This window comes from Primulina eburnea, chromosome 16 (genome assembly GCF_022965805.1).
Source record: "Primulina eburnea isolate SZY01 chromosome 16, ASM2296580v1, whole genome shotgun sequence".
NCBI classification, from domain to species: Eukaryota; Viridiplantae; Streptophyta; class Magnoliopsida; order Lamiales; family Gesneriaceae; genus Primulina; species Primulina eburnea.
In genome coordinates this window covers 6,270,452-6,414,630 of record NC_133116.1, presented here as the reverse complement: position 1 = coordinate 6,414,630, position 144,179 = coordinate 6,270,452, and the positions used below count along the sequence as shown (strand labels likewise).

At 34.9% G+C, this 144,179-nt stretch overlaps 10 protein-coding genes and 1 pseudogene across 18 annotated transcripts; all 11 read right to left on the bottom strand.

The window, feature by feature from the left end:
• Positions 1–7,804: 7,804 nt before the first annotated feature.
• Positions 7,805–9,080, bottom strand: LOC140816452 (uncharacterized). Its single transcript, XM_073175726.1, has 3 exons — positions 8,694–9,080; positions 8,449–8,588; positions 7,805–8,101 (listed from the first exon to the last, which is right to left on the bottom strand). Exons 1-3 carry the CDS (start codon positions 8,959–8,961, stop codon positions 7,985–7,987), a joined length of 525 nt encoding a protein of 174 aa, XP_073031827.1. The 5' UTR covers positions 8,962–9,080; the 3' UTR covers positions 7,805–7,984.
• Positions 9,081–32,159: 23,079 nt separating this feature from the next.
• Positions 32,160–36,111, bottom strand: LOC140816898 (nucleobase-ascorbate transporter 7-like). Of its 3 annotated transcripts, XM_073176394.1 has the most exons (15): positions 35,881–36,106; positions 35,624–35,765; positions 35,070–35,167; positions 34,795–34,971; positions 34,608–34,708; positions 34,440–34,515; positions 34,257–34,316; positions 33,988–34,172; positions 33,725–33,821; positions 33,434–33,520; positions 33,249–33,307; positions 33,082–33,173; positions 32,911–32,988; positions 32,664–32,824; positions 32,160–32,586 (listed from the first exon to the last, which is right to left on the bottom strand). In XM_073176394.1, exons 2-15 carry the CDS (start codon positions 35,736–35,738, stop codon positions 32,368–32,370), a joined length of 1,605 nt encoding a protein of 534 aa, XP_073032495.1. In that variant the 5' UTR covers positions 35,739–35,765; positions 35,881–36,106; the 3' UTR covers positions 32,160–32,367. The 3 variants fall into 3 exon arrangements, with proteins under 3 accessions (XP_073032495.1, XP_073032494.1, XP_073032493.1); XM_073176393.1 differs by having other exon boundaries at positions 33,249–33,520; positions 35,852–36,111; XM_073176392.1 differs by having other exon boundaries at positions 33,249–33,520; positions 35,881–36,110.
• A 14,450-nt stretch (positions 36,112–50,561) lies between these two features.
• On the bottom strand, positions 50,562–54,069 carry LOC140816634 (uncharacterized). The gene is made up of 7 exons (XM_073176014.1): positions 53,495–54,069; positions 53,274–53,354; positions 52,991–53,167; positions 52,245–52,415; positions 51,877–52,089; positions 51,714–51,802; positions 50,562–51,509 (listed from the first exon to the last, which is right to left on the bottom strand). Exons 1-7 carry the CDS (start codon positions 53,592–53,594, stop codon positions 50,862–50,864), a joined length of 1,479 nt encoding a protein of 492 aa, XP_073032115.1. The 5' UTR covers positions 53,595–54,069; the 3' UTR covers positions 50,562–50,861.
• A 10,433-nt stretch (positions 54,070–64,502) lies between these two features.
• LOC140817530 (probable alpha,alpha-trehalose-phosphate synthase [UDP-forming] 9) lies at positions 64,503–68,941 on the bottom strand. 3 transcript variants are annotated; one of them, XM_073177260.1, is made up of 4 exons: positions 68,665–68,941; positions 65,772–67,860; positions 65,397–65,664; positions 64,503–65,309 (listed from the first exon to the last, which is right to left on the bottom strand). In XM_073177260.1, exons 2-4 carry the CDS (start codon positions 67,751–67,753, stop codon positions 64,983–64,985), a joined length of 2,577 nt encoding a protein of 858 aa, XP_073033361.1. In that variant the 5' UTR covers positions 67,754–67,860; positions 68,665–68,941; the 3' UTR covers positions 64,503–64,982. The 3 variants fall into 3 exon arrangements, with proteins under 3 accessions (XP_073033361.1, XP_073033360.1, XP_073033363.1); XM_073177259.1 differs by having other exon boundaries at positions 68,745–68,940; XM_073177262.1 differs by lacking the exon at positions 68,665–68,941 and adding an exon at positions 68,042–68,644.
• Positions 68,942–79,954: 11,013 nt separating this feature from the next.
• On the bottom strand, positions 79,955–84,158 carry LOC140816748 (potassium transporter 6-like; annotated as a pseudogene).
• A 7,259-nt stretch (positions 84,159–91,417) lies between these two features.
• Positions 91,418–95,850, bottom strand: LOC140815910 (putative potassium transporter 12). Its single transcript, XM_073174942.1, has 9 exons — positions 95,356–95,850; positions 94,374–94,602; positions 94,056–94,304; positions 93,882–93,932; positions 93,399–93,659; positions 93,203–93,255; positions 93,006–93,120; positions 92,669–92,923; positions 91,418–92,580 (listed from the first exon to the last, which is right to left on the bottom strand). The coding sequence occupies exons 1-9, from the start codon at positions 95,626–95,628 to the stop codon at positions 91,529–91,531; spliced, it is 2,538 nt and encodes an 845-aa protein (XP_073031043.1). The 5' UTR covers positions 95,629–95,850; the 3' UTR covers positions 91,418–91,528.
• Positions 95,851–103,664: 7,814 nt separating this feature from the next.
• Positions 103,665–107,065, bottom strand: LOC140816658 (spermidine synthase 1). The gene is made up of 9 exons (XM_073176050.1): positions 106,755–107,065; positions 105,912–105,988; positions 105,667–105,789; positions 105,165–105,269; positions 104,855–104,927; positions 104,671–104,742; positions 104,394–104,589; positions 104,050–104,179; positions 103,665–103,957 (listed from the first exon to the last, which is right to left on the bottom strand). Exons 1-9 carry the CDS (start codon positions 106,942–106,944, stop codon positions 103,892–103,894), a joined length of 1,032 nt encoding a protein of 343 aa, XP_073032151.1. The 5' UTR covers positions 106,945–107,065; the 3' UTR covers positions 103,665–103,891.
• A 5,898-nt stretch (positions 107,066–112,963) lies between these two features.
• Positions 112,964–115,098, bottom strand: LOC140816945 (dehydrodolichyl diphosphate synthase CPT3-like). Of its 5 annotated transcripts, none has more exons than XM_073176460.1 (3): positions 114,953–115,090; positions 114,320–114,828; positions 112,964–114,110 (listed from the first exon to the last, which is right to left on the bottom strand). In XM_073176460.1, exon 3 carries the CDS (start codon positions 114,067–114,069, stop codon positions 113,197–113,199), a length of 873 nt encoding a protein of 290 aa, XP_073032561.1. In that variant the 5' UTR covers positions 114,070–114,110; positions 114,320–114,828; positions 114,953–115,090; the 3' UTR covers positions 112,964–113,196. The 5 variants fall into 5 exon arrangements, with proteins under 5 accessions (XP_073032561.1, XP_073032563.1, XP_073032559.1 ...); XM_073176462.1 differs by having other exon boundaries at positions 114,320–114,529; positions 114,953–115,063; XM_073176458.1 differs by lacking the exon at positions 114,320–114,828 and having other exon boundaries at positions 114,953–115,098.
• Positions 115,099–120,916: 5,818 nt separating this feature from the next.
• LOC140817354 (receptor-like cytoplasmic kinase 176) lies at positions 120,917–121,376 on the bottom strand. The gene is made up of 2 exons (XM_073177005.1): positions 121,188–121,376; positions 120,917–121,108 (listed from the first exon to the last, which is right to left on the bottom strand). Exons 1-2 carry the CDS (start codon positions 121,374–121,376, stop codon positions 120,917–120,919), a joined length of 381 nt encoding a protein of 126 aa, XP_073033106.1.
• Positions 121,377–121,529: 153 nt separating this feature from the next.
• LOC140816652 (uncharacterized) lies at positions 121,530–123,423 on the bottom strand. The gene is made up of 6 exons (XM_073176044.1): positions 122,522–123,423; positions 122,403–122,444; positions 122,212–122,322; positions 122,020–122,133; positions 121,715–121,939; positions 121,530–121,639 (listed from the first exon to the last, which is right to left on the bottom strand). Exons 1-5 carry the CDS (start codon positions 123,120–123,122, stop codon positions 121,716–121,718), a joined length of 1,092 nt encoding a protein of 363 aa, XP_073032145.1. The 5' UTR covers positions 123,123–123,423; the 3' UTR covers positions 121,530–121,639; position 121,715.
• A 9,434-nt stretch (positions 123,424–132,857) lies between these two features.
• On the bottom strand, positions 132,858–135,370 carry LOC140817512 (uncharacterized). Its single transcript, XM_073177233.1, has 4 exons — positions 134,346–135,370; positions 134,065–134,262; positions 133,887–133,978; positions 132,858–133,709 (listed from the first exon to the last, which is right to left on the bottom strand). The coding sequence occupies exons 1-4, from the start codon at positions 135,126–135,128 to the stop codon at positions 133,001–133,003; spliced, it is 1,782 nt and encodes a 593-aa protein (XP_073033334.1). The 5' UTR covers positions 135,129–135,370; the 3' UTR covers positions 132,858–133,000.
• Between the last annotated feature and the right edge of the window lie 8,809 nt (positions 135,371–144,179).

Below are 144,179 nucleotides of genomic sequence, written 5' to 3'. Positions count from 1 at the left end.
ATTTTAAAAAAATTCGGGTTTCACGGGTCTTGCATGTCTACCCAGCCCCATTTCATATTCGGGGTGGGGCGGGTCCGAAGAATATTTAACCGGGTGAGACGGATAATGGGTCAAAGGTTTTTTATGGGGCCGGTCTTGGGTTTACCCATACCCGCCCATACCCACCCCATTGACATCTCTAATTCTAATTGGCAACGATTTGAACACATAAAAAAATAGAGTTATTAAACATCAGTGTATTATTAGCTATACGATTATATTACCTAAAATAAAAAAATGTATGTGCAGTAATAAACCACAAATTATGATTAGTAAAATTGAAATACACCTAGAAGAAAGGCCAAGAATCCCCAACATATAATGTTCTGACCTTTTAATTTCGTTAAGGCAAAATTTGTGTGAGACGGTCTCACGGGTCGTATTTGTGAGACGGATCTCTTATTTGGGTCACCTATGAAAAAATATTAATTTTTATGCTAAGAGTATTACTTTTTATTGTGAATATGGGTAGGGTTTTCCCGTCTCACGAATTATGACCCGTGAGACGGTCTCACATGAGACTCACTCTTTAGTTAAAGAGAATGTCACTTGCAAGACGATCTCAATTATCTGCATATGTGAGATAGATCTACTTAATTCATATATCTAATTAAAATTATTATTTTTGAAATAAAAAAATAATATTTTTGAATGAATCGGGTCGATTTGAATATCTATCTATTGAAATCGATTCATAAGATCATTTCTCGTCTGAGTTTTTGTATCAGTTAAAACCAAATATAACATGGCTGGTGTCCTTGTAATGTATTGTCTGTCTGTCAAGCGAAACATGTGGTGCAATTTGAAACAGTACTTTCCCCATCCATGCTGTATTTTAAATCTATCCTTAAAAAACCGAGTGTACTCGGGACGAATCATTAAGGAATTTGCCACTCATTTGTCCCCGGTAATTTGTTATATTGTTTATCAACAGCTGGGTAATTTAGTGGTCCGAATTGTTTAAAAAAAAGTTCAAATAAATAAATTATGAGTAGGTCTATTGTGAGACGATCCTACGAATCTTTATCTATGAGACGGGTCAATCCTACTGATATTGACAATAAAAAACAATGGGTGAGTCTCATGTGAGACCGTTTCACGGATACTAATCTGTGAGACGGGTCAACCCTACCCATATTCACAATAAAAAGTAATACTCTAAACATAAAAAATTATACATTTTCATGGATGACCCAAATAAAAAATCCGTCTCACAAATTCGACCCGTGAGACCGTCTCACACAAGTTTTTGTCAAAAACAATACTCTTAGCATAAAAAGTAATAATTTTTCATTGATGACCCAAATAAGAGATACGTCTCAAAAATACGATTCGTGAAACCGTCTCATACAAATTTTTACCATAAATTATCTAATCCTTGAAACGCACTCGATCTACCACAATGGGAAATTTTGAAAATTGAAAAAAAATAAATAAAAAATTCAAAAGGGGACCATTTAATTGATAATAATTCAGAATTACAAGTTGGGGAGATTTTGGTAATCGGGTTGATATAGACAAGTCCTTTTGAGATTGTACCACATTTTACTGTGACAGTTAGAAATCCTTCTCAGTTCCATTTTCGATTAAGAAGATTAAATTACAACTCTATGATGCATGAATGATATTCCTATCATAAAGTCATAATTCAGTAAAAGTATTGAATTATTACAAGTCATATATATTTTCTTGAAAAGGACCTCTACACTTTTGGATAACTTGAACAATTTGTTACATGTGGATTGAATGATTCATGTTCAAGCACGTATTTGAAGTAAATGTTTGAATTTGAAATTTATGACAAATGATATAAAATTTTTGTATATCAAATGAATTTATCCAAACGAACTAAGATTTCAAATCCATCGATCTAAAAATAGTTTTATTTAAGTTTTGTTCGAACCATTGCTCAAAACAGTATAATATGACGTCCACAATTTTTCTATTAACCGATATATATATCATCAATTTAAGTTGCGCTTATGTTGATGTTCTTGTTCAAACAATGTAGCTTCGCGATGATCAATCGTTGCGTATCTTGTATTTTTTTTCCTTTCATGTTGTTGCATTGTAAGCGAGTGACCATGTTATAATCTGTAAAACAATACAGTTTCTTCTATAAGAAGATATATATTTCATCGCAAAATGAGCCACAATCCTCCTTAAATCTCAAATTTCTTCTTTTAATGTTAGCTTTCATTTTACATTATATCAAAGAATTCACTTCTAAATGACATTCTTAATCTCTATATTTTTTTTTCGATTTGTGTTGTTTAGCTTGACTGTGATGCATTTGTCCCACATCTTAAAAATGAAATATTTAAAATGAGTTTATAATAGCTTACAACGGACTTCTATAACAACTTCGGTTAATCATTTTCGTAAAACGATTACGAATACGAAGTTCTTGCTATAAGAACCTGTTGTGCAGTCACGCAGTCGCGAGCTCGGAATCGAGACGTGACATTGACAACCTTTACTACATGAACGAGAAAAAAAATTATTAGGTCAACAGTTAAAAGACAAAAATATTTAGATTATTGTATTTATTCAAATGAACACAAGTTTATGTTCGAAATGTATTATTTATAAATAAATAGGGGGGAAATTATTGGAGAAGGCCGTAATTATATAAAATAGCCGCCATGAAGACTCGGATTATACCAAATAGAAGCTTTAAATGTTAATTAAAACGCAAAGGGATAGGCACTTAAGGCTATCTTGATTCATGACAATTCATTATTAATTTATTAGAACATTGTAATTATGTTGACAAAGACAAAACTGAGAGAGAAATAAAATGGCCCACTTTTTTTAAAATAATAAAAAAAATTGGTGAAATTTTTGAATAAAGACTTTCCTTCATTTACTGCATTGTCTAGATTATTAAAAACGAATCTATCTACAGAAATTAAAAGTGGGCACGAACAATCAATCATTCGATTGATTTACCTCTCACATGTAGGGGCAGTATCCTAGGATAGAATTAAGGACCCAAATTTAACCACACATACATAAGGTCCACTAATTTTTTTAAAATCACATATGTGTGAATCTTATCCATCCAAACCATGTGAGGGCACCTGCTATCCAATCATTCATTCTCAAATATTAATCTTTAAATTCCATATATACTTCAATAAAAATTTATTTTTTTTCCAAAAATAATTAAAGGGGGGGATACATTCGTATCAAGAAACAACCACCTCAATCAATTTTCTAATCATGCACACATATTCTTTGAATTAACACAAACTAATTAGTACATCTAATTTTCACAAAAATATAGATTTTTTTTTATTTACTAATATTCATCTTTTTAGTGACCCATGATTTGATTACAGTGGTGCTGATGAAAATTGGTTCCGGAGATTACAATTATTTTTTTTTAAAAAAAATCCACTATTTTTCGGAGTGTGCACGAAATATTTCGAAATAATATACTTTTACCAACAAAAAAAAAAAGAATCTCTTTTATATAAAAAAAAATAAGAGTATAAAAAATTAAGCTTAAATCCGTCCCAACCTTTCTTATTTTTTTTTTTCGATTTTATAATTTGTTAGCAATCGATCAACGTGTGAAATTGATGCCCTATACTTTGCTTATATTTGCAATAAACAAGAAATACGAATTTCAAAGCAAACTTAAAAGATTCTACAACATGAAAAGCCCAAAAAGAAAGTAGCATGAACAGTAAGATATATGGCGACAAAGATTTTGTACATGCCACACGTGAATTTTTATATACACAAAATGCCTTGTTGAAACAAAATCCAAAGCAATTCCCCCTAGAAGCCAAAAATACTTTAAAATTTTTTGACTCGCCGAATAAAAGCTAAAGGTTTGGAGGGGCATACGGGAGCGTTCGTTGCTCAAGTCCCTCTCCTCTTTTACCACAATCACAACTTTACTAGACCCTATCGTGTGAAGGCCACCCTAAAATTCAACTTTTGATCTTAATTATTCTTTGTGTTGAGCACAACGTGGGGTTTGCCTCATCATATATGCATCGCATGTATCATGACGTATCGCTGTAGTTGTTCTGTTTTCGGAATAATTCGAAGGTCTTGAAGGTTGATCTGACTTTGCGAGATCTGCTAGCTTAAGGGTTACGATTATTTCCTCATGTTTTGGTGTTTACTATTAAGATTGTTACTTGGACCTAACTCAAACACACACCATCACGCTCAAGAATGAACATTTGGAGCGAAGTTTACAAATGATCCAATTATGGACAGAACATGTGACTCAACTATGGGCAGTCCAACACATAACGGTGGAACTTGAGCTCTGATACCATGTTAAGATTGTACCTTGGACCTAACTCACCCCCAAAAGCTAGTTCAAGGGGTGAGGATTGTCCAAAACCATATATACAACTTCTAGGTGATGAAATCGGGATGTTATACAAGAGCACGTGAATATTTTATGATAAATTTAAGTGGCGGATTATCCACAAAACTATTAAATATGGGTAGGTTGTATGAGAAGAATAAAATAAAAAGGAGAAAAACTAGTTTTTATTATGTTTGTAACAAAAGAATAATCTCATTGGATTCCAAATGGGAAGCATCAAAAGTAGCTGAAAAAAGACAGTGGCAAGGGCAAGAGGGATTGTTCTGGTTGTATATATATATGGAGGGGAGCGTCTCACGTTATATATTCTTTATTGCTTTTGTGCATATGATGCTTCCTGAACTGGACCTCCATTTCTTTTCCAATAAGTAGAGACAAAAGGGTCATCCCTATAATCATCAACATATTTCTGATCATATATATCACAATATTTGATATGTTTTCCGCTAATTAATTGTGTATGTATATAAAGTTGAGATGACACTCACTTATTGAACATGATGAAGCATATCAAAATTGTGTATAGTGAGTGACACATCAGCGGTCGAAATGGAAAGGAGTACGGTTGGTGGACATCATATCAAAATTATATATTTATTCGCGATAGTATAAAACCACGACAACACTCGTATAAAATATCTGTCGATCGTAATGATCTATTTATTTTTTTCTTGTCTTGATCAAGAAGTTATGAAGAAACTTTTAGGGTTTATTTTTAAGTCCGAAAATCGGAATCTTGTGAGGTTTTTTTTTTTTTTTCCTCGATAGTAAGTAGGTATAGGGTTAATTAGTAGATTGAGACAAGTTGCTTAATAATTTTAAATAAAAAATATGGTGTTTGTCTTTTGACATCAAGATTTGATATCAGCCTAATTTTCACCAACTTTATCCGCAAAGAAAATGTATAAAGTAAGAGTGATCATACCAAGAACACGCGACTCCTTTTGTTCTGATAAAATTCTTCAGTTTGTATAGGTAAAGTTTAACTCGAAGAAAATCAATCAACGTAATGAAATAGTATTAGTGACGGGGAATTAATTAGTGATTTCACATCAAATTTGCTAATGTTTTCTAGTTAAAAAAGATGAAATTGGTGAAAGAAAATTTGCGCTATTCAAGCACATGACCACAACAACCTTGTAGTTGACAAAAACTTCTGTGAAATGATCTCCAGGGTAATATTTTATGAGACAGATTTTTTATTTGTGTCATCAATGAAAACATATTACTTTTTATTGTGAATATCGGTAGGGTTGACTCGTCTCACAGATAAAGATTCGTGAGACCGTTTCGCAAGAAACATACACCTTCTAGTTTTGGGTTTTCTTGGGATCATAAGATTTGAATACTTATTTTATTTGTATCTAATTGGAAAGTAACCGGAATAGTGCACAAAAGAGTTTACTTTAATAATCTCTTGTATTTGCAAATATTTGAATTGGTCATACAACTTTTCTTGTCAAAATCATTTTTTTTTGCCTTCTTGGTATTCTCAAAAGGCATTATATTTTAACGAATTGCAGGACCATGTAAACTCATTTAGCAGCTAAACCAGACCAACTTTTTTTCTTTTAATCAATCGATAGTTTGACATTTGAATATTTAAGCACGTTGAGATCATTGATGGGTCGAAAATTTTGACGACGAGAGACGTCTTATGGCAAAAACTTTCACGTGATACTGAAATTAGAAGCCAAGTTTTTATTTGATTTCTTGTCATCCTATTCTTTTTCTCCTTTTAATTTGGAAACATGGTATTTTGGTCAGTTTCAGCACAAATCTCGAGCCTCGTCGACAAAAAAAGTTGAGGCCCGAGATTCAATTGGTCTGGCCCAATCAGGTTATTGTTTGATGGGCTAAATGGATTCTGATTTGGATTGGCCCGTCTACTAAGCGCACATAGGCCGAGTGATTTAGTTTTTGGGTACGAAATTTGGCAGATAGGCCTTTTTATTTGATACTTCCATATTAATTAAATTCTGAGTCCAAGTCAGTACGGTCCAACATACAATTGGCCCACGACGAAGGCCCTATACAAAAGATTGTATTATACGATATCAGGGGGTGTATTTTGCTGGTGAGTACGATTTGATAAATAACAATACATGGTAGTGTAATTAGCTCTTTTTAAGTCAAATTATTACCAAAATAAAAATATCGAGGAAAAAAAAACACTATTTTCTCTCGAGTGTCGAGTAAGAAACTTGATCATTGATCCGGCGTATAAAATTAGGGTTCGGGTATTACTCTGATCAGGTCGGGTTGGGTATACCTGATGCCCACCCCTAGCCCTCATTATAAATTAAATGATTATAATCACTATTTCAAATATTTGGAATTTATGTTAGATTCATATAAAAAAAATTAACAATTTATGTCAATCTACTTGCATCGTAGCTGGAATTCAACCATGATTATGTACGCTGGCTCATTTCTTCAAAAAAAATCCATATTTTTCATTTAAACCTAACATCATAAAAAAATCCGCCTAGGATTTATCTTATTTGGTTTTGGGGCAATCTATGTTAGAATAATTTATAATTTCCCAACAATCTGGATCGCTAAAATCGTGTTTAGACTGATGTATTTCAAATATATTTATTTCAAATATATTCAAATGCATTTTTATATTTTAGAGAAGTAACACCATGAATTCCAAATCTAACTTTTACATGTTTTATACTGTTTCATGTTAATTATGATATATTTCAAGTTCACTCAACGATAAGGCACTTGAATTATATTTTACTTAGTGTAACTAATGTGTAAATACTCAATCTTGTAATTGATAATAAACTAATATCATGTGTGCAATTCTTATAAGTTGTAAGATTGTGTATGTAATTATTGAGATGACGATTATTGATAAGCAAAATTTCTTCTTTATTAGAAAATCATTGATCGAAACAATGTGTTATATTTGTTAAATTTTAATTTATGTTCTTATCGGTAACTATAAAACGCTCGTTATTGCATGTTATATTCATGAGAATGATTAATTAATTAAGAGTAGGTCTCTTGTGAGACGGTCTCACAAATCTTTATCAGTGAGACGGTCTCACAAATCTTTATCAGTGAGAACGGTCAACCCTACTGATATTCACAATTAAAAAATAATATTCTTAGCATAAAAAGTAATACTTTTTTTATTGATGACCCAAATAAAATATTCGACCCACGAAATTAATCAGTGAAACCGTCTCACAAGAGTTGTTATGATTAATTAATTATCTTCGGATGATATAAAAATATATATAACAAATATCTTCTCATGGCGTCATTCGCTGCTAGAGTTTCGTTATCTTGGCCCTAAAACGATATCGATCAGGATTCATAAATGATATGGAAAGCGATTCGTTTTTTGCCAAATATCTTTATTTACCAAGTTACCTTCAATTATTCAAGAACTTAAGGTAAAATGTGATGAAATTATTTACCGAAACTTCACCCGTCATTTCTGCATTAAGAAAATAGTCTATTTTTGCTACCATATTCTACTAACTTATACAAAGACATTACTACACAAACAATATTTTGTAGTTGATGGCGTGCAGAAACTTTCTGATCACCGTATTCCATTACTGATCATCAGCTCGTAGACTCCGAAATGCTTTGCAAAGATGGCCGCCACGATTTGGACCGTCCGGTGGTGGAATTTGTCGGTCCCGTCCTCTGGCGGTGCCTGTACGATCTTTTGCCTTGAATCTGATTTTATATATTTGGCTTTCATTAGTTTCTTTCAAAGACAACAATATGGATTTGAGTTGTTGATTTCAGAACAATATTTGATTCAAATAATAGCTTGGAATTTAAATATTTGAATTCAAGGGACGTTATATAATATTTAGTCATACATTTAGTTCAAAGTGTACGTGTGCTGCTGCTGCTCGCATTGTCAGTTTGTAGGCCACAAATGCTGACACGACAATTCTAGTACAGGGCATGAGTAGGAAGTATATTGCGAACTTTTGTGATTTTTTGCCTCAAAAAAAAAAAGATTTTGCGATTTCATAAACCAAAATTAATTAAGAACCAAGATAACAAAGAATTACCCGATGAACATTCTTCTCCAGTCCCGAGTTTTCTGCCAGAATTTCAGAACCGGTGCTCTCTATCAGCATGTTTTCACCCGAATCCAACTGGTTTCTCTTCATCTTTGCATGTTTCTTTGCTCTAAGCACTTTCATAACCTCTGCAACAAATCACCAAGAAAAATGAATCCCATCTCAAAAATTGTTGTCCGAATCTCACCTTTGTCAAAATGTAGCTCAAACTAGCTATTTCTTCGAAAACTGACCTTGAGTAGTGACAAGGCGATAAGCCCGGCCAAGAACCAGAGTATCACTCTGCCGGAGAAGCTTCACTCGAGTGAACCTCACGGTCCTGACCTCGTCACCGGTATTCTCGTCTCCGGAGGCCGGCAACGGAATTATCAGAGATACATAATGTCCCGGATTCATTTTCATCACCTCATTTGCGGTGATCGGCCAATACATCCTCTCAAGCTTTCCATCGGGATGCTGTATCACTAGTGCTGCTGCATCAACTGCTTGGCAATTTCCCATCTTTAATTTTCTTCTTCTCTTTTTTCCCCTGATAATTGAATTATTTAGTCCTTAAATGAGAGATTCAATGATGTTTGTGAAGAAAATGGAGATAGATAAGAGGAGATTTACAAGAAAGAAAGTAGACGAGTTAGCCAATGGTCCCTTTCTATAGGAGTACCCACAACCATGCAGTAAAATATAGTGGGTAAAATTGTATAAATAAATAAATAATAATAATTTCTCATTTTAAATATGCCTGATAACAACATTATTTGGCTAATAATTTTGTAGTGGTTTATATATAGTTTGTATGTATACATGGAACATTCAAAAATTATAATTTTCAAATTAGTCTAGAAAATATTAATTATTATGAGTATTACAAAAGTATACACATTTTTTCTTTTCCTCCTTTATAGCATAATCTTTTTTTTAATAAAGTTTTTTGGTACTATAAAATAATGAATAGAGGAAGTTAAAGTGAAATTACAATTTTGATAGTATAAGTTAACTATTTTCTATTGTCAACCTTTTCATTCTTCAAGTTTTAGTTTTAGTCCGTTGAATTAATGATGATCAACATCACGCTTTTTTCACCAGAGACCTATGGGCTATATGGTATTAGACATGCAAGCAATGTCCGGTGTCAGGTCAGCGATTTCATATGACACATCATCAAATTTCGGTATCACGTCTGCACTATAGTAAAAATAAGATTAAAAACAAAATTAAATATCAACTTACAAGATTAAATATGTGAACTTACGTAAGGTCGATCCACTTGATCCGGCACAAGACCAAGTTCAAAATCGATTTTTTTTATGAATTTTCTATAAACACGTGGCAATCTCTTATTTGAGTTTATTTTAGTAAATTGTGTCTTTTTTTAATATCAAAATTGTTGGGTTGTCGGTTCGGATGTTTCGAGTATCGTATAATGTTTACAAGACATCATCAAATATTTGATGTTAAGATTAACAATATATGTACAAATCATTCCACTTTTTTTAGCCGGCATTTTATTGCTGAAATTCTGGTGGCAGTGCCACGTGGCTTGCCATAAAAAAGCTACGATCTTGGAGGGTTGTGTTGTCACTGTCATTAGTGCGAGAACCCAAATTTGTGAACATATAATTATTTGTTTAAAAATAAACATATATAAAAATTAATTTTCGAGTTATGATTGTAAAAATAATAAATACGAAAATATTAATTGATACATGTCATTTGAAATTCTAAATCAATAAATACATAAAATTCGAAATCCAGTGGAAGTAAGTCTGATTATCCACTTAATTGGAAAAAAATATTACAAATGAGCCTCTCAAATTTTATGAAAGGAATATCTCCAAATTAGGGAATGATATTAATCGAATTATGGTATGATTTTTATCACCCCTCTATAAATAAGAGAAGCATTCATTCAAAATTTACACCTCAATTTTCGAGTTTCTTTCCATATTTTGAAATTTTGCTATCCAAAATTTTGCTGCAGTCATTATGTCCAAGTTCAGAAAATTACGTCTCTCACTCGGGTGCTCCGAATCCGATCTCCACCATTTAAAATATGCTTTCATATGTTTTAAATAACATATCCAAGCCAAGTCCAACGGTTAGCTTTTTGTTTATAACTTTCGCAAAAAATGCTCAAATTTTAGGCGTGAAAAGCATACCGTTCATAATTTATTTATCCTAAAACGACTTCCAAACCCAATCTCCACCGTTCGTAATTTTATTTGACGTACTTGTGAACATAATGTAAGAGTTTAAGCTCGATCCAACGGTTCAATAATGCGCAAGAAATTTTGTAAGGCGGCTGATTTTTCGGTAAATGTGCTGCTGCATTTTCGAAGTGTCGGTTGCATGATTATTCTATATTCCGAGTTCTTCAAGTTTTCTTCCTGTCTAAGGTAAATGAGTTTGTTTTAAAATATGTTGCGTATGAATTATTTCGTTTTTGAAAGTTTCAGTCGAGCACTGTTATTCTGTTTCTACCCATTCTTGATATGATTATCGTATGTTTTATGTTTTGGATACTGTGAAGATTCAACTGGATATGAGTGTGATTCCCAATATGCATGATATGTTTATGGTCATTACACGGTGAGATTGTAACCGTTATATAGAATCGCCCTCTTAGAGTAGTAAAAATTAATGACTGGTATTAGTAAACCATGAAAAATAGAGAAATCTCAGCGCTTTGGCCAAAATTATGTTTGTGGTTATGATAATGACATGTTATGAGAATCATGTTATGCATGATATGATATGTGGTTTTTGAAATTCATGTGTATTTGTATTATGAATGTGCTCGAACGACCCCCGCTTACTGAGTGACGACCATAACACTCACCCCTTATTGTACCCCTTACTCTACACTTCCCAGGTAAAGACAATTTTATTATTGATTTTTAGTAATAAACTGGTTTTTTGTTTATATTGTACTACGATGCTTGTTATTTTCAATTGTGTGATTGATAAATAACCTCAGTGTCGAATAACCCGGTCTCGGGACAAGACAATTAGTGAATTAGTTGTATTGTGCTCTAAAGAGACGACAATTAATTAGGTGGAAAATAGAACATAAATAATTAGTTTGTAGAATCTATTTTAAAATTCAAACTCGTGTTGCTATCCGTATTTTCATACCTACACGGACGACCCGACCTGAGGCGCCAACAGACCCTTGCCCCATGTTTGATACAATTAAATCAAAAAAAAAAAAAAATTGTTATGATTGTCTCATATTGATATATTAAAGTAATAAAGAGTAATTTCTAAACTTAAAATGTTACATCACCCAATAGACAATTCTTTTGAGATGGTATTACTCTTGAGTTTATAACTTAAAATAAACTAACACCTTTGTGGATGATCTTGACTCAGGAAAAGTTTTGCAAGGAGAGAATGCCAGATATTCGAGCTCATATCATGGTTACCCTCGAGTTCATGTGAATGTCACGATAAAGAGTGAGTCTCATGTGAGATCATCTAACGGATCATAATCTGTGAGACGGGTCAACTCTATCCATATTCACAATAAAAAGTAATACTTTTAGCATAAAAAGTAATATTTTTTCATGAGTGACCCAAATAAGAGATCTGTCTCACAAATACGACCCGTGAGACCGTCTCACACAAGTTTGTACTCACAATAAATGGAAATGAAGTCTCCTAAACATAAAACACGTGGACAAATCTTTTATGATAAGAATATAATATCGAATATATCAAGATATATTTAAAATTCAAAATTAATCAAAGATAAAACCAGTCAATACAAATCTCCAAGCCAATCTCGTATTTCAATAAACTTGTTTTACTAGATTTCTTTTCATACAAGTTATATCGTTTTTCCTTAATCTATAAATATCAAATTTTTCTTAGCACTAACCCATGATTTTATATATTCACTTGATGATACCCCGATATGTCCCGGGCAGTTGATCCCGGGAATGCTAGGGTCATGGGTCAGGCCCATGAGCGATGCCCGGGTCAGGACAGCCCATCTCTCGAGTGGTTGATTCAGGACATAGCACCAGAGTTCTGGTATAACTTCTCTTCTGACATCTCGAAGCGAGGGAGGCATTTAATAATGTTGAAATACACGCGGCCGATCTGTTAACATTAATGAGTGACTGGACAGATGGGATATGACCAATACATGATTTGACATGTCAGAACAATAGGGTATAATCAGCCGCCCTAGTATATTTAATGCGCACGTCCCAAAAAACGAGGTCATCATTATTTCCTCCACTATAAATACCAGGTTTTGCATTTATTCCTTCATTCAGATATTAATGAACATTTAACACACTCATTTATTGCACACCAATATCACAGCCATCACTTGGCTACATTGGTTTCTTGCTTGAGTATCCTGCTGACTTAAGCATCGGAGTGGCCACGCCGGGGACCCCCTCCGGCGCCCATTCACGTGGTTGTTTTTCTTATTGGCAGATATTTCAAAGGTCAACGAAGAATCTTCTTCCCAGTCCGCCGTCTTAGCTCATATTTCTTCCCGTATTCTTGATAGCTTACCTGGTAGAGTTACCGACCCGACTCCACTGTTCGACCCGGGTGGCATCATTGGCGCCGTCTGTGGGAAATCTGAGTCCTAAGACGTGGATATGGCTCCTACTAGGAGAGCAAACCAAGACGCCTCTCGAGCCCCAGAGGAAAACAATACACGTCTCTCTGGCGCAGGTGGTCCCCCCCCTAATGATCCTCAACCCACCATTCATTTGACTCCCGAAGAATTGAAGAAAATCATAACCGATGCTGTCAACATGGCTAACGCCAAAAAGGCTGCTTCTCACCAGGCCAGTCAGCATGAACAGCAGCGTAAGCAAGCACAAGAGGAAGAGAGAAGGGAAGAAGAAAGGGAAAGCGCAGGTTCTAAATCCCCCACTATCGCTGGAGAATTGGAAGAATTAAGAAAAAAAGTGAAAGCATTGGAAGGGCAGGCTGTCTCCAAGGGCGGTATTTTCGTAATCAAAGGCTGCCCATTCTCTGACATCATCGTCCGGGAACCACTTCCCGGGCATTTCAAGTCGGCAAAAATCAAAGATTATGATGGAAGCTCTGACCCTGAGGAACACCTGGCGCGTTTCGAAAATATGGCCATGTTGCACTGCTATGAAGACCCAATCAAATGTAAAGTATTTCTTACCACTCTGGTCGATTCTGCACAGAGATGGTTTGAAGGGTTGGCGCCACAAAGCATCTGTTGCTTTGAAGATTTTCAAAAAGTGTTCTTGCATCAATTTAGCAGCAGTAAAAAGTACAAAAAGACCGCCTTCAGTTTATTCGAAGTAAAGCAAAGGCAAGATGAAACCCTGAGGGCTTATCTCAAAAGATTCAATCGGGTGGCCCTTGATGTGCCGACCTGTGCACCTGAGACAAAAACCACCGCATTTATGCAAGGGTTATGGGAAGGGGATTTCTTCCGATCCTTAACCAAAAAACTGCCTGAAAATTTTGAGGATCTCCTGTCACGAGCGGAGAAATACATCAATATGGAAAAGCGCAAAACCAGAAAAGAGAGGCCTTGAAAAGAGCAAGAGGAGATCGGACTTACAAAACGGAAGAAAGAGCTCCTAAAAAAAGTGGTGGGGGTCATTTCCCCCATGTGCCTTTAAAGATGGCTCGGGACAGAGAGATTCAAGAGTGCAGGTCAAATGAAGTTCTTCCTCCCCGTTCAGAGGTCAGAATCTCCAAGCCAGAACAAAAAAGGTACTGTACCCTTCATAAAAATTGTGCTCACGACACTAATCAGTGCCGAGTCCTAGGAAGAAATGCTAATAGACGTCCCGTGCCCGCGCCTCACCCGCCACGAGAACGATCTAAACAACCACCCTGGTTGTCCAGACGTTCATCGCTGAATATTCCCCAAAGAACGATGAGCACTTCAAGTGGAAGACGAGGAGGAGAAACGAGTACCCGGGAAGAGAGAATCAAGCCAGTGGGAGGAGAGGATCCTTCTCCGAGTCGAGGAGTAATCAAAATGATTTCAGGGGGAGCTACTGATGGCGACTCTAATCGGGCAAGGAAGGCAAGGGGTAGGAGGGAGTGTCTAGAAGTTGATAATAAAAGAAGAGACGAGCCGATTATAAGCTTTGGACCAGAAGATCTCCAAGGAGTGAGTTTACCTCACAATGATGCGCTGGTCATTCAGGCCCGCATCGCCAACTATGACGTGTTAAGAATTTTCGTGGATAATGGGAGCTCTGTCAATGTTATTTTCAAAGATGCCCTCATCCAAATGGATCTGCATGAATACCAGCTGGAAACTGTGGAAACCGCCCTGTTCGGGTTCGCTGGGCACGCCGTGTATCCAGAAGGGGAAATTGCTCTACCCCTGACTCTGGGCACTGGAGACTTGAGAAAAACTGTCATAACTACTTTCACAGTGGTGGACGCCCCATCTTCATATAATGTCATCATAGGGAGACCAGCCATGAATGAAATGAGAGCAGTGGCCTCGACGTACCACCAAAAGATCAAATTCCCAGTGAAAGGACAGGTCGGAGAAGTCAAGGGCGACCAGCCCTCTTCTCGAAGATGTTATGGAGAAACAGTCCGAATTGATCAGAAGAAGGCAAGAAGGGAAGGGAAGGGGAAAGAACACCAGGGAGAAGCCCGGGAAGGGGAAGTACACTTTGTGACGGAAGAAGAGCAAGAATCGGTGGAGATCGAGTCGGGAAAGACTATCTGGATAGCTCGGGACATCTGCGCCACCACCCGGGTAAAACTCTTGCAATGTTTAAAAACTAATGCCGATATCTTTGCTTGGTCTCAGCAGGAACTGACCGGGATCTCGCCCCAAGTGGCCGAGCATAGACTAAATATCCTCCCAGGGTCCCGGCCAATTAAGCAAAAAAAGCGACATTTCGGCCCGGAGAAAGATAAAATAATTGAAAAACAGGTCGAAGCATTGCTGAGGGCTGGACAAATTAGGGAATTCCATTTTCCTTCTTGGCTATCGAATGTAGTTCTCGTCCCAAAGTCTACTGGGAAATGGAGAATGTGCGTAGATTTCAGAGATCTGAATAAAGCTTGCCCGAAGGATTGTTACCCACTCCCTCGGATTGATCAGCTAGTCGATTCCACTTCTGGGTGTGAAATCTTGAGTTTTTTGGATGCATATCAGGGATATCATCAGATCCCTTTAGCTACAGAAGATCAAGACAAAGCTAGTTTCGTCACGTCTGGGGGAACTTTCTGCTATGTTGTAATGCCTTTTGGACTAAAAAATGCAGGGGCTACATATCAACGACTGATGAATCTTGTCTTTCAAAAACAGATAGGCCGAAATATTGAAGTATATGTGGATGACATTTTGGTTAAAACCCGAGAAGTCGCCCATTTCATCGATGATCTGATCGAAACCTTCGCCACTTTGAAGCAGTATAGGATAAAACTTAACCCGGCCAAATGTGTGTTTGGGGTTAAGAGTGGCAAATTCTTGGGGTTCATGGTCACGGATCGAGGGATCGAAGTCAACCCAGAAAAAATCAGGGCCATCATGGATATGCCCTCTCCTCAGTCGGTTCGAGATGTGCAAAAACTGACAGGGAAAATTGCAGCCTTATCACGCTTCATTTCCCGATCTGCACACCGTAGCTATCCTTTCTTTCAAGTTCTGAGGAAAGCACAGAAATTCGGCTGGGATGACAACTGCGAGCAGGCCTTTCAAAATTTGAAAAAACACTTGGCTGAATTGCCTGTCTTAGCAAAACCCGAGCCCGGAGAAAAATTGTGGGTCTATCTCTGTAGTAGCCCGAATTCTAAATTGGGTAATTAACGGAGTAATGGTGATTAAGAAGGTTTAATGTGTAATTTTGACCGAGTCATGATCGGACGGACCGAAGATGGTTCGGAAGCACCGAAGAGTTCGGAAGGTCCGAAGTGGGTTCGATGGATCCGATCATTAGGTGTCAAGAGTTGATCGACACGTGGGAGTTCGGACGTTCCGAAGTGTAGGTTCGGTGGATCCGATCATGAGGTGTCAAGAGCAGCTGGACACGTGCATGTTCGGACGGTCCGAAGTGTATGATCGGAGGATCCGATCATGAGCTGTCAAGAGCCAATGGACACGTAGCGTTCGGACGTTCCGAAGTGTTGTTCGGAGGATCCGAACATGGCCTATAAATAGTGCTCGAATTCCTCATTTTGGTATTGCCATTTCTTGAGATTGAGTCTTTAGTGAGAAGTTTGGAAGGTTTCTATGGTTAGTTGTTGGTCGAGCGATAGCCAAGAGCTGCCAGGAGTAGTAGCGTAGCGGCGCCTGAGTTACAAGGCAATCGACATCAAAGGGCTGTCGACGGACGAAGGTAAACCCTAAACCTTTGGTAGTACTAGGGAGTACTGGTTTTGCTAGTCGAGCATGGTAGTATTGATTGAGTATGCTTTTGATGAATAGGCTTGGATTAGACCTGTTGTCTGGTTGTTCCAGTGAATTAGGATTGCTGTGATAGAGGTACGAAAGTACTATCCGAGATATCCTGGTTGAGTATACATTCTTATATGTGTTGCATGATTATGTGGTGCATTGATATATGTCATATGATGCATGCTATTATGTCACGTTTATTACTGCACGTTGCATTTCATGTTGAGCCGTATCTTCTTCGAGATAGCCTTTACTGTTGAGCTGTATCTCTTTCGAGATAAGCTATATCTTGGGGCCGCTCAGCCCTGTCTTGTGGACGCATGGACACCGAGAGTACACAGTGGCCGACGGGTCGGGAGGGCTTCGGTGGTCCGGGACATTTTAGGTCCACGTCTGTCTTGTAGTGGATGCAGTGACCCAGAGGTTGGACCGCGCGGCACTATCCACTTGGCGCCTCTAGACTGAGCATTGTTGAAATCCTTTTGTGACTCCTGTTTCTTGACTACCCCGGTATCATGATCATAGCATGTGCATTTCATATAGGTCTGTATACTCATACTTTTGTACTGGGCGTTCTTATCGCTCACGTCCTCGGTTTTGTTTATTCTTGGACACCCCATTCCCACGGGACAGGCCTCAGGTTGGACAGCTCAGGAGGAGCAGGAGGAGGACGTTGAGTAGCTGGTGGGTTTAGTTTATCGGTATTGTTTTGATTCGATTGGGTTGTATAACTATTTTTGTTGACTTTTCCGCTGTTATCTCTGATTATTGTTAATTAGGTTAATTGCATGCTTAGTTCTTGATTAGTAGGTGATTCTGGAACGGGTCACTACATTTATGGTATCAGAGCATGCGTACGATTTTGGGATATAGATTTCTGTTTTGGGATTTCCGTTGACCAATTTACTAGTTTCCCCATTCTATTGTTGTAGCAATGGCTGACCACTTTGGTGATGAGAGTAGTCAGGGAAGTGTAGGTCGTTGGGGTGACCAGGACGATTTGTTAAGCGTCATAAGTTACCGCATGTTTCTCTAGATGTCATTCTTTCCGTTTCTACTCCGATGGGTCATTCGGTTTTAGCCAAGCGTCTAGTGATGGGTTGTCCTTTAGATTTTGAGGGTAACGATGTTGTTATTTTCGTTTTGTTCATTCTCTTGCCTGATTTCGAGGACGAAATCTTTTTAAAGGGGGGAGAATGTAGTAGCCCGAATTCTAAATTGGGTAATTAACGGAGTAATGGTGATTAAGAAGGTTTAATGTGTAATTTTGACCGAGTCATGATCGGACGGACCGAAGATGGTTCGGAAGCACCGAAGAGTTCGGAAGGTCCGAAGTGGGTTCGATGGATCCGATCATTAGGTGTCAAGAGTTGATCGACACGTGGGAGTTCGGACGTTCCGAAGTGTAGGTTCGGTGGATCCGATCATGAGGTGTCAAGAGCAGCTGGACACGTGCATGTTCGGACGGTCCGAAGTGTATGATCGGAGGATCCGATCATGAGCTGTCAAGAGCCAATGGACACGTAGCGTTCGGACGTTCCGAAGTGTTGTTCGGAGGATCCGAACATGGCCTATAAATAGTGCTCGAATTCCTCATTTTGGTATTGCCATTTCTTGAGATTGAGTCTTTAGTGAGAAGTTTGGAAGGTTTCTATGGTTAGTTGTTGGTCGAGCGATAGCCAAGAGCTGCCAGGAGTAGTAGCGTAGCGGCGCCTGAGTTACAAGGCAATCGACATCAAAGGGCTGTCGACGGACGAAGGTAAACCCTAAACCTTTGGTAGTACTAGGGAGTACTGGTTTTGCTAGTCGAGCATGGTAGTATTGATTGAGTATGCTTTTGATGAATAGGCTTGGATTAGACCTGTTGTCTGGTTGTTCCAGTGAATTAGGATTGCTGTGATAGAGGTACGAAAGTACTATCCGAGATATCCTGGTTGAGTATACATTCTTATATGTGTTGCATGATTATGTGGTGCATTGATATATGTCATATGATGCATGCTATTATGTCACGTTTATTACTGCACGTTGCATTTCATGTTGAGCCGTATCTTCTTCGAGATAGCCTTTACTGTTGAGCTGTATCTCTTTCGAGATAAGCTATATCTTGGGGCCGCTCAGCCCTGTCTTGTGGACGCATGGACACCGAGAGTACACAGTGGCCGACGGGTCGGGAGGGCTTCGGTGGTCCGGGACATTTTAGGTCCACGTCTGTCTTGTAGTGGATGCAGTGACCCAGAGGTTGGACCGCGCGGCACTATCCACTTGGCGCCTCTAGACTGAGCATTGTTGAAATCCTTTTGTGACTCCTGTTTCTTGACTACCCCGGTATCATGATCATAGCATGTGCATTTCATATAGGTCTGTATACTCATACTTTTGTACTGGGCGTTCTTATCGCTCACGTCCTCGGTTTTGTTTATTCTTGGACACCCCATTCCCACGGGACAGGCCTCAGGTTGGACAGCTCAGGAGGAGCAGGAGGAGGACGTTGAGTAGCTGGTGGGTTTAGTTTATCGGTATTGTTTTGATTCGATTGGGTTGTATAACTATTTTTGTTGACTTTTCCGCTGTTATCTCTGATTATTGTTAATTAGGTTAATTGCATGCTTAGTTCTTGATTAGTAGGTGATTCTGGAACGGGTCACTACATTTATGGTATCAGAGCATGCGTACGATTTTGGGATATAGATTTCTGTTTTGGGATTTCCGTTGACCAATTTACTAGTTTCCCCATTCTATTGTTGTAGCAATGGCTGACCACTTTGGTGATGAGAGTAGTCAGGGAAGTGTAGGTCGTTGGGGTGACCAGGACGATTTGTTAAGCGTCATAAGTTACCGCATGTTTCTCTAGATGTCATTCTTTCCGTTTCTACTCCGATGGGTCATTCGGTTTTAGCCAAGCGTCTAGTGATGGGTTGTCCTTTAGATTTTGAGGGTAACGATGTTGTTATTTTCGTTTTGTTCATTCTCTTGCCTGATTTCGAGGACGAAATCTTTTTAAAGGGGGGAGAATGTAGTAGCCCGAATTCTAAATTGGGTAATTAACGGAGTAATGGTGATTAAGAAGGTTTAATGTGTAATTTTGACCGAGTCATGATCGGACGGACCGAAGATGGTTCGGAAGCACCGAAGAGTTCGGAAGGTCCGAAGTGGGTTCGATGGATCCGATCATTAGGTGTCAAGAGTTGATCGACACGTGGGAGTTCGGACGTTCCGAAGTGTAGGTTCGGTGGATCCGATCATGAGGTGTCAAGAGCAGCTGGACACGTGCATGTTCGGACGGTCCGAAGTGTATGATCGGAGGATCCGATCATGAGCTGTCAAGAGCCAATGGACACGTAGCGTTCGGACGTTCCGAAGTGTTGTTCGGAGGATCCGAACATGGCCTATAAATAGTGCTCGAATTCCTCATTTTGGTATTGCCATTTCTTGAGATTGAGTCTTTAGTGAGAAGTTTGGAAGGTTTCTAGGGTTAGTTGTTGGTCGAGCGATAGCCAAGAGCTGCCAGGAGTAGTAGCGTAGCGGCGCCTGAGTTACAAGGCAATCGACATCAAAGGGCTGTCGACGGACGAAGGTAAACCCTAAACCTTTGGTAGTACTAGGGAGTACTGGTTTTGCTAGTCGAGCATGGTAGTATTGATTGAGTATGCTTTTGATGAATAGGCTTGGATTAGACCTGTTGTCTGGTTGTTCCAGTGAATTAGGATTGCTGTGATAGAGGTACGAAAGTACTATCCGAGATATCCTGGTTGAGTATACATTCTTATATGTGTTGCATGATTATGTGGTGCATTGATATATGTCATATGATGCATGCTATTATGTCACGTTTATTACTGCACGTTGCATTTCATGTTGAGCCGTATCTTCTTCGAGATAGCCTTTACTGTTGAGCTGTATCTCTTTCGAGATAAGCTATATCTTGGGGCCGCTCAGCCCTGTCTTGTGGACGCATGGACACCGAGAGTACACAGTGGCCGACGGGTCGGGAGGGCTTCGGTGGTCCGGGACATTTTAGGTCCACGTCTGTCTTGTAGTGGATGCAGTGACCCAGAGGTTGGACCGCGCGGCACTATCCACTTGGCGCCTCTAGACTGAGCATTGTTGAAATCCTTTTGTGACTCCTGTTTCTTGACTACCCCGATATCATGATCATAGCATGTGCATTTCATATAGGTCTGTATACTCATACTTTTGTACTGGGCGTTCTTATCGCTCACGTCCTCGGTTTTGTTTATTCTTGGACACCCCATTCCCACGGGGCAGGTCTCAGGTTGGACAGCTCAGGAGGAGCAGGAGGAGGACGTTGAGTAGCTGGTGGGTTTAGTTTATCGGTATTGTTTTGATTCGATTGGGTTGTATAACTATTTTTGTTGACTTTTCCGCTGTTATCTCTGATTATTGTTAATTAGGTTAATTGCATGCTTAGTTCTTGATTAGTAGGTGATTCTGGAACGGGTCACTACAATCTCTCAGCCACCGAAATTGCTGTTAGTTCCGTGCTCGTCAAGGAAGAAGGGACCGATCAGAAGCCTGTCTACTATGTCAGTCACGCCCTTCGCGGAGCCGAAATGAGATACAGTGAATTAGAAAAGATTGCTCTAGCTTTGGTAATGACTGCTCGAAAGTTGAGACCGTATTTCCTATCACATCCCATTGTGGTCCTCACTAATTCTCCTCTCGGCAGAATTATGACTCATGCAGAGGTCTCGGGGAGGATGATCAAATGGACTGTAGAACTCGGGGAATACGATATTGAGTATAAACCCCGGGCTGCAATAAAAGCACAAGCGCTATCAGATTTCTTAACAGAAATGATCCAGCCCGAGGAAGAAAAAGTGTGGAGGGTATTTGTTGATGGCGCTTCAAACATAGCGGGATGCGGAGTGGGGGTCGTCTTGATCTCCCCACTCGAAGAAAGGATTAAATTGGCTTTAAGGATTGACTTTAGGGTCACGAATAATGAAGCAGAATACGAAGCTGTCTTGGCAGGGTTGCGTGCTGCCCGTGAGATTGGAGCATCCCGAATCATCATTTATTCCGACTCCCAGCTGATTACTCAACAAATTAAGGGAGCTTACGAAGTTAAGAATGAAAAGATGCTCAAGTACTTGAATCTTATCACTTCTCAAGCGTCATCCTTCACAGACTGGAGTATCGAACAGATTCCCCGGGAAGAAAACACCGAAGCCGACACATTGGCTAAATTGGCGGCTTCCTTGACAGAATTAAGCACCCGGGAGATTCTCTATTGTTCGAAGCTCGTATCCTCGCTTGAAGAAGAAACACCCCCGCTGAGAGAGGACTCTTGGATGACTCCTCTCATAGAATATATAAAGGAGGGAAAACTTCCAGAAGACCGGACCCAAGCTGTAAAGATCAGGAAGCAGGTACCCCGATTTGCCCTTTTAAATGATGTTTTATATAGGCGATCCTTTCAGGGCCCCTTACTCAAGTGCCTATCGGGGGAAGAGACAGAGTATGTCCTTCGGGAAATACATGAGGGATGTTGTGGGGAACATCTCGGGGGAACGGCTCTATCGCGGAAGGTTATTTTAGCAGGATTTTGGTGGCCCCAAGTAAACCAAGATGCTGCCCGGCTCGTCCAGAAATGCCAAGGTTGTCAACATCACTCTAATTTCCACCACCGCCCAACTGCTAACATGCAACCGATCTCCGCATCATGCCCTTTTGACCAATGGGGATTGGACATCGTGGGTCCCTTTCCGCCAGTTCGCGCCCAGAAGAAGTTCCTCCTGGTAGCTGTGGATTATTTTTCTAAATGGGTAGAAGCCGAGCCGTTGGCAAGAATCACCGAGGATGAAATCATGAAATTCTTATGGAAAAACATTGTCTGCCGATATGGCATCCCCAGGAAATTGATTTCAGACAATGGCAGACAATTCCAAGGAAAAAAGATTACCTCTTGGTGTCAGGAAATGAAGATTATGCAATCTTTTACCTCAGTAGCCTACCCTCAAGCCAATGGCCAGACAGAGGTAACCAACAGGATCATCGTGCAAGCTTTGAAAGCCCGGTTGCAGGGGAAAGGAAAAGATTGGGTAGAAGAATTACCCAGCGTCTTATGGGCTTATCGGACTACTCCTCGGACATCTACTCGGGAAACCCCATATGGTCTGGTTTATGGATCTGAAGCAGTCTTGCCAGTAGAAATCGGGCAATCTTCCACTCGAGTGGAATCCTATTCGAGCAACAATGACTTATCTCGAGCCCTGGAGCTCGACCTTGTGGAAGAAAAAAGAGATCGGGCGGTCATCCGGATGGAAGCTTATCGCAGCAGGATCATAAAATCCTATAACAAGCACGTCCGAAGAAGTGATTTTCACGTGGGAGATCTGGTTATGAAAAAAGTTAAACCGGTGGGTGATGTGGGGAAGCTAGAAGCCAAATGGGAAGGGCCTTTCAAAGTAATCAGAAAAGTCAGTTCTGGTGCGGCCTATTATCTCGAAGATCCTCAAGGACGTGTTCTTAAAAGACCATGGAATGCTTTTCATTTAAAGAAGTATTATGCTTAAGAAACATTTGTATCTATTATTTCTACACTGAATGAAGGAAATTACTCGAAAGAATTCTTTTAAGAACAGGGACCCGTACCCTGGCCCGGTGGACCCGTACCCCGGATAATCTTTTAAGTCCAGGGACCCGTACCCTGGCCCGGTGGACCCGTACCCCGGATAGTCTTTTAAGTCCAGGGACCCGTACCCTGGCCCGGTGGACCCGTACCCCGGATAATCTTTTAAGTCCAGGGACCCGTACCCTGGCCCGGTGGACCCGTACCCCGGATAATCTTTTAAGTCCAGGGACCCGTACCCTGGCCGGATGGGGAAGACTTGAGGAAGCCCTCGGTGCTTGTAATGCCCGAGAGGATTTTCATCTCCTTAAGCAACATCAGCTGGTAGATGTAATCACCCTCGAAGATGTTCACCTCTTCAGTCACGTTCAGACGTTCCCGATACTTCTCCATCTTTACCACCAGTCTAGAAGCATTAGCTTCTCCGGTCTCGTGGAGAAGTTGTAATTTCTGAAGTTTCTCCCAGTAACGAACAATCTTATGGAACACTTCATCTTCTATCTCGGTTTTCTTCTTCTCAACTAATCGCCACGAGACTTCTTCCATATCTGAATTCGACGGATTACTGGAGCTCGCCATTTGACTCTTGTGACCAACTATTTAATGGTAACTTGGAAAAAATAAAAAAGATGTTGCTATATTTATAATAGCAAGGGGCTAATCACAACCGTCGAATCTTTGGATACATAGACGGTCAGGACGGACATTGGGAATTGCACCAGAAAGTTGAAAAGACGTACACGCCTATCGAAATATTGCGATAAATCATCCTCGAAAACATAAAAACGTGGGAGGTATGATTGATTGATGTACATCGCGAGTCTTCACCATACACCGACGTCTGTGTAGCTATGCTCAGTCCAGAAGGTGTATCAGAATGGCTTTCCTGACCGGGCACAAGGGACTAATCGGGACAGCGAGTAGACTCTAGCCTGACTATTTAAGGAAGAAGTGATGATACCCCGATATGTCCCGGGCAGTTGATCCCGGGAATGCTAGGGTCATGGGTCAGGCCCATGAGCGATGCCCGGGTCAGGACAGCCCATCTCTCGAGTGGTTGATTCAGGACATAGCACCAGAGTTCTGGTATAACTTCTCTTCTGACATCTCGAAGCGAGGGAGGCATTTAATAATGTTGAAATACACGCGGCCGATCTGTTAACATTAATGAGTGACTGGACAGATGGGATATGACCAATACATGATTTGACATGTCAGAACAATAGGGTATAATCAGCCGCCCTAGTATATTTAATGCGCACGTCCCAAAAAACGAGGTCATCATTATTTCCTCCACTATAAATACCAGGTTTTGCATTTATTCCTTCATTCAGATATTAATGAACATTTAACACACTCATTTATTGCACACCAATATCACAGCCATCACTTGGCTACATTGGTTTCTTGCTTGAGTATCCTGCTGACTTAAGCATCGGAGTGGCCACGCCGGGGACCCCCTCCGGCGCCCATTCACGTGGTTGTTTTTCTTATTGGCAGATATTTCAAAGGTCAACGAAGAATCTTCTTCCCAGTCCGCCGTCTTAGCTCATATTTCTTCCCGTATTCTTGATAGCTTACCTGGTAGAGTTATCGACCCGACTCCACTGTTCGACCCGGGTGGCATCATCACTATTTATTGTCACTCAGCATTACTTTTATCATATATTTAAGTTTCGTTTCCTTATTGATTTGAACATAGGAGGAGCTCCGCGAACAGATCAAAATATCGGCCTAGGCAATCACCAGGAGCTAGGCGTCGGTGGACTGCCAAAAAAATCTAGTCGGCCAGACTAGGCGACAATGCCTAGGTGGTCCTAGGTGATTCGGACTTCTAGGTTTTTTTTTTTAATTGGTCTTTTAACTTAAATTAAAAGTCTAATTAAAAAAGGAAATGTAATTTTTAAAAAATATTAAACAAAAGTAACGTTCAATAAAAAAAAATACAATTTGTTGGATTGTCCTAATATATAAATTTTCGCAAGAATGATTTTTCATTAATTTAAACAATGATTTATTATCCTAAAATAAAAAAAAAACTTCATCTTATTTTTGTATTAGTCATGTTCTCTCAACATATATCAAATAATGATTTAATATTTAAAATAAAATAAAAATTACTTTAAAGGCATTGACATTATAATGTTAATAGATATTATAAAAATTAATTTAGCGCCTAGGCGTTTTTTAGCCATCAACATTTCATTTTTTAGAACACTGGCTACATCAAAAATATCTCTTGTGCTCTCTGATTATTGTTCCTCTGCGTAGATCCGCACCAAATTTTTTTCCAACCAGAACTGATCGTTTGAGAATTATTTTGGCTGACCAGACCTTATGTATAATTTTTTTTATTACATGAAATTTATTCTTATTACATAATAGAGTAGATTAGTCAAAACATTGGTTCATGCCATGTACCAACGGAGTAGAATCAAATATTGTTAGTTAGTTACTCTTGGATATGTTGATAAGATAATGACAAATTGTTTGACCAACAATTGATTCATACATCAAACATGACGATCTCACGAATCTTTATCTGTGAAAGATAAAGATAAGATATTAAAACTAAATTGTTACAAATGAAAACCATATTTCTTTATTTGGCCAAAATAAGATATTAGAACTAAGCTTGTGAGACGATCTCACGAATTTTTATCTGTGAGACGGGTCAACCCTGCCGATATTCACAATAAAAAATAATATTAAAAAGTTATAATTTTTCATGGATGACCTAAATAAGAGATCCGTTTCACAAAATATGACTCTCACACAAGTTTTTGCCTAAAACTAAAAATGTAAATATTCGGTTTTAGGTAGAGAAATAATTCGTTAGTTTTTGTCTATACATTAGACTTGTTGATCGAAATCTTGGACTTAAAACCAGTGGAAACCCTAGCTAGTTGTAACTATGAAGAAATTCTTGAATTTTGTATACGAGAACCATTGCTAATTAAATGTCAGAAATCAATTTTGTAAAGCCATGTGACAAGTTGGGGGATATTAGCTCCAAAACATTAAATGCTGGAAATTGACTACTTCATGAAATAATATGGGCTAAATTATAAAATTATCATTATTATTTATATATTATATGTTAAAAATTAAGAATCTTGAGGGAAAATTCTAATTCTAACAGAAAACAGAAGAAGCTGGACACACTACAATAATAAATGGTTATTGTGATATTTTTTTTAGACTCTATTAATTAAATGTTGTTACAAATACTTAATAATGACACTTGTAAAAAATTAATAATGTGTAAAATAAAATACATATTAGATTAGTTATCATGACATTTTTAATTGATGTCATTTTTATATGGAGGGAAATAATTATTTTTCTCACATCGTAAATCATTAAAAAACTAAAAATTGTCAATATAAATAAGTGTGAGAATATTTAGGTTGGATAAATATTGGAGGAGAGAAAATAATTGTCTCCCTTCATATAAAAAATGACATCAACTAAAAATGTCAGGATAACTAATCTAATATGTTTTTTTATTCTCACATTTATTTTATCTATTTTTCTCTCCTCCTATATTTATCCAACCCAAATATTCTCACATTTGTTATTGTCACTATAAATAAAATACACGACACTTTTAGTTGTCATTATAAATGATTTTAACTGGCATATAAATTTGTCATTATTACTACAATAACAAGACATGTATAAATGTATTTAATTTTCTGACATTTAAAATTGTCATTATATGAATAGTTAGTAACACATATAAAGTTGTCATTAATATCTTATAATGACATTAAAAAATGTCAATAAGTTTAAGACGACATTGGAATATGGGACATTTGTTGGAGGTGTCACTAAAACTTAAATGTCACTAAATATTGAATATGATGACATTTATAAATGTCACCATAAGCATTTATTCTTGTAGTGACACATAATTTAAATAAACAATAAATGATTTTTATTTTTTTAACCTTATGTGGAGACCCAATTATTATTATATTAAATGTTGAGAGGCTCAGTTTTCTACTGTTGGGACAGCTTTAAATGGGATATAATTACAAATTCTATTTTTGCTCTATGGATCTGTACATTGTGGGGGGCCAGACTTTACTACAAGTTGAATATTTGTTTTATTGCTGAGAAAAAACATTCCAATCTAGTGGCCCTGTCTGTGAACCTTGCACATATCATGGAGCTTCATGGACATTGCCGATAAATCATTTAATTTTTCTTATATATTCATAAAATAAATGAAAGGGTCTTTCATTATAAATTCAATCAATAAATATTAATTTTACGTCACATTTATTCTTTCTCAACAATTGGCAACATATGCATTATTCGAATATTATAATTGAGACAACTAGGAAACGACCATGTTTGTGTCATAATATAATTTTTTTAAAAAATTGAAAATCATTTATGGATCGAGTTAGCCAATTAGGGATAATTATCCTTAGTAGTAGAGATGATAATGAGTTGAATTTGGATAGGATTTTATATACATTCATATCCTCATTGGATATTCAATTTCATAATCATTCTCATACTCATCGTAATAAAGAAACCAGCGATCCCGTAGAAAGACATCACGAGCCCTTGTGGAAAAAAAACAATTTGTTGAGCCGTCTCCAACAAATTTAATAATGAGCATAACAAAATTTTACTTGAATTTTTCAATTCGAAAGATAATATCGGGTGATTAGATATATATACCCTACCCAAATATATTATCATAATATATAATTTTATTTTTCAAATTTAAATTATTTCAAATAAGATATCAATATTTACTAATTTTTTTATATATATGTGTGTGTGTGTTTTCGGTTATGTTGCTAATTCTAATATTTTTATGTTGAATTATGTTAGTCGAATTGAATGAAAAAAATTATTATTATAAAGTCGATGATATTTTGTATTTGATAATGATGTTAGAATAAATTATTTCTAATATTTCATGATTTTTTATAATATTTAATTTAATAATATATATATATATATATATATATATATATATATATATATATATATATATATATATATATATATAATCGGGTATTTAGGTCAGGTATGAGTAGGATTTTTTAAGACCCGTATCGATCGTGACCCTCAAAAAATATCTTTTGTCATATTAAATTATTCATTTATTTAATCGGGTAAAAAGTCTCATTTATATCCTCCTTCATTCGGGTTGAATATTAGATTTTTCGTTAAGTTCGAAAAAAACCTATCATCTCTAATCCTTAGTCAATTGAAATATTTGAATTTTATGCGTAATCATTTTAATATATGCTATTAGTATATATCACCCGTCTCTCGGAAAAATTTCGAATCGCAAAAATTCTAATCGCACCTATTAGTCATGCTTATAATTTTAAAAGTATGTGGCTTGCATACTAAGTAATTGTTTTGCTAACCACTTTTGTTAATATTGTTTCAAATAAAAAGAACCCTTTCTTTAGAAATTTAATAATGGATGGGCTTCAAATCATAACTAATTTTTAAATATTTTCATATGGATATGATTTTTGTGAGACGGTTTCACGAATCTTTATTCGTAAGACAAGATCTTTGAGACGAGTCAATTCTATCCATACCACTAATTATACATTCTCACGGACGAGCTAGGGCTCTTGATTGACATATGTCACAATTAAATTTTTTATTCAACAATATATAGTTTTTTTTTAAAAAAAAATTTAAGAATTGTGAAGATGAAAACAGTATAGAGTTGTAAACCGTAGGTAGTCGATTAGCAACAACACGTACAAAAGAAGGGTAAAAGTGAGAGACAAGTCGACCACCTTTTCAACACTTCATCCCACTCATAATTCTCACAGTGGCCCTCCACTTTCTTTTACACTTTCTCTAAAGGTGAAATCGCTCATATTAGACGCCCCTCATCTCCGGTCCGACAAGAATGTGAGAGGAGGTAAATTATAGTGATTCAGCCAACCAACAACAACTAGACCTTATGCTACGACGCGCACAAGGAGCTCCCCCTCATTGGAGGGAATTTAACTCCCACACTGTCGCTTGCGAGACTCGATCCCTGGTCATTTCTCCAAGATTCTTTTACACCTTCCATCATCCGATGGGATCTAACAATTCCATGCAAATTATTTATTTTTGTCGAGGTGCAATAATTTTTTTTTATAAAAATATTTGAAATTTGACTTTAGTATTCCTGTATAAATTAAAATATTAAAATCACATTGTTATCATCTACTAAAGTTTCTATAAAAAAAAAAAAAGCTATTGATTTTACCTTTTTTGTTGAGTAGCTCAACAATGTAAATGTTTATCTTATATTAATTGAGAAAATAAATTTGATTTCTTTTTTAATCAATGTGAAATTTCACTCCGGTTAATCAAATTTAAATATTTTAGATAGGATGTATTTGTTAGGTCGGACATTGTTTGCTAAACAAACCGGTCACGGAACGACACATGTACGAGACTGTCTTCTTGCCTGCTAAATGACGCAGATGATTTTACGCAAATTTGCATGTCTGCTTGAATATATGGAGACACTAAAGTGTGAAAACCAGGACAAATTAACAAAAAGTGGTGGGCATAGTGTCATCTCGTGTAAAATAGTTGTTTGGTTTGTAATTTGTTCCATAAACGTTCGTTGTTTTATGAAAAATTATAGTTATAATAATTATGTGACTCAAATTTTTTAAATTGTATAGCAGTCCAAACGATATGGTTTGATCGTTCTACCCAGCAGAGATAACTATTGCATATCAACAATCTCCCTCTCAATAATTGCACATGTTGCAATCAATGAGAATCGAACACATGACATTAACTCTGATTTCAATTGTAAGATCGAATGTTTGTTCTTTTAACAAAATCTATAGATAGTAGTAATTAAATAACTTAAATTTTTTAAATTACGTAGCAGTTCAAATAACATGATTTGATCGTTCTGGTCGATACACCTCGACGATTTCTGTTTTTTTTTTTTTATCATTTCCCATTATGTGGTTTCGGACCCCATTGTCCATGTGAGATTTGTATTTTTGCGTATCGACAAAAATGCTACTGACACGTGAATTACTTTATTCCATGGATTAATAATGAAACTACATTGAATTTTATATTGGTAAAACATACTAGAAGTGGGAAAATATTCATATTTTTCACTAGGCTGGTCGGTGCGAGAAAAGAAGCCAATTTATACGGGGCCGATTATGAATGTGATCGAGAAAAAAATAAGTTATTGTTAAAATATTTGAGGTAAATGTAAAGTAGTAGTAGTAGTAATAATAATAATAATAATAATAATAATATTATGTTTAGCTTGACTGATTAAATTTGATATATGTAATAAATTACAATTTTATCCATTTAAAAATTAAGAATGTAAATAAAATTATACATTAAGGGTAATAATGTAATTTTATATATAATGATTTGATTGATATATGATATATAATTAATGTGTAAATAAATTAAAATTACAACTAAATGATTGAATCATATGTAATATGTTAATTTCTTGAGTAGGTCTCATGTGAGACCGTCTCACGGATCTTAATCTGTGAGACGGGTCAACCCTATGGATATTTACAATAAAAAGTAATACTTTTAGCATAAAAAGTAATACTTTTTCATGGATGACCCAAATAAGAGGTCCGTCTCACAAATACGACCCGTGAGACCGTCTGACACAAGTTTTTACCTAATTTCTTTAGAATCAATATAGCCTTTGATTTAATTATATAACTATATGTGAACGATGTTAACATATGATAGAGTTGTCAAAATGGTCGCTAGGTTCGTCGGATTGGTTGTCCTGCCCTGAAAATAGATGAGTTAGGTTGACATTTGCTATTACACTCAAATGACGGATTGGCCCGTCCCACTCGACGCTCCACCAAATGGCGCGCTTTGTCGGGCTACGAGTCAACCCCCAAATCTATCTATAAATTGGAGGGTTTGCAATACGTTTTGTCCCATTTATTTGGTGGTATGGGGCAGGCCAACCCATCTCGTTGGTACATTTTGTCTCGGTAAAGTCCATCTCGCTGTCCAGAATCAAAAAAAATAATAGGGGTATGAGCAAAAATAAATCCATTAAAAACCTCAGATTCGTCGGATAAATGCAGACGGGTATAGATAGATTTTCGAATTTGATTGAATTTAATAGGATTCGACTCGTATCATGGATACTCTCATTGGAATAGACGTAGATGAAAAATCTATTACTTTGGTTGGATTATTCATAACTGTTAACTCCTTTTTAAACAAGGTCGAATTAAACTTTTACTTCGATTTTTTAATAAAGACGTGTTTCTCTCGCTTGCATGCATATCTGGATCAAGACTTCCAATTGAACAAGTATGAGTAAATGTATGGATTAATAAACGTTCGAATTTTTGTCTCTATTTGAGGAAGAGACGAAATAGAATCAACTCCCCCCATGTGATATTATGGTGTCGCCAAGAGAAACCATGAACCAATAATCTTTATCTTGATCCTTGTGAGGCACCCAAACATTCTCCACTTGTCCGACTTTTGCTGAATCTTATTTTGACCATTATTTTACTATCAAACTTTCATCGAAGAGAATCAAATGAAAGCCTCAAGATCAAACCTTATTCCGTGGTATTTACATATCTCAATTCCAATAAAATTAAATCGGACGTTGTTGGCATTTCATCTTTCATTTTCCAGGGTCTATAATTGCCTCAAAAGGTCCCATATAAATTTGTATAGAAAAATAATAGATAATAGAAAGATTGGAGTGCCATAGCCATTCCACGGAGCAAATATGAAGTTTACTGTTCTTTGTTCCTAGAAAACACTAATGACATCTTTGATTTGTTAACAAAATAAAGCAAGTGTTGCTGCTAAACCAAAACACACACCAAGTCTTTCAAAAACCAACCAAGAAAAAAAAACTTGACTTCAAGGCTTTGTCTATTTCTCTCTACATCTACACAGATGGGAAGAATTTGTTGAGATTGAAAGGCAAGGAATAGAACTCTTCACTTCTTGTATCGGTTTTATATGATTGGAACCTATCCCACCAATGCATGCCTCTATCTTTCCTCGTCGTGCCGTCTTTCGGAGGCAACGTGACATCCAAAATCAGGGCCAAAACTCCAGCAACGAATGGTTCGGACGAGAAAGGAACGTTGATCATATCGTTGAACTGCCAATAGGAGCCAATAATCAAATTCTTGAATTCACGTGTTGTGCAGAAATTTAGATTACGTGCTCAGTGCTTACCCATTTTGCTGAGGAATGGATCGGGCCATAGCCCTTTACAGATCTGTACTCGTTGAAATACTGCGGTATGGATAATCCCATGAAGATTGAGAATGCAAGAATGAACTTTGTTCTGAAGGCATTCATGTTGCAGAATTGCAGGAAACCGAGACCTCCTACCCCTGTGTTTTCAATTCTTGAATTTCAATGGGCTAATTCATGTGAGATATATCGAAAATTATAAATAACCTCGAAGGATCATGCATACCAACATAGGCAAACAGAATGCAATACAACGCAGCAACGATTGGAGCCGGAATTGAAGCAAAGACAGCTCCGAATTTGCCTGAATTTCGCCAAAGTTAGTATTTAAACATCATAGAGAAGTTTCTTTCTAGTTTATTTGAAATGACAAGGAAAAAATTATCCGTTTACTCGCCTAGTACTGAAAAGAATATCATAAAAACAGCAGAAACTTGTACAACTCTTCGGCTTCCAACTCGTGTCAACCCGAGCAAACCGGCATTTTCACTGTCCAATATGAGAGTTCAGAGTTTACAAGTGCAAGTTTATGCTAAACCAGGGGAGCAAAAGAAAGAATCCTACATAGAAACAGATGACCCGTTTCCAGTTCCAAAAATTCCAGAAAACAATATGCCGAGACCCTGAAAACAGACAGTCCATTTTGTAATTTTGTAACCAAAAGAACTCAAATAACCATAGAATTCATAATCTTGTGAGATTTTGGCCGTGTCTATGAATGCAAAGTAAATGACTTTAAGCCCAATTACCTGCCAGCCAATCCCTCGGCTGAGAACAGAATGCGGCATAGGAGTTGCACTGGCATACCTTGACACAGCAATGAAAGCACCAGTGGACTGCCAATTGTTAAAGCAAAATAAATGTTAATTACCACGAGAATCGCTACAACTTGGGGTGTAACTGAATCAAGTCCAAGTCGAGTTTCCAGAACTTCATGGGTTCTTGTTCTATTGAAACTGCCTATGAAAATAAAACCAACAGAAACATGCAATGATGCATCGAATTATTTGTTTATAGGATTCTTGACAAAATATAAGAACCTCAACAAGGCTAACAAATGAAGTCGCCATCATGGCGAATGCTTCTCCAGCATGGAAAGTAGGAGCTCCCCATTGAAATGGATACGGAACTCTGATCCTGTAGAAACTCAGAATTTATCAGTAGAAGTTACCAGCTCCAAGAATCTGAGAATATTATGAACTTTTCACCCATTTCTCATGGCTGTCGTATTTTCTTCAATCGAGAACCACGGAACAAAAGGTGAAATTTTACCAGGTTATGGAAACCACACAACGAGCCTTACCAAGGAGCGCCACTTATGATTCCAGCACGGTCAGTTCTACAGCTTAATTGAGTTGTTGGTGCGGCATTTTTGTATGCTCCACCAATGGTCAGTAAATGAGCATAAATCCACACTAAAATGACCGAGAATAGCACAGCAAAACGAGTAAAGACGTGTTTTCCACCTTTCATCAGATGAGGTAAGCACTGCAAAAGACATTCAGCATATTATATTAATAGAAGTTCCGAACATGGAGAGGATGGTACATGACAATATGCAATGAAACTCACTTGCGAAAAGATCACTAGTAAGATAAGCTGAGGCAATCCAATCTCCACACATTTTGCTACCTGGAAATGTAGAAAAGCAGGGAACAGTTCAGGTTTAGGGAAGCATTAAGCGACGATATTCGGAAATCAGCTTAGCTCTGTAACACTCGATTTCATTTTCTAAAAGAACACTTTAATGCTTACCAGAGGAAAACCAAGCTCATAAAGCCCAAATCCACTGAGAGCTACCAGTGGAACTGTAGAAAGTGGACTCAAGAACCTGGATTTTGCACATGAAATGAAACTGATTTAGTCACTTCTACTCAAAATTCAAAAATATAATGCATTTCAAAGAGAATGTGGTTACAACACCTAGTAACGTTTCTCCAAAGGCCACTGAAGCCGATGACTATCTGAAGAGTGGAAGCTACAATCATAGCCCCCTGAATTCCTCTCATAATCCTCTTGAATCTCTACACATAACACAAATTACTGGATCAAACTAACAAATAGGACTCTTTTACGAAGGCTAAAAACGATTGGAGGGCTCATTTATCACCTCTACAGGTTCCAGAATTTCACTATATCGACCAGCCAAGACAATTGACAAAGTTGCGGGGATATATGTATAAGAACCTCCGATCACAGCTGGCAGTCGAGTCCCGAGTAATATCTGGGCTAGCGTGTTCAATCCAGCAACAAATTGTAGTGTTTGAATCATTTGAGCCTTCTCTTCCTAACCACGGAACCAGTTTTTTAGTCAAAATCAAGAAATCGTCTTAGTTCTTGAAAACCATTCAAAATCGAGCCCTTTTCAGTAAATAAAATATTTGCCTTTCCTCCTCCCATTTGAGGAGCCAGAAAGGAGGGTATGAGAACCGTAGTACCAAGCATCACAATGTAGTGCTGGAAACCAAGCAGTATTGCCTCAGCTGCATTAAGGAACAATGCAATATTAAACAAGAATTTAGCTAACACGCTAGATTAGCTTATCCAAAAATTTGATCAAGTGCATAACCTTCAAATGGGAACAAAAATTGCATGCTAAATTTTAAGGTTTATGATCTTGACACCAGTTAAAGATTGATTGTGTTGCTTTCCATAAGCTCGAGAGCTAACAAGTTCAAGAACCTAGAGCATAATTCTTGTACTTTTTTGTGTATTTTGTTGAAATGCTATTGGTGGATTTTGAACTATCAACCACACATCAAAACACCCAAAAAAAAAAAAAACAAAATATTTAAAAAAAGCACAACACAAGTCTGAACCCAAAAATTAAGAAGATGGTGCAATTCAAAACTTTAATTTTTACAAACAATAAACATTAAATTTGAAGCTTTACAAACACGATTGCATGGAGACAAAAGGAATATAGGAAGAGGACTAACGCCATGGAGGTGGGCTTGTAATGCAGTAAGAAACACCGGGGAGCTGATCTTTGACTGGATGTGGTATCAACTCATCTTGTTTTGGTGGTGGTGCAGCTGCTCCGCCTCCTGCCATTATTTGCTGTATCTTTTTTCCAACTCACTGTAAAATAAAATACATAAACTCTCACTCCATACATTTTCTTACCCAGATTGAATTTACACGTAAACAAATGAAAACACTAAAACTAAAAATCTCCAAAATCAAGAACCCCCACCAAGAATTTCCACTCTGCCAATGATCTGCAGTAGTCTTCAGATAGACAAAATTTTCAAGAACAAATGCAAAGCTATTCTAGTCAATGATAAAAGCATTGCCAAGGTTACTTAATGTGTTGCAGAACAAAATGCTATATGCATTTCAAGAAAACATAAAGCAAATGTGAATTATGGACCTAAATGCAAAGTAGAGTGAATAAAGAGAAAAAGTAAGATAATTAAACCAAAAGTGAGAAAGAAATCAAAACAAACCATTCCTAGGGAATATATTTGATTTGTCTCTCACATATATACCATAAATTTAAAAAAAAACAATATAGATTTGTTCTTCTTTCTTTAGACGTGTTATTAACTAGTCATTTGCAGAAAGAATCAAGCACTTGCCTTTGTTCTTCTCTTAAGTAAAAGATAAAGTTAATGGGCATCTGCCACCTTTATTTTTCTCATTATTATTCGGACGTTATAATTATTTCATTTCTTTTTGAGAATATTATGATTATTCCATTTAATCACAAGTAGACAATATAATATGCATTTTAAGTAAGCTAAATTATTTGAAATCCATAGCATGGCTAGATCTCACACCACATGCTTATTGTTTTCTTAAAATGACAAAATATGAAATATATACATATATCATGCAGTAGCATGCTGCGTGAGTTCTTTAATTTGTTCTTCAAATACGATATTCGATGTACCCCATGTTTACTTGCATGTGAGTCCTTTTTTTCCTTTTTCTGTTCATTTTTACAGACTCTGATTACATATTTTGCTGCCATTTTCTATTTTTATTTTTCAGATGAATATATATATAAATAAAAGATATCGAATTAATGGAATCTTTTGGACAAATGTCTGCAAATATTAGTCCAGCTAGCCCAGAAAAATTAGTACTCCTACATCCAATCCAAAGCAATCAAGAGAATGGTATAAATCAAGTCCGTATCATAACGCCAGGAACGAGGTTCTGATTTCTAGACAACCCACTTGATTAGTAGTTCTGCAGGCTGTCCCATTAACGACACCTGGCAGGAAATCATTGGGTCAAAATATCTCACAGTCAAAAAAGTCTCTGTGTACATGGATTAGGTCCATCCACTTGATTTCCGTTATCAATTGTGTCTTTATTTCGATTGAGTCACAGGTTTCTTTAACTCATCTGATGGCAAATTTTCACCGTTGGGATGAGATATATTGTTCAAAACCCAACAATAAAAATTCATTCATACTAAAGGATTAATTTATTGAGTCACAGGTATCATTTGTGGACTGTCTACGTATCTATATCCGTAAGACGGATCGATCCGACTCATATTTGAATAAAAATTAATATTTTTAACATAAAATTTTCATGAAAATTTATACAATACCGTCAAATTCATGAATAATCTCTATCATAATGTTATACATTAAAAAATGTTAATATCCTAAGATGGGAATACGAAGGGAGATCAGTCTGATTGAATAAAAATAAATTATTAATAAATATTAATGTCGTATAAAACATCTTTATTTCATTTAAATAGAGATATTTTTATTATTTATGTGTCAATAGAGATACGTGATTGAGAGAAAATGTTTGTATATAAGCGATTTAAATACAAACATTATTTTTAAGTTATTTAGTCAAATTTTGATATATGCTGCTAAATAAAAATTATTAAGTAATATGCTCCTTTTGACAGTTTGTATTCTTCCAATGGTAGGAGTTTTTTTTATCCTATATTCATAGTGTTATCATGCTTTATTGTTATATGTTATTTGTATTGATCATATTGTACTGGATTTTTGTTGTATTTGGATTGGATTTGTTTGTTTACGAAAATAGAAAAAAAAAACCGCATGTGTCACAAAAATGATTATTTTTAAATTTCTTATTCTTGTGAGATTTCGTTAATTCTTAAACACATAATTTATGTTTTCTGTTTGCTTGAACTACTTGGTTTGAAGTATTAGAAAATATTAAAAATGCTGAAATTTTTCTACACTTTTGCCTATTGTCTCATAATATTTTTTATTTATTAAAGAAAATGTATTTTCAGACTTCTATCTATAAATCAATATTCAAATTTTTTATGACATTACTTATTCTCTATTCAAAATTTGTTACTTAGATTGATAGAAGATATTTGAATTTGAGTTTTTATGTGCTTGTTTATATTATTTTTGTTATTTTGTATTATTATTTGTTGTGCAAATATGTGTACTAAAAAAATCGGTGGCTTTGGTATGATTGTTGATGTAGACATATATGTTTTTTCATAAATCACATGTTACATATGTGTATTATGAGATGATGATTGAAATTAGGAGTCCTCTCGTAGACATAAAACATGGATAAATTGTTAAAAAAAAATAGTATTCAATAAATTTTTGACATGCGATTTTGTTATAATTTAGTTATTATGTATGATTCTAAATTTTAATTGTATCCAAAGTTGATGTATGTTTTGTTGTTTCCGGATAAATTTTGTGAGCGATCTATAATTTTTCTTTGGTTTAAGAAAAATTATATGACTTCGTATTATATTTTTTTACAGTTAATCTTCTGAAGGGTTTTTTCTCAATGAATTTTTCGTAATGATTTTGAGACTCCATTTTCTCCTTTGTATTATTTTTTTAAAAAAGAAGTGAAATATCTATAAAAGAAATAAAAACGTTAACAAGATGCCTTCTCTTTATTTGAAGAAAATATTGAAAAATTTAATGAGTTAGTATTTAATTTGAGAGAGATTTATTCTTTTTGTTACTTGTATATACTTCAATTTCTTTGTTATTGTACTCAATAAATTGTTTATAAACTTTGAGTTCTCCATTTTTTTCTTATTGAAGTTGTCTGTGTTATGATTTTTTTTTAAATTTATTGTTGTCAGTAATTTTCGCGTTAATCGACTTTTATGCTATTCTATGAAAATCGGTGTGAGAGTGCATCACTCAAAGCTACAGATTTTGGGTCTTCCGTTCTATGAAGAAAGTAATAAATGGATTATGTGAACCATATAATTTATTGATTCTTCATATATATAGTCAACGACATGCGTCACATTTTAAAAAAAAAAAAGGTTAAGACAAATAATGTGGATGCAAAAAAAAAAAAATATATGGTAAACAAAAAATTATATTGTTTATTAATAGGTCCGCAGTTGTGTATGATATAATTTAGACACATTCTTTATAGATATTTCAAATTAAGTCTAACTATGTAACATGAAACACATACATATACATATGCTATATATGTTCAAATGATATCTCATATGCATATCTTAATTATGTTATTCATTGTTTCTCAGAAGGATGGCAACTTTCCCCACGGGTTTGGGGCCCCGCAAGGAAAACCCGAAACGGGGATGGGGATCCCCGATTTTTTCGGGTTCGGGTTCGGCTTCGGGTTCGGGGATTTTTTTAAATCTCCGATGTAATTCGGGGCGGGTATGAGATTCCTATCCACATCCCCGAAATCTCCGAACTCCTCCCGAAAATAATATCAATAATAAAATAATAGTATTATTAATATTAATAATATAAAAAATAATATTATTTTTTAAAATATTAATAATCTTATTATTATTAATATTGATATTAATATTATCTCTAATAATAATAGATAATAATAATTTTTGGTTTGAGAAAATTTTCGAATTCATCATCGTCTTGCCATATTAACATTTTTGAATCGGGGATGGGAAGTTGATCTCCGAAATTTCGGGTTTGGGGATTCCCCGAACCCGAAAAAGCGGGGATCGGGGCGGGGATGGTAATGGCAAACCCGCCCCGGCCCCGGCCCATTGCCATCCCTTTATTCTCACAAGAATTTTAAAATATAATCATTAATTTTGTATGTCGTTCCATTTATATAAAATATTATACAATAAAATATAAACTCGATAAAAGAAAATATGTTTTGTGCTTTGGTCTGTATCAATTGATAAATTTCATTGGACATACACTAATTCGTTTAAATATTATCAAATTTTGTATGTATATTTTTAATAGTTTAGTTGTTCATGTGTACGTAATTGATCTCTGTCTACATGCATGGGCATTGTTCGTCCCTCAGTTTTTACCAAACTCGGTGTGCACTTCCCGAACATATATAAATATATGTTCGGGCAACATGTGTGCGTTAAATAACACTAACATTTTGTAATTTGAAGTCACCCCAAGTAAAATTAAGTTCCATGATAGGTGGAACCTTGAATTTTCCTGTCACATTTCAGCTTCAACTAGTATCGATTCCTCTGAACTCACAGCCCGGACGCCATCTCCGCCGCTACCTCCCAAACCCCTTCGCCGCGAATCTTAATTTTCCAAAACAACCTTTTCTAAGCTTTCCCAATTACAGCCGATGCAATGTCTCACTATCCCTCTCAGCATCCAACTCATCTTTTTCTCCATCTCCTGCAGCAACGATCCAAAACCCTCTTCAAACAGGTAGGTTCCTCACGAATAAAGAGCTCGAATGTCTCGAATTTTTCGAAAATTACAGCTACCACCAGCAATTGGAATATGGGTTTCTTTGGGTTTGTGTGATGAGGGAAGAAGAAATGGACATGACTGCGACTTTTTGTCTGAGTCTTTTGCGGAATCTGTTAATTGTCCCACATCGGTAGGATAAATAACCTGGGAGTTGCATATATTGGCTTGGACAATCCTCCCCCCTTGAGCTAGCTTTTGGGGTTGAGTTAGGTCGAAGTTCCAATCTTAACATGGTATCAGAGCCCGGGTTCCACCGTTATGTGTTGGACTGCCTATAATTAAGCCACTCGTTCTGCCCATAATTGGGTCATTTGTAAACTACACGCTCCAGATGTTCATTCATGGGCGTGAGAGGGGTGAGTTAATTGTCCCACATCAGTAGGATAAATAACCTGGGAGTTGCATATATTGGCTTGGACAATCCTCCCCCCTTGAGCTAGTTTTTGGGGTTGAGTTAGGTCAAAGTTCCAATCTTAACAGAATCGATGTTGATTCCTAACGGGTATGCGAATTACTTGAATTTTTGGTGAAGAATTACTTGATTGAGGTAGGGAAATGATGCCTTATTGCGCAACGCTTCTCTGAGTTTATAGGGAAAATGGGAAGATGATTTTGAACTGGCTGGGACTGTGGAATTGACGTTTGATAAAAAGGGCTATAATTCTAGTCCTCCTATGCCTACTCCTCCCAAGAACACGCCATATATTTGTAATATGGCAGTGAGGAGTCCACTTCGAAGGTGTTTTCCTAGCCTGTTACTTCAAACGATTCGTTCTGTTTCTTGATATGGTGGGGCGAAACTTCGAGTTATTTTAGTGATGGATTTGTGATTAATCTGTAATGTGAAGCATAATGAAACAGTAAGTAAGGCAAAGGTAAATCATTTATTCCCAATACGAAATTGTATACAGTGTTCAGGGCCGTGCCGAGGCAAAGGAGTCTAATGACTCAGGCCCATCTCTTTTTTGGGGCCCAAAAATTTTAAAAAAAATTATTATATATCTAGTTATTAGATAGCCCAAAACAAGTATTTATTAAATGAAACTTTCTTAGTCTGTTATCGATTTATTCCCCAATCTTCCCCAATATTCATCTACAGACAAGCCTTAATCGACTCCATTCGTTGCGTCGTCTCTAGGTTTGATTGAAAGACCCGTGAGGAGCTGTAAGTCTATTTTCTTGTATTTGCTTTGTTCGGGCTTCTAATTTTTTATTGTAGTTTTTTATTTTTTTCGGGGCTTTATGCGGTATTATAATCTACGTTTTTTGACTGAAATTTTGGTGGATGTAATGCTTATTCGGCTTTCAAATGCTCATATTGATTATAAAATCTTGTTGAATGTCCTAGTCACAGTAGCAAGTGCAAAGCGAAGTTTTCTCAAAAATAAAGCTCATCAAAACTTTTCTCTGATCTACCATTTCACGAGAAAGATTGAATGGATTGACTATGTTATCGATTGAGAAAGAAATTACTGAACAACTTGATTATACAGACTTGATTAGTATTTTTAGCTCTAAAATTGTTAGGCGAGTTGTTTTTTAGTGATTATTTTGGACATGTTTGATATTTTTATTCCTTTAGTTTTTTATATTGTCTTTGACGTATTGATTTAATTTGAAAAATTGCTATGGAACTAAAAAAAATATGAACACACATTATGATTTAGATGTCTCTTTTTAAAAGTTAGACTCGGGCTCAAATATTGTTAGGATCGACTCTGACAGTGTTCTACGTAGATGACAATCGTTTATAAGATAAAACGACTTCGAAACAATAGAATGTAGTACAACGACTCTTGATAGCAGCGAATGAAATATGCAGAACTTTCAAACACAAAGTAAATGAGAAGAGAATACAACAAAGATGCGAGAAAAAATGCGAACAATGTAGATGGAAGGATTATTTGTAGTCTTTCCACCATTTGCGTAGAAGGAGCACAACCTTGTGGATAACACAACTTTATGTGAATGGCCAAGGGACGCACTAGATCAAACACGGCCTTTTAGATGGACATACTGTTTGATCCGAACGCAGACGAACGCACTATTTGGTCCGAACCGAACGTTTCTGTGATAGGTTAAGAGACACGTGTTTCCGAATGGGTGCAGTCTTTATTAAAAAATCATTTTTCAAATAAATTAATATGGTCGAAGACCTCACCGCACTGGGTCTGCCGGCCGCGCGCATGTTTCACCGAGACCCAGCTATTAACGTCTTTCTCCTTCCAAAAACTTCTGGTGTCTTTTGGAGTCCAAGCTCTTAGCTCAATCTTGGAGCTAATAAAGAAGAAGACTATACTTGATTCATAATTAGCAAGGATGAAAATGAAGGAGTTTATGCATTGCATGTGAAACTCTGAATCCCATTCTATCAGAGAGCTCCACCCTTTCTGCCCAAGAAAAAAAAATCAAATCTTGTTGACTAAGTTTCTCCAAAAAAGAAAAACTTAGTTTAGTTCCCTCTAATGAAATTCGGGATCTGTTCTTGCAGTATATGTACATAATGTGTGGGGTTAAAGTGTGTGAATTGATCAGGTACCCCTTTACTTTAAATGTTCATTTCAAATGTTTTGAACTAACATAGATGTGTCATAGCTTGAATTGATGAGCTATCTTCTTTATCCATGGATTCGACTCACATATTATGGAGAAATGTTTTTCCATGTTTCCAAAAGCAACATAAGATAGTTCATCATCCATAAGCTTAAGCTCGTACTTAACCATCACCAGTATGTCTAGAGAGTCAGGCTTAGTCCAGCCGTAAAGTTCGCTTTTTTATTTTGCTTAAATTCAATCTGTAAGTTTTTATTTGAAAATGTGGTACATCACAGTCCTTAGATCACCAAAAGCACCTAACACTTTTTATCACTCTCGTGTTATCTGAATCTTCATATAAAAAATGATTCACGAGAGGCATTGGTTGTCATCTATTGAAAGCGAGGGAGGAACTTTTTTTGAAAATGAGTCCCTCAAGGGAGGTCTATCTACATTGCAGGATTATTGATGAAGCTCCATGCAACATGTGTACTAAAGCAGGATACGGTGTTGTTAAGACAGATAGCATACTTACCTTGTTGAAATTGCAGATGCGTAAGCAATTAACGCGCAAGGACCTTCCTGTCCTCGAGGACGCTTCTGCAGTGGATATTCCCAAAGAGGAGCTTAGTTGATCAGCTGATGGGATAACAGATCTTTTGAGGTAACAACCAAATGAATACTGCACAATTTATTTAAAAGTGAGTGATTGCTGCAAAAACTTAATTAGGTATTCATAATTTGTTGTACACTGTATACCATAGAAGAAATAGAAACGACCTTTTATTCATTTTGTATTCTCTTGACCTTGAGATTTAGCAAGCAGTACTTGGCCTTGTAATTTGGAATTCCAATTGGAAACATTTAGCTTAGGCTCATAGTGCATATATATCGTTGCATTGAAAAGTGGTTTTGATACATGATATGAATGATACAAGAGCTGCAGAGGATCTGAAATTAAATTACAAATGTTTTGAGTTTGTTTCTATGCGCCATGTTTTGACTGCATACATTTACCAATTTCACTTTGAAATTTTCTATGTTTTTTACAAGCTCACTCCAGGGGATATAATACCAAAAATGTTACACCCAAACATGTGATATTTGTTGATGCCATGTCGCGTCTACGTTGTTCAAGGTATTTGTAAAAAAGACTCAAGACGGTCAATAACATTACAACAAGCGAAATGTGAAATTTAGACTTATTATATCCATTCTTCATTTACAAACGTGTAGCATTGAATCAGATATCAGGGCTACACCAATTTTGTGTGTGTTATTCATAGTCTCATGGTTTTTTCTCTGCTAAATCAGCTTGGAATCTAACTATCCAGCATAATCTTCAGGCTGCTTGGCTTATTAAATCTCCCAATTATTTTGAGGTACGTTGATACCCATATCAAAGCACAGCATAGCGCTGCCATCGAAATGCTTAACATGTTTGATAGTTTAAAGATGAAAGAACAAAAATATGAATAAGATCTTTGCACAAAAGTATGAAAAATGTTGGAAGATATATTGGAAAAGAAAGCTGAGAACTTCATTTATTTGCAACGGAAGCTTTACAATATATAGGCTAATGAATAACAAACTAACAATCTGCCTATAATTTAGCAACGGCTAGTTGACTTATTAAACTGGACTCAACAAATAATAAACCAAAAAGATAACAGAGAACTTAAGAGAAAAGAACATGAGGTGGCAGACTTGATGCAAATAACCAACACTCCTCCTTGCATTAAGGGCTGCAAACTCCAAGTCTTTGTCTAAGAAACTCAAATTTGTTTGCTGGAAGAGGTTTTGTGAATATATCAGCAAGTTGGTCTTCAGATTTGCAATAAATCAGGCTCACTTCTCCTTCTTTTTGCACTTCTCTTAAAAAGAACAACTTGATATTAAAATGTTTGGTTTTTCCATGAAAAACTGGGTTATGTGATATTGATATCGCGGCCTGGTTGTCAACAAATACTTCTGTAACAGTTAATTGCTTCAAGTGTAAGTCGCATAACAACTTTCTCAACCACAATGCTTGGTTTGCTGTTGCTGTAGCAGCAACAAATTCTGCCTCTGCAGTGGATTGTGCCAAATTTTCTTGCTTCTTGGAACACCAAGAAAACACACCAGATCCTAGATTAAAACAATACCCAGATGTACTCTTCATATCATCTTTGGATCCACCCCAATCACTATCAGAAAATCCTGTCAACTTGAAGTTTTGACACTTCTTGAATTTTACACCATAGTCAACAGTCCCTTTGATATATCTAATGACTCTTTTTGCTGCTTGAAGGTGTATTTCAGTAGCACAATGCATAAAACGAGAGAGAATGCTTACAGCAAAAAGAATATCTGGTCTTGTAGCAGTTAGGTACATCAAACATCCAACCATACTTCTGAAATATCTTTCTTCAACTTTGTCTGAACCATCTTCCTTGCTTAAGCTTTCTTTTTGATTCATTGGTGTAGCCATTTCTTTGCATTCTTCCATATGAAACTTTTTAAGTATTTCCTTGGCATATTTTCTCTGACAGATGAAAACTTCTCCATCAACTTGTTTGATTTCTATGCCAAGAAAATATGTCATAAGCCCAAGATCTGTCATGTCAAAGACCAGCATCATATCTTGCTTGAATCCATCAATAAGCTTGGCATTGCTACCTGTCACCAACAAATCATCCACATACAAAGACACAACAAGAAAATCATTATTTTGTTTCTTAAAATATAGGGTGACTTCTAATAGACTTTTTTTCAAAACCCAAGCTCAATAAATGATCATCTATACGACTATACCAAGCTCGTGGAGCTTGTTTTAAGCCGTAGAGTGCCTTTTTTAGTAGGCACACTTTGTCTTCATGGCCTTCTTCAATGAATCCTTCTGGTTGCTCAACAAAGATTTCCTCCTGCAGTAGACCATTTAGGAAGGCTGATTTTACATCTAGCTGGAATATTTTCCACCCATTTTGAGCTGCTATAGCTAGGACCAACCGTATAGTGTCTAATCTGGCAACCGAGGCAAATGTCTCGGAGTAATCGACTCCAAAAATTTGAGCATATCCCTTGACAACCAGCCTAGCTTTGTGCTTGTTGATAGACCCATCAGCATTGAACTTGGTCCTAAACACCCATTTTACTCCAATTATTTTTCTATCATTTGGCCTATCAACTAGCACCCAAGTCTTGTTCTTTTTTACCATCGATAGCTCCTCCTCCATTGCCTTTTTCCACTTTTGGTCTTTAATGGCTTCTTCATAACATGCAGGTTCACAAATGGCTACATTGCATCTTTGATAAATATCATGAAGTGATCTTGTTCCTCGGATTGGTGGATCATCTTCCGTTTCCGCTTCAATTTCTGAAGTTTGGATTGGCAAACTTGATTTTATCTTGCTTGTAGATGTGTCTTTCGTTTGTTCCCAGTTCCACTTATCTTCCTCAAGGAAGAACACATCTCTACTAACAATTAACTTCCCTGTTTGAGGTTGATACATCTTGTAGGCTTTAGAGGCAGAACTATAACCCACAAAGATGCCTGGTTCAGACCTTTTGTCTAGTTTATCCCGCTTGACATGTGGAACGTGAGAGAAACAAATACAACCAAATACTCTTAGGAATTTGAGTGAAGGTTTATAACCATACCATGCCTCGAATGAAGTTTTATCCTTCAAAGCCTTGGAGGGCAATCTGTTTTGCAAAAAAACTGTTGTACATGCTGCTTCAGCCCAAAACTTCTTGGGTAACTCCTTCTCATCAAGCATACATCTGGTCATCTCCATTATGTATTGGTTTCGTCTTTCACTAACTCCATTTTGTTGCGGAGTATATGAAGCAGTTAATTGGTGTTCTATGCCGGCTTTCTCACAGAACAAATTGAATTCCTGTGAAGTGTATTCTTTTCCATTATCAGATCTTATCGTTTGAATCCTACAGCCACTCTGATTCTCCACAATTTTCTTGAATTTCCAAAATACTCCAGCAACTTCTGATTTGAATTTTAAGAAGAAAAGCCAGCAAAATCTTGTAAAATCATCTATAAAACTGATGTAATACCGACTACCTGCTAATGATGGTGTTCTTAGAGGCCCGAATACATCTGTGTGAATAAGTTGAAGCTTTTGAGTGGCCTTCCAAGTTGACTTTGGGAATGGTCTTCTTCTGTGTTTACCATATTGACAAGTATAACAGTTTAACAAGTGATTTCCAAAGTTTGGTAAGCCAATTGTCAACTTTTTTTCTTGCATGAGCTGCATCTTTTCCAAAGGACAATGACCGAGCCTCTTGTGCCATATTGCGGTGTTGCTGACTTCAGTAGAATATGCAACAAGTTCTTCTTTCATGGGATCAAAAGAAAAACTATTACCCTTCATTCTAACTTTGAGAGTTTCCCGACTCATGGCATCAAGAATGCGACAAAAACCATCTTCAAAGATTACTTTAAAGCCTTTTCCCATTAATTGACCAACACTTAGCAAATTCTGGTCAATTTCTGGCACATAAAGAACATCAAAGATTTTCTTTGTACCTGCAGCACTTGTTATGGCAATTGTTCCTTTCCCTTTGACAGAAATGTAATCACCATTTCCAATTTTTACCTTATTGATATCAATTGGCTTGAAATCTATGAAAAGTCCCTTGTCATGAGTCATGTGGTTGGTGCATCCACTGTCAATCAACCAACTTTCAGATGAGCTAATGCTTGCAAGGCAAGATGCCACAAAAAGCTGATCCTCATCCTCTTGAGTTGCAACTTGGGCTTCAACTTCTTGATGATGAGCTTTTTCTTTGCATATCACTGCTTCATGCCCAAGTTGATTGCACTTGGAACACTTAGCATCAGGTCTCCTCCAGCATTTAAATGAAGGATGACTCTTCTTCCCACAATGTTGGCAAACTGGATAGGAATTTTTTTGATTTCCATTTTTTCCTTTTGGAAAGACAGATGTACTTGCTTCATTCCGTTCGAAATTCTTCTTCTTCTTTTTGTATTTGGTCAAATTTTGATGTTTGGCTGCCAAGGCTCCTTCAGATGTTGTATCCTCTCTCATTTGTCTTCTCTGTTCTTGTGCTTGCAAAGCATTCAACAATTCAGCAAGAGAAATTTTTGTCAAGTCTTTTGTATTCTCCAAGGTAGTGACAGTTGCCTCATATCTTTCAGGTACTGTAACAAGAATTTTTTCAACAATTCTTGTGTCGGTAAATTCAGATCCAAGAAGTCTTACTCTATTTGCAATATTAAGAAGCTTGTTAGAGTAATCTTTAATTGTCTCTGAGTCTTTCATTCTTTGAAGTTCGAATTCCCTGATCAAGTTTAGAACTTGCATCCCTTTAATTCTTTCATCTCCTGCATATTCTCCCTTTAGATTGTCCCAAATTGCCTTAGCTGTTTTGAGAGACATAATTCTTGTGAAAATCGTGGACGAAACCGCTGAAAATAAGCATGCTTTCGCCTTTGATTTTCTCGTCTTTTTCTCCTTTTGTGCCTTGATCTGTGCCATAGTAGGATTAGCTGGAAGAGGTTGAACGTCATAATCCTCTTCCACATCTTCCCATAAATCCAATGCGTCCAAGTACGTTTCCATACGTACTGCCCACATTTGATAATTTTCTCCATCGAAGACTGGTGGAGCCATTGATGAAAAATGAGATTCACTTTCCATTTCAAACAGTCAAATGAACTCACAGATCCCTTAAGAAGAGAGCTCTGATACCACTTTGATAGTTTAAAGATGAAAGAACAAAAATATGAATAAGATCTTTGCACAAAAGTATGAAAAATGTTGGAAGATATATTGGAAAAGAAAGCTGAGAACTTCATTTATTTGCAACGGAAGCTTTACAATATATAGGTTAATGAATAACAAACTAACAATCTGTCTATAATTTAGCAACGGCTAGTTGACTTATTAAACTGGACTCAACAAATAATAAACCAAAAAGATAACAGAGAACTTAAGAGAAAAGAACATGAGGTGGCAGACTTGATGCAAATGACCAACAATGTTTTTATTTTTAGTCCGATAGCATAAAATGTTTGGCACTGATTTTCTATAGCCTACACGATATTGTGGTGGCTAGCACCGAGGAATCGATTTTGTTCTTGAAGAGGTGGAAATAGATTTTGGGTCGCATATCAAAGGTTGCATCCAAGAAAAGAGAACATTCTTAATTTCATGGCATCTCTGCAGCCAAATGAATCGTGCGAAATACAGAAGTATAACGCCGATCATTTTAGATAGTCGTTTGGAAAGTCAGGAGGCATCTTTCTAGCAGTTTTATGGGAGTTGGGTATTGTTGTTACTAAATATTTTTGACAACCATTGGCAAGTGGTTCGAGAAAATATTGATTTGAAAGTTATGACTTTATTTCTTTAAATAAAAAATATATATTTAAAATACACCATTTCTAATGCAAACTAATGTAAATTTTGAGTTGAGAAAATATATGCTAATATATATACCGCACTATTACATCGGATAATGGACTAACCTCTCACCTACGCTCCCTACCATATCCTTGCAGATTTATCATCAACATTTTCCAATTTTGCAATTTCTAAAAATTGTGTCGACTCGAGGAAATACATTGTTTCACAGATTTATCGTCCACATGAAAACTATATTTTCAAATTTTAGGAATCATGAGTTTTGTCAGAAAATTGGAACTATACCCTTGAAGTTATGTTGAATTCAAAATTTTCGTCTGCTAACACGTTCAAATTGCTAATTAAATTTCAGCACATTATTATTTATCACTCTTTCTCTTGGAAAGAAGTGGGAAGAATGTTACTTTTTTCCCTTATTTTTGTCCTATATCAAATCATTATTTAGAATTCAAAAAATTGGTTCATAGAAAGAAGTCGAAAGATAAAAGTTACCCAAAAAATTTGATGGAAAACCGAAAAGCCAAAAAAACTCTTAATTAATTAAATAATTGAAAGTTAAATGAAGACATGAGAAGCAACCAAAAAAATTTAAGATGGGAAGGGGAAGATGAATCTTGGTGTTGATTACAAGGGGAAATGTCTATGTTGCTAACAAATTTGAGTCGATTTCTATCTACAACGAGCTTAAACAAAGATTAAAGTTTTTTGTCAATGTCTGAAGTTAGTGGTTCTCAATATTTTCTACATTAATAAAACATATCGGATCTGAAACTCAATTGTAATAAACTCTTCATTGAGCTGGAAAAAAAATGTGTTTGTGGTGGATGATACATCTCTTTCACTAGATTTCTCAAATTTCAATATGAATCCCAATCATTGTCTGAAATCAAAAAATGATTCCCTAACTTTTTACACTGGTCACATGCAAGTGCAGCTAGGATTAACAAGTTCAGATAGTCTGAGATTAATTAAAGACATGTGATCAGTAACTTAGGAAATGTGCCCACATTCTCGGGTGGATATTTAATAGAAATATGTCTATCAATTGTCTTGATATGTTAAAACATTTTTGCAGATCAGATATATTAATTTTATATCAGCACTACCAAATTATTTAGCAACAGTGGTCCGCTAACCACCTTCAAGAAGTTAAGTAAAGAAACAAATGTTTGTCTGTCCATGGAACCTCTAGAGGGGCACAATCATTTCCATGACATATGGATCACCTGATTCACCCACATTATCAAACGGCAACCGATACATCACGAATGAAACCTGTCTGTAGTTGAATGTTTCTGCCTATAAACATTGGACTAATAACATTTGTTTAGGGCACAAACTCATACTTTTGAAAACTAGTACATTTCGAAAAACATAGGTCTGATAACATTTCTTTTTAGTAGCTACAATAGATATATATTGCTATAAGGTAAATTTTACACTAGGAAACCTACTCTAGCAAACAGATACCATCTCCAAAGATGTAGCAATACAATATTAGCACCCAGCTAGCTATACCCCAAACTTTTGATATATCCCACCAACAAGCAATCTTGAAAAATTAAAGACAGGTGCACTAAAGATCAATGTCCATACCCATGGCTGACTCGAGAATGAATGTTACGATTATCATAAACTGGAAAACTATGGTTGAGAGGCTTAATTACCATGTTTTCTTGCTGTTTATTTTGCTCTTGCACTGCTCCAAAAACTATCTCATTGGTGTTCTCAGAGCCCTGTTCATAGTATGTTTGTGGTGCAGAGGAACGATATTGATGGTGATGTTGCTGCTTCTTTGTTTGCTGCTGCTGCTGCTGGTCTCCGTCCCACCCACTATAGAAAGCTCGACTTTGGCGAAGCTGTTGCATTTTCTCAGAATCTTTGGACATGAAGGCATAGGTTTTCCGAGGAGTAGGTGTCCGAGTTTCAATGGCAGGAGGCTCGTCCTCATCTGGAATAACAAAGCTCTCTTGCAACGGCCAAGAATTGGAATACTTTCGATGTTGGTGATACTGATTTTGGCTTTGATATTTTGATGGATTCTTGTGGAACACAGTGAACACTCCTCCCATTATTTCAGCGGCAGACGCTCCAGTTTGGGCAACCAATCTCCCAACAGATCCTAGAAAGCTTTCTTCTTGCTCATCTTCTGTTGGAATTAATGGAGGCCGTTTCACAGATTTCATTGGTTTCTGATATGTATTGGGAGAAACATTTGCCTCTACAATTTCCTGATCCAAGTAATAGAAGGTAAAGGTATGGATAATTGACTGGCTAAAGATAAAATAGCTGTCAGTCCTTCGGAAGTTAGATGTCGTAAAATTCAAGCATGAATGCGCAACATATTAGTTAAAGCGCTCATATTCAAGTAGTTGAAGTGAATGTAATAACAGTCAAACAAATTATTTATCGTGAGAAGCATAAAATCAACTCACGTCTTGAGAAGAAACAATCGAACCAACCCTTTGTTGAAGCAAGGCTAGCATATAACCAAAGAATCCAGCTGCTATAAGCACTGCAATGCCTGCAGATATTCCCTCTTGTAAATAACTTTATGCACGTACTTGTGATTAATGAGTGACGTTTGAGGTATCTTACCTATGGGGAAACCACTTCCATACTGATGAGCACAATCATCAAAATGGAGTTGTATTTCACGAACTGCCTTGTTTCCACGGTCAATAACGAGAAGAGAGCAACTGCTCCCAATATAGATCACATCGAAATCATTTGAAAATTTTGCATCTTCACTTGGTCCATCAACATGTCCACCACCACGACCCCGTTTGCCTCCGGCAATGGTTGTGACTCCTACAGAAAGCAAGATGACCACAATTGCAATTCAAAAACCAATAAAAATGTTTTAAACTTGAGTCACTCGCCAAAACAAGGCAACAATATATAAATGTAACTATACAAACAACAATACTTCTATATAGGCTAAATGACAAATAAAAAAGAATCACCTGTGTCACTAATCTTTCTGATTGCCATATTGTCCGTGTCCGCAACATAAATATTTCCTCTGTCATCAACTGTAAGACCTTTAGGATGATTCATCTTTGCTTCCCTAAATTTTCCATCCACGTGGCCATAATATCCATCAGCCGACCCTGAAACCAACTTTGGCCGGCTGTCTGTAATATATATTACATAATTTAGTAGGTGTGAAGGGGGAAAAAGGAAAGGCATTGCAAAAAGGGCAAGAATCAGATCTCAAAAGTTGAGTTAATTCCCAGCAATCAACGCTGTGTTAGAATATCACGAAAAACAGAAAATGGGGTCATCTAATATCATAGAAATCTGCAACCCCAACTTATCACACAAATGACTTCTCCTATACTACATCCAAAAAATGAAATACCGCCAATGCAGAGCTAGACCAAAAGTATGTAAAATGAAACATTTCAAAACAACTGAAAAACCAAATTTAGCTAATTAACCCGTATTGGCATATCATTGTCAACAGATGTGTGGAGATAAGAGCCCAACATACCATCAACATCAGCAATTCAACATCTAATTTAGAACAAAAGTATAAAATTCCATTCGATTTCCAACAATACGTAAATCAATATATTAATATAAGTAGAAAAGTCTAGCACAAAAACCGCACCGCGTGATCTAAGAAAGCACCAACATATACACAATTAGCTAGAGTGATTTCACCAATAAATCGCAATAAAAGGAGAATCCCACTTTACAAACTTACAAAGGGACAAGGAAGAGGAAATCTTATAAAGATTGCTATTAGCTGAATCCAAAATTAGAAGGTCTCCATCAGGTAATGCTTCAACAGCATACGGCTCAATGCCAAGCTTGCTGCCATCAAAGACAGTCTCCACGTTATACCCACTCTCAAATTTCATTATTGGACGTCCTGATATCGCTGCGAATACCACAAAATCATCCCCATTTTCGCATTTAATGAACGAAATTTTATTAAAACAAAATATTTCAAGAAACATTCAATCTAATGATGAATTCATCTTTACCTGCTTTAGTGGGGACCTTGAGTGATAAAACCCGTTTCATCGCCATGGAAAATGCATTTGAGAAAAACCCATTAACAATCCCTGTCCAATCAGTTAAAGAAGAAAATTACAAATATTTTTTAAAAAAATGAAAGAAAAAAGTAATCAAACGAAAGAATCTCAAAGAACACAATAGAAATGCATATACATACAAGCAAAATGTGCAAAGGAAAACTACTTACTGGCAGGTGAGACAGTAAGTGAAACAGAGCACACACCACCAAAAAGAAGAACAACAGTGAAGAGCAAAGCCAGAACGTTTTCCCCCATCTTAAAAGCCATGTCTCAAAGCATTCGTTCAAGAAACACAGAGCACTACAAAAAATGTTCAAAAATGGAGATCGAAGAGCCGCATTGCTCGAAAGTTAAACCCTAAAAACAAAAGGGTCTGTGGGTTTTGAGATTCTTTTGAGAAAAGAACCAGAGAATAAAAGGAAAAAGGCAAAAAAGTAATGGTGTGCGTGGGCGAGGCAGTGAGTGAAGAGTGAAGGGAGTGTGAAATGAAATGGTTAAAGAAAGAGAAAAAGATAAAAGAAAGCGAGACGAGAGTGAGTTTTGGGTTGTGTAAATGGTGACTTGGAGTCCCCACCCACCATTAAAACAGAATCAAAACTCCTCTGCACAAAACAAGATTTTGAGTGAATGGTGATCGATTACGCTAATCTGTTTAAAAACATCAAATTTAGTTGACAAATCCAACACTAATAATCGGCAAACAGAGTTGAAGTGGGGTGTGTGAAATCATATCTTAGCAAAATATGATAATGATGGGATATTTAAACAGCAAATTCATGGCTGTCAACAGCATATTTTTTAACAGAAAATACTTTTAGAGTAAAGGGCGATTTTATTACAAAAAGGTGGCTGAAAGTGAAATCTAATCTCTTGAATGAGTGGTTGAAATTAGATTTTTTTGTTACATAAAAGAGAAATTGTGTGCTTGTAATCAAATTTCATAAATAATTTTAAGAAATAAATTCTTAAAATTTAATGTATCAATATTAATATTAATAATAAATCAAATATATCATAATGTATATATTAAAATAAAACCACAAAAAAATAAGTAAAAAAATAATTTTTTTTGTTTGTTTGTTTTTTTTTTATGGATGGATTTTTTAATAGATTTTTAACGATGATATAATATATATCCATCAAGCTATTATTATTGGAGTGAGTCTCATGTGAGACCGTCTCACGGATCTTAATTTATGAGACGGGTCAATCCTACTTATATTCACAAGAAAAAGTAGTACTCCTAGCATAAAAAATAATATCTTTTCATGGATGATTCAAATAAGAGATCCGTCTCACAAATACGACCCGTGAGACCGTCTCACACAAATATCTGCCTTATTATTGATGTAATATTTTAGAAAGCTGAGTTTTGAGTCAATAATATTGATGTAATATTTTAGAAAATATAGTCATGTATACATAACTAAGTAATAAATCAACTATTATTTATATATATTTCAAATCCAACACATATATTCGCATTTATCTCAACCATTGGATCGATGGATTTCAAATTCATAAATTTTAAATATATTCAAATTTATTTTTGTATTTTTAAGAAAAAAAACTTCTAATCAACGTCTTCCATATTTGTATAATGTTCCATGTTAGTTACGATGAATTTGAAGTTCATCCAACAATAAATATATTTGAAATTCATTATACTTTGTGTTACAATTGTGTAAAAAAACTAATACATAAATTTAGAATTTCATCTATTATTTCATCGATAACAATAAAAAATATAATCGAAATATATAGATTTCAAAGTCATCCATCCAAGATTTTAGATTTGCAAAGCTTTGCTCTTTCTTTGTCATAAATAATTTAGGGCAATTGGCCAAGTGTGGTACTGTGATACGGGGTCACAGACAACATTGATATAACTGAGATAAGTCATAAATATGGGCTGAGGTCAAAAGTCGTCACAAATTGAAACAATAGAAATGTAAAAAATTAAAATCAAGCTGCGATCTTTTAAAATATGAATAAAAATAAAATACCTATTGTTTTATATAAAGTAAAAATACAGGCAGCTCCGAACCGCAATTAATCCATGAAAGTGTCCAACAAAGTAGCTTCATTTCAAGATGACGAGGAAGCAAAACAACAATATTCGGATAACTTAATAATGCGGTTTACCTGATTAACATATTTTATAAATAATTCTGTTAACCCAGAGTTTTATCAATTGCGTACAAAAAAATAACGGCTGCGAGTTCCACTGTTATAAAAAAAGAGTAGGTCTCACGGTCTCACGAATCTTTGTCTGTGAGACGGGTCAATCATACCGATATTCACAATAAAAAGTAATATTCTTAGCATAAAAGGTAATACTTTTTCATAGATGACTCAAATAAGATATATGTCTCACAAAATATGACCCGTGAGACCGTCTCTCACAAGTTTTTGCCATAAAAAAAATGTGTAACATAAATAACATCAACCTAAAACAAATATATTTTTTTATGAGACAATGGTTTTTTAATATAACTTGGTTGATATGGACCCTTCGAACTCTAAATTAACCCACTGTGATCAATTGAGTTAACCTGCTGAGTTGAAAATGATTTGAATACACATTTATGTCATCTTGAAATCAAATTTCCTATAAATTTTTTACACATAAGAGCGTAAAATAATATCTTATATAATAGGAAAAACCAAAAATGTTCGATCGTCTATGTAAGATCAATATTTGCACCCATTTTCTCTTTTTACGGAAGGAAAAAAGGATAGAAAAAAGATAAAAATAAATGGACCAATCGACTTTTAGAGTAGGTTTCTTGTGAGACGGTGTCACGAATATTTATATGTGAGACGCGTCATTCCTACCAATATTCACAATAAAAAATAATAATCTTAGCATAAAAAGTAATATTTTTCATGGATGACCCAACTAAGAGATATGTCTCACAAAATATGACCAATAAAACCGTCTCACACAAGTTTTTGCTCCACTTTTATTATTCACCTTTTGAGGGTCAAAACTTTGGACCATGTTAAATAATAATTCAAGGGCAAGAGACTGTTTTTATATTTCTCTCAGTAATTAATACGTTTTTTTAAAAAAAATAAAATGGTAAGTTTTTTTCAAAAAGCCTGAAGACAACAATATGATAACGTAGGAGGTAATATATTATTTCCACTTTGATTCCATAATATTATTATCCCAAAAAGCAACGAGCAAAGTTTGACATTGATATTCTCAAGATCATGATTAAAGGTGGAAATGGAATTACATAAAATTGTGTTCCTAAAAATACAAGTTTTAGTTGATTATAGTTTGTTTGACATTAAAATTTCATTTTTTTGACGAGATATCGAGTTTTAAACAAAGTATAACAAACTAATTTCTCTCTCTAGTCACAACTCCAATGTAAATTTTTTCCTCGTTTGCGATATAAAAGAAAAACTCATGGACCCACCACTGTCACGCCCGACTGCGTGACTGTACAATGGGCTCATATAACAACTACTTCGTATTCTTCTTCGTTTAACGAAAATGATTAACCCAAATTGTTATAGAAGTCCACTGTAAATCATTATAAACTCATCTTAAATATTTCATTTTTAAGATATGGGACATCACAACCACACTTTTCAATTTGGGTTTATTAAAGTTTATCATGATTTCATTCGAGGAAAAATATCCCAATCTTATAAAAGTATCTGAAATTGTTGAAATATTATTTAAAATGTGAAAAATATTTGTGTTGAAAATGTGAATGTTGAATGTTGAAAAATAGGTGTTGAATATTGAAAATTAGTGTGTGATGATGTAGATAATGATGTATTTTATTTTTGGATTATGTGTAAAGATTTCCTATAAATAGATCTCTCATTTGTGAAGAAAATCACAATTGAGTAGAGAGAAAAATATTATAAAGTGTGTAGTTTCGTAAATTTTGAGAGTTTGAGATTTTTACTTTTTACCATAAATTTTTACTTTTTCACAACACGTTATCAGCACGAAGCTCTAAAAGTCCTACATATTTTTCCAAGCTCCAAACAGAAGAAAAAGGTAACAAAAGTAATTATATTTATTTTACTGTTATTTGTTTATTGTGTATTTATTTAATATACAATATAATGTTATTATTAGAAATAATAAAAATAAATTTTTCATAAACTTGTTATAAATCCTGGGAGGATGTTAAGACGACATCCCACACTCCCGGCAAGGGATACGACAAGTATAAAAGCCTATAAGGTTTTTAAACAAAATAAATTATGACAGTCGTTATAATATTATGATATGATATATATAATTATTTAAACATGTCTAATATTATATATACCATATTATTACCATAAAATTATACAAATACATACATTTATTCTTTTATTCACCAACGGTCATAAACGGTAACAAAACGGCTAGTTTTTGCCCTATAAATATGATCTCTCAAACTCATTCAATCACCTCAACTTTCTCTTCTTCTCTAAAAATTATTCTTCATCAAATTTTCGGAGAAAAAAGAAGATGGCTTTCGCAAGGTTATTTTTAATTATTTTAGTTATCATACTCACGAGTCTTGTATTTATCGGAGAATATCCTCCTCGTGTGTTTTCTTTATTTTTACGAATACTTGTACTTGTTGTTTATCCATTACTTTGTATTGCAATATTCATTAACTAATAAAATGCATCGTGATTTTTAGTACCACCATGGCAAACTTGACAAAGCTCGAATTCATCGCTCTTGACATTACTGGGAAAAATTATATGCCATGGACTCTCGATGTAGAAATGCATCTTGAGTCATTAGGTCTAAATGAGACCATAAAAGAAAATGGCATATGCACATCACAAGAAAAGGCAAGAGCCATGATATTTTTGCGTCGACATCTCGACGATGGATTAAAATGTGAATATATGACTGAAAAAGATCCCATGGCTTTATGGAAGGGATTAAAAGAAAGATTCGAACATATAAGGGAAGTTATACTTCCGATCGCTAGGGATGAATGGAATACGTTAAGATTCCAAGACTTTAAAAAAGTCAGCGATTACAACTCGGCGATGTATAGAATAATCTCGCAGTTGAAATTTTGTGGGCACGAGATTACAGAATTGGAAAAGCTTGAGAAAACATTTTCCACTTTTCACGCATCGAATATAACTCTACAACAACAATATAGAGTGCGTGGATTTTTGAGATATTCTGAACTTATCGCCTGTCTCCTTGTGGCGGAAAAGAATAACGAGCTATTAATGAGAAATCATCAGGCACGACCTACTGGTTCAACGGCATTTCCTGAAGCAAATGTCGTAAGCAAAAATGAATTTAAATCTGGCAACCAAAATCAAAGTTATAGACAAGATTTTGGTCGAGGACGAAATCGAGGTCGTGGTCGTGGACGTGGTCGGGGACGTGGAAATAGTCGTGGTCGTGGACGCGGCCGTGGTTTTGAAAATAATCGAGATAGTTACTTCAATAACTCATCTCAAAGGAACGTCCCAAATCATCCACCGAAAAGGCATCAAGAGAACATGAGTGTAAATGAAAATCACTCAAAAAAGATTTGAAAGTTCTTGTTTCAGATGTGGTACTCCAGGACATTGGTCTCGTATTTGTCGAGCCCCTGAGCACCTTTGCAAACTTTATAAAGAATCAATAAAGGGGAAAGAAAAGGAGACCAACTTCGCTGAAAACAGTGAACCTTTGAGTAATTCAACTCATTTTGATGCTGGAGATTTTCTGATTGATTTCTCAGACAATGATCAATTTGCGGGTGGAATAAATATGTAAAACATTTTATTTTTCATGTAATTGTATGATAATATTTTATCGTGTGTTATATTTTGGCATATGTATTGTATTGTATTTTTATAAATGTATTGTCAGTAATTTTATTTCATTGCATATTTTTTTGAAGTTCAAATATGGAAAATACTATGAACAAAGATGAAGTTTGCATACCTGATAGTGGTACAACGCACACTATCCTCCGAGATAAAAGATATTTCTTGGAACTAAAACCAACAAAAACAATGGTGAATACAATATCAGGTCCTGTAGACTTGATTAAAGGTTGTGGTAAAGCACAATTTTTGTTACCTAATGGTACAAAATTTTTGATCAATGATGTTTTATATTCACCACAATCGAAAAGAAATTTGTTGAGTTTTAATGATATATATTCCCATGGGTATGATACTCAAACAATGAATGAAGGGAATGAGAAATATATGTGTCTTACCACATATAAATCAGGAAAGAAATATGTAGTTGAAAAACTAGCAATGCTACCTACTGGATTGCATTATACATATATAAGTCCAATTGAATCAAACATGGTAGTTGATAATTCTTCAATACTGATCAATTGGCATGATCGATTAGGACATCCTGGTTCAACAATGATGCGAAGAATTATAGAAAATACACATGGTCATCCATTGAAAGACCAGAAGATCTTTCAGAATAATAAGTTTCAATGTAAAGCATGTTCTCTCGGAAAACTTATTATAAGACCATCACCAACCAAAATCCAAACTGAATCACCAATGTTTCTTGAACGTATTCAGGGTGATATTTGTGGACCAATCCATCCACCATGTGGACCATTCAGATACTTTATGGTATTGATTGATGCCTCCAGCAGATGGTCACATGTATGTTTATTGTCAACTCGAAATGTTGCATTTGCAAGATTACTTGCTCAAATAATAAAATTGAGGAATCAATTTCCCGATTATACAATCAAGAAAATTAGACTTGATAATGCTGGTGAATTTACTTCCCAGACTTTCAATGATTATTGTATGTCTATGGGAATCATTGTTGAGCATCCTGTTGCTCATGTACATACACAGAATGGATTGGCTGAATCATTGATTAAACGTCTGCAAATGATTGCTAGACCAATGATTATGAAAACAAAGCTCCCTATTTCTATATGGGGACATGCAATTTTACATGCTGCTGCATTAATTCGTATCAGACCAAGTGCATATCATAAATACTCCCCATTGCAGCTTGCATTTGGTAAAGAACCAGACATTTCTCATCTGAGAATTTTTTGATGTATGGTGTATGTGCCTATTGCACCACCACAACGAAAGAAAATGGGACCTCAGAGAAAGGTTGGAATTTATATCGGTTATGATAGTCCATCAATCATTCGATATCTTGAACCTCAGACAGGCGACGTGTTCACAGCACGTTTTGCTGATTGTCATTTTAATGAGGAAATCTTCCCAATGTTAGGGGGAGAACAGAAACATACCGAAACGGAAATTACGTGGTATGTATCATCATTGTTACATATGGATCCAAGAACAAAACAATGTGAAAATGATGTACAACAAATTGTACACTTGCAAAGAATAGCAAATCAAATACCAGATGCATTTGCAGACACAAAAGGGGTAACTAAATCATATATACATGCTGCAAATGCACCTGCTCGAATTGAAATTCCAAAGAAACAAATTGAAAATACTCATGATGTCATTAAACGCCTGAAGCGTGGAAGGCCAGTCGGTTCCAAGGATAAAAATCCTCGAAAAAGAAAATTCATAGAGAAACACGATGATCACAAAATAGAGAATGATGTTCCTGAAGAAACACATGATGATCACAAAATAGATAATGATGTTCCTGAAGAAACACATGATGATGAAAATGTTCTGTCAGAACCACAAACTGACGAGAATCGTGAAATATCTATCAATTACATTAATACTGGAAAAATATGGAACCGAAAAGATATAGAAGAAATTGATGATATATTTTCTTATAATGTGGCAATCGACATCATAAATGATAATGAAGATCATGAACCAAAATCTTTTGGTGAATGTAAAAATCGGCAGGATTGGATAAAATGGAAAGATGCCATCCAGGTTGAATTGGATTCGCTAAATAAACGTAATGTTTTTGGACCTATAGTCCTTACACCTGAAGGTGTAAAACCTGTTGGATACAAATGGGTTTTTATTCGAAAGCGAAATGAGAAAAATGAAATAGTAAGATATAAAGCTCGACTTGTTGCACAAGGTTTTTCTCAAAGGCCTGGAATTGATTATGAAGAAACGTATTCTCCCGTGATGGATGCAATTACCTTTCGGTATTTGATTAGCTTGGCGGTATCTGAAAATTTAGAAATGCGTCTTATGGATGTTGTTACAGCTTACTTATATGGATCACTTGATAGTAATATATATATGAAAATCCCTGAAGGATTTAAGATGCCTGAAGCACAAAGTTCAAAACCCAGGGAATGTTATTCTGTGAAATTACAAAGATCATTATATGGGTTAAAGCAATCAGGTCGAATGTGGTATAATCGACTAAGTGATCATTTGATGAAAAAGGGATATGTAAATAATTCAATATGCCCTTGTGTTTTCATTAAGAAAACAACATCCGGATGCGTAATTATTGATGTATATGTTGATGATTTAAACATCATTGGAACGAATAAGGAAATTCAAGAAGTTGTGTCATACTTGAAGGAAAGAATTTGAAATGAAGGATCTTGGAAAAACCAAGTATTGTCTGGGTTTACAAATTGAACAAAAAGAATGTGGAATGTTTGTTCACCAGACAAATTATACAGAAAAGATCCTTAAACGTTTTAATATGGATAAAGCAAATGCTTTAAGTACTCCAATGGTTGTTAGATCATTAAACATAGAAAAGGATCCATTCCGTCCATGTGAAGATGATGAAGATATTCTTGGTCCAGAAGTACCATATCTAAGTGCCATCGGTGCCCTTATGTACCTTACAAATTGTACAAGGCCTGATATATCTTTTGCCGTAAATCTGTTGGCAAGATTTAGCACATATCCAACAAAGAGACACTGGAACGGAATTAAACATATATTCCGTTATCTACGAGGAACGACAGACTTGGGACTTTTGTATTCAAAAGATGCTAATTCAAGTATGATTGGTTATGCTGATGTTGGATACTTATCTGATCCACACAAGGCACGTTCCCAAACTGGATATGTATTTACTCGTGGAGGCACTGCAATTTCTTGGCGTTCACTAGAAACAAACGCTCGTAACTACTTCATCAAATCATGCTGAGATTATTGCACTACATGAAGCAAGTCGTGAATGTGTGTGGTTAAAATCAATGACCCAACATATCCAAATCTCATGCAATTTCTCGACGCCCACTTAACGAGTGTTCGTGACGCAAGTGACGCCTCGCAAATTAATTGTATATTTCTACGTAGATCCGTTTACCAGCCAGGTGAGCTCATTTACGGGCCAAGTGAACAAGTTACTAACCAGTCGAATCTCGCGTACGCATTCTACGCGATTCATTTATTTTAGCTGCGTCACACATAATAATACTCGATTAGAAATTTTTTAAAAATATATATATAATATTTGAATCAAGAAGTTTCTCTCAAATAGGACTTAACTATCATCGAGATACTGTAGCTTTTGGTTTTATTGATTATGTGGTTTACATCTATTAAAAAAATAGAAATCGATCGTACATTTTTATAAATAAAGTAAATTAAAAACATAGTTTCATTAATGTTTTTAGGCCAAGTACTCTTATATCCAAACTCATCTGATATCCATAATTAATCCTTTATGGACCTCTAAAAAAGTTGGGAAAAAAAAAAGAGAGAAGAAGTTCAAGGTATTAATCAAAAATAATTTTTTTCTTTTCCAGAAAAAAATTAATACCTTTCTTTTTAAAAAAAATAATTTTCACCAATACATACTCGATCTTGGCGTCGGTTTATTTTCCAAAAGAGTTGACCTAAATATTGTCGCTTATTTAGACTTTACACGGTCTGAAAATTTTTTCTCTTCGTCCCCAATAAACCTAGCCTAGATTACGTTTGGGCTTTAATTAATATTAGGCTCATGAGCCAAAATATTTTGGGCTGAAATATTATCGTGGGTTCTTGCCAATAACTGGGTTAATAAGCCCACAACATTCTATGAGTAACTAGAGCTAGAGCACCAGCTGCATCAGTCCCTTTAAGGCACTGACATCATACGTATCGAGTCGTTCACGAGATTTTGGAGTCGGTTCAAAAAATATTTGATTTGTATTCGAGTTTATCAAATCCAAATTCAAACATGTTCAAAGTTTTTCCTAACCAAACTCAAGGTAAAATTATTTTGTTTAATAGTTTGTAAGCCGCTCGCGAATTTTAGTATTTTATTAATATAATATAATTCAATGTTAAATAAATAAATTTTGAGATTTTCGAGTAATTATATTAGAATAATAATTCAAATTGTTCATGCAGATGTTCGAATATTTCGAGCCGAACTCGAGCTTTTATTCAAACCGAATTCGAGCAAAAAAATTTAAATTTTTCGAAATTCGAATCGAGATCGAACTCGAATATAACTAATTCGTACTTTCAAATTTTCGTCATAATCATCTTGATTCGGTTCATTGACACCCTAATTTTACCCGGACTCATCAATCAAAAATTTTTGTACTAACCTTTTAGAAAAACCTTCACACTACATTTTCATTTTAAAAAAAATATTATACAATGTGAGTTTGGAAACATAAATACTAGCTTAAAAAAACATTTAAATAAGTTCGATTTTTTAAAAAAAAAAACATGATTGATTTCAATATATAGATAAATATTGGAAAGAGTTTTTTTTTTAAATCAGAAACATAAACAAAAAATTCAGAAATTATAGCTTCTAAAAAAACTTTTATAAGTGTTTTTTAAAACAAATTTTATAATCAAACATATTTTCTGTAAGAACGTTTTCTATCTAACGAGCTCGTAGACTCCGCTGTCTTCTTTTCCCACCGTGAATCAAAATCACAACAGAAAATCAAAATCAAAACTTTACCAAACAGTAAATCCATTTAATTTCAAGATTGCTAGATTCACAAACAATCGAGTCTTTGGAATTTGTACCATTCGATCTATGGACATTGAATCCAATCTAAAAATACTTTCATACATAAAAAATAGTTATACTTTATCGTATAATTATTAAATAATAATATTTATTCAATTTCATAGTGTAATACCACACATCGCACCAGTCTTTTTTTTTTGTACAAACGTAATAAAAAATTATGAATTAAATCAACTTAATCCATAATAAATCGGAGTTTTAAATTCAATTATGAAATCGTGATGTGTGTCAGAAATGGAATGAAGGTATACATACACACGTGATGTGAGGAAATCTTGAGAGCCAAGTAGATCAGCCAAGATCATGAATCAAACAAACATTACATTTGGAATTAGTTGTTCAACTATACAAAACACAATGAAGCCTTCCTTGTCACCATCTCCAACATTTGCCAAGCTGAATTTCGAGGGATTTCTTTCCCCAAAAAGCTCTTTCTTTTGGTAAAGATTTCCACACCCCACCGGCAAACACAAGAAGATACCAGTCCACTCTGAATCTTCTCCTCCATAAAATTACTTCCTTTCATGTTTCATGTATTTATATGAATGACGTGTGAATTTTTTAAATTTTCAAGTCACTCATCTATGTACATGAAACAACTTGATGCAACACATTTTTTGGAATATACTATCTGACCGCATCGTAGTAAGATCGCCCTAAAGCCCAACTCAACCCATCATCCTTCGAAGTTAAGATTATGTCTCACCTCTTTGCCGGCGAAAAAAATCCACATAAGCAGGAGTGAAATTTGAAGAACCAAAACTTTATTAGAAGCCATTATCAAACTCGACCTGGAAGCGTGCACTATGCTGTCTAGGCTTTGGATTAGAAGAATTGGCAAGCCCCCGAAGCAGTTTCACAACATCCGCAGTGTCATCAAGATAATATTTAGCCTTGCTTGGTTTCTGCCCAACAGTGCAAGCAAATATTTCTGGAGCTACAGGAAGGGTTGGATTAGAAACTGTGCTTAGTATGCTCTCGAACATATCTTCATCCGATCTATCATCACCAATACACATCACGAAATTTGGAGCTTTGCCATCATTAACCATCATGGAGATCACCTTCTCCGCAACCAAACCTTTGGTCACTCCCTGCAAATCAAGAATAGTTAGTTAAATCATGTGTGAACCTGACTGGACAATTTTTATCGTGAGAAGCAAGGGACAGGGGTGTCATACTTGTGGTTTTACTTCGACAATATGCTGTCCCCTCCGAACAACAACTGGCTCGTTTGCAAGAACATTTTCCAAGTGCACCAAAAGTTCCTTGGCTTGGCAGGATCCGAAGTCAGGATCTGCATCCTGGTGGTGCCACACCAATGCACTCTCTTTAATTTCCATATAAGATCCATCAGTTGCTTCTGTGTATTGTTTCATAATTGGCTCGACTATCCTTTTCCAATCAAGATCAGAAGCTAAAGCTTCCCAATCAGAGGTGCTGCTTGACCTAAATAAAGAATAAATTGACCTTCAATTCGTTGAAAAAAGGCAGGCATTGAAAAGATCAGAAATGAATCTACAAAAGTGAATTCCAAAAACTATCTGAAAATATACCTTATAAAATATCCATGTTCAGCAGCAAGTCCCAATTTCTCACATGGGGCAAGCCAATCACTGAGTGATGCCCTGCCTCTCCCGCTAACGATAAACACCGTGTTATTTGGATCATTACACAGAGCATCAAGCACAGTCACCACATCAGGAGTGGGAGATTTGACTATGGAGGATTGAGGAACAACGGTACCATCATAGTCCAGGAATATCGCCCTTCTACTAGTCCTTTTATATGCCAAAACTATGTGATCCACGGATAACTTCCTAAAACTAGGGGAAAGTGAAATAACTCTGAAACTGAGACCTAATCCAATACCCCAGCAACGCTTATCATAATGATCCTTGCACGCTCTCTCCAAATCCTGTATGAAACTACGAGCCCAATAAGCTATATCATGAGAACTAACGTAACGGAAGTGTTTCTCATGCCGCAGTTGCTTTTCTGCATCGGGAATGGTAATTGCCATGTTCAGAGCCTCGGCCACGGCATCGATATCCCATGGATTCACCCTAATTGCTCCACTCAGAGAAGGTGAACATCCAACAAACTCTGACACAACAAGCATGCTTGTCCTAGGAGAATCTGTTTTCGCACCCATTGCTTCATCCATACCAGAAGAACCCTGCCTGCAGACTACATACTTGTAAGGGACCAAGTTCATACCATCCCTAACAGCATTAACTATGCAACATTCCGCCATAGCATAATAAGCACTCTTCTCACTGCGCGAAACATGACGATCGATCAAAATTACGGGTGCATAACCAGGGTAGCCAAAAACCTCATTTATTCTTTTTACAGTAGAGTAAGTTTCCTTTTTGGCTTCCTGAACATCTTTCCCAGAGCTCCTAGCAGGATTCACTATTTGAATCAAAACTAGTTTTCCTTGAAACTCCCGATGCTGCTGCAGGAGTAGTTCAAAAGCAAGCAACTTAAGACTGATGCCTTTGAATATATCCATGTCATCTACACCAAGAATCAACTTCTTGTCCCGGAACTGCTCTCTGATCTCTTTGACTTTGTTACATGTAGAAGGTAAATTCAGCACAGATTCCAGCCTACCCATGTGTATACCTACTGGGAGGATTTTTATATACACTGTGCGGCCAAAATAATCAAGTCCAATGTGGCCTCTCTTAGATTCATAGTCCAAGCCTAGCATTCTACCACAACATGAGAGGAAGTGACGGGCATAGTCAAATGTATGAAAACCAATTAAATCAGAATTTAGTAATCCTTTCAGAATTTCATCTCTAACAGGCAATGTTCTATATATCTCTGACGAAGGAAATGGACTGTGAAGAAAAAACCCAAGCTTGATTCTATTGTAACGCTTCCTTAGAAATGTAGGTAGCACCATGAGATGATAATCATGAATCCAGATGAAATCATCTTCGGGATTGACTACTTCCATGACCTTGTCAGCAAAGCTCTTATTTGCAGACACGTAGGCCTGCCACAGCTGTCTGTCAAAGCGATCTCCATGATCTGGGCACATAGGTAGCATGTAGTGGAATAGAGGCCAGAGTTGTTGCTTACAGAAACCATGGTAGAATTTTCTATGGATATCTTGCGGAAGAAAAGTGGGCACACAGTTGAAATCGTCTAGAAGCCTTTGTGCAATTTCCTCCTGCTCTTTGGTTTCTATTTCAACTTTGAGAGATCCCACATATATAACCTCAGTATCGCGGGTAAATCCATCTTTCAATTGTAACAAAAGAGAATCCTCATCCAAACTAAAACTCCATTTACCAGTCCCGTTGTCCTTCTGAGCATGCAAAGGTAACATGTTTGCCACTATAATTTTCCTCTCGCGGCAAACAGATGATGTGCTGTCTGACTCCGCGTCACTGTTCCCATTACCGTCAGATATGACACCAGGAAGAGTCATTACCCTTGGAAGACCTCTAGGAGTTTGAGGAACATTCAGTAATTCTTCAGAAGCCAAGTCGAAGAAATTCCCACACGACCTTGAAGCCATCACAGCAATAGATATGCCGATGTAACTTCAACTTTTCAGATCCTGATTTCCAAGAAACTGCTTTACAAGACTTGGAATAAGTGATCTCAATAGAAACATCCACAAGCCTGCAAAAATAGAAAATTCAGGTACACAATTTTATTCAAGGGCAGCACCTTCATCATTTCGCACAGATACGTTTATTCCAACTAATAATCATGTGAGTATATGCAAGCAATCAAACAGATCAGCAAAAACGGAAATGACCACGGCAGTAAATAAAATTAAACGGAACAGCAACTTACATACCCACAGCCATCACTTTCATGAATGTATGTATACCAAATCATCTTCATTTTCATATGCAAATGCCAGGTGAGTCCAAAATCGACCAGGAAGTAAATAGATAACTCGCAGAAAACAGTTTTTGAACAATTAAGAATGTGAACTACGCCAGCTACGTGGTGAACTCTACAAAATCTTCCTTATAGCAAAAACACGACTACTGCAACGGAATATACGTGCTGTCGACGAAGTAGAAGAACAACAATCGACACACCTTCCAGCACAATCAGCGTGCAGAATCATAGCAAATGATTGCAGCAAAGAATTTCAAATCTCGCCAAAACATAAAACGATTATGAGTCGATAGAATACGATGCAGAATCGCGAGATTTACCATAAACACAACTTTAGCAACAGCTACAAAAGTAACAACACTTAATGATAAAGTGAGCATGTAGAAAATACAACTTTCATCTATAAACTTTTAATCTTTCAACCGAAGCTTAAAATCCAGTGAAAAAAAAAAGAAGGAAAAATTAACAAAGATTTAAAACGAAAAAAAATTAAAATAAAATCAAACAAGTTACTTCAATTCTCCGTCATAAATGCTTTAAACAAAAAGAAAAAAAAAGAAACTCCGGACAAACCTATCCTCCATCACCGCACTCTTGTTCCTCATCCCGATTGATTCACACATGAAACCGAAAAACAGAGTGAAAGTACTTACATGCGATCCGAATACTCGTCAGCACGGAAGAAACGTTTCTCAATTGCTTTCCTCGGAGAGTTTTCGAGAGAGAGAGAGAGAATGAAAATGAGGAATTTGTACAGATGGATATGGTTTCCTAGAGAGAGAGTCAGATTTTATGCTTTTGGATGGAAAAGGATAGAGATAATTAATGCGAATGGGATAAACCAAATGTACAAGCACCCCAAGCGAACCGTACAAGAGCGTGAAATTATAGGAATATTTAAATACAAAATAAAGAGAAATGAGGTGGAAATTTGGTGGGAAAGAAGAGGATAGAGACGAGGCGGAGCTTAACTGTGGTTCATTAATATCAACTAACCGCAGTTTAGGGTTTTCACTTTCGAGTTTTTTCTGCCACGTCTCCCCTTCTAGATTAGCCCCCGCGGTTGTAGTATATTAACCATTTTGCCATTTTAAACTATAATATAATAATTTATATTTTATTTAATGAAGAGTTAATTTGTTTTTTTAAAAAATGTTATATTACTTTTGTTTTTTTTTTGTGTAGTTCAGATAATTAGATAATCAAAATTCTAACAATCTTATGGGAAGGGCCACTTCCTCCTTTTGTTATTTATGTTGAAATTTTTCCAAATATGAAAAAGCCATAGTTCACATAATAATAATAATATTAGATTTTTTCTGATACATTTTTATTTTTTATTTATATTTGTGAGATATGTTGATCTTGTTCATAACTACAGTGAAAAGTAATATTTTTGACATAAAAATAACAATTTCTCATAAATTAGATCGGATCGAATATCAATATCACGAAATTATCTTGTCATAGGGACTCATAAGAATTTTTGTATAGTAATAAATGTAAATTTAACCATTAATGAGGATGCTTTAAGGGCATAATTGCAATCCCTACCAGCTAGAAAATGACTTGATGGGCCAAGTAATAAAGATTATTATCCTTCATTATACACATTGTTTTTTTATTGAAAAAGGTGTGGAAGTAGTCCTTTCGTGAATATTTTAATTGGATAATAATTTAGGTCAGATTTAGTTAAGCAAATCAACAGTACCTCCAATTTTATTTTATTTTTTTTTTATCAAAATCCAAGAAAATGAGACTGGCTTGTAGTTCAATGGTCTCTGGTTCTTCTCCTTGGGTTCGATCTCTTCCCCGCGTATGTTATAATTTTAAAAAAAAAGCTCCAAGAAAAGAAGAAAATAAGAAATGACCACAAAATCCATTTTTCCCCACAATCAAAGATTTCGTTTTGCATTGTTTTTTTATTTTTAAATCAAATGACTATAGCTGATTGAAATGTCGATCAATTGAGAAATTTATTTTATCAAATAAGCTGCTTTAAAAACTAGTACCCAAACGAAAAACAGCTCGATTATTTTTTCGGGGGCTCGTAATTGTGTGAGTAGGTCTCATGTGAACGATCTCACGAATCTTTATCTATGAGACGAGTCAATCATGCCGATATTCACAATAAAAAGTAATACTCTTAGCATAAAAAAATAATATTTTTTCATGTATGACCCAAATAAGATATCTGTCTCACAAAATACGACCCATGAGACCATCTCACACAAGTTTTTGTCTAATTGCGTCAACAATGTAAAAGTTATCCCTCCAATGAGGGGAGCTCCTTGTACGCGGCGTAGCATAAGGTCTAGCTGCTGCTGGTTGACTGAGTCACCATGATTTACTTCCTCTCACAATCCTGTCGGTCCAGGAGTGAGGGGCGCCTAAAGTAAGCGATTTCACCTTTTGGAGCAACAATGTAAAAGTTATAAATAACATAAATCCCTAAAAATATTAATATGTTAATATATTATTACATCAATTTTATTGGATAGATCTCCAACTCGCCAATATATGAAAAATATTATTTTTTTTATATTTAAGCTATTATTTTTCATTGTTGATTGATCTGAGTCGACTTATCTCATCGATATAAATATGAAGTTATTTTCTCAAGAAACATACTTTCATTTTTAACATATTATATTGTGAACTAAATTTTATTTCGGTGTTGATTTGTATTTAAGTTTCATTTATGACTCTATTATACTAAGCTATGTGCAATGTTTCACCCTTTTATTTTCTAAAAAAATTATTAAAAATTTGCATGTGAAACATTTACGAAATATAATAGTTTAGTTCTTCAAATATAAATAAAAAAATTATTCCTCCATGTTAGCTAGCTGGTTAGTGACTATTGTAAATTGTCGTGTAGAGTTCTATCAATATATATATTTTTGTCGCTTCTGAGTAATAAAAAAAAACAGAAGAAGAAAGTATATTATCTTGTATAATTAAATAAATTAAATGTTGTCTTTAAGAATAAATTAAATATATTGTTGCACACGCACGTACATCCGGATAATATAAATAAAGAGAGTAAAATATATATTTATTTGGTGTGTGTGTGAAGTGATAAGATGGACAACAAATTTATAATATTACAGAATATATAATAATTTCAAAAATCCTATTTATTAAAATCCCTAACTTTTTTATAGGTTGATAATTTTTTTTTATTTGTAAAAATATCATCTCCTATCATTTTAATTTCATAAATTGGTATTTTTAATTAAATATAAAAAAAATTGCTTTTAATTTTTTTTTTCTAAGGTTCATGCATAACATACGTAGCCCAATGAAATGACCATCTAATTTTTAAGGAGTTTTTAAAAAATCTATTTTTATGTCGTGTGTAGATAAGATCGATGTGCAAGGTAGTGCAGGGAAACACATTCGATTCAAAATTCTTAAAATAGATTCGAAAAATATAATATTACTGAAACAATTGGAGAAATACCTGATTTGTAGTAATAATCTATTTCTATTTTTTTTAAAAAAAAAAAAAGAGATTGGCGTCGACCCATAAATCTTGCTATGTTTTGATAACTTAATTAATATTTTTTTGACGAGTTAGTCTCTCGTGAGACAATCTCACGAATTTTTATTTATGAGACGGGTCAATCTTACCGATACTCACAATAAAAAGTAATAATCTTAGCATAAAAATTAATATTTTTTCATGGATACTCATATAAGATATTCGACCCACGAAATTGGTCTATGAGATCGTCTTACAAGAATTTTTGTGTTTTTTGACATACAGACGCTTTAACTTTGTTTGATACATAGTAGTATCATTCATTACAAGGGGAAGAAATAAAAAAAACTTTGCTAGAGAATGGACCATAACATTAGTTGTTCTCCTAACATGAAAAACTATATTATAACTAGAGCAAATATCATTGGCTCGGAACTGCTTGCACTACAAATAATAGTGAATCGGATGTAATAAATAATTTCTGGAGGCCTTTGTCCTGTATTATCTCGAGGCCTTCTCGGATTGCTGACAATTCGCCGATGAATATAGATCCAGGTTTCGGCAGTAGTGGCCTACTAGACCCTCGTGATTGCGGATTACTCCCTCGATACCACATTGACTTCCCGATTCTGAAGACCTAGCATCCACATCTAATATTAAGTGATCAACCGACTTCACTTGACACCGCTTTGAAAAAAATAAATGAGGCAAATGACGTTTAATCAGGTAATATTTCCAACCGTTTCTATAATTTTCTATTAGACATGATGCACTTCTTGATGAAATTTTCAATTCACGACTCTCAGTGTCGTGCTGAAACCGACATCTCTCATTTCAGATCAACCATGATAGACAAACGAATATATATAATCGAGATAAAAGTAATTACGTTTTGAAAAAAGAAATGAAATTATTATTAAATCGAGTCATTGCTCCTTGTGCATAGCCACGCCATGTGCTCTGATTTATGATTATGAAGAAAATGTAAATTGTTTAATGCTATCCGCTCACGTTATTCATGCATACATTTCTCTTTACCGAATTATTAATTAACATTTATTAATTAAATGATTGATGTGCATTTAGATATTTAATATTTCTAAATTTTAGGAGTAAAAGCATTAATTTTTTCTAATGTTCTTTTGGGAAGTAGGCGCGCTTGTACAACAATGATTATTAAATTAGATCTTAAACCGAGTCAAAATGATTATTAAAACAACTTAAAATTTTAACGATAAATATTTGACTATTAATCTATCCTTATTTAATCCACTCAACCAAATACACCCTAAGTGTTGATGTTTATCATCTTCAATTTTTAGATTATTTTTAATTGAATATGTTTTTAATATAAATACAGGAGGAATATATATATACATATATATTTCCTTCCGGCACTTAAAAATAACTTTTATATTTTGGATTTACCTCCTTAGGATAAATTGTTGATTATGTCAGCTGCAAGTAACAATATCAAGAGAAAATTGTAATTTTGTCGAACATCTATTCGTAATGTTATTGCTCTATGTTGTCAAAATTAGGTTTCAATTATGTAATTTTCAATTTTTGGTCATTTTAGTTTTTTTCTCCATCAGACTGTTGACTGTGGAGCTATACACTCATGAGCATCTTGTCATAGTCGAATCAGCAACATAGCAGTAAAAAATGGCTAAGGCTTCAAAAATACAAAAAATAAAAGACTAAAACTGAAACCTAACAACATAAAATATCAAATCATAAATAGATAAATATGCATGACCCAGATTACATATAAAATTTTATTTTTTTAAAAAAATAAATAAATATCCTGTATTCTCTGTATTCTCTGTTTTTAATAATTCACCTAATTCTTATTTCATGCGTAGTTTTACTTATTATTTTGGCCACGATCTATACTATATTATAGTTGTTATAGCTATTGATTTAAGTTAACAATAGTGTATTTGACTTTATTATTTTTGTATTTTTATTATCCTGGTTGACAATTTGGCTTAATTAATTTCATTATTTTTTTCCACATATTTTACTGTCCATGTTAATATATCTATTTTAGTTTAGCTAAATTTATGTAGTCAACTGCCTGTTCAATCGAAAATGTCGCATACATGTAGAATCAAACACTAGTTTATTCGTTGACATTTTTTTGAACCATAAACTTTACAAAAAAAAGTCATTATTCAAAATGAATTTTAGCAAAAGTCAGATTTCAATCTTTGCGTCGCTCTGAATCTCTAAAACCATATTCGGTTCCGTTCTCAGTCGTGAATCATGCCGACGCAACCGCCGTTACCGACATGGGAGTCAACTAGTATGTGAGTTTGGCCGAGGTAACAAACAGGAGCTCGGATTGATTTTGAATTGTTTGAGCAATATCTCCAACAACTTTAGGGTTTTAATGTCTTTGCCTTCCAACTACTTGAGCTCAAGGGGGAAAAACTACTTCAGCTCAGATAATATTTTATTTTTAAAATCATATTTGAATTATTTTTTTCTTGTTAAATTTATTGTAAATTACATTACGATAACAACAAAATCCATAAAGGTAATTTTATCAGTTTTTAATCTAATTTGAACCTCAAATTCATTTCGACCAATAGTCAAAAATTCGAATTTGGTTGTAAATAAATGGAGACCCAGACTCCGTAATGTTGAGCATCCCTAATCTCACTTACGAAACCAACGATTTACACCAAGAATAAAACTCACTCGATCATCCAAACAAATGTGTGTAACTATTACATGTTAGAGTTGACAATTTAAATAATATCAATACAATATAATTTGTTGACAACTCCGAAATGTTAAGATCGGAACTTGGATCTAATCAACCCCAAAAACTATTTCAAGAGGGGAGAATTGTCCAAATTCATATATGTAACTCTCAAGTATTTTATCCAACTGATGTGCCCATGAATGAACATTTGGAGCGTGATGTTTATAAATGATCAATTTATGGGCAGAACAGGTGGCCCAATTATGGGCAGTCCAACACATAACGGTGGAACCTGGGCTCTGATACCATGTTAAAATTAGAATTTGGATCTAATTTAACCCCAAAAGTTAGCTCAATGGCATTGTCCAAGTTCATATATGCAACCTCCAGGTATTTTATCCAATCGATGTGGGACAACTATACTGTCCCATCATGCCCAGTAATGAACATGTGGCCTAACTATATGCAGTCTAACACATAACGATGTAACATGTGCTATGATATCATATTAAGATTGAGACTTGGACCTAAGTTTACCTCAAAAGCTAGCTCAAGGGAGGAGGATTGCTCAATTCCATATATAAATTTTAGATATTTTATCCAACCGATGTAAGACAATTAACATAATACTTTCTTTTTCCTCTACATGATTCTCGTCAGATATTATTTATCGTTGGTATTATTTTATATTTTGCATTATAATAAGAAAAAAAATACTCGGAGTTAGTATTTTAAATATGTATAAGTTAGTGAAGTGGAAAATTTTTATCAATGATCATGATCGAATATTTTATTATACGAGTTTGCCATACATGATTTTGTTGAGAGTCGTGTTTGAATATAATGTAACCACTAGGGAAAATGTATTTTCAAAAAATCATAAAAATTTAATCAAAGATTATGGCACTTTTTATGTCACCTTATTTAAGTAACGAGGTTATCAGAACGTTAGTCGGAAGAGAGAAATATTTAAGAGAGAACTCGATTGTATTAATGAATGTACCTCGACAAGCGTGATGAAAACCTTCGATAAGAATCTTCCTGTAAAAATCGATTACTTAAATAAAAAGCCAAAATTATTAATTAAAAATCATCCACGATGAATATAATAATAGTACACGCAAAACTACAAAAAAAATTCCCCTAAAAAATACAAAAGTTATATCAATATTATTATATATTTAAATGAAACTTCCTTATACAACATATTTCCAATATATACAAAATATTTTTTTATAAAATAAATCAATATAATTTATTGTCAAAAATTTGTTTAATATAGTTTCAATTTGGATAGTAAATTTGGAATAACCATTTCTATGCATACGAGACAACAAAATACACACAGAAAGGACCACCCGAAGTCCGTCGGCAGAACCTTGATCATTCAATCAAAATAATTAAAAATAAATAAATTAATTAAATTGCCTAAAAAAAATTAAATAAAAAGTGGCATTCCTGTAAATAATTCCATAAACAGACCCTAGTTGGCTTCACGGTGCTTAAAGTCGATAATTATCATTTCTGCGACAAGCACGACCCGACATTTGACTCACAATATCTATTTTCCTCGTCCCAACACGTGGGGCCCGCAGACCATCCAACCAACCACATATCGACACGTCAAGAAGCAAGTGGAGCAACATGAAGGCCATCAGCCAATCATATATCTCCACGACTGCAATTCTTAATGTCGGCGCACGTGCCCCAGTACGTGAAATGTGTGGTGGGCCCAACTTTATCCAAAAGCAGCGTATTTAGCGGCAGATTAGGGAAAAGATAGCGTGTGGACTTATGAAAGTGGGAATGTGAAGGAATTGGGCTTCGTCCCTATCCACAACCAAGCCCGGGCCCACATTTCTTATCTTTTTTATTTTAAATCCGAATGTTCCGAAGGCATCTTTTAAGTCAAGCAGCCTCCCCTTGTATGGTTGTATACATCTTTCCCACCTTATTCAGCAATAAAAAGAACATTCGCGTTTATTACTTGTATTATTGAAGATCTTAAATTTAGATTAAATTCAATCATAAAAATATTTTTTTAACTAAAAATAATTTTACATATCATCGCTCGAATCGTCTTTTTGTTCAATTCATAATATATGATGCTTTATGTATATTTACTTTTGATTCAACGATAAGAGCTTGGATGGAGAAATCAGAAGACATGAATACAAATTGGAAATATTTTTTCTCGATAATCGGTTAAATTAGTCTTAATCAACGTGTTTTATGGCATATTAGTATTTATAGTTTTATCAAAGTATAATTAAATTCTTGATTACTAATGAGTTTCTAGAGGTAAATGAAATATAATCTGTTTTCTTAAAATATATGGAGCATATTGTATTTAGATGGAATTACAATTAGCATCATTTGTCAATTTTCCAAATAAATATTTTTTTACTTATAAAATGGGTGATTATTTCTTGCTTAATGATATGATAACCAATGAAAGAAACTAATTATCGTAATCTTAATTTTAGGCAAATACTTGTGTGAAGCGGTCTTACGGATAATATTTTGTCATACAAAATTTCTTGTTTGGGTCATCCATGAAAAGTATTACTTTTTATGCTAAAAGTATTATTTTTTATTGTGAATATCGATAGTGTTGATCCGTCTTACCAATAAAGATTCGTGAGATCGTTTCAGATATTTTAGTTTTATGTTATTTTTATAAATGAAATGACTTGTTTTTATTGGTTAGCTAAAGCCTAAAATGTGGTTTGGGCAAAGAGTGGGCAGGCATAAGTCCCATCTACCAACGTGATATTGGCAATTTCAACTTGGAAGATTTGGTTGGTTGAAATTTCAAATTTTGGATTTGATCTTTCGATATGTGTGTGTGTGTTTATATATATATATATATATATATATATATATATATATATATATATATATATATATATAAGTATTTATATTATAAATATATTGGACCGGACCGCTTTTATTGACTTTTATTGACTGTAAATTGCCTGGCATTTCGTCCATAGCATTAAATTCAAGCTTGGGGATATTATCTGCCAGCTTTTTATAATTTTGGAACTGGATAATTTGAAATATGCTGAGAAAAAATTGACAAAATCTTATCTTATATATTGTGATTGTAACAGGCAATGTAGGACACTCATTGTACTCGTGATGTCTTGATATAAGTTTGTAATATATTTTTTATCGTGAAACTTTTAGTGAAACATGCTATAATTTATAATTCATTGGCTATATTTAGTTATTAGATAACACAAAAATTTAGAAAAACTATTCCACGAGTCAGTTTTGTTAGACGAATATCATATTTCATATATATATATGAAAAACACCACATTTTGTGACAAAAGTGTTACTTTTCACACTATATATGGATCTGACCGAACGATCTTACATATATATATTCATGAGATCGTCTAACATGAAGCCTATTTTTATATAAATATCTAAATTTTTTTGTTGTTGAAGGTAATCAATCACTCTACATAGGAAAATAGAGATTTTATTTTGAGTCAAATTATAGTTAAATATCTAACTCAAAATATCGTCTTAAAACTCGAGATCTTATGGTATTTTTTTTTAAAAAAATAAAAATAAATAGTAATATCATAATTAACCATCTTCGGCAAATCCGGTGCTCACGCCTAAATTGAAGAAATAAAAGACATTGAACTGAAATATCTTTCAACAATAAATGAATATTAATTTGCGTCAAGTTTTGAGTATATAATTGATATGCGTAAAAATAACACCCAAAAATCACGAATTTTTTTTTCTTGAAAATGAAAAATAACGCAATTAAAGTCAACGTGTAGAACTCGAGATAAATTTGTCACCGAACTTTTTTAAAAAAAGGGAAATCATGACCCATTTTTTGGGATTATATATTATGAAAATATTGTTTTTTTTAAAGTAAATTTACAACATGCAGAGGATTTCTCCTATATTTCGTTCCACTGCTTTACCACAAATGGTAGGGTTCTAAAACCAAATAACCATTTATTCAATACATAATATGATATAATATAAAATAAAATCGTTGAAAATTTTAACATGCTTAGCCTCCAACAAAAAAACTATTTATTCCCATACGTTTGACTTTGCATTCAGATAATTGCGTTTTTATATCTTATTATGTATTACTTTATGGAAACGTTTGCCTACATATGTAAAATTATTTCTCATTTAGAAAACATTTGACCTGTCTTTAGAAAATAGAGTACAAAGAAACATGGGATTCTGAGTAGATGTAGCCCAATCCCATGTTTGTGCAACATGTTCAACTTTAGGCCGATAACCAACGTAAGCCCATTAGATTGCAAAATGATGTTTGGTTAGAGCATGAGAGTTATTGAAGTAAATTTAGTTTCTTGTCATATTATTGAATTAATGACAAAAACATGTGTGAGTGTGAGACGGATATCTTATTTAGGTCATCCATGAAAAAATATTACTTTTAATGCTAAAAATATTACTTTTTATTGTGAATATCGGTAGGGTTGACCGGTCTCAAAAATAAAAATTCGTGAGACCGTCACAAGAGACCTACTCTGAATTAATTATATTGTATTGAGGAATTGAGGGAAAATTTGTAAAATAACTTCGATCAACTATTTAATTAAGAAAATGATCTTCTCATGTGTATTTAATGAGGATGTCATATTTTTAATTAAATATTTTTTTTTTGTTTTTTGTTTTTTATTATTTTTTTTTTTGGAAATGAGAATGTCATTTATCAAATGTTGTCCTCACAATCGTGGGAAATGAAATTACATAAGATATCTGGAGGGTGAATCTTAATAAAAGAATTTGCATAGGATATGGCCGCTCAAGCAAGAGTATGAGCCACCAAATTTGCTTGTCTTCTAACATGTTGAATTTTGAATGGAGGATGTGCATCGAGAAATTTACGGCAACTGGAGATAATTGAGCCAAACTATGTGTTGTCAACATTCTTTGAGGTGATCACATTTACCACCGTCTTTGAGTCGGTTTCAAAAATAATGTCATGGAGTTCAAGAGAGGTTGTCCATGCGATAACATCAAGGAGGGCAAGTGCTCATGCCTCCTTAACTTCAAACACGCCGTAGTTCACACTTGTTTTGCTCACCATGAATTCCTCTGTCGAGTCTCGTACCACAGCACCGAAGCCAACAGCTTGATGTTCGTGAAACAATGCCGTATCGACACGCACTTCACATATGGATCAGGAGGTTTCGATCATCGATCATCCGCATCCCGACGAGAACTTGAGGCTTGTCTTTTTGTAGAGTTCTTTTGTGCTTGAGTCCAATTCCATAGCATATCATAGCCGAGTGAAACACTGGTTTGCCGAAGTCCAGACACACCGCTCCATAGTTTCTCATTTCGATAGCTCCATATGCTCCATAATGAAGCCAAGAGAATTGTTTGTGCAGCCTTGGGGGATATATTCAGACTTTCAAATATCCAATTTGAGAATGATACAACTTCTCTAACACAATTCGTCACTAGGCGACCAAGCTTTGCAATTTTCCAACAATCCTTTGTATATGGGCAATCAATGAATACAAGCTTTTCCAAACCCGATTACCGATGTTAAAAAACAAAATACCCTATTGATGGTCCTTTCCCCGCCAATTAATCACTATGCATGCATAAAAAGTATTCCTCTATAGTGAGATATATTGCAATGAAGTATGTACTTTAGACAACCTATCGCCAATTTTTTCTTAGTATAAACACCGTAAATTCTATAGCCATTTTCTATAAATTTACAAAAAAATTGAAAGCATTCTCTAAACCATCAAAATTATATATTATACACCATTCCCACTTCTAACGTTGAGGCATGAGGTACACTCAATGCATACGTAGATGCTCTACTGTTTCTCCTCAAGAACTCATACCCAAAATTTATAGCCATCTTCTTCATCAAACTTGAACCTTGCTTTGTTCTGACGTATGAATGTCCCATGATGTAAGCTGTACCGGCTTCTCTCGCTTCATCAAACCACAAAGCTCTTCATGAGCGTCTCTATCCATCTTTGGACTTCCGGCCAGGATGGCAAACTTGACTTGTTTCCTAGGCTTAACGGGTGGTGGGGATTGCGTTTCCCTGAGTTCTGATGTGCTAGCTTTTTCGGGATTAGCCCCATTTCCCTCGTGTAGCTGAATCAAGTCTACGTGACTTGAAGGTGTTCCAACTACAACCATTTTCTCATTTTGCTTCCTAGAATCTTTGTCTGTTTCATTCAAATTCCCCTTCCCAGTTCGTATGTACTCTGCTATAGAACACACAAGATCGTTCTCGAATTGTATGTCGTCTTTATGAGCATCGCGATAACCATATCGGACAATGCATCTATACATACGGTACTCTCTTGGTCCAATACGCCCCACAAGAAACCGTTCTTCATGCTTCACGTGGGGAATAGGGATGGATTTGACACACAGAAAAACTAGCACCTGGTGGAAAGCCGGGAGATTGGTGACAAAATGGGAGAAGATAGCTGGTATTCCAGATACGAGTTCTGTGTGTATTATGCCAATGCCTTTAACCCGTACGATGCCCAGACTCGGGCCCAACTCAAGTAGCCAATCAACAGATACTTTATTTTGAACATCATACTCGTACTTCTTAAGCGTACCATAGTGCCAGACACACATCACTGTCATGAAGACGAATGAAATGGCAACCGGTACCCATGCTCCTTCAAGAAACTTGACAAGAGATGCACATAAATATAAGCCCTCGAGTGTCCCAAAGAACAAGATGAAGCAAACTGCGAGAACGACACTTTGGTGCCAGCATATCACAATAACGAGAGACATCAAACACGTTGTGACCAACATGACGGTGATAACTGCCAAACCTTCATTAAGAAAAACATGAAAGTTTAGTTGGATTAAGAACCATGGATCTTGAGGAAACATAAAAGATCCACCTGAAGCGTTGCCTAATCTCTTGATGTCTCTAAAACCGAGAGTAACGGCTAAACATAGCAGCATGAAGATCCAGTTGACCTCAGGAATATATATCTGGCCATGGATTTTTGAGGATGTGTGCACTATTTTAACTTTAGGGAAGCACCCAAAGGCAGAGCACTGTTTTATGATGGAAAAAGTTCCAGTAATAATGGCTTGGCTTCCAACTACTGCAGCAAGTATAGCAATCACCAGCACTGGCCATCTGAGTTTGTCTGACAAAATAACACAAGATATATTTAGCGACGGCAAATACCAATGTTCTTTGAATTTAACAAGCAACGGTAGAAGGAATATACCAGGTACAGAAACATAAAATCCAATTTGATAATCATTTTCGATTACATGGTGCTTAGAGAGATAAGCAGCTTGCCCCATGTATGCAAGGACTAGAGATGGATAAACAACGGAGGCAAAGGCTATCTGCAAAATTCATGACTCAGTCTGTTAGATAAAATAATATTAAAGTCGATGGCTCATGGAAGTTTCAATTGAAACACTTCCCTTCAGAATTTTGATAACAAATAATAAACCTCTACCTTGTGTTTAAAAACCGCTAAAGCATCGAAGAAAGAATATGGCAAGAACGGAGAGTTCAAGCAAGTTAGGGGCACAAAGTTGAGCACCTCAACTTGTAATCAAATATGATCCAACGATTGATGGTGAGATCAAGTATTATACCTTGATTGACGACTGGGAAAAGTGCCCAAGATCAGCAAACATTGCTTCCGAACCTGGAATAATTAAAATTAGAGATTCGTCCAGAAGAAAAAAAGACTATGATCTACTATGTTATGTGCTTTTCCTTGCCTGTTACGCAAAGTAGGATTCCTCCCAATGACATCCAACCCCCTCTTTGGGTTTTCTTTAGAAATGTGTACATATAGCGTGGTGACAGAGCTTGATAAACATGAGGATTCCAGTGGATAATATTGTAAATACCAATACAGCTGATGCACAAAAGCCATGTTATGACCACAGGTGCGAACAGGAATCCAACCCTGTGAGTGCCATAATGTTGAAGGGCAAACAATGCTATTAGTACCGCACAAGCAACTGGGATTTCCACGTCTGCAAGATTATTGCATTTCAGGTAGCAGAGGAATTGAGTCAACAGGTCTTTTAAGATTACGTAATAATGTATTACACGAATGAGATAAATTAAAAAACGTACTGAATAATGTAAGAAAACATCTAGAAAGAAAGAGCAAATTATGTAAATACGTATAGTTCATACTGATCTTGATGTATTTCTAAAAATTCAACCTTCTTTAGACACTGCTACCATTAAAGTCATGTTTTTGCGCATTATCTCAGTTCACATCTCATACGTGATACGCCCCATTTAGTGAAATTAGATACTGAACTAAATAAATTAGATATCTGAATGGAGATTACTATATCACTTCCAACAAACACACTTAAAGCTAATAATTCTCATAACTTAATTTATGTTATATACACTGAAGTAAGGTAAAAGTTGCTAGTTTCTGCCATAAAATGGGGAAAAAAATTCTATCCAATGCATGGATTTATTCAGCTATGCTTTGGAAAACTTTACTTGAAATTAAAAATATAGCAAATTTCTGGAATTTTTTTAAAAGTAATCAGAATCAGTCAAGCAAGGGCGAAATTTGGAGTATCTCACATTTGTGGTGCTCTCTTTCCATTGCAAGTCCTAGACCAGAAACTGCAGAAAAAACTGCACAGCAGGCAGCAAAGCTCATTTCAATCAAAGTTGGAAAAACTCACAAATGCTAAACAATTTTTACAAAAATTCAAGCCGGGCTAGAGATATACCCGAAACAGCCGGAGTCAAAATTCCATCCCCGATCACCATACAAGCACCGAGAAGAGAGAACACAAGCAAAAATCTCTGCAAAACTCTGCTTTTTTCAAGAAAAGACTTGAGCCTTGCCCCAAAAGTTGAAGGTGCAGGGCACAAAATATCCTTCTTGTAACTAGACAAATCTTCATCCGCAGACTGGAAACTAGGCAATGGATTCACATTCGCATGCCTGCATAAAAGTGAATATAATGCAAATGTGCCTCCTTCACCGTTATCATCAGCTCTCAGCACAATGAACACATATTTCAACAGTGGAATCAAAGTTAGTGTCCAAAATACGAAAGACAGAACCCCAAAGATTTCTTCATTGGTCTCAGAATGTTCAATATCTTCGGCAAAAGTATTCTTATACACATACAATGGCGAAGTACTCAAATCCCCATACACAACACCTAAACTCTGATAAGCCAGCGTCAACATTGTTCTCCAAGATTCTTTCTGCAGTCCTCCAATAGCAAAAGTAAATAAGATAAAGGAAAAACAAAGAAGATAAGAAAGAAATCATTCAAGAATAAAAGAACTGTATGGAGAAAAAAAAACTCACCTTTACACGATTCTGATAAATCCCACTTTCAGGATCCATTGAAAATGCCCTCAGAACCCCAAGGAAACCATTACGGCTACAAATTTTAGAATTTAAAAGCGACCCATCTGCCAAACGACCCATACAAGTAAAGAAGTGTGAAGAAAATGCATACTGACTCACCCACCAAATTATATATACCTAGAAATGAAAAATTTTATTACGACGGTACCTCAAAAATGTGACACACAAAGCAGTTCAACAACCTCCAGAGGAAGAGTAAGCAGACAAAAGGAGTTCAAATATTCTGATGTTAAAACGAAAAGAGAGTTTAATTTTTATTTCCACACAGTCACACGAGGAAAGTTAGTAGACTCTGGAATTAAAACTGGTGTCGGAAACACTTCATAAAACTCTGGAATTTCTTCAAGTTTCAGTTTTTCAATAATTTCTTGAATGTTTGTTGCCTTTTTAAAGTTAGATGACATCTTTTTAGTTTTAAATTTTTAAACACCACCTCTCGCACTATTCCACTTCTCTTTTGTATGCACGTCGTGCTCTGAAATCTTGGAAACCGTGGGGATTAAATTAATCGTTTAAAAATCAATAGTTATTTTTAGTGGATTTACAACAAGTTGGATTTTTTAAATTATCATTGGTAAAAGTTTTAGAAAATACAATATGAAGAGTTGCCGTCTTCCGACTTGACTAATTAAAGTTTATAACATAGCTCAAGAAATGGTATCTGTGTGCCTAATTCCCTATAATTTATTAATCACAGGGACAAAATAATATTTATTTTATAACTGAAAAAAACCAAAAAAGTATACAGTTTTCATCGTCATAAAAAATTTCTAATTACTATGGATCACTTAGATTCTGTCGACATTTGTTGATATCCTAGTTTCAATCATAAGAATTCAGGAATTTGAATATTATACCATCATTTTCTTAGATTCTCTTAATTCCTTACATAATATATTCACGACCTCCTAACTTGTAGGAAAAAAAAAACACACACAAATGTATATATAAATAGAATGAGTCTCATGTGAGACCGTCTCACAGATTATGATCCGTGAGACGGTCTCACACCTACCCATATTCACAATAAAAAATAATACTCTTAGCATGAAAAGTAATATTTTTTTATGGGTGACCCAAATAATATATCTGTCTCACAAATACGACCCGTGAGACCGTCTCACACAAATTTTTGTCTTAATATAAATATATTATATTAATCGTTATTGGGATTAAATTTTGGTATGTATGTACTTTCCTTTCGTCATCATGAATTGGAATCGGTTTTAAAAAATTCTTATTTTTGTTACAAATATAGTTTTTTAACAAAACATCCTTGTGTACTAATATATTTGTGAAAAATACTTTTGATTCTTTTTAAGAAAAATTGATCAAAGACAAATACAAAAAACTAGAATTTTGGTTCTGTATATTAATTTTTTATTATTTTGATAACATATTATATCAAATTCAATTTTAATCAACTATCTTTATTATTTTTTTTCGTTTCTTGACATAACACTGATATATAACGTCACACCAGTATTTCCACATAAAATAAACTAAACTTGTCAAAATTTGATAATTCGATCAGTCACTGATATATAACGTCACACCAGTATTTCCACATAAAATAAACTAAACTTGTCAAAATTTGATAATTCGATCAGTCGAGTTTATGTATTAGTGTAAGAATTTTGCTTCTTTTTATATTTTTAGTTTTTTTTCCTCATGATATCTTGTGTCAATTAATAGTCTAATATAAAACCCAATTGTAAAAAAAAATTAAAAGAATAATTTTGCTATTTTTATTTATATTTGAAATTTTATGTAGTTGTAATTTGAGCTGTGATTATTTTTAAGAATAAATAACAATAACCTGGTTCGATATAGACAGACGTACCTAGTACGTGCCAAAGTCAATGTGCCTGAGTGTCTTAGGGACAACATTTATTAAATATGGATAAATTAGATGTGGGGGACTCCTCCGTCGGAAGATCTATTACCGACAACGACCACGTAGCTACCCAGATTGACTTGTTCGTTTCAGTTATTTTATTTTTCTCCAAGTGTTGACCTGAAAAATGATTTTTTGTGGGTTGGTTTGGAGTTTTGATTTTTAGTACCCCACATATGTTGAACAATGGATTTTTTTTTCTTAATCCATATTACTATGTAATTAATAACTAAAGAAACATTACTAAAAATATACGTGTAAGCAAATACAAAAGACAAATCGACAAATATCATTTTTGTTTTTCAAAATAGATATGACCATTTTTAATGAAGATGTTTTCGTCTATTTGAGTTGGACTTGTCGGATCGGTCAGTTCGCCACAAAGTATTCTATTGTGAAAATTATACTGTTTACGAGTACAGAAGACAGAGTACACGTATCGTAAAAATAAATTCTTAAAAAATAATATTATCTTCTATGTTTTATAATAAATCATTCATAAGATGCTTGATATTCACGAGAAATTTAGGATCCGATTCCAACGAGCGTCACTAGTTCAGACGTGGGCTTTAAGATGACCCTGAGCCTGAAATCAAAAAAAAGACCGTTAAGAGGGGGCCAGGAGGGTGTCCTGGCATAGCCCCTCCGATGCTCAAGTCAGTGACTGAGGATATATGGGGGAGCAGCTAAGAGCGCTGCTGAAAACAATATAGTGAATTGAATGAATTAACACTCAAACCTGGTATTTATAGGAGAATACCCGGGTCCTTGGTGGGCCTGTCTTTCATTTGGGCTAGCGCCCTTGATGGGCCTGTCTTCTCTTTAGGCTAAGGATGGGCCAGGGGTAGTGGGCTCATCCATGGGGTATCAATACTCATACATGTATATATCATAATGCACAGACCTATGTTAACTAACTCTAATGACGACTCTGGTATCGACAATATTTTCAACAGATAAATATGTACGCAAGAAAAAATAAATAAGAGAAAAGTTTCATAGCGGGGTTTGATTGACATTACCTCATTTTACATCGAAAGATCTCTTGAAAAAACAAATACTAATCTATCTACATGATAAGTAAATTTCAACACTATCTTGCATGTAACCAAGTGTTTTACAACCATCAATTAATTGATATTATGTTCAACAATTATTATCTCATCTTCAAGACAGCTTGATATTTGATATTGTAGGTGTACTTGTTTCGATTACCACTTTAATATTATTGCTATGAGTCATACAAGCAGTATGTGAATTATTATAATGTGTTTCAATTACCTATAAATAAATTCAATTATATATATATATATATATATATATATATATATATATATACAGTTTTGTTATCCTGCACACCCACCGTGCACACCTCCGTGAGCACCTATGAGGTGTCACTCACCTATTGGATGTGATGGAATATAAAAAAATTGCGCATCCAATGGGTGAGTGACACCTCATAGGTGCTCACGGAGGTGTGCACGGTGGGTGTGCAGGATAACAAAACTGTATATATATATATATATATATATATATATATATATATATATATATATATATATATATATATATATATATTTATAAAGTTTTGATCCGATGAACAACTACTATGAGTATTTGTTAATATGTAGTCTACCTATTAGATTATAGGATGTTACATCGATCCAACTTTCATGAATATTTAATTTTTCAACATTTAGATATTATTTTGAATTTGTGCATTGATATCCCATGATCAGGCCCATCAAGATTAGGTCCAATCTAGATTCTGGACACCCGACTCATCTCGATCCAAGTATTCTCGTATAAATACCAGGTTCGGATGTAAAACTGATTCATTCACTGTATTATTTTTCAGCAGCATCTTTAGCTGCTCTCCATTTATATCTCCAGTCTCTGATTTGAGCGTCGAAGAGGCTATACCGAGGCACTCTTCCGGCCCCCTTCTAACGGTCTTATTCGTGATTTCAGGATCATGACAATTTCAAAACCCGCATTTGGATTAGTGACAGTTTCTAGAATCGGATTCTAAATTTTTCGTGAGTATCATTCATGTTAAGCAATTCCAAAATTAGGAACAAAATAGTTTAAAGTGTTACTCCCCTCACCTCGGCTTTATTAGCAAAAGAAATAACTGAAATCTTGCACGGGAAAAAAAAGTTGCAACTCAGAAAGTAAAAAAAGGTGGGAAAATTAATTAACTCTGGAAAAAGTTCAAACTCGCAGAGGAATATAAAAAGAAAAGGACTAAATTCATGTCAAATTAGATATTCGTGAGTAATTATATATAATGTATATTAATACAACACAATATTTAACCTGGGAAATATAATATAATTTATCCTAAAAAAAGCAAAGGAATTAGTAAGGGTGCATTTGGACAGTATTTGAGATGACGATATTTCAAAAATATTCTATATATCCATTTGATGGAAAATTAAATTAAATAATTTTAAATTATTTTCATTGACTTATGAATTTGAAGTACTATAGTTTGAAATCTCTTCACAAATCTTTTTTTTTTTTATCCAAACACAATCTAAAATACCTTAAATTTTTGTGGAGTAAAAAATACCTTGATTTTACAACATAACATTGTTCTGTTTTATCACATAAGGACGAAGGTTTTCCACAATCACCTCAAATTCGAATCTATATCTCTCTTTTATTGGGAAAAGTTTATGTCACCGCATAATGAATGATGTGACAATAAAAAATAGTATTAAGTTTCAATTTTTTTTATATCAAGGAATAAATTATAAAAATAAGATTTATTGAGCGTCTCATTTTAAAATATAAAAAAAAACTCGATATGAAATGGTGAGGACTTCCATCTACAGTCAAAATCAAATTTAAATTTAGCTCTTGAAATTCAAGTCAAGACCCTGATAATCATCAATCAAAAATCATCGGTCAATCCGATTTCGAGAATTCGAAGTTTGATCATATACGTATTTAGTTGTCTAATTATCATATAATTTGGGACGTATGCATGAATTTCAAAAGCTTTTCAAAATATCATTAGCATATACCAATTCACACCGTGAATTTTAAATATTTCGTATATCAAATGTATATTTTTTTTTCAAGAATTTTTTTTTTGCATCTGATGCAATGTATTTGGTTCGAGCCGTACAGTGTAGCGACATTTCATAAATGCATTACTTTCGAAGACATGAAATAATGCACAGAGATACTTTTGGAAAGCATGATTTTAATGCAATTGCATAATTGGAATGATGGATGAACCTGTGTTAATTATTGGACAATGATCGAGTTTTCTATATAAAATTGTTAATATATATGAATATAAAAACTTAGATATAAGATGCTAATAAAATTGTTTTTTTTTTCTATCTAGAAAGAATCGTACGTATTATTAAAAAATTAAATTAAAAATTTGTAAATTTACAATAGCTAATAAGACGAGAATTCTTTAGACATCGTTTGATGTGAAAGGTGATATATTAAGTTCTCATTTATCCGAAGATATCATGTGAAGATTGAAAATATCGAAATTTCTAAATGATACATATGCATGAACATCAAGGGATGTCCATCTTTCATCAACCGGAAAGGTATTTGAGAATTTATTACTTCAATTAATTTTCTTAAAGTGTAAGCTTTAATCTTCAAAATCCATCGAATTATAACACTCTTGCCTCATCTAGGGATGGCAATGGGCCGGGGTGGGGGCGAGTTTGCTATTACTATCCCCATCCCCGAATTCCATCCCCACCCCATCCCCGCCCCGAACCCGAAATTTCGGGGATCAACTTCCCATCCCCGTCCCCATCTCCATTTCAAAAATATTAATATGACAAGACGATGACGAATTCGGAAATTTTCTCAAACCAAAAGTTATTATTATCTATTATTATTAGAGATAATATTAATATTAATATCAATATCAATATCAATAATAATAAGATTATTAATATTTTAAAAAATAATATTATTATTATATTATTAATGTTAATAATACTATTATTTTATTATTCATATTATTTTCGGGACGAGTTCGGGGATTTCGGAGATGGGGATAGTAATCCCATACCCGCCCCGAAATACATCGGGGATTTTTTTAAATCCCCATCCCCAAACCCAAACCCGAAAAAATCGGGGATCCCCATCCCCGTTTCGGGTTTTCCCCGCGGGGTCCCAAATCCGTGGGGAAAGTTGTCATCCCTATGACCATACCTGCACTAAAAAATAATGATTTTGACATTAAAAAATTATACTTTTTCGTAGATAGATTGGATTTTGTCTCACAAAATTGACTGTCAACGATGAGTTTTTATGAGTCTTTTAAATGATTTACATCAATACAAGAACTATGTTTAAGTCGTTCTTTCACTAATGCAGGCAAATATTCACACTTAAATCTCAGAACTCAAAATCTCAAGTCCGACACTATAATGATAATTATTATTCTCAAAGTTTGATTAGTCATTCAATCATTGAATCTAATCTATCTATATTCTCCCAATAAATGGCAATTTTTCCTATAATAACAATAAAAAAAACCCAAAAAATGTGTCCAAGCTTGGAAAATTTTACGCAACCAATCGAGCGATCATCATTTAAACTAAAACAAGTCACATGCAATGAAAATTAAGAGATGTATGGGTGAGAATAGACAATTAGGGAGTGTTTAAGATAATTTTTATTTTTAAAAGAAGTGATTAATTTTCACATTATAAAATGTGTGTATAGTATTTTAAAATAAAATGAAAATCTAAAATTCAAAAGTTGATAGTGTTTCAGGATCACTTTTTTTTGTAGAAGAAAATCAACGTCCCACCAGCAATTAAACAAAAGTTAACGCAGAATCTGAATTTAAGCCAAAAAGATCAATATTACCTTTCCTAAATCAATTCAAAAATCTATGAGCAAAATTTTAAAATGAAATACAAAACTTAGAGCATCTAAAGACATGAAATAATTATTGACCTTAACCTTAATTATTTATTCACTGTCTAAGCTCTTCCATTGTTTACTTTCTTATGAGCACCACCCACCTATGGCCAATTTGCCATTAAAAAACTAGCTTACTTTACTTAATGACCTAATTTTCTAGCGCTAAGTGACCTCTATCCATTGAGCTCTAACTCCTTCAATATTTTATATTCTTGGTTTACATTTTTTTCTCTAATATATTGATTGGATTAAGTTGTACGTTCAATACATTAAGGGTGTGTTTGGTTGGGTGGATTAAATAAGGATAGATTAATAGTCCAATATTTATCGTTAAAATTTTAAGATGTTTTAATAATCATTTTGACCCGGTTTAAGATCCAATTTTATTAATCAAATAGTTATCCATAAAATTAGATCTTAAACCGGGTCAAAATGATTATTAAAACAACTTAAAATTTTAACGATAAATATTGGACTATTAATCTATCCTTATTTAATCCACCCAACCAAACACACCCTAAATGAATTGTAACTCAATATACACTATCAATATTCACGATAAAATAAAAATCATTTGATCGTACAATATGTATCAAAGATGAAATCAAGTGTTCGAATTCCATAAGTTGCAAGTTAGTATATTATTGGGATGAAGCTTACCAGGGAATAATAGTTACATTTGTTGGAGATCAATCTCGTTTAAAATATTTGAATGATACTATTAACGTCGATTATGGTTTTTGACAAAGAATTTTGAAAATTCTAAATCCTATTCAAAAAATTAACACATTCAAAAAAGAAATAGGCTTTATGTAGTATATATATATATATATATATATATATATATATATATATATATATATATATATATATATACTAAAGCAAAACTAGGAGTAAATACTATTTTGCTAAATTTGATTGGATATGAAGAGTATTTTGGTATACTTCACATATGCCAATAGCATAAATTAAGCTATTTTTACAGAATACAAAGTCCAATTTATAGATCAAACCATATATGTCATTCCAACTTGGATTATATTCATGTGAGGTACTCTCATTGTAGCAGCACCTCCTCTGCAGTTCCTCCTCAAGAACGCGTAGAAGTAATTTATAACCAATTTCTTCAGAAACAATGAGTTTTTCTTGGCTCGTACATCTCCATGTCCAAGCAAATATGTGAATCCAGAATCACTAGCTTCTTGGAGAGCTGAAAGCTCGTATTCGAGGCCAGGATCTTCATCTCCCGACATGACGCTGGCTGGCAATTGTGGTACAGGTACCCTTGATGTCGAGGACTCCATCTCTTTGAATCTATGGTCGTGCATTAAAGGGACTTTTAGCTCTCCAATCCCATCGAAATCTTGGACATCGTCGTCCCTTCCTGCTGCGGAAACGCTGTCGAAATCTTCCTCGTTGATGTTGCTCTCCAAAGCAAGATCTTGAGCTTCTTTCCTAAGAAAAATTTCAAGACTTTGCACCAGAAGTTGCTCAAATGCGCGGTGATCTTCTTTCCTTATGTCTTTATATCCATATCTTGAAATACAACGAAACATATGGTAGTCTTTGGGGCAAATCCTTCGAAAGAGAAACCTTTCTTCTTGAGGGACAACGGGTACTGGGACATTCTTGATGCAAACAAAAACTATAATCGAGTGAATGGCTGGAAGATCGAGTAAAAACTGCCCAAAAACTGAGGGGACACCTTGTACTAGCTCGTTGTAAAGTAATCCAATACCAGGGACTCTTACTGTACCAAGAGAGGACCCGAGCTCGTGCATGAAATCCATTGATATCTTGCCACGAACCTCACTCTGATACTTCAATACGCTTCCGTAATTCCACATATACATCAGACAGAGGAAAAAAGAAGCAAAGACTAATGGAAGCCACCCTCCTTCTGTTATCTTGGATAGAACCGCAGATAGATAAATTAACTCGATTGTTCCAAACAGAAGCGGGAAACATAGAGCTAAAAACAAGTTGGTTTGCCATATTAGAAGCATAACAAGCGTCACTAGGGTCGTGCTGACTATCATCACACCAACTTCAGCAATGCCTGCAAATTTTCCCTCATCTCTTATCACCTTATGTTTCATCACTTAAATAAACCGAAAATATGTAAAATAAAGTAATATAAAATGAACCATAGGCGTTGGCAATTTCTGTAGTGCTCTGGAAGACTGCAACCACAATAATGCACATAACCATCAAAAAATAATTGATGACAGGTATGTAAATTTGCCCCATTAATTTTCTTGAAGTGTGAACGATCTTGAGTCGAGGGAAGCATCCAAGAGCCATGGATTGCTTCACGCACGAGAATGAAGCCGATATCATGGCTTGACTGGCAATTATAGCCGCAACCGTGGCTATCACAAATACTGGCCAGAACAGACTCTCTGTATCATTATAGAACAAGACGTCAACTACAACAACAATACAATGAAAGAGAAAGTCCTTGCAAGGAAACAATTAATTTACCAGGAACAGAAGCATAAAATATTCTGCCAGCTGAATGAGGGTGCTTAATAAGATATGCAGCTTGGCCCATGTACGCTAAAAGGAGGCATGGGAAAACAACACCAGTGAAAGCAATCTGCCGCAGTTTTTTGTTTTTAATTTAACTTGGCCGGTTAAACTTGAAAATTTTTGTTATACAAAAATAACTGAAAAATAACCTGTATAGACGGCACAGAAAAATGGCCAAGATCAGCAAACATTGCTTCTGCACCTGAAAATGTCGCGTTTACAGTGTTTCAATGACTAGAAAAGAGTACAATTCCATGCAGAAACTTGTTTCTAACAAATATTCATGTCATTTCTCATTTATTTGATGTACGATCGATTAAATACTAATAGAGAGAAAAACCTTGCCTGTGATGCATAAAACGCAGCCACCAAGTGCTGACCATGCGTGAATGCCATTCTTTTTGAAGAAAAGGTAAATGTAGGCTGGATTTATTGCCTTCACAACTGTTATATCATACTTGAGCATATTGTATATTCCGATAGATCCTAGACTAAAGAACCATAACGAAAGTGCAGGAGCAAATGACGATCCCACTTTAGCAGTTCCAAACCTCTGTATGGCAAATAATCCGACCAGGATAACTATTGATGTAACAACAAGAGCATCTGAAAATGAAGGGGGAAAAATCATTATAGAGACTCTTTTACGATTAGGTGATATTATGAAGTGGAAACACCAGCAATCTATTGTAGCTGATGATTATTTGAAAATTGAACAGGAAGATATTTTAAAAAGCCCGCGTGGTGTCACTGATGATTCAATCGTGACAGAGTTGCATTGGTCTGTGGAATAATAGAAATGAGAGTTGTTAACTTAAGTTTTCTCACTTGTGCCAAATCCTGGTACCCGACCCTGCAGACCGCTCACAGCAGACATGACTGAAATCAAGAAGCTTCATTACGATGTAATAATATGAAAACAAAAATATCTTTGAGATGAATCATGAAATCAAATTTTGATTACTTGATAAGAAGATATAAGAAAATGGGATTTCTATGTACCTGATATAGCAGGAGTCAAAATACCATCCCCGATAATCATAGACGTACCCAAAAGAACTAGAATTAAAAGAAGTTTCTTCAGATAAGCCTTACGTTCCAATTTATCCTTTATACTTAATGCCCTCTCTAGTTCTGGAGTGGGCAGTTTGAGCTTGAAGCTTGAAATACATTCATCGGCCAATTGACGATTTGGCAAAAGATTAACATTTGCATACCTACAAATCAATGAATACAAAGAAAATGTTCCTCCTGTACATGGAACAACGAGAAGAGTTATTACATAAACTATGATATAAATTTTAAGCAAATAGATCTTACCTTCGCCATTATCATTCGCTTTCAGCACCACGAAAACGTATTTTAGTAAAGGGATTAGAGCGATTGTGTACATTACTAACGACAAAGTCCCCAAGACATCAACATCTGAAGTTATGGGCACTTTGCTGAATACATCAGCAAAGACGTATAGAGGACTCGTACCCATGTCACCATACACGACGCCAAGAGTTTGAAATGCCAATGCAAGAGTATGCCAAGATGAAGCATCCTATTATGTTAACTAATCCAAATAAGATAAGGACTACAAAAAAAATATCCATACCCACACAGACACACCATATTTTGCTAGAATAATACATACATCATAATGTGGTTCAATCCAGTTATTTAAAGTGAGGAAAAATAAGAACAAAAAACAGGAAGTATTTGTAGAATTATATCTGGTTTGTTCAAGGCCCATCAATGTGAATAGAAGTTGTCAAAAGAACTAAAAACTTACAAGCAACATTAAGATAGATGGATTTTCACAGACGGGGACAAATTTTCAGTAAAGAGTGTTAAAAGCAACTTAATCCTACAGCTAACGTTGATTGCTCATTTGACACCAAACTAATGTCTCCCGGAACCTACTTAGGAACTTTGATTATTTTGAATAAATGATCTTTGATTCAATATCATGTTGAGATCAGTCCAAAAACTCGAACTCATGGAAGTTGCTGAATCATAATCTTGACAATTTTAACAAGTGAATGCTTGATGACAGATAATTTTTTATTTATCAGATCCACAAATATTTTCACATAATCCATGATTCTGATTAGCGGAGAAAACCGAAATATATAGTTATAAGTAGAATTATACCATAAATAGCTATTGAGTTATAGGGGGAGAACAATCGTTCGCCGAATAAAGATAGTATACATTCCACTCGAGGAAAAAAGCTATTTAGATTTAATGTTTAAGTACAATGAATCACAATAGCTAATATAGATTAAACTTTTAAAAAGGATGAGCTTTTTACCTTACTGTGGTGCCCATGAGCTCCAGAAATCTGCATTGCTTCAACATCGAAGGAATCAAGCCTTCTGGGCTTCTTGACTAGCCTTCTCCTCACAGATCCATATCCTTCTCTATCTTCTTTATCACCAATCAAAGACCATGGCGGCGACTCCGAGTCTGCTACACCCCCATCCACCCACCTGAAAGAATCCCCACGGCCACCTCCTCCGCCGCCGCTAGCACTGCTCCCCGAGAACTTTACACTGCTGCTCTCTTCAATCCCTTCCTCTTCCATATCTTTCAATCCCAGGAAACCCACGTAAGAACCTCTGAAAAAAGGAGAAAACCAACCTAGGAAATTAATCAATATTTTTTTGAAACATAGGAAATAAATTATTTTCCATTGGTTATGTTTGTAAAATAGACAGTCCTTTTTCTGGCGAGTATCACGTGGTGGTTGTTCATCTCGTTGAGCTGGAAATATAATATCATTGGCGGGTGAAAATGTGATAAGTCGTGTACCAAAATGAAAGGCTTAAATTGACTTGTATCGTCGTGGTCCGGGATGGTAATGGGCTGGGTCTGAATTCGATCCACGTAAAACTCGTCTTGTTTGGAGCAGGTCCAAATCCGATCAAATTAATCTCAAGATGAATCTTTAACACGTGATCATAACAATATATCAATAATGTGTTAAAAATATATCAATGTTGTGAAAAAGTAAAAATTTATGGTAAAAAGTAAAAATCTTAAACTCTCAAAATTTACCAAACTACACACTTTATAATATTTTTCTCTCTACTCAATTGTAATTTTCTTCACAAACGAGAGATCTATTTATAGGAAATCTTTACAAATAATCCAAAAATAAAATACATCATTACCTACATCATCACACAATAATTTTCAATATTTACAACTCTTATTTTCAACATTCAAATATTCAATACACACATTTTAAATATTATTTTTCAACACTCCCCTTGTGATGATGATCATAATGATTGTCTTCATTACGTGTTTTTGTACTGCCTCGTTAAAAACCTTACTAGGAAAAACCCATTGGGATAAAAACCATAGTAAGGGAAAAAGAGTGTAGTCACGTAAACTCCCCCTGATGTTGACATGAACAATTCTTCACAAATTTCGTAGATCGCGCATCCCAATATTATATATGTGTTTTCTGAATATTGTCGTAGGAAGAACCTTTGTGAAGAGATCTGATGAGTTTTCACTTGATTGAATGTGACGAACATCAATACATTTATTCTTCTCAAGCTCCTTGGTGAATGCGAAGAACTTAGGAGGAATATGCTTAGTTCTGTCGCTTTTATGTATCTTCTTTCATTTGAGCAACACATGCATCATTATCTTCGTATAGTATCACAGGCTTCTCGTCGAATGATAATCCGCATGAGATTTGGATATGTTGGGTCATTGATTTTAACCACACACATTCACGACTTGCTTCATGTAGTGCAATAATCTCGGCATAATTTGATGAAGTTGTTACGAGCGTTTGTTTCTGTGAACGCCAAGATATTGCAGTGCCTCCACGAGTAAATACATATCCAGTTTGGGAACGTGCCTTGTGTGGATCAGATGGCACTTAGATATGGTACTTCTGGACCAAGAATATCTTCATCATCTTCATATGGACAGAATGGATCCTTTTCTATGTTTAATTATCTAACAACCATTGGAGTACTTAAAGGATTTGCTTTATCCATATTAAAACGTTTAAGGATCTTTTCTGTATAATTTGTCTGTTGAACAAACATTCAACATTCTTTTTGTTCAATTTGTAAACCCAGACAATATTTGGTTTTTCCAAGATCCTTCATTTCAAATTCTTCCTTCAAGTATGACACAACTTCTTGAATTTCCTTATTCGTTCCAATGATGTTTAAATCATCAACATATACAGCAATAATTACGCATCCGGATGTTGTTTTCTTAATGAAAACACAAAGGCATATTGAATTATTTACATATCCCTTTTTCATCAAGTGATCACTTAGTCGATTATACAACATTCGACCTGATTGCTTTAACTCATATAATGATCTTTGTAATTTCACAGAATAACATTCCTTGGGTTTTGAACTTTGTGCTTCAGGCATCTTAAATCCTTCAGGGATTTTCATATATATATTACTATCAAGTGATCCATATAAGTAAGCTGTAACAACATCCATAAGACGCATTTCTAAATTTTCAGATACCGCCAAGCTAATCAAATACCGAAACATAATTGCATCCATCACAGGAGAATAAGTTTCTTCATAATCAATTCCAGGCCTTTGAGAAAAACCTTGTGCAGCAAGTCGAGCTTTATATCTTACTATTTCATTTTTCTCATTTCGCTTTCGAATAAAAACCCATTTGTATCCAACAGGTTTTACACCTTCAGGTGTAAGGACTATAGGTCCAAAAACATTACGTTTATTTAGCGAATCTAATTCAACTTGGATGACATCTTTCCATTTTATCCAATCCTGCCGATTTTTACATTCACCAAAAGATTTTGGTTCATGATCTTCGTTATCATTTATGATGTCGATTGCCACATTATAAGAAAATATATCATCAATTTCATCTATATCTTTTCGGTTCCATATTTTTCCAATATTAATGTAATTGATAGAGATTTCGTGATTCTCGTCAGTTTGTGGTTCTGACAGAACATTTTCATCATCATGTGTTTATTCAAGAACACCATTCTCTATTTTGTGATCATCATGTGTTTCTTCAGAAACATCATTCTTTATTTTGTGATCATCGTGTTCCTCTATGAATTTTATTTTTCGAGGATTTTTATCCTTGGAACCGACTGGTCTTCCACGCTTCAGGCGTTTAATGACATCATGAGTATCTTCCATTTGTTTCTTTGAAATTTCAATTCGAGCAGTGACATTTGCAGCATGTATATATGATTTAGTTACCCCTTGTGTGTCTGCAAATGCATCTGGTATTTGATTTGATATTCTTTGCAAGTGTACAATTTGTTGTACATCTTTTTCACATTGTTTTGTTCTTGGATCCAGATGTAACAATGATGATACATACCATGTAATTTCCTTTTCGGTATGTTTCTGTTCTCCCCCTAACATTGAGAAGATTTCCTCATTAAAATGACAATCAGCAAAACGTGCTGTGAACACGTCACCTGTCTGAGGTTCAAGATATCGAATGATTGATGGACTATCATAACCGATATAAATTCCAACCTTTCTTTGAGGTCCCATTTTCTTTCGTTGTGGTGGTGCAATAGGCACATACACCATACATCCAAAAATTCTCAGATGAAAAATGTCTGGTTATTTACCAAATGCAAGCTGTAATGGGGAGTATTTATGATATGCACTTGATCTGATGCGAATTAATGAAGCAGCATGTAAAATTGCATGTCCCCATATAGAAATAGGGAGCTTTGTTTTCATAATCATTGGTCTAGCAATCATTTGCAGACGTTTAATCAATGATTCAGCCAATCCATTCTGTGTATGTACATGAGCAACATGATGCTCAACAATGATTCCCATAGACATACAATAATCATTGAAAGTCTGGGAAGTAAATTCACCAGCATTATCAAGTCTAATTTTCTTGATTGTATAATCGGGAAACTGATTCCTCAATTTTATTATTTGAGCAAGTAATCTTGCAAATGCAACATTTCGAGTTGACAATAAAGATACATGTGAACATCTGCTGGAGGCATCAATCAATACTATGAAGTATCTGAATGGTCCACATGGTGGATGGATTGGTCCACAAATATCACCCTGAATACGTTCAAGAAACATTGGTGATTCAGTTTGGATTTTGACTGGTGATGCTCTTATAATAAGTTTTCCAAGAGAACATGCTTTACATTGAAACTTATTATTCTGAAAGATCTTCTGGTCTTTCAGTGGATGACCATGTGTATTTTCTATAATTCTTCGCATCATTGTTGAACCAGGATATCCCAATCGATCATGCCAATTGGTTAATATCGAAGAATTATCAACTACCATGTTTGATTCAATGAGACTTATATGTGTATAATGCAATCCAGTAGGGAGCATTGGTAGTTTTTCAATCACATATTTCTTTCCTGATTTATATGTGATAAGACACATATATTTCTCATTCCCTTCATTCATTGTTTGAGTATCATACCCATGGGAATATATATCATTAAAACTCAACAAATTTATTTTCGATTGCGGTGAATATAAAGCATCATTGATCAAAAATTTTGTGCCATTAGGTAACAAAAATTGTACTTTACCATATCCTTTAATCAAGTCTACAGGACCTGATATTGTATTTACCGTTGTTTTTGTTGGTTTTAGTTCCAAGAAATATCTTTTATCTCGGAGGATAGTGTGCGTTGCACCACCATCGGGTATGCAAACTTCAGCTTTGCTCATAGCATTTTCCATATTTGAACTTCAAAAAAATATACAATGAAATAAATTACTGGCAATATATATTTAAATATAACACATATCATAATTATACAATAAAACATTATTCTATGAATACATGAAAAATAAATTATTGTACATTTATATTCTATCATTATATTGTTCATTTCAGAGAAATCGTTGAGAAAATCTGCAGCATCAATATTGTTCATTTCTATCCCACCAACATATTGATCATTTCCAGAGAAATCATTCATAAAATCACCAGCATCAAAATGAGTTGAATCACTCAAACGGTCACTGCGTTCAGTGAAGTTGGTCTCCTTTTTTACCCCTTTAATGATTCTTTATAAAGTTTACAAAGGTGCTCAGGGCTCGACAAACTTTGGACCAATGTCCTGGAGTACCACATCTGTAACAAGAACTTTCATATTTTTTTGAGTGATTCTCATTAACACTTGTATTCTCATGATGCCTTTTCAGTGGATGGTTTGGGACGCTCTTTTGAGATGAGTTATAAAAATAACTATCTCTATTATTTTCAAAATCACGGCCGCGTCCACGACCACGACCAATTCCACGTCCACGTCCACGACCTCGGCCTCGACCAAAACCTTGTCTTTGAAATTGATTTTGGTTTCCAGGTTTAAATTCATTTTTACTTGCAGCATTTACTTCTGGAAATGCTGTTGATCCAGTGGGTCGGGACTGATGATTTCTCATTAATAGCTCGTTGTTTTTTTCCGCTACAAGAAGACATGCGATGAGTTCAGAATATCTCGCGAATCCACGTACTATATATTGTTGCTGTAGAGTAATATTTGATGCATGAAACGTGGAAAATGTTTTTTCAAGCATCTCAGATTCTGTGACCTCATGTCCACAAAATTTTAATTGCGAGATTATTCTATACATCGCCGAATTATAATCACTGACTTTTTTAAAGTCTTGGAATCTCAATGTATTCCATTCATCCCGGGCGGTCGGAAGTATAACTTCTCTTATATGTTCGAATCTTTCTTTTAATCCCTTCCACAAAACCATGAGATTTTTTTCAGTCAGATATTCACATTTCAATCCATCGTCGAGATGTCGACGCAAAAATATCATGGTTCTTGCCTTTTCTTGTGACGTGCATATGCCATTTTCTTTAATGGTTTCGCTTAGACCCAATGACTCAAGATGCATTCTACATCTAGAGTCTATGACATATAATTCTTTCCCGTGACGTCGAGCGCAACAAATTCGAGCTTTGTTAAATTTGACATGGTGGTACTAAAAAAAATTACAATGCATTTTATTAGTTAATAAATATTACAATACAAAGTAACGGATAAACAACAAGTACAAGTATTTGTAAAAATAAAGAAAACGCACGAGGATGATATTTTCCGATAAATACAAGATTCGTGAGTATGATAACCAAAATAATTAAAAATATCTTTGAGAAAGCCATCTTCTTTTTTCTTCGAAAAATTTGATGATGAATAATTTTTAGAGAAGAAGAGAAAGTTGGAGTGATTGAATGTGTTTGTGAGATCATATTTATAGGGCAAAAACTAGCCGTTTTTTTACCATTTATGACCGTTGGTGTACAAAAAAATAAAGGTATGTATTTGTATAATTTTATGGTAATAATATAGTATATATAATATTAGACATGTTTAAATAATTATGTATATCATATCATAATATTATAATGAGTGTCATAATTTATTTTGTTTAGAAACATTATAGGCTTTTATACTTGTCGTATCCCTTACCGGGAGTGTGGGATGTCGTCTTAACATCCTCCCAGGATTTATAACAATTTTATGAAAAATTTATTTTTATTATTTCTAATAATAACATTATATTGTATATTAAATAAATACACAATAAATAAATAACAGTAAAATAAATATAATTACTTTTGTTACTTTTTTCTTCTGTTTGGAGCTTGGAAAAGTATGTAGGACTTTTAGAGCTTCGTGCTGATAACGTGCTGTGAAAAAGTAAAAATTTATGGTAAAAAGTAAAAATCTCAAACTCTCAAAATTTACCAAACTACACACTTTATAATATTTTTCTCTCTACTCAATTGTAATTTTCTTCACAAATGAGAGATCTATTTATAGGAAATCTTTACAAATAATCCAAAAATAAAATACATCATTACCTACATCATCACACACTAATTTTCAATATTTACAACTCTTATTTTCAACATTCAAATATTCAACATTCAAATATTCAATACACACATTTTAAATATATTTTTCAACATTCAAAACAGTATATAATATATATAATAATTAAAACAATAATGTGTATGTGTATATATTGATAAATATAGTAGTAATAATAATAATAACAATATCGGGGGTCCAAAAACTTGACGGGGTGGGTCGCAGGTCTAGACTTTTTTTAGCGGGGCGAGCTTCGCGTTTGGTCAAACTTGTCTCGTTGTCGAGCTGTATATTTTTACGGAAGTTCATCACTTAAAAATTTCAAAGTTAAACAACTTAAGACAATTATGTGCGGGTATAGTGAAAATTTTCCATGTGAGTGACCATATAAGCAAAGCTGAAAAGATCCATATTGACACAATAAGGATAATTGTCGAATTTGGGACGTTAGAAAAATCATAGGACTAAATCCCCAATAGACGACGGAACAAGCATTATGTATACTTGCCCAATCATCAAGTATAAATATATTTTTAGAAACAAAAATTTATTTGAATCCAATACACATAATTTAGAAAATATAGGTTAGGTGAGTGTGAAAATAACTACAGCCAGCATTGAAATAAATGGCTTGATGCATATTTTCTTTCTTTCTTTCCTGTTTTAGATACAGCTGTCACAGAAAATTTTCTTACATTTAGAAGGTCATACATAATCCGGAATATGGTAACGTTTGACTGTGAAATGTCCTTGAGCTGTCCGGCTGTAAATGAATACCTTATTTTTATCAGTTTAGTCATGGGCAATTATCAACATTTGGGCACAAATTTTTGTTTGAAAATCAGTATTTCTTTTTGGAGACGAAAAATACAAATTAGTATCAATCCCATCCTTTTCAAGTCATATTCAAATTGAGCATATAAAGTTAACTAAATTTGTAAATCTAAAAATGGCAGAATATGGAAAGCTTGTGGGTAGCTCCAAATGTGATTTCATCTTCACCTTTTTTTGTAAATAAAAAAGTTTTTTAGACCAAAATTAGTCTTTGCTCGTCATATTTTTAAGCTAAATTTGGTTTTAAGGAAGGCTACATAATCACGTATCATCCAATGTTGCCCGAAAATTCCCCTAGAAGTCCGCCTTAGACATTATCTTCCAGCTAATATATCACGTCAGATGGGTGTGATTATTCATCATATCTTGTAATATTTCGTACAATACCACTTACGTACATGGTTTATTATTGCTCCAAAAAGTGAAATTGTTCATCTTAAGCGCCCCTCACCCCCAACCCAACAGGATTGTGAGAGGAGGTAAATCATGGGTACATGGTTTATTATCATCATACCACTGTCGGTAAAATGGACAATGTGGAACAAATTTTTGTTAAAACTTGGCGAATCATCCATAAATACTATTTTACTCGGGACTCACCTTTGAGAACTAATGTCATAAAATGAGCCACATGAGAATTTCAAGTAATTGAACTTGAACATGGGATGTAGCTCTTCGTATATGACAACCGGAAGGATCCTAAAAATGAGACGTAGCTCATCATATATATGACAACCCCTAAGGCTAGGATCGAAATCGAATCAACCCGATATACATAGATATTAGATTCACATGAGAAACTATATGGCTAATTCATCCACATTGAAGCCAAATGTTTCATGTGACGATTTGTTGTATGTGACGATTTTTTTATTATAAATATAGAAATAGTATTGCAGACAAAGCCACAATCAACCAAAGTACCAAACCTAAGAAAATAAGTAGAGAAGTCCAAAAACTCAGTTACACGTATTATTCAACTGCCACATTTTAAAACAGGATGGATACACAATCACAAAACTGCCCCACATGATCATTTTCCTTAAAAAAAGGACTGCTTCAAGGACCATATATGTTTTTCTTTATAAAAAACTAAGCAACAGGGTAGTGCCTACGCCTCTATTTTGCTCCACAAAAGTCAATTCACTTTTGCATCAATCACCTTCCGGGCAAACGAGGGTAAACAGAAAGCTGCAGAATGGATCTGAGTAGGAGAAAGAGCAGAACTTATTCACTGGTGAAACAATGGAGAACATATCAAGTAGAAAGGGAAAGCAATATGTGCAAAACTAGTACCTCAGAGTTGTAGAATTTCAAAGGTCCATTTGTTTTGACATGACTAATATCTGCATCGATTGGATTGATTGGTTTCTTGAAATCAACTGAGGGACCTTCGGTCGCGCAAAGCATGAATCCCATAACACCACTAAAAAGAAATTGTCCGAAAATATGCAGAGTGGTTAGTTTAACGTACAAGCAAACAGATGCTCACCAAAAGAACAGTTATTCATAATAATACTGAGAATTTTGGTTTGAGATCTACGTTCACGTAAGTGTAGAGATATATCAGGAAGAGCGTAAAAGAGAGGAAAACGAATCATGATTTATGTGAATTCAAATGAGAGAGAGAGAGAGTATGCCTTGGGTATGTTGGTACCGTGGTCCAAGCGTAATTGACAGAGCCCTTGAAAATTTGGCGACAATTGGAAACAATATCTTCAATAATGTGCATGTGAAGCCATATGCTTTCAGCTTGAGTACAAACGACTCCTCCTGGGCGAAGAGCCTTTGCCACTGACTCAAAGAAAGGCTTTTCAAACAACTCTTTTGCAGGGCCTGAGTGTAAAGTTAAAAGTTAATTAAACTTGTGCAACCTTTTTAAGTTCTTGAGAACAATTTTCCTGAAGACATACATACCTACTGGGTCTGAAGAATCCACTATGATTGCATCATAAGTTCCTTGTGGCACAGCCTTGAGAAATGCAACTCCTGCAGAGATTGAAGCAAACCCGCTGATGTAATAATTCAATGCATTGAGAGGGGATGCATAAAAATAAATGGAGGGTAAGAAAAAGTGAATGGAAGTCATAGCTGACTATACCGTCTCCAATGTGCAGGTTCACACGGGGATCATCAAAGCCGACAGACACACTGGGGAAAAATTGTTTAGAAACCTGGGATATATCGGTTGATTATCTTAAATTAGCCAAATAACTATGTTCTAACTTCTGAAATTTGTTAACAAAAACTCAGGCAAGGACAGAGTAATTGTGGATCGTAAGCAGAATTTGCAGATAAAAGACACTTATCCATGTACTCCGCATCGGATAACAGAGAAAACTAAAAACCCAAACATTAAAAGCTGAAAATATAAACATATGTAAGGAAGTGAAAATATATGAATAACTTACATCAACTACCATCTTATCAATCTCGCAGATGTCAATCTTCTCAACAGAGGAATGACGAGACACTTCTCGCAAGACGCCGCCATCTCCTCCTCCAATTACAAGAACCTAAAACAGAGCAGTACAGACAATGAATTGATGACAGTGAAGTACAGAATCATTTTTCCTGGTTAGGAATGATCCCTTTAGAAATATAATCTTAAGTCAAGCAATTTGAATTGTCATCGAAGATTGGATAAATGTAAAGCATTTATCATTTATTGTGTAAGCTATTGTAATTTTTTGGCTACCCACCAATACTTGGAGACAAATATGACATTTTTTCTACAAAATTATTTTTCTATGTTAAGTTTAGCACATATGTGAAGTTCTACACCCGAGTATGACACTTACATCTCTGTAATCTGAAACTGTACTGATCCTTACCTAAACCTCAAAGATTGACAACCACTTAGAATCTTAGATACTTCTACGGGAGATCAAAAACTTACTAGAAAGCAAATACCTTTTTTGGATTTGGTAATGAGCAAAGTGGAAGATGGACAATCATTTCTTGATAAGCACATTCATCCCTCTCTGTGAGTTGAATTACACCATCCAAGACAAGAACTTTTCCATAAGTTGATGACTGAAAAAAAAAATAAACAAGGATTCACGATTCATGCATCAACTGACACTAATTGAAAAATCGAACTAATTCTAGAATCAAACCAATGTTAAGTGTTTTTTACTACACGGAGCATCACAAACCTGAAAAACCAACACATTCTGATAGTCAGATTTTCCCTGGAATAATATTTTTTCTACCTTTAAAGAGTGTGCTTCTCCTGCATTAATTCCAACACTACTCAATTGAGAATCAGAACTAGGGAAAACCACACAAGTTCGGAGCTGAACATACCAAGAAAGAGAAATCAATATTATTCCGCGACTTACGAGCCTACTTCTCATTTTCATTATTGTTGAAAGGAAAATGCTACATTTCGGATATTCAAAAGAATTCATCATTCACTCAATGAGTGGAAAAAATGAATTCATAAGGTATGTAATAAATTCAGGACAAAGTAGACGGGAGGAGAAATGGGACTGAGAGAATGTATATACTTTAAACTCACCGTTGTAAGGAACAATTGCCGACAAGAGGCAAAGTGTTAGGCAGGAGCCATAAAACGGTAAAAAAAAAGTGATCGAATTAATCAATCCAAGGGTAGAGAAGAGAGAGAAACAGAAAGGCATCTAAGTCTACAATATTCTCTTGATTGTGCAAAGCTCGAATACATACTTAAAACCACATTATATGCATGATTTCATCAACTAAATTAAAACCTCCCATTCGAAGACCGTACAAAAACTCCAATTTCATATAAAAATCCCTTTACATCAATAATCAAGTTACACTCCGTTTTTTTCTTAAATGAAAAACTCTGTTTCATTCCAATTTTTCTTGATCCATCACCTCGAACAGATAAGTAAAAACACGGGGAAAGTTAAACAACAACACACATATATAGATAACATAAATGAAGAAACAAACACAGATCCACACAAATAAACAACTTCAGTTCAGGTAAACAGAATTTCACAAAAACTCGCCAGGCCACATTGGGCTAATCTCGGAGAACCATCCAGGAATGACTGCAGAGATGCACTCGGGCAAGTTCTCCGCTGCACCGTCGCCGCTGTGGTTGACTTCCATAGTAGAACAGCTGTTCGGTCCCTGGTTCTCTACCTCGCGCGGCCTCTTGAGCGGTAAATCAGTGGCAGATTGAACCCCTTCTGGCATGAGTATATGGGTATATGGTTAGGTTACGCGGTCTCTATCTGCAAGTAGATTGTCCACGCCAAACAACCCCTTATACGCACCTCCTCAACACGTGATTGCGTTTGGGACGACACCTCTCAAATTCCCTATCATTTTGCCGCTTTATATTATTATATTATTATTGATATTTTTTTAACATATCCTACCCGTAATTATTGGACAAGATTTTGCTCTTCATATTTCTATAAAAAATATTTAATACTAAAAAATATGAATAGATCTTTTGTGAGATGAGTGAGACGGATCAACTCTACTGATATTCATAATAAAAAAATAATAATATTCTTAGCATAAAAAGTAATATTTTTTCATGGATGACCCAAATAAGATATCTGTATCACAAAATACGACCCGTGAAACCGTTTCACACAAGTTTTTGCCATCAAATATATAGTTAATATCGTTTTATATTAGTTTTTACTAACATACTTCTATTAATTAATTCTTTGGATTGTCTTAAATATTTATGTTAGTTTCTATATTTAATAACATTTTATTTTAGATTTTATTAATATACGCATATTAACTTAATCTTTAAAAACAAGCAATATTTATTTTTAAATTTTGCTTTTCAAAGATAGAAGAATTTATGGTCGCATTTCTATTCATCAATTGATTTGGAATCTCGTTTCTTTTGGGTGTTATAAAAATCCATAAATTTTAAGTCCGCATTCTTGCAATTTTTTTACTTATTTATTAACTATTGCAATATATTTCAAATTCTCACAAAAATCGATAGATCCTAATTTTTCATACAAACACAACTTGAGTAAACTTTTATTTCAAATTCCAATTTGAAATTTATTAAATCAAGTTGACTAAAAATTAAATTAAAGAATGTCAAAAACTTGTGTGAGACGGTCTCATGGGTTGTATTTGTGAGACGGATATCTTATTTAGGTCATCCATGAAAAAATATTACTTTTTATGCTAAAAGTATTACTTTTTATTGTGAATATGGGTAGAGTTGACCCATTTCACGGATTAAGATCCGTGATACGGTCTCACATGAGACTCACTCTTAAAGAATTTGAAATCTCTAATGTTCAAATATTTTTTTTTCTTCAATTTCAATTGCACTAGCTGACCTTGTTATTTGAAATCCATTCATTTCAAATCCTTCTATATGATAAATCCAAATCTTATCATCCAAAGACAACCTAAGATTTATCCTATTCTAATTTAATTTAAACCATCATATATCATTCACAATAAAACAAATTATTATAAAACCATCATAAATTTAAAGAGTATTTCTCTTGTGAGACGGCCTCACAAATCTTTATCTATGAGACGGGTCAATCATACCGATATTCACAATAAAAGTAATATTCTTAGCATAAAAAGTAACATTTTTTCATGGATGACCCAAATAAAATATCCGTCTCACAAAATATGACTTATGATACCGTATCAGACAAATTTTGCTAATTTAAAATACCTAAAGTCATCATATTTAATATTTATTTTAATAAATAAATAGTAAATCTAATTAAAACCATATATAATATTATTTAATTGTAATATAATCTCTAAATTGTACCTGACTGTTTATTTTCCAAAAATTAAAGATAATTTTTTTTAATAAAAAAACCCAACAAGTACGTAAGTGCACAATTAATTAATATTTGCAACACACATAATAATGATTTTGTTATTATTAGTTGACGAAAATAATGATTGCATCGTTATTAATTTCAGAGGGCATGTGAAATAAAAAAGGCAGAGATAGGGATTGGGAAAAGCAAACTCTTTTCACCAACGTGCAGAGGGAGAAATAGGCCATGTTTTTGAATTAGAGATGTAAACGAATTAAATATATTTATGAGTTTTTTGAGCCGTTTCGAATAATATTTGGTTCGAATTTGAAATTATCGAATTCGAGCCGAACTCAAACATATTCGAATATTTTTCGAATCGAATTCGAGCTAAAATTATATTGTTCGATTGTTCGCGAACCTTAGCATTATATTTAAAAAATAAATAAAATATTATTAAGTATATGTATATAATATTATTAAGTACATATATATCTAATATAATATTATTAAGTTCGAATCGAATTCAAACTCGAGCTGCAGTTCGAATCGAAAATAATAAAAGTTCGAGTTTCGAATCGAGCTTCGAATATATTTATTCGGATTCGAGCTCGAGTACTGAAAATTTCTTAAAATTCGATTCGATTCGTTTACAGCCCTATTTTGAATTAAGATTTTAAATATTAATTTTTTTAATATTTTAAATTAATCTATGTTAACTAATATAAAGTTCATTTAAATTGAGCTACCCGGACCACTAATAAATGTTGCTCGGACACTGCCTATTGGCCACATTTATTTAATTTAATTTAATTATATAGATTAGAATTATATCAGATATGATATTTAGGTCTCAAGACTTAAAAGAACTCTTGAATTAACTTATGAAATATTCTAAATAATTAAAATAAATGTGATCATGCTGGTATCTTATTAAAAAATTAAATAGTTTTATCAACGCATTTTTCTCTAAAATATCGAAAAATAAAAATTATAATACGACGAATCTGGGAGACATCAACTCTTTAATCAAAAAATCAAATTCGCTAACTTGTTTAAGAAGATCTCACATATTGTATTTTGTGAGACACATATCTTATTTGGGTAATTCATGAAATAATATTATTTTTTATGCTAAGAGTATTACTTTTTATGGTAAATATCGGTAATATTAACTCTCTCACAGATAAAGATTCGTAAGACCATCTCACAAGATACCTATTATTCGCTATTAATACACTAACTTCTCATCCATGTTCTCTTTTCTCGAAATAAAGATTAGTTTAGTTCGCACGAGAATTGAAGTTTTAAATTGGAGCATCCTATGGGTTTAAAAATTTATGATAAATTGATAATCTATGTACTCTTGCATTGATGTATAGTATTGGAATGTATTCGAGGACCCACTGAATAAAACAACAATAAAAATTAGGTCATTTTGTGTAACGATATCACATATTTTTATTATTTGAGACAAATCAATCTTGTCTATATTTACAATAATAAGTAATAATTTTAACATAAAAAATAATATTTTTCATAAGTAATCCAAATAAAATATCTATCTCATAATCATCTCACAAAAAGTTATATATATATCATAAAAAATTTCATAAAATCGTCTTACAATTTTTTTTTTTGATATAGATAATTGTTTTATTTTTTATAAAATTATTCTATTTTTAAAAGATTTAAATTTAAGCGATTTTAAAATATTAGATAATTAGATTTTTACTGGACTACGAGCCCAATAGACAAAGACCATAAGACCCTTCAAGTCGGGGTTGAGCCGCTTAATCATTAATGGCACAAAAGAATTCCAAATTTGTAAGTATTTCTTTTTAAAAAAAATGCTGGCAATGGAAAATTATTATTTAAAATTCGGAGGGTCTACCAAATTTCAAAATTTATCTAAAGTTTATGAGTTTGGATTGCTCGGAAGTCAGAACTTATAACGTAAATGCAGCATATATAAATAAATACAGTAAACACGAGATAATTTGAGGTTGAGAACCACAAAATATCTCTATGTACACTCTTCGCGGTAGGAACTTTTATATATACTAATAGATCGTGACACATATATGCATAAAAAATATTATTTCATTCTCTAATATTTTTGAACACACGCATAAAAAAAAAAAGAAATTATTTCATTCTCCAGCCATTTTACGAAATGTTAATCTATAAAAGAATATTCTTTAAATTTTATTTACTTTGTAAAAAATAAAAATAAAAGAATATTATTATTTTCAACTAATCGAGTTCACTAACTTAGAGACTGATTGTGTTGCATCGGTCTCTGGAGACCGAACAATGGAGGATAATTCACAATCCCGACTCACTAGTTGCTAGGATACTAGAGTCTAAAAAGATGTTATCTTAAAAAGATGTTATCTTAGACATCAGTCTCTAATGGATGCTAGATTGGGCCATAACCCTTCATATGTATGGAGATCGATATTATGGAGCATAGAGCTTATTAAAGATGGTTTGTATCGGAGAGTTGGTGATGGGAAACAAATAAGAATATATGATGACCGGTGGATCCCAACCTTCCGAAAGGACCTCGCATTGAACATACCTGAAGGTGATAATGGTCGAGTGCAAACATTGATTACTAATGGACAGTGGGATGCTAGTATCTTGAATAATCGGTTTCTTGAGCGCGGAAATACAGAGGATCCCACTCCCAAGCACCCAAGAACAAGACAGAATTTATTGGTTCTTTAAGGTCAAATGTAAATATTCGGTCCGAAGCAGGTACAAGAAGGAAACTGGGTTTTCTGAGCCACCGAATAACTGTTATGAGAAGGGGTTATGTAGTTGTGGAAATGGTGGTTGTCCCTTAATCTACAACCTAAAATAAAGATATTCTTTTGGTGTGTATCTCATGATATCATACCCGCGGCCGTTAATTTATCCAGACATCATGTACCAGTAGAGATGAGGGATGTCAATTGTGAGGCCATGCCAGGGATATAACTATCCATTCATTATCGTTCTGTCCAGCCACTGTCCACCTTTGGAAGCCACAAAGTTCTAACAAATGCTGAAAAAAAAAACGGTACAGCGATGCCGGACCTATGTGGCTGGCTACGGGAATCATTTACAAAAGCTGAATGTGAAGAATCTATTATACAGACGTGGGCGACGTGGAAGGAAAGACGAAAAAAAAATTCATGCAGGAATAGGATATCACGTAGCCAGCAAGGTTTCAGACATAGAATGTCTGGAAGAGTACCTAAAATCTATGAATCAAAATAAGGCTCCACAAACGACTTTTCCAAAACCAAAGACTAGAGACAGAGTAGGGGTTGTTGCATTCGGTCAGAGTATAGCCAAACCACAGTCTGTGGTTGACGGGGAACTAACGGCAATCCGAGAAGGTCTGAAGATAGCTAAAGAACGGCATTGTGTTCCTATACAAATCGCATTAGATTCTCTATTTGCGGTACAAGCACTCACAAACCCAAGTGAAAATTTAAGCTACACTGGTATCCTAGTTTCTGAAGTTTCGTAACTACTTGACGAACTTGAGCGAACTAGCCTTGTCCATGTTAAACATAGTTGCACATAATCTTGCTAAAAAACTTTTGTCCCCAAATCCCACTTCTTGGGACGGTGGGATTTTTTTTTTTGCTGAAATCTTATGTACTTGACGAACTACATCAATAAAAGGTTCAAAGATTTATATATAAAAAATACTCATTATATATAAAAATAAAGAAGGTATAAGTCAATTACTACCATCTAAACATTTCTTTTCATTAGTGCTAGTCAATGAAGAAAGAAAAACAAATATTAAAAATATAATAGGATAAAAAATATATGCTCCAGTAATCCGAGGTGAAAAATGGCAGGCCGACTCATCATCCTGTAAAAAATCTACAGAGTTCGACCAAGTTCAAATGCCAACGGGTGCTTATGTGCGTTTCATAGAAAACTGAAATATTACAGAACAATCGCATCCTTGAGGTGAGGACTGAGGACATTACCGGCCAAATCTAGGCTGCAAAACCAACACTTCGCTTCATGTTTTTACGGATGCAGCAAGTTTCAGGGGAATTAAGCTTTCAACGCTTAGGCAAACCAACTTGAAAGTGGGATTGAAACAGTACCTACTTTGCAGAAACTGCAAATTTTTTGAAGACCAAATGAAAACGAGAAGACGTATCAATACACATCATTTCAACCTATGCTTTAATCTGAGAAAGCTCCAGTGAAAACAATAACGTAGCCTTAATCTAAGTCTCCACATTCTTCTATTTATTCACAATACAATCCCAGATGTAGTTTGCATCGTTTCACCATTACCAAATGGATTGGTTTTCCATTCAATAAAAAGACAAACTGTATTATACAGTAAAATATCCAGTAAACAACATGACCAACACTCAGTTGCCCAGAATTAACCACATAGTTCAAATACGGCACCAAAATTACGATATCACCTTTCTCATTAGAACAAGAAAACTAAAAACAATATCAACAGCTTTAAAATACAAGACGTAAACTTCTCAATTACGTTGCACGTTGCACGCATAACAAATACCTCATGCTTCTACACAGAAAGTAAATGGTCCGTGTGTACCAGGGACAAGCAGACTGTTAAAAGAAGTCCTGAACCTTCTATGGACTTTATAGTTAAGAAAGAAACGCCCCTCGTGTGAATTTAATTTTGTTCCCGTCTCATTTTCAAATAAGAAAAGTTTCTTTGGAAAGCCAAAATTGCTTGCACCAAATGCCGAAGTCCAATCTCTGGCCAAAGTTCGTTGGGGGAGTACAGAAGGGATGATGCACTTTGCCATAGAAGGAAATTGCTTAAACGGGTCTCGCCTGAAGTACGTATTATGATATCAGGATCAGGCGCAACAGCCATACGCATATGTTTCTCGATATCTTCCACATCGATGAGAGACTTGCCTTTATTTTTCCCATTACATCTTAGTCCAATTAAACCATATCCGGCACCACTACTGTCAAGGACTCTGAACTCTTCTGATTTTTCTTCGCAAGTTTTTTCAATGGCATGGATTATCTCATCTGTTGACGTATAGGCGATGCAAATTGATAACACAGCTTTTGAATTATCAGCAGTGGCGTCCATAGCCCTTTTGGCTGCCAACTTGACAGAATTGCTCAATAGTTCAAAATTTCCAATAACATACACCCTCACTCCGTATTGGCTAAGTACATACTCCCCCTCAATTAACGATTCAATCTTTTCTTGAATCAACTGCATAGTGGATTGAACTTCTTCAGGCCTTCTTTTGAAATTTTCTATGCTAAAAGCATAAACAGTCACGTATTTCACCTCAAACTCGTAACAATATCTTAGCATGTTCATAAGAGCGGAATACCCCTCCTTATGGCCGGCCCCTTCTTCTAAATTTTGCTTCTTTGCATATCTCCGATTACCATCCATGATAAATGCAATATGCTTTGGCATAGGTCCAACAGATAGAATGAAAAATAAACATCTGCGCAGAAAGCTTTTCAAATCTTCAAAGAATTGAGTTGCTAGATTACAAATCTTGCTCTCCATAAACACTAAATGAAGTGTGACAAACCTTTGATGAAATTAGCCTGATAACAACAAAAAAATCATATTATCCACTATCCATGTTGTTCTGAGCTCATAAATAATGATTTAGGCCTGTGGAAGAGCAAAGTGGTGGCTGGAGGGGGCGGTCCCCTCCTCCTTCATCTTGCTGGTATACATGTCTTTTTTTCAATATATGAACATTAGTTCAAATTCGAAAAGTTTTCTACATAAATTTTGCTCCTCTACACACCATTTCAGGCTCCACAACAGCAGATTACTTTCGGTCGCACCGGGGTGTGTTCTTCATTTGTCAACCAATGCATTTCACTTTCTAGGATCAAAGGAATGAAACCAGCAGGGGAAGATAGCTGTCGCTTACTTTAGCAAGAATCTTGAGATTTTTGGTAACAAATTCACTCGAAAAAATAATCCTTAATTCACAAAGTTATCAACTTTTTTCCTGATAAATTGATCAATCAATGAAACACATACTCCAGAATAAAATAATCAAGATTCTAGGCTCCAGCAAACATCTTCACAATTTAACAAGCTCACACGTCAAATCAACCGAGTAAGATTTATAAATAAAGGATAGCAACAAATTAAAGAACTCACCAAGAAAAACCTTCACCCTCCCCGAAGGAAAAACTCAAGACATCCGTGCATCACATAAAGTAGAACAAAAAAAATCGTATTCACGTTCCATAACAAAATTATCCAGATTAAGATCACTCATACCAAGATATCCAGTGATAACACCTGGCATGGATAGCACATAAACACAAATGTTGAACCTTTACACAGATTTATCTGAAAGAATGACACTTACATAGATGAATCTAAGAAAATATATGGGACGAATCCAGAAAGAGAAGATATTCACCTGGGTTTTCCGAAAATCGCGTGGCAAAGAGAGGAAAACTTGATGCAATGGACGAATCCGACAGTGATTTCGTTCTACTTTTCGTTTTTCTGTCGTCTGCGCTTTGAACGAAGCTCATGAATATATTCTGAATTGACCCTTCGTATTTTAATTGATTGAGTCTCTCGCAACAGAGGACACATGTATGGTAATTAATTAATTAATTGGGAACGTGGATTCTCACCTAAAAAGGCATTTGCAATTTCAAATGATTTCTCGCATCACTATATTTTATTTTGAGTAGGTCTCATGTGAGATCGTCTCACGGATCACAATCCATGAGACGGGTCAACCCTACCCATATCTACAATAAAAAGTAATACTCTTAGCATAAAAAGTAATACTTTTTCATGGATTATCCAAATAAAGATCCGTCTCACAAAATACGACCCGTGAGACCGTCTCACACAAATTTTTGCCTTTTACTTTAGTATTACTTTTGACCACTCAAAAGTCGATTCTCCAGTTTTGTTCAGATTCAACTCAACTACAAACAGAGAGGACTTGGGCTTATTGTTAAGGTTGACGTCTTATGTTAAGGTGGATGTTTTAAAATTTGTTGGTATCATGTTCAAGTCTATAAGTTTTTAATTTATTTAAATAGATTTAGTTGTTTATTTGAATAAGTAAGTCTCGGATATACGCTCAAATCATATCGATAGTGAGGATAGTTACATTATATCTATGTAGTCTGAAATAATATTACACTTATAAGATATCCGATATCGTGTCCACGAAAGCGTCTTATTTTCAAGGTTTCCCCACAGAGTCCCGATCCCAGAGCAAAAATTGTCATCCCTAACCTCTCCTTTGTATCGAAGAGATTTAGATTATTTCGTCAAAGTGGCCGGGACTGTATTTTTAAGAATCTAAATTGGACCATGGGCTGGTGTCCTGCCCTAAAATATAATGGACTGTTTACAGCCCAATGCCTCATAAGAATGCTAAGCCCAATTAACACTTGTCCCAGTGGGCCCATAAATTTGGCAAAACTGGATTTGGTTCAGCCCCCTAAGGTGTTCTTGGGGAAACGAAAATTCTGGTATACATGTTAAAGATTGATACTTGTACTTGACTTAAAAGTTAGTTCAAAAAGAAGATTATTTGAGTTTATATATATGTAACTCCAAAAGATTTAATCATGTGAGATATCTAACGCTCACGTTCAGAAATGAACAACATGAGCTTTTAGGTTTAAAATAAATTATCAAATGTCCATAGGACAGTCTAACATATAACGATATGTCTGAATTCTGATATCATGTTAAGATTAATATTTTGACCTAACTCAACTCCAAAATATAGCTCAAGAAAGGAGGAATATCCAAGTCTATATATACAACTCTTAATATCTTAATACAATCGATGTAAGACGTATAAGAACACAAGAGCTTTCATATTTTCAACTATGCATATCAATGGGTTGATTCGACAATTAACTAGCTGTTACATTGTATTATTGTTGGGGAATAAATGTTGCGCTTAGGCATCATTTGACTAATTGATGAGACGGTGAAAGATATATAATATCAATATACTTGGATAATAGAATGATACATGAAACTAGTTCTTTGTAGAAATTGAGCCAAGTATTGTTCAAAACAAGAATCAACGTTTTATTCTCCACTCCAAGTGATGTTTAACTGTTATTTTTTTCCCAAATGCATGTGTTGTGCTATGTGCAGGGGTAGGGGTGAGCATTCGGTTAATTCGGTTATCGACCGAACCGAATTAATCATAACCGAACCAAAATATTTAGTCATAACCGAACCGACCAAATTAATTTTCATAGCCGATGAAAAGAGAACCGAATTAAAATCGGTTAATTCGGTCTGCCGATTAGTTTTAAAAAAAATTGTGAATTAACTTTAATTATATATGTAATTTTTTTTTACATTATACTTTACACAAATTCATAAAAACATAAAATCACACATATAACAAATGTATAAGTTTTATTTGAATACAATTAATACATATTTTATCGATTTTAAAATTAAAATTAAAATATTTATAAAAATTAATAAATAAATTTTTTTTATTAAATAACAATATTTATTATATCGGTTAATTCGGTTAACCGATTTCAAAATTTTGAAAACCGTAACCGAACCGAATTAACCAATATAATCGAATTTTTTTATTTTGAAAACCGAATTTCCGAAATAATCGTACCGAATTTCCGAATTAGCTCGGTTCGGTCGGTTAATTCGGTTTAACTGAAATTTTGCTCACTCCTATGCAGGGGTGCAACCAGAATTTTTTTTGTTGTGGGCAAAATTTTATTCAAATTAAAAGAGAATATAAATTATATTTTTTAATTTTAGGATAAACTAAAAATTATTTAGAAAATTATATGAAATATATCATAGAACTCTTCTGACTTCTTAAATCGGTGATGGCAAATTGGTGAAACCAGGATTCGAACTAATTTTCACTAAATATTGTTTTTTTGGATTGTTTTCAAGACACAATCAATAAGTATGTCCATAAAAAAAATTAACATATTGAAAACATGAGAATCTCATACACCAAGTAAATTTATAATTAATAACATAAAAAACTATTAAAAAGAAAAAAATTATTTTTGAGAAATAATAATAAATTAAAAGTGATGCTACAAGTAAAAACTTAGAAGTAAAAACTACAATAATAAAAAACGTACAAAACTAAAAAAAAAATTATAATTCATTAGGCACAAAAAAGCACTAAAAAAAGTCCGATAATAAATGTAAAAATATATGTCGGCTGTATAAATTTTTGATATTGAGTTGTATATTTAAAAATATTTTAACCCATAATTCTGCTGGGCAAGAGGCGCTACATCTGCCCCTGCCGTGTGCAAAAATGTTGCTTGTCGCATTTCCGTTTTTTTTTATCCTAAATATATAAGTTTCACATATATTTTATGTAAATTCATATAAAATAGAAGTTTTTTAATGTTATTTTCGAGTTCTGGACGAATATATTCCACCACATTTTAATAATACGACAAAGTTTTATATGATAAAAATGTTTATATTTATTCATTTTTATGTAACAAATTGGCGTTATCGTCAATACTTTTTTTACGATAAAATCGTAATCGCCACTGTTAAAAACAAATTTGATACCAAAGGCTATAGAGATTTGTTGTCCATTGATCACGATTACCGAGATTGCTAGAGAGATTTGTTGTCCTTTGATCATGATAAACAAACTATTAACGACGGCAGGATTAATTGTTTCGACACGTTTGATGCTACTATCCTTTGGTGGCTATAAGATGAATGGAACTGGAAGGGAAAAGGGGAAATATAGAAGTGAAGGCGGTCGTCATCTCTCTAGCCAATCCGGCATGGTTGTTGTTGGATCTGGTTTTTCTACACGCCCAAACGCAGCGGAAGTTTTAAAATTTTTATTTATTTTGACAATCAAAATATGTTTTGCTCTGGGCGCTCGTATGATTTAAATCAAAACATTAATAGGGCGTCGGAAAATTTTTGTACCTTCGGTGAAATTTTCACTTGGCTTCAACTACTTCGGTATTAGCGGATGTAGCTCTTGTTGTAAATCCCTACGAACATTCTTCGATCTCCTAATCCGGTCCACGACTGGAATATTTTTATTTTATTTTGAAAAACAAAATAATATTTGGACACTCGTATGATTTTATGAATAAACATTCATAGGGCGTCAGATTTGTACCTTTAATGAATTAAATCACTTGGCTCCAACTAATCCGGTATGAACGGATTAGCTCTTGATGATCCCTACGAACTTTCTTCGATTCTTCTAATTAGGTCCACGACTAGAAGATTTTTTCCTCTTCCAAATAGCACTAGAATATTTGAAAGAAGTTTCAACGTTGGAGATTAAAATCGAGAGACGGCTCAATTCTCCTTTTCTTGAAAAATGGCCTAAATAATTTTGGAGAATTTTTATGCCATTCACGTGGATGACTTTGGAAGAATGGGTGGTGGCTGTGTCTTTTAGGTCAAACTTTTTTTATATAATAATCCCATGACCTAATACATAATTAACATTAATGAGGCTTGATTTAATTAATTGGTCTAGTCCAACTAATTCAATTAATTTAATCAAGGTCTATTAAAACTTTAATTATTTTTTATGTTGGACTTGTACTCCTACAAGCCCATTAAACATATTACCCACCATATTTAATTTATTAATTAATCAACTCAACTCTTGAGCTTAATAAATTAAATCAATTATAAATTCAACATTTGAATTAATATTCAATTATAATTCAACAATTATAAATTCAACATTTGAATTTAATATTTAAATTATAAATTCAACTCCTTGAATTTATCACCTCCAAAATTTAATATTTAATAAACCCAACTTTTGAGTTTAATAAATTAAATTATCAAATTTTATAAATTCAACTCCTTGAATTTATTATCTCCAAATTTCATAAATTCAACTTCTTGAATTTATTATATCATAAATTCAACTCCTTGAATTTATTTTCTCAAAATTTAATTATCATAAATTCAACTCCTTGAATTTACTGTATCATAATATAAATTCAACTCCTTGAATTCATTCTCTCAACGAGAACAAATGATCCAGTGCTTGTGTGACCCTCAATGGTTCAGGGATACAGTTAGCCGTGGGTTCACAACTCTTTGTGATTCAGGACATAATCCCTTATTCGGGCTTACCCTATTTAGCCTCATTCTTTTCATCAATACCTTTGATTAAGAATCTCAGAACTCATTTCTGATTGCACCCATCGGATCATGGTAAGAGCGTCTAGTAGCATCGCCCCATGATCCCCTAGGTATCACTGATAGTGCCTGCAAGAACCAGCCGATTATGATTAACGTACAGTACGATCCCTTCAGCTCATATATCCCGATCGAATCTGCAACCATTGGTTCATCGAGGGTTGCATAATAATTCGATAACTATGTGATAACTATAAATAGTGGCATCGCATGTACGGTTGGAGAACTCCTTCTCTAACGTACATCTCATACTTTGGCCAGAGATTCCACGCACTATAATTTCATCAGATCACATAGGATATCCACACCCGCAGGTGAGCGGTGAATCCCCGACTACAATGCACTGGCTCCTATATGTGTCGCAATTGTACCCAACCTCGCCACCTGATGACTCTCCTGGAGCCGGTAAACGAGTCAAAGCACAACCCTAGCATATAGAGCCTCAGTGTTGTCTCGGGTCGTAAGGACTAATGGTGTACAATCATAACCACAGACTTATCCTCTCGATGAATGATAACCACTTGGAAAGTCCGATGGATGGTTGTTCGATATAATCATCATATGACTACCCATCTGCATGTTTGGACATCTCTATGCCCTTACCAAGAAACGCAGTACACAACATCACAGATGCTAGTCTCGAGCTCAAGCGACATTTATCCCTGTTTTAGGCGGCTGAATCGACTAGGAACGAATTTAGAATATGCAGTGTTTACAAATGAGTTTTAATATCGAATTCATTTGTATTAAAGTATAATCAAGGACTTTATCTATGCTGTTTGCATGTGTATACAGATAAAGTATAACAAAACCATAAAAAGTTAAATTATATTAAAATAAAAATTGTTTATTTCACTTGAGTCAATAAATTCCCTAGCCAACCGTTAGCTTGCAGGGCATCTACTCGTACAGTTGTAAATGCATGAATTGATCATAATGCAGCACTTTTTTTTAGACCTTTTTATAAAGAAAAATTGAAATAAATTGGAGGATTATGTTTTTGTTCATTGTTCATCTGTTTTCTATCCGTTGAATAATATGAGTCAAGCTCGTTTTCTACAAGAACTTGCCGTAAAGCTGCTATATAAAAATATTGTAATATAAAGATTTCTGCAGATATGTATATGTCACAGTTTCCTTGATGGACTTGATTCCAATTTTTGCTTAGATTGGAATGATGTGTTAAAACTCATCTTTCTGAAACACGACGAGCTTTCTCAAGAACTGCAACAACACGTTCCATCGATGGGCGTTGCTGCTTAAGCCCAGTACAAGATAAGGCCAGCTTGAACAATAGTTGAAACCCCTCGACAGAGTATTCTCCATTCAGTTTTGGATCAGCAAACTCTGTTATATCCCCTCCTTTCATCAGATTTTTAGCCTGCATGAAATAAAAATATGGGGTTTGTTTTGAGGATAATCCTACATAAGAAAGCAAAAAAAAAATTGAATTTCCTCACCATTTTACTCAGAGGCATTGGTCTTGTAACATCAAGATTAATGACTCGTTGTCCCGACAGAAGTTGCAGAAGAACAATCCCAAAACTGTAAACATCTGTTGATGGATGGACGTGGTGATTTTTCTGGTACTCGGGGTCGACATAACCAAGTGTCCCTCGAACTTCAGAGCTCACATAGGATTGCCCCATGGAGATAACTTTTGATAATCCAAAATCGGATAGTTTTGCTTGAAAATTTGAGTCAAGAAGTATATTTGTGGGCTGCAACATACAATGTTAAAATTGTTTGAACTATTGGAGGAAAACATGCATTTAAAAATTTATAATTGGACAAAAATTTACCTTAATATCACGATGAACAATGCAGCCTTCATGAAAAGTGTGCAGAAATCTCAGCCCTTTGCCACAGTCAATAGCAATTTCCAGTCTTTGGATCCAAGTTAGAATTTTATCTTTACCTATAACGTAAAAAATTCATAATAAATCCTTGTTCACTTAAATATTCAATTCCCAATCAAGGGAATAACATTACCTGAATAGCCATCCAGAGAGGTTGCCATTGTCGCAGAGTTCGTAAACAAGAAAGCTCCCGTCTTCTCCATCGCAATGGCCCAATAACTTGACGAGATTCGGGTGTTTGACATGTGATAAGCTTGTAACTTCTCTGATAAACGTCTCCATGTGAGCGTCGTTTGTAATGTGTTTAACCGCGATATGCCGGCCATCTGATAAGATACCCTTGTATACTTTTCCTGGTAAAAAAGTAGCATTACACCATCAGAAATTTGACTGCTGTCTTAACTGTTTTTCATGCTATATGTCAGATTTTAACCTGCTATTCCTTGGCCAATGAGGTTTAATTCACTAAGATTGTTTGTAGACAAGTAAACTTCTCTTAGAGATATCTCAATACTGCTGGATTCTTCAGAAACTGATGCTACACTTGCTGTCGAGTTAAAAAAGGCAATATTATCTTGACAGTAGACTAACAAGTATCACCAACCAATCTTGAAAAAACACATACCTTCAGTTATTTTTGGTGGTTTTATTTTACTTGGTTTTCTAAACAAAACTACCAATGCAACAGCTACCACTACTGTAATCCCTATCACACCACCAATCAAAACTTCGAGACCTGCAAACCTTTCAACAAATTAATAAGCTTTTTTCAAGAAATAAAGATACACATAATACAGGTTCTTGATTTCACCATACCTTTAACGAACATAACCTTCTTTACATTTCTTTCCTGATCATCTGCAGAAGATTTCAACAAAGGGAAAATATTATCATTTTTAGATCAAGAAAACAAATACCTTTTTTTGGCAAGTTACCTATATGAACTCCATTTCCAAGGCACGCATATATTGATTGAATCCATCCCGAATCCTGAATTCTTCGGCTTGTCAAAGAAATCAGCAACGAAAACTTGCAGATATCAGTTTCTTCCTTTGTTGAGACATTGCTCCTGTCGTCTGAAACAACGATCCGTTCCCAGGTTCCAAAACAAGTACCGCACTCTTTTTCATAATCACCATCTAAATCTATATTCTCGCAACCTTGATTTAAACTTTCCAAAGCAATTCCAAAGTTTGAAACAACATCCGTCACCGTGTAATCAGAACAACCTCCAGCTCCACTTGTTAGCTTATCGAAACCACAGGATGAAACGTCGTTTAAGCAATCTTTTTGCCTTGTGATGTTCAAGAATATCTTTTCTGTTTTGTTAGCATGGTTTGCTAATCCGTATAAGTATCGTTTAAACTGTGATCCACAGCTTTCACTGGTTAAAAATCCATCCCAGTTCCCTCCAATGATGTTTGAACCATTCCCATATGAGGGAATTTCCATGTTCAGTACACATTCATTCGCCAAAACTTGTAAAAATGCAGAGTAAATAATGATGGACAAGGCCAAATTTGTAAGATTAATCATCTTACCGAAGGCTACAAAGGATTCATGGAAAGAATTAGGACATGATCATTCATCTTTCCCATATGAAAAATATTTCATCGAACCAACGGATGTTAAAAGATTCGCTAGTCAGGATGGCGAAATGCACCAGAGATCAGTTCATTTGAAACGAGAAGATGCCTGCTATAGGCAAATATAATTTTGAGAACACTTTTGAAATTTAAGATTGGACTAAAAGTTAATCAGCGAAATAATTTTCATATTTGTAAAAATGGTTTTTGTTACATGAATTCTTGGATTTTTGTTTCGCTGAATGAGTCTAATACATGCATCCCTGGATTAAGGAATTGGCTTATGGAACAATGTTAGATCCTGTCTGCAAGCAAAAGGCCAAGAAGACGAATACAAAAAATTACGATATAAATAAAGCAATTTGCTCAGCTGTCAATTCAAATATTCGGCAGAAGGGATCGTAGGAATATTGACATTTATTTTTCTAATTAACGTCTCGTTCCATATAAAAATTAGAGTAGGTTTCTTGTGATACGGTATCACGAATCGACAGGTCATCTCTACCGATATTCACAAAATACAATCCGTGAGACAATCTCACGCAATTTTTTGCCTAAAAATTATAAAGAACCAAAAATTTAATAAAAAAAATGTATATGAAATATAGAATTTATGTCTATTACAAAGTATATTATTATCGAAGTTTTCTTATTAAATTGAACATAAGCTCATTTTAGTTACAAAGGCTTTAACTTTGAAGATTATTTATCTACTATTATTACTACTAAAATCATCATTTTAATATTATAATAATCATGTTTTATTTATTATATACTTTATTATCGTCAATAATAATTTCTTTATTCTTTATCTTTATTATTCCATTTCCCTGTCTCTGAACTCCGTTTGTTGCTACTCCGGGCCGCAACCTCCTGGCAGAACCCCCAATCAACTGAGCCAAAAAGCAAAGAGTTTTTCGACCCATTAAAGTTTTGGGCCTCGCGACATGACAAAATAGGCGTCTCCTTCAGATCCATTAGATACTCATGGGCTTTATATGGAGGATGCCGCTTTTCCAGTTAACCATTGTCGACCAGTAGGAAATTAGTGATAATTGTTGTGAAAAAGTAAAAATTTATGGTAAAAAGTAAAAATCTCAAACTCTCAAAATTTACCAAACTACACACTTTATAATATTTTTCTCTCTACTCAATTGTTATTTTCTTCACAAATGAGATATCTATTTATAGAGTTTCATTACACATAATCCAAAAATAAAATACATCATTACCTACATCATCACACACAAATTTCTAACTTTACAACTCTTATTTTCAACATTCAAATATCCAACTATTACTTTTTCAATATTTAAATATATTATTTTCAACACTCCCCCTTGTGATGATGATCATGGTACGATGATGTCTTCATTACGTGTTTTGTACTGCCTCGTTAAAAACCTTACTTGGAAAAACCCATTGGGATAAAAACCATAGTAAGGGAAAAAGAGTGCAGTCACGTAAACTCCCCTTGATGTTGACATGAACAATTTTTCACAAATTTCGTAGATTGCGCATCCCAATATTATATATGTGCTTTCTGAATATTGACGTAGGAAGTGCCTTTGTGAAGAGATCTGATGAGTTTTCACTTGATTGAATGTGACGAACATCAATACATTTATTCTTCTCAAGCTCCTTGGTGAATGCGAAGAACTTAGGAGGAATATGTTTAGTTCTGTCGCTTTTTATGTATCCTTCTTTCATTTGAGCAACACATGCAGCATTATCTTCATATAGTATCACAGGCTTCTCATCGAATGATAATCCGCATGAAATTTGGATATGTTGGGTCATTGATTTTAACCACACACATTCACGACTTGCTTCATGTAGTGCAATAATCTCGGCATGATTTGATGAAGTTGTTACAAGCGTTTGTTTCTGTGAACGTCAAGATATTGCAGTGCCTCCACGAGTAAATACATATCCAGTTTGGGAACGTGCCTTGTGTGGATCAGATAAGTATCCAGCATCGGCATAACCAATTATACTTGGATTAGCATCTTTTGAATACAAAAGTCCCAAGTCTGTCGTTCTTCGTAGATAACGGAATATATGTTTAATTCCGTTCCAGTGTCTCTTTGTTGGATATGAGCTAAATCTTGCCAACAGATTCACGGCAAAAGATATATCAGGTCCTTGTACAATTTGTAAGGTACATAAGGGCACCGATGGCACTTAGATATGGTACTTCTGGACCAAGAATAACTTCATCATCTTCACATGGACGGAATGGATCCTTTTCTATGTTTAATGATCTAACAACCATTGGAGTACTTAAAGGATTTGCTTTATCCATATTAAAACGTTTAAGGATCTTTTCTGTATAATTTGTCTGGTGAACAAACATTCCACATTCTTTTTGTTCAATTTGTAAACCCAGACAATACTTGGTTTTTCCAAGATCCTTCATTTCAAATTCTTCCTTCAAGTATGACACAACTTCTTGAATTTCCTTACTCGTTCCAATGATGTTTAAATCGTCAACATATACAGCAATAATTACGCATCCGGATGTTGTTTTCTTAATGAAAACACAAGGGCATATTGAATTATTTACATATCCCTTCTTCATCAAGTGATCACTTAGCCGATTATACCACATTCGGCCGGATTGCTTTAACCCATATAATGATCTTTGTAATTTCACAGAATAACATTCTCTGGGTTTTGAACTTTGTGCTTCAGGCATCTTAAATCCTTCAGGGATTTTCATATATATATTACTATCAAGTGATCCATATAAGTAAGCTGTAACAACATCCATAAGACGCATTTCTAAATTTTCAGATACCGCCAAGCTAATCAAATACCGAAACGTAATTGCATCCATCACGGGAGAATACGTTTCTTCATAATCAATTCCAGGCCTTTGAGAAAAACCTTGTGCAACAAGTCGAGCTTTATATCTTACTATTTCATTTTTCTCATTTCGCTTTCGAATAAAAACCCATTTGTATCCAACAGGTTTTACACCTTCAGGTGTAAGGACTATAGGTCCAAAAACATTACGTTTATTTAGCGAATCCAATTCAACCTGGATGACATCTTTCCATTTTATCCAATCCTGCCGATTTTTACATTCACCAAAAGATTTTGGTTCATGATCTTCGTTATCATTTATGATGTCGATTGCCACATTATAAGAAAATATATCATCAATTTCTTCTATATCTTTTCGGTTCCATATTTTTCCAGTATTAATGTAATTGATAGATATTTCACGATTCTCGTCAGTTTGTGGTTCTGACAGAACATTTTCATCATCATGTGTTTCTTCAGGAACATCATTATCTATTTTGTGATCATCATGTGTTTCTTCAGGAACATCATTCTCTATTTTGTGATCATCGTGTTTCTCTATGAATTTTCTTTTTCGAGGATTTTTATCCTTGGAACCGACTGGCCTTCCACGCTTCAGGCGTTTAATGACATCATGAGTATTTTCAATTTGTTTCTTTGGAATTTCAATTCGAGCAGGGGCATTTGCAGCATGTATATATGATTTAGTTACCCCTTTTGTGTCTGCAAATGCATCTGGTATTTGATTTGCTATTCTTTGCAAGTGTACAATTTGTTGTACATCATTTTCACATTGTTTTGTTCTTGGATCCATATGTAACAATGATGATACATACCACGTAATTTCCTTTTCGGTATGTTTCTGTTCTCCCCCTAACATTGGGAAGATTTCCTCATTAAAATGACAATCAGCAAAACGTGCTGTGAACACGTCGCCTGTCTGAGGTTCAAGATATCGAATGATTGATGGACTATCATAACCGATATAAATTCCAACCTTTCTCTGAGGTCTCATTTTCTTTCGTTGTGGTGGTGCAATAGGCACATACACCATACATCCAAAAATTCTCAGATGAGAAATGTCTGGTTCTTTACCAAATGCAAGCTGCAATGGGGAGTATTTATGATATGCACTTGGTCTGATACGAATTAATGCAGCAGCATGTAAAATTGCATGTCCCCATATAGAAATAGGGAGCTTTGTTTTCATAATCATTGGTCTAGCAATCATTTGCAGACGTTTAATCAATGATTCAGTCAATCCATTCTGTGTATGTACATGAGCAACAGGATGCTCAACAATGATTCCCATAGACATACAATAATCATTGAAAGTCTGGGAAGTAAATTCACCAGCATTATCAAGTCTAATTTTCTTGATTGTATAATCGGGAAATTGATTTCTCAATTTTATTATTTGAGCAAGTAATCTTGCAAATGCAACATTTCGAGTTGATAATAAACATACATGTGACCATCTGCTGGAGGCATCAATCAATACCATAAAGTATCTGAATGGTCCACATGGTGGATGGATTGGTCCACAAATATCACCCTGAATACGTTCAAGAAACATTGGTGATTCAGTTTGGATTTTGCCTGGTGATGGTCTTATAATAAGTTTTCCGAGAGAACAAGCTTTACATTGAAACTTATTATTCTGAAAGATCTTCTGATCTTTCAACGGATGACCATGTGTATTTTCTATAATTCTTCGCATCATTGTTGAACCAGGATGTCCCAATCGATCATGCCAATTGGTTAATATCGAAGAATTATCAACTACCATGTTTGATTCAATGGGACTTATATGTGTATAATGCAATCCAGTAGGGAGCATTGGTAATTTTTCAATCACATATTTCTTTCCTGATTTATATGTGTAAGACACATATATTTCTCATTCCCTTCATTCATTGTTTGAGCATCATACCCATGGGAATATATATCATTAAAACTCAACAAATTTCTTTTCGATTGTGGTGAATATAAAGCATCATTGATCAAAAATTTTGTACCATTAGGTAACAAAAATTGTGCTTTACCACATCCTTTAATCAAGTCTACAGGACCTGATATTGTATTCACCGTTGTTTTTGTTGGTTTTAGTTCCAAGAAATATCTTTTATCTCGGAGGATAGTGTGCGTTGTACCACTATCGGGTATGCAAACTTCAGTTTTGCTCATTGCATTTTCCATATTTGAACTTCAAAAAAAATATGCAATGAAATAAATTACTGGCAATATATATTTAAATATAACACATATCATAATTATACAATAAAACATTATTCTATGAATACATGAAAAACAAATTATTGTATATTTATATTCTACCACTATATTGTTCATTTTCAGAAAAATCATTTAGAAAATCTGCAGCATCAAAATTGTTCATTTCTATCCCACCAACATGTTGATCATTTCCAGAGAAATCATTCATAAAATCACCAGCATCAAGATGAGTTGAATCACTCAAACGGTCACTGCGTTCAGTGAAGTTGGTCTCCTTTTCTTTCCCCTTTAATGATTCTTTATAAAGTTTACAAAGGTGCTCAGGGGCTCGACAAACTTTGGACCAATGTCCTGGAGTACCACATCTGTAACAAGAACTTTCATATCTTTTTGAGTGATCCTCATTAACACTTGTATTCTCATGATGCTTTTTCTGTGGATGGTTTGGGACGCTCTTTTGAGATGAGTTATAAAAATAACTATCTCTATTATTTTCAAACCACGGCCGCGTCCACGACCACGACTATTTCCACGTCCCCGACCACGTCCACGACCACGACCACGACCTCGATTTCGTCCTCGACCAAAATCTTGTCTATAACTTTGATTTTGGTTGCCAGATTTAAATTCATTTTCGCTTACGACATTTGCTTCAGGAAATGCCGTTGAACCAGTAGGTCGTGCCTGATGATTTCTCATTAATAGCTCGTTATTCTTTTCCGCCACAAGGAGACAGGCGATAAGTTCAGAATATCTCAAAAATCCACGCACTCTATATTGTTGTTGTAGAGTTATATTCGATGCGTGAAAAGTGGAAAATGTTTTCTCAAGCTTTTCCAATTCTGTAATCTCGTGCCCACAAAATTTCAACTGCGAGATTATTCTATACATCGTCGAGTTGTAATCGCTGACTTTTTTAAAGTCTTGGAATCTTAACGTATTCCATTCATTCCTAGCGATCGGAAGTATAACTTCCCTTATATGTTCGAATCTTTCTTTTAATCCCTTCCATAAAGCCATATGATCTTTTTCAGTCATATATTCACATTTTAATCCATCGTCGAGATGTCGACGCAAAAATATCATGGCTCTTGCCTTTTCTTGTGATGTGCATATGCCATTTTCTTTTATGGTCTCATTTAGACCTAATGACTCAAGATGCATTTCTACATCGAGAGTCCATGGCATATAATTTTTCCCAGTAATGTCAAGAGCGATGAATTCGAGCTTTGTCAAGTTTGCTATGGTGGTACTAAAAATCACGATGCATTTTATTAGTTAATGAATATTGCAATACAAAGTAATGGATAAACAACAAGTACAAGTATTCGTAAAAATAAAGAAAACACACGAGGAGGATATTCTCCGATAAATACAAGACTCGTGAGTATGATAACTAAAATAATTAAAAATAACCTTGCGAAAGCCATCTTCTTTTTTCTCCGAAAATTTGATGAAGAATAATTTTTAGAGAAGAAGAGAAAGTTGGGGTGATTGAATGAGTTTGAGAGATCATATTTATAGGGTAAAAACTAGCCGTTTTGTTACCGTTTATGATCGTTGGTGAATAAAAGAATAAATGTATGTATTTGTATAATTTTATGGTAATAATATGGTATATATAATATTAGACATGTTTAAATAATTATATATATCATATCATAATATTATAACGACTGTCATAATTTATTTTGTTTAAAAAACTTTATAGGCTTTTATACTTGTCGTATCCCTTGCCGGGAGTGTGGGATGTCGTCTTAACATCCTCCCAGGATTTATAACAAGTTTATGAAAAATTTATTTTTATTATTTCTAATAATAACATTATATTGTATATTAAATAAATACACAATAAACAAATAACAGTAAAATAAATATAATTACTTTTGTTACCTTTTTCTTCTGTTTGGAGCTTGGAAAAATATGTAGGACTTTTAGAGCTTCGTGCTGATAACGTGTTGTGAAAAAGTAAAAATTTATGGTAAAAAGTAAAAATCTCAAACTCTCAAAATTTACCAAACTACACACTTTATAATATTTTTCTCTCTACTCAATTGTGATTTTCTTCACAAATGAGAGATCTATTTATAGAGTTTCATTACACATAATCCAAAAAAAAAATACATCATTACCTACATCATCACACACAAATTTCTAACTTTACAACTCTTATTTTCAACATTCAAATATTCAACTATAACTTTTTCAATATTTAAATATATTATTTTCAACAATAATTTCGAAATTCATAGAATATTTTAACCATTGTTGACCAGCAGAAAATAGTAAAATACTTCTCCTTCATTAGAATATGGGTGAAATTGAGAAAATGTAAATTTTCAATAAATTAGAAAGACATTTAAAATTACCTTTACAATTAATAATGAACACGTGATAGATATTTAATTAATCCCAAAAGCCAATTGAAATTTATCGGGCCATTAGTTTAATTACCCTTTGATAAATTTATAGAAAGGGAATTTTTTTTGGGGATGATAATTTTTCTCATATATTTGGGTCTGCAAGAAAAACTCGATATAGGGACGGAGATGGAGATTCCCAGTTTTTTAAATCCTCAAAATAGTTCGAGACGAATACGTTGATATTATCTTCATCTCCGAACTTCTTTTAAAAAAATATTATTATTATTAAGATAATAATAATAGATAATAATATGTTTTGATTCTCCCGTCTTGGTTCCTCGAACTCGATCTCTATCTCCGTCCTTATTTCTGTTTCAAAGATATTAATGGAGCGAAAATTTCTCGAACCCGAAAAACCATAGATAGGAACGAGTGTGAGGTCGGAGATAAAATTCTTGGACGAAACTCTTACTAATTCACTGATTAAAAATTTAAATTCTTCCAATTTGTTTTCTTGACACCAGTCAATTAAATTATAGGTTTTAAGTGCTGGCTTTTATCCATCAAATTATAGGTTTGCTTCAACTTATCCCTCCACGGGCAATGAATGACCCGGATCACTCTGCCCACCTTCATGTAAAAAAAAAAAAAAATGACTCGAAAAAATCAGAGCCGTTGGATCGACCCTTGCGGACAGTGCCCGCAAGAGTAGGGTCTACTTAACCAAATCACCCCTAGAATACAAGGACAATCCCGTCATCCCGGTCTGATATTATTCTCGTTAGAAGCACGGATGAAGTCGGTTAGTTCGATTATGGGTGTGGGGGCAGTGCCCACACCCCATATGAGTGGTTGAGATTCCGGGCAAAAAAAAATTAAAAAAAAATAAAATTGGGCCAGAAAAAATTCTGGCCCTTGGATGAAATAATCCGATGAAGTCGCCATGGAACCCTAGGAAAAAGACCATTTTCTCCTAGACTGGAAAGGGCGACTATGCCATTTCAGCACCTCAGGGTCACCTTTTCACCTGTTTCCAAGTACCCCTCTCCCCACTCTCCATTATCGTTCTTGTTTCTCGCCAAATTCTAATAATGAAACCAGTGCTTTGGAAGAGGGCTCTGGTGTCAGAAGAATGAAATATATATTGATGAGTGAAGGGGTTCAAATTTCTACCATGAAGGATAACAGCTCAGAACTTGGGGTATCAAAAAGCAATATAGTTCATGAATCTTCGTTACGACCATTACCAGGCAGAGCTTCTGAAGTTCTTCGGTTTCTCAAGACTATTTTGCTCGATATTGATGATGCTCTACCTGAAGATGATTTAAGAAATTCGAGGGCAAATCAAGAGAAAAGACGTGCATTTGTTAAAGCTGCGAAAACAATTTATGAGGTATGCCCGGCTTTCTATTCCATGATCTGATTTCTGATTTTCAGAACATTAAATTTGGTGGATGAACAGACCATATATACCCCGTCTTTTGCCTCCTTGACTAGCAAAGGTAGACCCTAGAAATACATCTAGGACTTGACTTGAAGTATTGAAACTTGCAGTTAATTTTTTTTTGGTGAGGGGTTGTTCTCGCTTTCTGCTAGCTTTGCATATATTGCCCAGGAATCGTATAGTTTGTTTTATTTCCCAAGATTTCTCATTTGTATCCCTTGTTCATTTCAGATGGTTCAAGCTCTAATGGTACTCGAGGATGCAATTAAAAGTGAGTACTTGCATACCGATTGGTGGTATTGGTCATCCCCGTCAACTGTGGCTAAAATGACAACACTGTCTGCCCTATCTTAGCGTATCTACTCACTGGACTCGGCCATCTCGTATGACAAACGTTTTCCAAATGGCGCTAGAGAAATTGTGTCAAAAGCTTCCTTGGGTGAGGATGTACCTCAAAAGACAACGAATCTCGGTGACTCAAGCAGCCCGCCACGGCAGAGTCTCATACAGTGTACAATTTTTGTTGTGATGTGGAGGGAGCTTTCTCCCCGAGAAGGCTAATGTAGTCTGTGTGGCTTTCACCTCCCTTGTGTATTATTTATCACAGGCGTAGGAGACTGATGTTATATGCATGAAGAAATCTGAAGAGCAGTTAGAGTTAATAGTTGTATATATTATGTTAAAATGGCTTGGATAAGTTGCACGTTGTTTTTTCATTTGGATTAATGAATAAATCTATGAATAAAAAACTACTACAAATATTGGGTTTATCTGGGAAAGTTTAATACGTCGCACAAATTATCATCCATGTGAGTAGTTTTGACTAGCTAATAAAGAAATCGAGATTCGGTTCAAACAAGATATTGTGCTTACGAATTTCAGAAATTTTGTAACTCTACATATGTAATACATTATTAATACAAGATAACCACACAATTGTAAAACAAATCCATTGAATCGCCACTTTAATTATTTAAATCAAGGGTTCTTCATCTTGATCCTCAACTTTCTTGCAACCTGTGCGGCTCTGGGATGCACTGGCCTCTTACTTCTGTCACTCTGCTCCATTTCTAGCCAATTTATCACCTTCAATATAAGTGATTGTGGGAGTTTCCTATCATGCATTTCTGCCCCTCCTTTCGACTTTTTCATACCCTTTTCCAATGCGTCCTCTAAAAACTCCATGAACCAGTTTCCTGCTTCAGTTTCAACCTGCCTCCCTAGTTTGATAGTGTTGGATAAACTACAAGATAAAGCTGGTTTTTTGTTCTCATCGCACTCGTTTGCAGATTCCATGGTTGTAAAGGCTCCCTTTCTATCCAAGTTCACTTTTTGGTTGATTGTGGATGATTTCAAATGCTTTCCCAAGATAGACGTTTGCTCGATTCTTTCGGGAAAAGCTGCGATGGATTTGTAAAGGTCAGCTCTTCTTTTCGATGCATTTGATTCTGTTTTCCGTTGGTTCATTGAATTAGACACTATTTCATGTAAAACAGTGCTGTCCCCTTCTTCATCTTCCCTGGGTTCTGCACGAGATTTTTTAGCCATTTCAGTAGCAGCAGTTGCTGCTTGAATGGACACTATTTCAGCAACTACTTGAACAATCTGGTTGTGGAAATCAAGAAACTGGTTAAAACAGCTTTCCGGGGCATCCGGTTTAGCTGATCTGGTCAAATTTGAAAACATCCTGCCAGCCACAAGGATTAATGCATCAGCTGAGCCTGTACTTAACAGAACAAGTCAAAAAGGAAAAAGAGAGCACGGGGGAGACCAGCGGAGATGAGTGATAGATTTTTTTAGAACATAAGTTATGTAAAGTCTGCAATAGATCCCCCCCGCCAACAGGTACAAGATATTTCTTTACTTGAGAGATCGAACAAGATTTTCAGTGGCTGAAGCATCTCTAAGTGCTTGAAGTGCAATCTTCTGTGCTGTTTCTCGCTGTTGAACTGCTTCCTAATGCAATTTCCATAAGAAGTCAGCCATTAGACCTCAACTAATACATTTAACTCGATTATATATATCGACGAAATATAAATTACCTTTCCAAGGATGCTAAGCTTTCCTGGTAAGTTGAAATGAAGGCTGGTGTCATCTGTGAAGTTTGAATAACTAGACTTAAATGGTGAATTTGAAATGATCTTTGATTTTGAGTTATTCTCTGAACTTCCACCGATGGGGGGAAATGTAGTTGGAATCGCATTCCTCAGTCTTGGAGGTGGCGTTGAGCTCTTTTTTTCCTAAAACACAAAATAATTGCCCATTAACAGCACAAACTGGAAGCTTTAAAGACCCAAATTGAATCTGACAAAAATGAACTTACAGATATGTTGAAAGGGCTCATGGATATCATTTGGTCTCGGTCACATACGCTCTTGCTCCTAGGAAACTTAGACACGGAACTGAAGGCAAAACTTTTCCGAATTATGGGTACTTCAGCCTTCGCCTCTGTCATTTTAGACAAGAGAGCGCCCCCAACAGAAGATCTTACCGCACTTCCATCCCTCATCGTTTTCCCTCTTATCATAGGTGACATTTGAAAATTGTCAGCAAATTTCACTGCACTATGAGGCCTCTCTTTCATGGGTGTGCATTGATCGAAATCCAATGGAACTGGCTTCAAACTTCTTGGTGATTCAAGAACTTCACTCCCATTAGGCCCTTTCCCCCAAGAACCCCTCCTTTGACATGAAGAACTTTTTCCATTGGTTTTTTGTTCTGCTTTCTCCCCCTTTTGCCTCAACCCCATCAATGGCTCCGGTGTACCCACCAAAGGGTGCCTTCCCGGGATCGGTTTAATCCCTTTAACCACCGGAACAGGCGACCCAGGTTCTAAATTATCCACATAAATGAACTGCCCCAATTGCACTTTGTTGCTCAGAACAAGATCATCTTGATCAAAAGGCAGGCTCGCGTAAATGGAATGTGAAGAATCGGATATCTTGATGTAAAAACCATGTTTAGGCAGAAGAATTTTTTCATCCAAATCTGCAGGCACAATATCCGTGACCTGCAGAAGGGAGCTCCTGTGCTCACTTGTGGGCTTAACCCCTGTATTCAACCCATTTAACAGCTTCAACAGAATCCCGGGTGCCAAAGCCGCCATTAATAAAAAAAAATGGGTTAAACAAGCAATCAAAGAACCCCTTTCTAATCCGAACCCAGCAATTATATATCTTTCAATTTCAAGAAAAAAAAATCTAGAATGAATAATTGACGGTAAATCCAACAAAGATAGCAGTGAAAATTCCCGGTTCTTTGGGTTTTCTTTCTGAACACTTCTACTTCTAGTGTGCCAATAGATCTGGGCAGGAATTAGTATGGAGAGAGGGCTCAACGGTCAATATCTTCTGTAGCAGCTATGGATCATTTTTAAAATACTCTGATTTTGGAACGTTGTCGAATAATCCAACGGTCATGTACTACGATTGTGGGTGACGTCATATAAAAGTTTTGAATTTAACGCTTTTTAGTACATTTTCTTTTATTATGCGCAACCGAAGCGCTTTAGGCTATCTGCTTAAAACGCTATTCATTTGGTCTAAATTAGTCATCGTCTATAATATTGTAATTTCATAATAATTATTAATTAGTTTCAACGCTGTGTGAACACACACACACACACATATATATTTATATATATTTATGTTGAAATAATATATTTTAATTTTAATATGGAAAAAGTACTAGTTGAATATTTGAATGTTGAAAATAAGAGTTGTAAAGTTAGAAATTTGTGTGTGATGATGTAGGTAATGATGTATTTTATTTTTGGATTATGTGTAACGAAACCCTATAAATAGATCTCTCATTTGTGAAGAAAATCACAATTGAGTAGAGAGAAAAATATTATAAAGTGTGTAGTTTGGTAAATTTTGAGAGTTTGAGATTTTTACTTTTTACCATAAATTTTTACTTTTTCACAACACGTTATCAGCACGAAGCTCTAAAAGTCCTACATACTACTCCAAGCTCCAAACAGAAGAAAAAAGTAACAAAAGTAATAATATTAATTTTACTGTTATTTATTTATTGTGTATTTATTTAATATACAATATAATGTTATTATTAGAAATAATAAAAATAAATTTTTCATAAACTTGTTATAAATCCTGGGAGGATGTTAAAACGACATCCCACACTCTCGGTAAGGGATACGACAAGTATAAATGCCTATACGGTTTTTAAACAAAAAGTAATAATATTTATTTTACTGTTATTTATTTATTGTGTATTTATTTAATATACAATATAATGTTATTATTAGAAATAATAAAAATAAATTTTTCATAAACTTGTTATAAATCCTGGGAGGATGTTAAGACGACATCCCACACTCCCGGTAAGGGATACGACAAGTATAAAAGCCTATAAGGTTTTTAAACAAAATAAATTATGACACTCATTATAATATTATGATATGATATACATAATTATTTAAACATGTCTAATATTATATACATCATATTATTACCATAAAATTATACAAATACATATATTTATTTTTTGTACACCAACGGTCATAAACGGTAACAAACGGCTAGTTTTTGCCCTATAAATATCATCTCACAAACACATTCAATCACTCCAACTTTCTCTTCTTCTCTAAAAATTATTCATCATCAAATTTTTCGAAGAAAAAAGAAGATGGCTTTCTCAAGGATATTTTTAATTATTTTGGTTATCATACTCACGAGTCTTGTATTTATCGGAGAATATCCTCCTCGTACGTTTTCTTTATTTTTACAAATACTTGTACTTGTTGTTTATCCGTTACTTTGTATTGCAATATTTATTAACTAATAAAATGCATCGTAATTTTTTTTAGTACCACCATGTCAAATTTAACAAAGCTCGAATTTATTGCGCTCGACATCACGGGAAAGAATTATATGCCATGGACTCTAGATGTAGAAATGCATCTTGAGTCATTGGGTCTAAGCGAGACCATTAAAGAAAATGGCATGTGCACGTCACAAGAAAAAGCAAGAGCCATAATATTTTTGCGTCGACATCTCGACGATGGATTGAAATGTGAATATCTGACTGAAAAAAATCCCATGGCTTTGTGGAAGGGATTAAAAGAAATATTTGAACATATAAGGGAAGTTATATTTCCGACCGCCCGGGATGAATGGAACACACTGAGATTCCAAGATTTTAAAAAAGTCAGTGATTACAATTCGGCGATGTATAGAATAATCTCGCAATTAAAATTTTGTGGACATGAGTTCACAGAATCTGAGATGCTTGAAAAAACATTTTCCACATTTCATGCATCAAATATTACTCTACAGCAACAATATAGAGTACATGGATTTGCGAGATATTCTGAACTAATCGCCTGTCTTCTTGTGGCGGAAAAGAACAACGAGCTATTAATGAGAAATCATCAGTCCCGACCCACTGGATCAACAGCATTTCCAGAAGTAAATGCTGTAAGTAAAAATGAATTTATACCTGGAAACCAAAATCAATTCCAAAGACAAGGTTTTGGTCGAGGTCGAGGTCGAGGTCGTGGACGTGGACGTGGACGTGGAATTGGTCGTGGTCGTGGACGCGGCCGTGGTTTTGAAAATAATAGAGATAGTTATTTTTATAACTCATCTCAAAAGAGCGTCACAAACCATCCACAGAAAAGACATCATGAGAATACAAGTGTTAATGAGAATCACTCAAAAAGATATGAAAGTTCTTGTTACAGATGTGGTACTCCAGGACATTGGTCCAAAGTTTGTCGAGCCCCTGAGCACCTTTGTAAACTTTATAAAGAATAATTAAAGGGGAAAGAAAAGGAGACCAACTTCACTGAACGCAGTGACCGTTTGAGTGATTCAACTCATCTTGATGCTGGTGATTTTATGAATGATTTCTCTGGAAATGATCAACATGTTGGTGGGATAGAAATGAACAATTTTGATGCTGCAGATTTTCTCAATGATTTTTCTGAAAATGAACAATATAGTGGTAGAATATAAATGTACAATAATTTGTTTTTCATGTATTCATATAATAATGTTTTATTGTACAATTATGATATGTGTTATATTTATATATGTATTGTCAGTAATTTTATTTCATTGCATATTTTTTTTGAAGTACAAATATGGAAAATGCTATGAGCAAAGCTGAAGTTTGCATACCCGATAGTGGTACAACGCACACTATCCTCCGAGATAAAAGATATTTCTTGGAACTAAAACCAACAAAAACAACGGTGAACACAATATCAGGTCCTGTAGACTTGATTAAAGGATGTGGTAAAGCACAATTTTTGTTACCTAATGGTACAAAATTTTTGATCAATGATGCTTTATATTCACCACAATCGAAAAGAAATTTGTTGAGTTTTAATGATATATATTCCCATGGGTATGATACTCAAACAATGAATGAAGGGAATGAGAAATATATGTGTCTTATCACATATAAATCAAGAAAGAAATATGTGATTGAAAAACTATCAATGCTCCCTACTGGATTGCATTATACACATATAAGTCACATTGAATCAAACATGGTAGTTGATAATTCCTCGATATTAACCAATTGGCATGAACGATTGGGACATCCTGGTTCAACAATGATGCGAAGAATTATAGAAAATACACATGGTCATCCACTGAAAGACCAGAAGATCTTTCAGAATAATAAGTTTCAATGTAAAGCATGTTCTCTTGGAAAACTTATTATAAGACCATCACCAGTCAAAATCCAAACTGAATCACCAATGTTTCTTGAACGTATTCAGGGTGATATTTGTGGACCAATCCATCCACCATGTGGACCATTCAGATACTTTATGGTATTGATTGATGCCTCCAGCAGATGGTCACATGTATGTTTATTGTCAACTCGAAATGTTGCATTTGCAAGATTACTTGCTCAAATAATAAAATTGAGGAATCAATTTCCCGATTATACAATCAAGAAAATTAGACTTGATAATGCTGGTGAATTTACTTCCCAGACTTTCAATGATTATTGTATGTCTATGGGAATCATTGTTGAGCATCCTGTTGCTCATGTACATACACAGAATGGATTGGCTGAATCATTGATTAAACGTCTGCAAATGATTGCTAGACCAATGATTATGAAAACAAAGCTCCCTATTTCTATATGGAGACATGCAATTTTACACGCTGCTTCATTAATTCGCATCAGACCAAGTGCATATCATAAATACTTCCCATTGCAGCTTGCATTTGGTAAAGAACCAGACATTTCTCATATGAGAATTTTTGGATGTATGGTGTATGTGCCTATTGCACCACCACAACGAAAGAAAATGGGACTTCAAAGAAAGGTTGAAATTTATATCGGTTATGATAGTCCATCAATCATTCGATATCTTGAACCTCAGACAGGAGATGTGTTCACAGCACGTTTTGCTGATTGTCATTTTAATGAGGAAATCTTCTCAATGTTAGGGGGAGAACAAAAACATACCGAAAAAGAAATTACCTGGTATGTATCATCATTGTTACATCTGGATCCAAGAAAAAAACAATGTGAAAAAGATGTACAACAAATTGTACACTTGCAAAGAATAGCAAATCAAATACCAGATGCATTTGCAGACACAAAAGGGGTAACTAAATCATATATACATGCTGCAAATGCCTCTGCTCGAATTGAAATTCCAAAGAAACAAATGGAAGATACTCATGATGTCATTAAACGCCTGAAGCGTGGAAGGCCAGTCGGTTCCAAGGATAAAAATCCTCGAAAAAAAAATTCATAGAGAAACATGATGATCACAAAATAGAGAATGTTGTTCCTGAAGAAACACATGATGATGAAAATGTTCTGTCAGAACCACAAACTGACGAGAATCATGAAATCTCTATCAATTACATTAATACTGGAAAAATATGGAACCGAAAAGATATAGATGAAATTGATGATATATTTTCTTATAATGTGGCAATCGACATCATAAATGATAATGAAGATCATGAACCAAAATCTTTTGGTGAATGTAAAAATCGGCAGGACTGGATAAAATGGAAGAAGCCATCCAGGTTGAATTGGATTCGCTAAATAAACGTAATGTTTTTGGACCTATAGTCCTTACACCTGAAGGTGTAAAACCTGTTGGATACAAATGGGTTTTTATTCGAAAGCGAAATGAGAAAAATGAAATAGTAAGATATAAAGCTCGACTTGTTGCACAGGGTTTTTCTCAAAGGCCTGGAATTGATTATGAAGAAACGTATTCTCCTGTGATGGATGCAATTACGTTTCGGTATTTGATTAGCTTGGCGGTATCTGAAAATTTAGAAATGCGTCTTATGGATGTTGTTACAGCTTACTTATATGGATCACTTGATAGTAATATATATATGAAAATCCCTGAAGGATTTAAGATGCCTGAAGCACAAAGTTCAAAACCCAGGGAATGTTATTCTGTGAAATTACAAAGATCATTATATGGGTTAAAGCAATCAGGTCGAATGTGGTATAATCGACTAAGTGATCACTTGATGAAAAAGGGATATGTAAATAATTCAATATGCCCTTGTGTTTTCATTAAGAAAACAACATCCGGATGCGTAATTATTGCTGTATATGTTGATGATTTAAACATCATTGGAACGAATAAAGAAATTCAAGAAGTTGTGTCATACTTGAAGGAAGAATTTGAAATGAAGGATCTTGGAAAAACCAAGTATTGTCTGGGTTTACAAATTGAACAAAAAGAATGTGGAATGTTTGTTCACCAGACAAATTATACAGAAAAGATCCTTAAACGTTTTAATATGGATAAAGCAAATCCTTTAAGTACTCCAATGGTTGTTAGATCATTAAACATAGAAAAGGATCCATTCCGTCCATGTGAAGATGATGAAGATATTCTTGGTCCAGAAGTACCATATCTAAGTGCCATCGGTGCCCTTATGTACCTTACAAATTGTACAAGGCCTGATATATCTTTTGCCGTGAATCTGTTGACAAGATTTAGCTCATATCCAACAAAGAGACACTGGAACGGAATTAAACATATATTCCGTTATCTACGAGGAACGACAGACTTGGGACTTTTGTATTCAAAAGATGCTAATCCAAGTATAATTAGTTATGCCGATGCTGGATACTTATCTGATCCACACAAGGCACGTTCCCAAACTGGATATATATTTACTCGTGGAGGCACTACAATATCTTGGCGTTCACAGAAACTGTAGTGACCCGTTCCAGAATCACCTACTAATTGAAAACTAAGCATGCAATTAACTTAATAATTACTAATCAGAGATAATAGCGGAAACAACTAACAAATGATAGTTATACAACCCAAACGAACTCTAGAACAACTCAAAATAAGGTAAAGAATATCTGGTACAACCATATCGAATCAAATGATACCGAAACTAAACCAACCGGCTACTCAACGTCCTCCTCCTGCTCCTCCGGAACCATCCAACCTGAGACCTGCCCCGAGGGAATGGGGTGTCCAAGATAAACAAAACCGAGGACGTGAGCGATAAGAACGCCCAGTACAAAAGTATGAGTATACAGACCTATATGAAATGCACATGCTATGATCATGATACCGGGGTAGTCAAGAAACAGGAATCACAAAAGGATCTCAACAATGCTCAGTCTAGAGGCGCCAAGTGGATAGTGCCGCGCGGTCCAACCTCTGGGTCACTGCATCCACTACAAGACAGACGTGGACCTAAAATGTCCCGGACCACCGAAGCCCTCCCGACCCGTCGGCCACTGTGTACTCTCGGTGTCCATGCGTCCACAAGACAGGGCTGAGCGGCCCCAAGATATAGCTTATCTCGAAAGAGATACAGCTCAACAGCAAAGGCTATCTCGAAGGAGATACGGCTCAACATGAAATGCAACGTGCAGTAATAAACGTGACATAATAGCATGCATCATATGACATATATCAATGCACCACATAATCATGCAACACATATATGAATGTATACTCAACCAGGATATCTCGGATAGTACTTTCGTACCTCTATCACAGCAATCCTAATCCACTGGAACAACCAGACAACAGGTCTAATCCAAGCCTATTCATCAAGTGAAAACCATCACTAAACTTATCTACCAGACTTAACTAGATAATCCTGAGATAAATACTGATAAAATTCCAAACCTTCGTCCGTCGCTAGCCCGCTGATGCCGCTAGCTCCCAACTAGAGCACAGCTCTGCTACAAGACCAGCAGCTCCCCGCTAGTGCCCAAATCTCGGAACAAGACTAGAACCTGTCAGAAACGACTGAAATGCTATGGAACTCTCTGAATTGGCGAGTCAAAATGAGGAAATCCGACCACTATTTATAGGCCATGTTCGGATCCTCCGAACACCACTTCGGAACGTCCGAACGCTACGTGTCCATTGGCTCTTGACAGCTCATGATCGGATCCTCCGATCATACACTTCGGACCGTCCGAACATGCACGTGTCCAGCTGCTCTTGACACCTCATGATCGGATCCACCGAACCTACACTTCGGAACGTCCGAACTCCCACGTGTCGATCAACTCTTGACACCTAATGATCGGATCCACCGAACTCACTTCGGACCTGCCGAACTCTTCGGTGCTTCCGAACCATCTTCGGACCTTCCGATCATGATTAATCACCATTAATCCGTTAATTACCCAATTCGGCATTCGGGCTACTACATTCTCCACCCCTTAAAAGATTTCGTCCTCGAAATCAGGCTTAGAGAATGAACAAAACGAAATAACAACATCGCTATTATATCTCAATTGTTGTTGAATACAACTGATATCTCGATTACAATTGAAAAACACAAACATATACAAAGCAAAACTCAAAAGAGCTCTGGATGTTCTGAACGCATACGACTCTCTAACTCCCAAGTGGCTTCTTCAGTGCCTCTGCGCTGCCACTGTACTAAGACAAGAGGAATGATCTTATTCCGCAACACCTTGTCTTTGCGATCGAGAATCTGAACTGGTCGCTCCACGTAAGACAAATCTGATTCAAGTTGAACTTCAGAGGGATGCAAGATGTGAGACTCATCTGCTACGTATCGTCTCAACAAAGATACGTGGAACACATCATGAATACCGGACAAATACGGAGGTAATGCTAACCTGTAAGCTAAATCTCCCACACATTCTAGAATCTCAAAAGGACCAATGAATCTCGGAGATAGCTTACCCTTGAGACCAAATCTCAAAATCCTGCGAAAAGGCGAAACTCGGAGAAACACTTTCTCACCTGGCTGGAAATAAAGAGGTCGCCGCTTGGTGTTCGCATAACTAGCCTGTCGATCCTGGGCAATCTTAATCCTCTTCTTGATTACTGCAACTTTATCAATAGCCTGCTGGACTAACTCCGGTCCCTCAACATGTCGTTCACCAACTTCGTCCCAGAATAAAGGAGTACGACAACGTCGCCCATACAACGCCTCAAATGGTGCCATACCAATACTACGATGGTAGCTGTTGTTGTACGCGAACTCAATCAAAGGCAAATGATCCTGCCAAGCGGGTCCGAAATCCATAACACAGGCTCGCAACATATCCTCAAGCGTACGGATAGTCCTCTCTGACTGACCGTCAGTCTCCGGATGATAAGCAGTACTCAGACTCAGTGTAGTATCCAAAACTGACTGGAAACTACCCCAAAACCGTGAGGTAAAACGAGGATCTCTGTCACTGACAATACTGACAGGCACTCCATGCAAACGTACAATCTCCTGAATGTACAATCGAGCCATACGATCGAAAGTGAAATCCCGGTTATAAGACAGAAAATGAGCAGACTTGGTGAGTCGATCCACCACTACCCAAATAGCGTCACTATTCCTCGACGATAATGGCAAGTGAGTAATGAAATCCATCGCGATATGCTCCCACTTCCATTCAGGAATAGGTAGATTCAACAATAATCCTCCAGGTCGACGGTGCTCTGCCTTAACCTGTTGACAAACAAGACACTTGGAAACAAACTGATAAACACTGCGCTTCATCCCTTTCCACCAAAATCGTGTCCTCAAGTCTTTATACATCTTATTACTTCCTGGATGAATACTCAACTTACTTCGATGAGCATGAGATAAGATCTCCTCCCTCAAATTATCATCTTCTGGTACTACAACTCGATTAGACAAACACAGAAGACCATTAGACTGATAATGGAAACCGCTAT

What these genes read in the sequence shown, in the direction of transcription:
- LOC140817512 (XM_073177233.1), bottom strand. Translation starts at nt 135,128, where the DNA reads ATGGCGGCTTTGGCACCCGGGATTCTGTTGAAGCTGTTAAATGGGTTG. An exon ending in TGAGCCCTTTCAACATATCT is followed by an intron (nt 134,263 to 134,345) that starts GTAAGTTCATTT and finishes TTTGTGTTTTAG; the next exon opens with GAAAAAAAGAGCTCAACGCC. An exon ending in AGCTTAGCATCCTTGGAAAG is followed by an intron (nt 133,979 to 134,064) that starts GTAATTTATATT and finishes AAATTGCATTAG; the next exon opens with GAAGCAGTTCAACAGCGAGA.
- LOC140816945 (XM_073176458.1), bottom strand. Translation starts at nt 114,069, where the DNA reads ATGGAGAGCAAGATTTGTAATCTAGCAACTCAATTCTTTGAAGATTTG.
- LOC140815910 (XM_073174942.1), bottom strand. Translation starts at nt 95,628, where the DNA reads ATGGAAGAGGAAGGGATTGAAGAGAGCAGCAGTGTAAAGTTCTCGGGG. An exon ending in TTTGACTCCTGCTATATCAG is followed by an intron (nt 93,933 to 94,055) that starts GTACATAGAAAT and finishes TCTTGATTTCAG; the next exon opens with TCATGTCTGCTGTGAGCGGT. An exon ending in ATTTTATGCTTCTGTTCCTG is followed by an intron (nt 92,924 to 93,005) that starts GTAAATTAATTG and finishes ATAATGATACAG; the next exon opens with AGAGTCTGTTCTGGCCAGTA.
- LOC140816652 (XM_073176044.1), bottom strand. Translation starts at nt 123,122, where the DNA reads ATGATTAATCTTACAAATTTGGCCTTGTCCATCATTATTTACTCTGCA. An exon ending in TGGAAATGGAGTTCATATAG is followed by an intron (nt 122,445 to 122,521) that starts GTAACTTGCCAA and finishes AATCTTCTGCAG; the next exon opens with ATGATCAGGAAAGAAATGTA. An exon ending in GAAGGTTATGTTCGTTAAAG is followed by an intron (nt 122,323 to 122,402) that starts GTATGGTGAAAT and finishes AAAGGTTTGCAG; the next exon opens with GTCTCGAAGTTTTGATTGGT.
- LOC140817530 (XM_073177260.1), bottom strand. Translation starts at nt 67,753, where the DNA reads ATGGCTTCAAGGTCGTGTGGGAATTTCTTCGACTTGGCTTCTGAAGAA. An exon ending in GAACATGGATATTTTATAAG is followed by an intron (nt 65,665 to 65,771) that starts GTATATTTTCAG and finishes TTCTTTATTTAG; the next exon opens with GTCAAGCAGCACCTCTGATT. An exon ending in TTGTCGAAGTAAAACCACAA is followed by an intron (nt 65,310 to 65,396) that starts GTATGACACCCC and finishes CTTGATTTGCAG; the next exon opens with GGAGTGACCAAAGGTTTGGT.
- LOC140816898 (XM_073176393.1), bottom strand. Translation starts at nt 35,738, where the DNA reads ATGGCAGGAGGCGGAGCAGCTGCACCACCACCAAAACAAGATGAGTTG. An exon ending in TACAAGCCCACCTCCATGGC is followed by an intron (nt 35,168 to 35,623) that starts GTTAGTCCTCTT and finishes TCCTTAATGCAG; the next exon opens with CTGAGGCAATACTGCTTGGT. An exon ending in CATTTGTTAGCCTTGTTGAG is followed by an intron (nt 33,521 to 33,724) that starts GTTCTTATATTT and finishes AACAATTGGCAG; the next exon opens with TCCACTGGTGCTTTCATTGC.
- LOC140816658 (XM_073176050.1), bottom strand. Translation starts at nt 106,944, where the DNA reads ATGCCAGAAGGGGTTCAATCTGCCACTGATTTACCGCTCAAGAGGCCG. An exon ending in AGAATGTGTTGGTTTTTCAG is followed by an intron (nt 105,790 to 105,911) that starts GTTTGTGATGCT and finishes TTTTTTTTTCAG; the next exon opens with TCATCAACTTATGGAAAAGT. An exon ending in GAACCTGCACATTGGAGACG is followed by an intron (nt 104,743 to 104,854) that starts GTATAGTCAGCT and finishes CAATCTCTGCAG; the next exon opens with GAGTTGCATTTCTCAAGGCT.
- LOC140816452 (XM_073175726.1), bottom strand. Translation starts at nt 8,961, where the DNA reads ATGGGAAATTGCCAAGCAGTTGATGCAGCAGCACTAGTGATACAGCAT. An exon ending in TCGCCTTGTCACTACTCAAG is followed by an intron (nt 8,589 to 8,693) that starts GTCAGTTTTCGA and finishes GATTTGTTGCAG; the next exon opens with AGGTTATGAAAGTGCTTAGA. An exon ending in TGGAGAAGAATGTTCATCGG is followed by an intron (nt 8,102 to 8,448) that starts GTAATTCTTTGT and finishes ATATAAAATCAG; the next exon opens with ATTCAAGGCAAAAGATCGTA.
- LOC140816634 (XM_073176014.1), bottom strand. Translation starts at nt 53,594, where the DNA reads ATGGCTTTTAAGATGGGGGAAAACGTTCTGGCTTTGCTCTTCACTGTT. An exon ending in ACTTACTGTCTCACCTGCCA is followed by an intron (nt 53,355 to 53,494) that starts GTAAGTAGTTTT and finishes CTGATTGGACAG; the next exon opens with GGATTGTTAATGGGTTTTTC. An exon ending in CAGAAAGATTAGTGACACAG is followed by an intron (nt 52,090 to 52,244) that starts GTGATTCTTTTT and finishes TGCTTTCTGTAG; the next exon opens with GAGTCACAACCATTGCCGGA.
- LOC140817354 (XM_073177005.1), bottom strand. Translation starts at nt 121,376, where the DNA reads ATGGGGCAATCCTATGTGAGCTCTGAAGTTCGAGGGACACTTGGTTAT. An exon ending in CAATGCCTCTGAGTAAAATG is followed by an intron (nt 121,109 to 121,187) that starts GTGAGGAAATTC and finishes TATTTCATGCAG; the next exon opens with GCTAAAAATCTGATGAAAGG.